At 46.1% G+C, this 102,364-nt stretch overlaps 1 protein-coding gene across 1 annotated transcript; it reads right to left on the bottom strand.

Moving 5' to 3' along the window:
* Positions 1-28,974: 28,974 nt before the first annotated feature.
* CRACR2B (calcium release activated channel regulator 2B) lies at positions 28,975-99,673 on the bottom strand. Its single transcript, XM_090032424.1, has 18 exons — positions 99,239-99,673; positions 71,899-72,133; positions 70,268-70,379; positions 65,213-65,384; positions 58,077-58,223; positions 57,482-57,572; positions 57,050-57,142; positions 49,934-50,121; positions 49,105-49,176; positions 48,137-48,191; positions 40,454-40,533; positions 36,743-37,034; positions 36,439-36,574; positions 35,810-35,891; positions 32,217-32,331; positions 31,650-31,757; positions 30,390-30,466; positions 28,975-29,632 (listed from the first exon to the last, which is right to left on the bottom strand). Exons 2-18 carry the CDS (start codon positions 72,088-72,090, stop codon positions 29,548-29,550), a joined length of 2,097 nt encoding a protein of 698 aa, XP_089888550.1. The 5' UTR covers positions 72,091-72,133; positions 99,239-99,673; the 3' UTR covers positions 28,975-29,547.
* Positions 99,674-102,364: the final 2,691 nt, after the last annotated feature.

Genomic DNA, 102,364 nt, shown 5'->3' with positions numbered 1-102,364 from the left:
TTTTTTTTTTTTTTTTTTAAGACACACTTGTTAAAGGGCTTTCTGAAGAGCAACCTATTAATCATGTCATGACTGGCATATTACCTCATCCCTCTATTATCCCCTTTAAACTTCAGTCTAAATATTTCTGTGTTATAAAGTGCCTCCACACAAGAATTTGAAACAAAAAGAAACCCTTGTCTAATCCTCTCTGCCTCAGGGGTAGGTTTAGGGGACTGAATCCACCACCAGCTTTGAGATGGAAACTCTTTGGTTTGCAGGTTTGAGTGAGGAGGGAGAAAATTAATTTGCAGCTATGCTCATTAGGTAGTAATCTGCTTTCTGCATGGAAATTCCCAGGCTTCCCCTCCTTTCAGCAAGGGACAGGTTAATTAATGGTTGCCACATTTCATCTTAGGGCAGGCCATAGACCAAGCCATCCCCAACAAGCCATGCCTAGATTCCTAAAACAGACTAAATCTAGGAAGGTTTTTATTTCCCTTGCAATTTGTTCCTCAGGACAGAGATTCTACGTAGAATTTGAGATATCATTGAAGGATGGGAGACCCCCTGCTGACCTGACCCTGAGCGACTAAGAAGAGGAAGCAAGGATTTTTGTGGGTGATATTTTATTGGACCAACTGCATGGCTAGGATAAAGTTAGACAAGCTTAAAATGCAGGGCATTCTTCATCAGGTCTAAGGTTGCCCATTAATCCTTGCATTCAAAAGCTTGTCTAACTTTATCCCAACCATACAACTGGTCCAAAAGATATCACCGACAGAAAAATCCCTTTATTGGCAGCAGCATAGGGATATGACTGGGCAATGGGAGCAGCAATGACTTCTGGTTGCCACCACGATTACAATTAAGGTCACATAATTGTAATTGTATAAATTTCTTACCTCCTCACAATCACACACAGCAGCCATCCTTTTTCCACTTCCACCCCCAAAATTGGCTTCTGGGGCAGTTACCCTGTCATAGTTACACCACTGCTTATTGGTCCATAGGCAGCAACTGTCCAGGGAGAGAAAAAATGGGAGACAGACCCTCACAGGTACGAGGGGAGAAAAGAAACATTTAGCGAAGCAGTGCCAACCAGGAAGGGAAAGAAGCAGATTCAAGCATGGACCCAAGTCTCAGGGTAAGGTGTTGCCAGGGGAAACACTGACCCCTTCTCCAACCCCTTCTAGGTTTGGGTATCAGTACTCCCCAACACATCCCCTTCCTTGATGGAGCAAAGTCACCCCTCCTTTTCAACCCTGCTTGAATCTCTGTATTTGCAGGGGGCAGGTAGGATTGAATCTCTCAAGACCTTTTCAGATCAGAACAAAGTTGAAGAAGGAGGTTGAGGGACACTGGACTGAATTTAGAGGCATGCCGGGCCCATGGAGTGTGACATCTTGGCTAGGGATAGAAGTTACACACAAATCAGTATAAGTGTTCAGAAACTGGTTCAAGTGTGTAACACAACAGTAGTTCAGTGCACAGAAACTGCTTTCAAAATGGCTGAAACTGGTTTAAGATAAACCTGGATGGAGGTAGCATCAGACTTAACTGATTTAGGTTAAATAGGTTTATTGAACTTCTGTCCCAGATCCTGCTGAGCCACCATAGAATTTTCTCCCAGGCTGAAGCTCAAGACACATGGGAAGACACCCCTTCACCATAAAAGCTGGCCTTTTCTGCTGGAAGACTGGAAAGCACTCACTTCCTTGAAAAAGCCTCTCTTCCTCAACACTGCATTATTACTTTTGGGAACACCTGCAGGCCCCAGTCAAAAGAGTATAAGAAAAGCAGGGCCTGTTGTGCAAGGCACTGTTCATACTTCTGGTAAAAGACGGTCCCTGCTGTGGACAGCTTCTCTAAATAGACAAAGGAAGCTTTATCCTTGTTTACAGAAGGAGAATGGAGCCAGAGGGGGTGGGAGGGGAAGACAGAGAATGAGAAAGTCAGGTTTACATACTGAGCTGACTATATCCCAGATAGAGTTCTCTAGTGTGCTTTATGGTGGTCTGGGCAGGCTGCTTACTGAACTGCAAGCCTGGGTCCCTGCAGTGATGCTTAGATAGTGTGTGGGAGGGGTGCAGGCTATTTAGCCAGGTGCATCCTCCTAGTTTAGAAAGAATCCTACCGCACAGCAGCATATCGTGCTTGATACTGCTGCTCTGGAACATGGCAAGTTTACTGTGGACATGGGACCTAAGTGGCCTCCACAAGACCATACACAGTCCACAGCAGACCACTGCACTGTCAGGTCTACCAATGGCCTGCCCTGTGCCCCCACTGCAAGGCCTGCATCTTCCAAGTCAGCGATTCTCAAATTAGAGTCAGGGTACCCCCTCCACAGCTATATTTAATTTGGTGTCAACCCCAGCTGCATGGGTGTCTTGTGCCTTGAGTCAGGGGGGCACATGCCCGGCCTAATACCAGTCAGTGACTGGGAGCGGGGAGTCCCCCAGAGGCCGTGTTACCTGTCAGCTCCATGTTTTTGGGGAACCCTGACATAGAACACAGACTGTCTAACTCACAAAGAATCACCCCCCCCCACCTAAACAGAAGCTGATTAAGATGCAGTGAGAGACACCCCTAAAACCCTCCAGATAAGGGTGACAAAAGTGAAACAACTGCCCTAGGTCTCATTTGCATCTCAGATGGGAACAGATGACCATTCATTTACATGAGAGATGGAGAACAGAAAACCTGAAGCAGAGGCTGCAGTGAATTCTGGGATCAGCAAAGCAGGGGAGCACTGCACGATGGGGAAGCTGTGCTCCAAATGCTAATCAACCCCCACCCCCAGCTCAGCATTTATCAGACCAGTTCTAATCTGGCTTTACAAAGGACTTTTCCTCTCCCCCCAGCCACACACACACCTCTAAGCAAAAGTAAGTTTATTAGGCATCTCCGGCCGTATATTCCCCAGTCCCACTGTGGGAGGCCTACGTAAACTTAATTGGCTAAAACTCAGTTGCCGGGTTAAGGAATGCTGAGGCAATAGACCGAGTCAGAGGGGGTATGGGCAACATTTGAACAATGGTACAGGGTTCATCACAGCGTCCAGCCCGTTGGAGCCCTGACCACAAGTGGTGTCATACTTTTCCCGAGACGACTGGTGGAAGTCCTCTCCACAATAGGTTATGAACACTCCAAGAATTGCCTTAAGTCTGTTAAAAGACTATAGTAAGATCTGGAAAAGTCATGCTAAGCTGAGGCTTGTTCACAGCAAGTAAAAATCCAAAACCCTGATGCTGCAATCTATTGTTTCAGAAGACACCAAGAGATATCCCATCAAATATATAATGTCAAGCTGGCTCCCAAGTAGGTGTTTCCTGAATATCAATCAAGTTCCTGAGATGTTCCACACAGATAACCCCTTGTCAATAGAGAGGGCAATTTGATTTACACTATTGAGAATGCCTGAAAGAAGCTGAACTGGGAATATAAAAATCTGTAAAAGAAGCAGCAGTGTGTGTGTTGACACCACTCACTTTCTTCTGGAGAGGCTGCAGGAGGAAGATCATCTCCCTTCAAGGATCGTGCTGAGAACTTTGACCTGTCAGCTCTGCAACCTGAGTGCCTTGGACTGGTGAGATCCCAGCTCTCTCTCTCTCTTTTCTCTTCTCTCTCTCTAAGCATAGATTTCTGAACTTGAACTGTATTAGTTAAGCTTGAGCTAAGTTTCCCCAAATACTTAGTGAAACCAGGGTATACCGTGACTATTTGTGTTCGTTTTTCCTTTGCATGTCTATCACTACTAGTGTCAATATATATTTCATCTACTTAGCAATAAATAACTTTTATAGTCAAACTGGTGGTAACTGGGTATATTTTGCCTTCTTTACTTCTCTTTCCCCACTTGCTCTGCAGCAATGCCCCTTTTACCTACGCTAAAGATCCCTGTGAAGCCCAAAAATACTGTGGGGTCTGCTCATCAAGAGGCTAAAAGATTGGGACGTGCTGAGTTTGAAACACATTAGGGGATCAGCTTGTACAGGCTGATTGACCCCGTTTGGCTCAGACGTGCCCTAATGAACTGAATGCTGGCCCATGGGGGTGTCATCTGGACACTCAGCCAGATTCAGAGGTATTCTGTTTAACTGTGTTATTGCATCTGACTGTAGTTATTGTTGCTCTGATGAACTGATTCTTGGCATATGAGGGTGTCAGCCTGTCCATGCTGATCAACCTGGACAGGTCAGGCATGTCACATTAATGTGTGTGTGTTTGTGTGTATGACTGATTTGGGGACTGGAGGAACCCAGCCCCACTGAACTGAGTCCTGCAAGATAGCTCCATTGGGGGTGAGGGCTTGCAGAAGGGAGAGATACAGCTCCGTATAGAAACACAAGTAACACAAGCAGCACATTAATAGAATTACCAAGACCCTAGCCCTAATAAATGAGCACACCCCAAAGTAGCAGGCAAATCTGGTAACAGCCGATCCCACTGCCAGGGGGACGGGGGGGGGGGGGGCGCGTTTTTGCTGGCAGCCCCACTCCCCAGCCAGCACTCATAGGGGGGGCAGTGGTACTCCTGCCTGCCCCCCGCCCGCCAGCTACACAGGGAGTGTGGCCTGACAGGGGGTGTACCACCACTCTCAGGGGGTGCACATGTACCCCCGTGCACCCCCTACATGTCGACCCTGCCTAGCTGAGAACAACTGCTGTGCCGCCAGTGCTTGCCTCGGTGCCAGTGCTTCTCAGCCAGGGTACTGTTATGTGCTCCTGCCTGTATTAGAGTTTTGTGATAAACCTAAAGCAGGTAGGAGCAGAGGGATAACTAGCAAGTATTGTGCTCTGGACAAAGCTTCCCTGTGTCCCTGGGAAGGGGTGTGAGGGACAGGGAAAGGAATGGTCTTGTCCTGGGTGTCCCCACACCAGACTTGTCCAGACAAGCGGTACAAATGGCTGCTGCAACCCAGCAGGAGCCCTCTGGATGGGCAGTGGCCAGAGAATATGCTTTTGCCACAGCTCTTCCCAGGAACAGAGGCACGTGGGACAGTCCTCCCTGCCCAGCATGCCTGTTTCCAGGTGGAGCATGTGGGTTTGGACCAGGAAAGGCTGTAGGAAGAGCATGGGCTTCAGACACAGCTCCTTCCCAATTTGCCTTCACAGGGGATGCATAGAGCATTTTATCCTGGCTGTGGCAACACCCACATCCCAGTACACCTGGAATGGACCTGCTACACCCCAGTTGAGAACCGCTGTTCTAAGCTCTCAGTAGTGTTGTCTACACTATGTCAGTTGTTGGTTGGGGGGGAGCATGGACCTGAGCACACCTCATTCAACTGATGCACTGGAAATTTTTCCCATGAGGCTGCTCCAGACATCTCTTTAGCACCGGTTCTCAGACCTTCCAAGGACTAAGACTTTAGAGCCCACACCATAGATGAGCCTGGGGCAGCCTCACAGGCAAGCTGCCAGCTCCAGAGCAAGTGGAGAAGCTTAGGTGGCTGGGGCATGCTCAGCTTTGTGACCCCTCCCCAACTCTGGATAGACTATCCCACCAGAGGCTTAAGCTGGAATATTCATTACAAGCCGCTTCATAGATCCAAACCCTCACCAACTCTGCATAGACAATCCCAATAGAGGCTCAAGCTAGAATATTCATTACAAGCTGCTTCATAGATAAGACTCAGGAAAAGCAAAAAAAAATGTTCTAAATACGCTCATATTTCATTTGTGCAAAGTATACAAAAGTCAGCCTTAATAGATACTTTTGGAGCAGCAACACACAGTGAACCCTGTTGCACAGAAATCCAGTCTCAGTAGGCAAGGCCCCAACCCTCATCACAGACCAGAAGGAGGACTAGCATGGGGCCATATTCTCCTTGCTTGTGGCACTCTTGCAAGTTTTCTTGGCTAGAAATGGTCTCAGTTTGGGCCAAACCCCACCTCATGGAATCTTCACATGACTGAACGGTTTGTTCAGCTTGTCAGTATACCAGACACCCAGCAGGGCAGGCCTTTGCTTGATTCAGCCATAGGCAGATACCCTGCTACCTCCAACACTTCAGCAAGTCAGGTATTACAGCACTGAGGCCAAGTAGACTGCAGTGCTAGCCCTTATTCTCACTGTGTAGCACCCCTTCAAGTACTGCAGACCTGACCCTCTGGGCAATACAAAATCAGCCCTCCATGACTGGGATCTTAAAAACCTGAATTTTGTCACCGTTTTGCCACATCCTGAAAGGTTACAAGACAGAATGAGTCAGGGCAAAACTGACACTGCAAGCAGAAGACTTGAGGGTGTTTTGTAGGCCTCAGGAGAGAAAAACCATTATTCCAGCATCTCTAAATTGCTGGAAGAGAAGCATGAGGGGTTTCCTCAGTGACTGCTACTCTTCACCTTCCACAGCAAAGATGCAGTGCCATCATGGAACCTACTTGTCACAATTCATTGTAGTAGCCTGTACCAAAACAACAACAACAAAAAAACAAAAAAATCAAAACCCAGGTAAACTCATATGGGAGTTTCTCATGCAAGTATCCCAGGCAGCCACTTCCAAGAGAGCAGCGTTCTAGACCTCAAAGCTGCAGACCTGCCATTGTTAAGCACATGAACCACACTCAAATTTTAGCGTGTTAAATAGCTCAACTGGCAGGTCTTCCTCAGAGAACCTTCTCTTTTTTCCAGCTGGGGAGGGCCCAGGAGGGAAAGAAAAAGAGAGAGACCTTTCCTGTTACAGCAGAGGAGGTCTTTTTACTTCTGCAGTGATTGCCGTCCTCTCATCTCATTTTAAGCTGCTGCTCCATGCATTGTTTGGCAAAGAAGACACTCAAGTCACAAGGCTTGTTTTATTATGCCTTTGCAATGCCCTCATGGCAAAAGTCTAGACCTGCATTCAAGGCTCTCTTTGCCAAGCACAGAGTGAAAGAAGCAGAGGCATAAAGATAAGAAGCCACTAATCAGTGCAAAATCTGTTTGACAAGATACCCCAAGACTAAGTATTCAAATCCATGGCCCTACATTGCACCTTGGAAGGTATTAAGTCCTTAGTTATTAGGAACTTACAGATAGCCTTTAGTACAGAGACTCTTAATACACTAAGGAGTGATTATAGCATCAAGGAAGGTAGTATTTTTTCTATAGGAGTGACCCCAATAGGGCCTATGTAAACCCACTGAACCAAGACTGAAGTTCCAACATCTCACTCTTGAATACCCAGGAGAGACACCCAGCTTTCAGGTGCTGAGTATACCTTGCTCTCTCCAAGTCCAAAGAACAGAAAGTGCCTCCCAATTCTTGGTCAAGGGAACAGAGACCACTTCAGCCTATAGAAGTTAAACCTGAAGGAAAAGTTCAGCCCAAGCTGACTGCTTATGCTTGTAGCAAGAGTACAATACTTTTTGTCCAGATTGACTACAGTCACTTACATATGCCAACCTTACCTAATACTCTCAGGACCAACAGAGGCATATGTCTTAGTCTGAAGCTTGTGTTCTTGTCTGCTGTCCCTCATTAACAGCACATGCATGCAAACAGCAGGCAACCCGGCCACATGAGACTGTAGGAAAATACTATTCCTCCTTCCTTCAACATAAGGAAGTATTGTAGTAGCCTTTCCCCTGTAAGCCCTCAGTTTACAGATTTATTTTCCGTCATAGAATGCCTCCTAACTGCACACAATCCCAACACAGACCATCATTCCCAAGACAGCACTTCTCCTTCAAAGGAGAAATTAAGCCAGAGACAAGAACGAACTACCACATCAGCAACAGAGACTTTACTCTATTTCTCCCCCAACAGGCTACAGACTTAACTTAGCAAGTCCTCACCCTGCTGGCTGCCAGCTGATCCTTTTTTAATTTAGCAGTAAGAGGCTTATTAGCACCTCTGCCATAATGCTTACCCCCAGCTCCCGCACTTGGGCCGACTGCCCAGTTATTCCTCCCATTCAATATGAGAAATATTGAAGGGAGGAGGGAAACAGAGGAAAACACTTGAAATCCCAGGCTTAACTGGTGCCTTCACTGGCATTTGATTCTGTCAGTGGCCCTCATTCTGCTTCCATGTCATATTCGAGACCTTGCCCCCTCCAAGACTTTTGCATATCTTCTCCAACACTTCGCCTTGAACTAGGAACATCCTCTTTCCCCCTTTGGGGGAAGCTGCTTGGGTTTCTGCTGTTGTGGCAAAAGAGCAGACTAGGACTCCCTAAACTGACCTGCCATTTCAATAATCCCTAGAAACTTTTTTTTTTCCCCCCCTGTTTTTTTTGCAGCGGTCCTGGAAGCACTGGAATACCAGGTCAATGCATGGAGTGGATGGAGCAAGCTCCGGTTCCACCACCCAACACCAAAAAGAATCTGCTCAATATAGACCTCCGATGGAGGACATATCAGAGACAATCACCTGCCCTGGGGAGCCGCCTACATGGTCACGCTGCTTCCCCTGCCAGGCTGAATAGGTCAAACCAAGCCTACCACATAAATAGATTATCCCAGCTCATCTCAATAGAAACAGCCATGTAGAGGGGTGACAGAAGTCATTGGACTAAGTTAGTGTACTGTAAACTTTGCTGTATAAGAGTGGTAGAGGGAAGGGACCACACTTCAGCTTCTGCCAGCCCCGCCCCCCCGGATCATAACATTAACTCTACAAGAAACTACTAAGGTACAGACCTAACCTGGGTACACTTCCTCTGGCCCAAGTCCCACACTGCCTCAGAAGGCACCTGTGCAGTCATCTTCATACAGAGGAGAAGCCTTTCTGGGGGCATGAAGGAGACTGCCATGGTCCCTTGTCAACCACAGAGCATTTCAGCAACATACTAAAATCCATGACAGTTCTGAATAGGATATAACAACCTTCAACTGTAGCTCTCCTTTTCTGATGTGGAAGGAAAAGAAGAAGCCATCAAGCATCTTCTCCCGACCTCCCACTGGAGGAAAAAGAGCTACAGCTCACTGTACAGCCTTAGACAGCCCCACTCAAGTCATCCAGGGTCCCCCCACCAGTGAAGAAATGCCAGTAAAGATTTTTCTTTACTGGATATTTCAAATGTAAAAACCATTTGAAAAACAGTTTCAAATGTAAAAACCGTTTTATAATACAAAACCAGTGGAGTTGTATTATAAACGGTACAATCTCAGGCACAAAGAGGATCACAAGCCCGTCTGATTCCAGCTGGCTAAAAGAGTGGAAATGGGTAATGGCATGGAGTAGAAAACATGTTCAGCCAAATCAAGTCCCCCCTGCCCCCGCCCCCTCCCTGCCACTACCTCTCTGAATGCTGAGTTTGCTGAAAAGCCCTAACCAGCTCTAGCCCCTCTCTTCCCAGACAGTTCCTCCAAACCAACTTTTGTCTGAGCTGTGCTACCACCTGCTGCCTTAGGCTGAGACAGATCCATATGCTGCAGACACTTAAGTGTGTACCTTTACTGCCATCACCAGTCCTATTGACTTCAATGGAGTTAATCACATGAGCAATTAGTAAAATTGTGCAAATACTTATATTTAATGACCTGGGTTTGCAAACTTTTAAGCTGCCTGAGACAAGGAGATTTCCTTCAAAAGCCATGTCCACCTACATCACACCCTACATAATGATAGTGGTTCTATAGCAAGTGCTCTGAATCTACTTCAGTGCCCATGGGCCTGATTTCCACTACCTGGGATTATTGTTCCTCTCTGGGAAGAGCAAGTGTCACATGGAAGAAAAATGCTGCAATGTCAGAGTGGCAACTTATGGCCTTCACTTTGTACGTGTAAAGATGACTCTACTAGGCACATGGAGGAGGGAAGCAGGGCCCTCATGAACAGCATTGGCCTCATTTAACATTTTTGTGGTAAACACTCCCCTTTCCCTTCTACCATTTGGCATTCCTTACACATCATGTTTACAAGCAAAAGAAAACACACATCCCCAAACCCCGAGGTGCTCCAACTCTTTGCCCAATGGGAAATTCAGGATGTTTTTTCCTTAAATCCTAGGTTTGTCAGAGAACCTGTCCAAGCTAACACTACTTCCAAGTATCCCATCTCCTTATATTTTCAGCCCAAAAGAGTTTGAATGCTGTACACTGACTTAGGGATCCGGGTTTTCTGTTTCCCCGCGGGAAAACAGAGAAAACCACAGATTACCTGCTTTTCTCGGAGAAAATTCTGCTTTTGCAAAAAGCTTTTGCAGGGTGGTTGAGTGGTTGATCTCCAGCCTGCAGTAGCTGATTGCAGAAAGGGCAGGAACCCCCCAGCCCTGCTCTGAGTCAGCCAAGGCTCAGGTACAGGCTCAGTCTCAGCCTCGCTCTTCATCCCTGGGAGTAAGAGGAGCCTGCGCTTGGGGGGGACGGGTCGCATGTGGTGGCTGCCTCCATGCAGGCCCTGTTCGGCACGCAAGCAGCAGCGGTGGTGGCACCACATGCGAGCCCCCCTGCCGACTGGCCCACAGCTGCTACCCCACACCACCCAGAGGCTGCAGCCAGCAATGGGGCACAAGTGGCTGCTGCATGTGAACCCCCCACTCTGTCCCCAGCCGGCCAGCGCCATGTGTGCTGCAGCCATGGCCCCACCCCTGCCACATACCTGCAAAGCCATGCAGCCACCGCGGGAGGACAGCGTGGGGCACAGGGCAGAGTTGCTGTGGCAGCCCCCTGTGTGCAACCCCCATGGGTGCAGGCTGCAGGCGGGCCTGCCTCACCTTGGCCATACCCCTGGGAACAGCACAGGAGCACCATGTCCTTCTCTTGATCTGGCCCCAGCACCTTCCCTCCCCCTACACACCCACTCCCTCCCTGGGGTGGGTGACACTGTCTATGCCGAGGGGGAGGGGGCATCGGGGGGGGGGCTGCACAAACTGGGGGGGGGGCTGGCAGGGCCCAGGATGTGTGTGTGGGGGCGCACTTTGCCTTTGTGTGCGTGTGGTGGGGGGCACTAGGCCATAGTGTGCGTGTGTGTGTGGTGGGGGGGCACTTTGCTGTAGTGTGTGGGACCACGCCCTAAGAGACCTTTTAGGCCCAGCTGGGAGGGATACTCGACTCTAACGTGGGGGGCCAGGTCCCTGTAGCCCCCCCAAGGGGAGTTTTGGGGCCCCATAGGCCCGTAGAGGGAAAGCACAAGCCTGCAGCATGAGCCCAGCCCCTGCTGAGCTTCAGAGTGATTTTGGGGGCCAGGGAAGGAGGCCATGAGTGAAGGGAACACCTCCATGGCTCCCAGCTTTACAGGAAGGCCAGGGACTGGGATTGGGGCTGGGGAGTCTTGGAGGGAGGTGGGGGAGTGTGAAATTGTGCCTGCTGTCTTTACTAGCAACAGCATGGCCTCTGCTTTCAGGCACAGTGGCTGCCGTTTTGTCTCAAAGCAAACCTCGCCCAAGAATGCAGGCAGATTGCTCCCAGCGCCGCTTGGGTTTTTTTGAGTGGTTCTAAAATAGAAAAGTTTGGGAACCACTGTATTAGACCATGCTGTGTCCAAAGGAAATAAGATGTTGCTTTCCAGTTGATTTGAGAGAGGGAGATGAACAGATATACAGAAAGCCAAAGCTTTCAGTAGCTAGGTGAGCTGCAAAAGTACTGCATGCAGTAGCCTTGAGTTTGGTTTTTATTGCATAGGAACTTGGGACACTCACAGAAATACTGGTCTTTTAATTCTAGTGGTTTTTGACATTTCTGATTTGCTGATTCTTCTGGAGGGAGTATTAAGACAAAAAGGAAATCACTGCGCATTCAGCTTGTAAGTAGGGAGCTCACAGAACATGGAGAACAGAAAAAGCAATTTGAGCACTCGCTGGGAATGTTCACTTCTACACAGTTTGGATTTTAAACTCCAGTTCTCCTATGCTTTGTGTTTGATTGAAAAGGGAAAAGTCTGCATCTCACTTAACCATTTGAAGCAACTAAAACTAAAGGCTGCTTGCAACTATGCATTGTTTTGCCTCTTGTGCTTGTCTTGCCAAGAGAACATAAAATCTGAAGGTAGCTCAGGTCCCTTCGTACACACCCTAAGTCAATGTTTCATTATTGCAGGTACTAATAATGTACCTTTTCTTTAGCTTTGCAAAATGGTAAAGAGACAGTTGAGTTTGGATTTTTTCTGCTCAAAAGAGGCCAAGACTCCAGCCCTTACAGAGACTCGAGCCCCCAGCACAAGCACTGCAGTTTTGAATTATGGTACCAGAAGCAGCCACAGAGAGAGAGAAACTCCAGATTGAGATGCTAAATTGTGCACAAACACTTACATTAGTACAGCTTCCAGTAGCAGAGACCCTTGCTTTGGGCCAGATGCAGCTCTACAATATATTGAGGAAGGGCCATATCAGCCCAAAATTGTGTTTCCAATACTCCGTGATACATCACAACCTGACAGTCAGAGGAAAAAAACAGTGGACAAAAACCGAGCATACTTACAAACTGTAATCCAGACTGTGTTGTTTTGTGCTTGCTAAGGCATACCTTTGATAGGACATGAGGGAGTTGATTTCACAAATCAAGGCAACTTGTGGGACTTGATGAAACTGTGTAGTAAAGACAACGATGTGATTCAGCGGTTTATGATTAACCGAGAGAAGTTCTTCAGCTACCTTCACAGCTCCTGTCAAAATGAAATACTTGAGATTATGGCTTCACAAGTCCAGAATTCAATAGTAAAGGAAGTAAAGGAAGCTGGAGCATTTGTCATCATTGCAGATGAAACAATGGCTCTCTCCAGGCATGATCATGTCGCTCTCATACTGTGCTATGTAAACTAGTCCTTTGAAATACAAGAACAATTTATTGACTTCTATAAGATGCTGCAGATGGATGGTGCTTCACTTGCCATACTATGCTTTGTCAGATTTGGGACTTGATATTTTGGCTCAAAGGGGCAGTGCTATCTATGATGGAGCTGCAAGCATGAGAGGAGCCTAAAAAAAAAGTGTGGCTAAACAGATACTTAGTGAGAGTCCTTTAGCTTATTACATTCACTGCTATGCTCATATATTAAATCTGTGCATAGTGCATGTGGTTTCTTGCATTCCCTCTGTCCAAATGCCTTCGCATTTCTCCACAAACTTCGAACTTTCATTGAAGGAAGCGCAAGGAAACATGCTATCTTTGGAAAAATAGTATCAGAAGACAATTAGAAACTGCTTCTTTTTCTGGTGGACCAGGAACTCTTAAACCACTCAGTGACACTCGATTGAACCGTCAAGTCAAAGCTGTCAAAAATCTTTTAGAAAATGTTGATGAAGTAGCTGAAGCTCTGGGTGAAATCAAACATGGTTCAAAAGAGAGTTGAAGCTTGTGTACTTCTCCAATGCCTGCAAGGCTTCAACTTCCTGTACTGCGTGCTGCTTATGAGGAGAGTGCTTATGCAAACCAGCTGCCTATCCAAATTTATTCAATCAAAAGACTTTACATTTCATAGAGCAACAGTAATGCCTAAATCCAGTGTATGTGCTGCAAGGACTGAGAAGTGAGGAGTTTGCATCCTGAGTATTCAACAACGCTAATCAATTGTGCCAGAAAAATAGGTATCCTGGACCTTGTGTCCCTTGTAAAAGTTGTTCCTCAAAAACTGGGAGGAGGGGAAATGTCCTCCTTTGAGAAACCAGAGGACTATTACAGGACAGACATACTATACAGAACTTTGGGCACCTTTATTAGTGACATCAAGGACCACTTTGCTGAGAATGACCTAAATATTTTCAAGTCTCTGGAAGATGTTCTCTCTTCTGAGACCCCATCAGAGGAAAGCATAGGCACTATTTCCAAAACTTACAAGATTGCTCAAGAGAATCTGAGGTCTGAAATCAATGCATTTTCCAGACAGTTTAAAATTTATGGCAGTGCTAGCACGAGTAATGAAGCGGAACGCCTCCAGCTTGAAAGAACGGTAAAGTTATTTCATGAAATGTCACTGCGTGGTATCCTTCCAAATCTGGGAAGCCTCTTTATACTTTACCTAACTATCCCAGGTACTACAGCTCTGGCAGAGAGAAGCTTTTCTTCTGTGCAGCAGCTAAAAACTGACCTGAGGACTACGATGACAGATGCTCGTGTTTCTAACCTGGGAATACTACAGATTGAAAAACAAGCTATCAACATACCTGGAGAGTTTGCCAGCAGAAAGGACCAATGCCTACAATTCTTCTAACAAGGTAAGTAACAAGGGGTTGACTCCTTAAGTATGGGAAATGTAAGGGGAAGTGGGGGGGGGCAGGGTCTGTGGCAGGAGTGCTAGGTGTCCTGCCAATTTAAGTCACAGCAAGCAGTTGCATGGCACCCTGTACATGCTTTGGCTGCTCATCATGTCAGTGGAACCAGGCAGTCAAACAAAGCAGCTTCTGGGTGGCAAGGACCATGCTGCTGCCTCAGATTCTTTCTCTGTTTTCCTTATGATTCCTAGGTATTCCCCCCCAAGTGATGCAAGTGAAGAGCACAAAGAGATGAAAGGAGGTCTCAACAGAGCTTCCCAGGGCACAAAGCTAAGTACACGTTCTTTATATGGTTTGGCTTGTGGGGTGTTCCTGAACATACCTGTGATTTTGTTTTTGTTTGTTTTGTTTTCCCTGTGATTCCTAGGTAATTTGCCCACCACCAGTGATGAAAATGCGGGTCTTGGCAGAGCTTCCCAGGGCACAAAGCTAAGTAAAGGCTCTTTATGTGGTTTGGTTTGAACTTGGTTTATGAGTGTGACTCTATAAGCTTAGCTGGGACCCTGCAGTCCAGCTGCCTGGAGGGCCAGGGTTCCTGTTAGTGGACCCATGGCCCACCCCTATCAGCAAGAGCAAAGTGGTCAGGGAGAGCCAGGGGAACAGGTGCGTTCACCTGACCCGCCTGACACACAAATCTTTGCCCCATGCAGATGGGATGACTTATGTGAATGCTTTGATATGTTGCTGTTACTCAGTTTATTGTCTCAGAAGTATAGGAGTAGATATAGGGCTTTTGGCCTGCCCCTGGGCCCGCCCACAAATTGTATCCCCCCCAGACTCAGGAGGCACCAGTCGCCCATGATTAGGGGAATTTGTTTTCTGGTATTATGATCCAGTGAACCTTAAAGTTTGTGTGCATAACTCATCTCACAGCAGGAAAATGCAATCGCTTTGATACTAGAGCAGAGCCTTAAGCATACATTAATTGCTATTTGTTACTAAGAAAATTAGGATCACCCCCAATTTCATTCATGTGCGTTGTCATTTCCAAGAATAGATAGGAAATAGGGATCAGAGAACAATCTTCCACTGAAAGCTGAGAAGAGGGGTGGGGTGAGACAAATATTGGGTTCTGGTAAAATTAGAAGTTTTGAGGAAAATGCTCGCTTCCTCTAAATACTTACAATTTCTGGGTAGAAAAACCTGAAAAATCTGAAAACCCAAAATATTCCATTTCTAATAGGTTTCGCTGATTTTCCCCCTCCCCCACATAAAGTATGGAAAGTCTGCAGAAGAAGAGCCCATTTAAAACACTTGCTAGCACTGCAAACTGCCTCTGGACAGGTTGTTCAAACCCTGAGGCCACCCTACAACCTCTGATCTAAGTTCATGATGTCCAGCCTTGCTGAATACTAGGATATGATTAAATCACATCAAGGCATTTCCTGTACATTCAAGCAATATATAGAAGGAAAAATGAAGAATAGCTTCTTTTTTTTTTTTGAAATGGCAGAGAGGATTCTGTTTAGTGCACACAGTAAAAAGGCAAGCTAGAATTCTGCCAGCACAAAAGCATGAAGACCCTTAACTCTTGTTAAAAGAATGCACAGTATATTTTAGAATACTTCGAAGACTAGACACACAAAGCAGATGCAGGCATAGACAGAGCTAGGATTTTGAAAAGGGGGTGCAGATGGTTGACACCACAAATAACACAACTCATATTTTTCTCATATTAAAGAGAACTAGATGCTTTACTAATATGCTAAGGGGCTGGCACTAAATGTAAAGCTTAAGAAACAAGCAAAGACAAGTAACTATAGAAATGTGCACTAATTTGCTATTTTATATAAAAGAATAAAAAAAAAGTCACAACAAACTGGGGGAAAAAATAGTCAAAATAGTTCATAGATACTGTGTCCTTCATCCTGCAGCTATCATTCTAATATAATAAAAGCCTTAATCTATCAGTCCCTAATGCTTTTGTCCAACTGCGCATGTACCAATAAAAACATTTGTTTGTTTGTCTATCCCTAATGCTTTTGCCCAACTGCATGTGCCTATTGGCTGTGCAGGCGGGCAGGGGCGGGGCTAGATGCATTAAAACGGGAGCCACTCTGCTGGCACCACTGCCTCCTAGAGCAGCTCCCTCCGCATCACCTCCAGAGAGGCAAAAAAAATAGATTTAAAAATTGCTACAAATGCTGGGGCCAGCTGAGGAAAAGTTGGAGCCCCCTTGTTGACCCAGCCTCCAGTGCGGCTGCTCCCTCTGCCCCACCTCCACAAAGGCTCTTTTTAACAGTGTCCTCGCTCTTTTTAAGCCCTCTTGATCACCATCTAGGTGGGTTTTTTAAAATCTGCCCAAATGTCCAGGATTTCTCTTTGTTCCAGTGTGGGGAGGGCAGTGGGAGGCAGCAGGGAGCACACACGAACCTGAGTGCAGCCATGCTGTGACCCATTGCTCCCTGCTGTGTCCCATTGCCTTCCCCTGCTCCCACTCCCAGAGCACAGCAAAATCCCAGATATTTGGTATGGGCAAGGGGAGTGGGGGCTACAGCTGTGACAGGACAGGGGGGAAAGGAGGGTTGCCTGCCCCTCCAGTAGAGAAAAAGGTAGGAGGGCAGTGCAGTCCCTCAAAGGGGCTGAGCAGCCACTGCCTGGAAAGAGGGGGAGAAGGGGCAGAAGGGGGAGAGAGGCCCTGGCCAGGCTGCCTACAGGGCACTGCAGCCCTATCCTAGGGCTGGGGGTGCCATAAGCCTCCCCTCCTCTTCCCTCCAGCCCATGCTGGGACTGGACACACTCTGCCATCACCTGCATTAATTGGAGCCACCACGATCTGGCCCAGTCAGGACAGGGACAGCTGGGGCCCCTCTGGCAGGGCTGGGGGGGCAGGGGACTGTGGGTTGGCAGCACCAGGTGCTGCCAGTCAGGAATGAGAGGCACCATCTGGGACAGGGGGTAGGAGCTTGCGGGTTGGGAGTGAGGGGCACCATCGGAGCCCGAGGGACAGGGTACTGCAGTTTGGTGAGTGAGGGGCACTGGCAGGGCTGGGGTCAGTGGGTTGGGAGTGAGGGACAGCAGCAGGGCTGGGGTGGGGGGGCTGTGGCTTGGGAGTGTGGGCACTGGGGTGGTGGCAGGGAACTGTGGGTTGGGAATGCGGGTCACTAGCAGCGACGGGGGCTTTAAGTCAAGAGTGACGGGCACTGGGTGGGGGGCTGCAGGTTGGGAGTGAGGGGCACCATTGCAGGGCAGGGTACTGCAGTTTGGTGTGTGAGGGACACTGGCAGGGCTGGTGGGCTGTGGCTTGCAAGTGAGGGGCAACAAAATGGGCAAGGATAGGGCCACCCTTCAGGGCAGGCCATGTAAACACTTGTTTGAAAATGACTGGCAATTGGTTAGTAGTTAAATGTACATCCCTTATTCATATTCATAAAACAACACCTAGCCTTTTAAGCATCTCGACAGAGCTTCCAAACTTCACCATCAGTCATTTCTACACCTGAGTTAATATCACCACACCTGAGCTAAGGATTTTAGCTATGAAATAAAGAGAGATCCCCAGGAGTGGCTAACAGACAGGAAAATAGCAGAAGAGAAGATCATCTGAATAAAGGAACATTAAGACCGTTAAAAAGGAGAGGGTCATTAACACCTGTGGAGGAATGAGAGAGATAATAATGAGCCATGAAGTTAATTGACTCTCTCAGCTCTGCCTGAATTTGCACCTGACTCCATCAACATTTTCTTCTAATTGGAAAGATGAGCCCAGGCTCAAAGCCAGGTGTCAGTGACAGAGTCAGTGCTTACAGGTACCACCCTAAGTTGGGCCTGGGGCACTTATGTCTCTTTTTCTTCAGTATTGGAACCCCGAGGCCAAAGGAGTTTCTGCCCCGTGGGAGAGTGTGGGCTGCCACAAGCAGTCCACAGTTTCCTGCCATAGGTAAGCAGGTGGCACAATTTGTTATTGTCTTTGTTGGTGCCACAAAATACCCTTGTGGCTATGAGATCTGCTTGCTTGGCTTTTGTGCTGCCATAAAAAATGTATGGTGGCATAAAGGCAACATCTGTTTGAAGCCTTTGTGTCTACATAAAGCTACAGCCTATTTTCCTAGAGATGTTTCCTTTTCCCTTCCAGAGGCAAACAGAAGATGGATGTTTCTCTAGAAATTCTCCACCATTCTGCTGTCTTGTAGGTCAGGGATTGACCATCCATGGCCCATGGGCCAGATCTGGCCTGTGAAGGAGTTGGATCTAGCCTGTGAAGTTCTGGCCTGGCCCAGCACAACACAAGAGATGGGGCTGAACATACCTGCCTGTTCCTTCCACTGTGTCCCCCTCTACAGTTCTCCCTCTTGATCTCTTATGCCTGCACTTACCGTCGCTCCAGAGAGACTGTGCATTCAGTAAGGGTAAGCACAGACAGCTTGGGTGTGAGAAGCTCCCAGACAAAAGGTTGCTGATCCCTGCTGTGAGCGAGTCAGAAGGTTCCTCCTGAGCAAGATATTTCTGGTGAATTCTGAACGAGACGCGGCCTGGAAGCCACAAGTCTGAGAGAGAAAAAATGCTGATGTAAGCAGGGTTTACCTAGGTTACAAGCCCACATGTTCCAGCTTCCCACTTCAGAATCATAGAAAGTGAGGGCTGGAAGGGACCTAAGGAGGTCATCTAGTCCAACCCCCTGCTCAAGGCAGGACCACCCCAAGCAGATCATCCTAGACAAGGCTTTGCCTAGCTGGGTCTTAAAAGCCTCCATGGATGGAGATTGCACCACCTCTCTGGGCAGACTGTTCCAGTGCCTAACTACCCTCCTAATGAGAGAGGTTTTCCTAACATCTAACCCAATTTTCCTAATATTTAACCTAAGGTCTTTCCTGGAGAGTTGTTAATACAAACCTTAGCGGACCCAAGAAAACAACAAGGTGGGTCAACTAGTACCAAAGGAGCAGAAAAAGGTGGGGTGGAGCAGCTGCACGGGGAGCTGAGAGGAGACTTTTTACAATGCGACTCTCTGACAACCCTAGAAGAGTCCTGGACTGGTAGGCCATGCGTTGGCTTGAAGCGTGAAAAAGTCTGTACTGATGTCAAAGCACAGCAATACAGTGATCAGTGCTGTCACATCAGGGAGATTTTATTAAGTGCAGAAAATTGTGTTAATGCAGAATGGGGGTCCCTTAGACCCCAAGTTATGGCCACTGGCTGATCTTCTGTGAAAAGCTGGCTGGTCACAGTGTTAGCTCTTATCCTTGTTTACAGTTGCTACCTTACAATAAAGCAAGCCTAAAATAGAAAAAGTTCTTTCCTTTCACTATTTTTCCACATCAGCAACTGCTATGGTCACCTCAGAGATGCCACGTGACTGTGACTGCGTTAGGAGAGGAAACTGTCCAGTGAGCACAGGAAAGGGAATGACCACAGCCAAATTTCTCTGTGGAAAAAGTATGAGACATTCAGATCCTACGTGAATTATATCCAAGCAGAACATTTTTCTCCCCATCCCCAAAATGATTTCTCCTGGAATACATATCTAGGTAATATCCAAACCCAAAAGCGGGTTTAATTTGCAGGTTACAGGAGCAAATTCAGCTAAATAACTGAAAATAATCATTACATGCACATACAAGTAAGATGTTACAATTAAGCTCCGAGACCAGGATCTGCTGCTGCTGGGTGAAGGTTTTCAGTACCAATAATAATTCAGGAAGGGCTGCTGCCTTTGATCCATGTAACTACAGGAAAGGAAATAGGTAAGTCAGGAAATGGGAAGGACTTGCAGAAGGACAGACCTGCAGTGTATCAGTCTGTGTTACACAAGAACAGAGAGGAGGATTCTCAAACAATCAGAGTCACCAGTACAATCCACAATTTCATGAGCAATAGGCCTACAGGTTGTAAACAGCACAGAAGACAAAGACTTTAGGATCTCCCACCCTCCCCCTGAGAAAAATCCCTGGGACTAACAGTTAAGAAAAGCCACATCCACTGCAGGTTTTCCTCTGTGAATATGAGGGCCAATTTATGGTTCACTGCAGCCAATGACAGTCCTTCCACAGACTTCACTGGGTTTTAAATCAAGCCCCACATCACCGGGATGGGAAGGGGGGCAGGGGAGAGAAGCATAGCTCTCCATCAAGGCTATTATTCCCGGTAGATCTCTACCCTGTGATTTCTCACCAATGCTATCCTGATGGCAGCCAGCCCACTTTTTATTGTGTGACGGAAGCCTGGCAGGATGTCCCTTTGTGACAAGGAAAAAAATGTTTCATTGTTTAGTAGGGTGGCTGTTGGTCCTATTTATACCACAACATCCTGTTTTTAAATTCTTTGTCCTATGTCCATTCTTGAATGAGAACTGCACTGCAAATAGTCCTGGTTTTTCAATTCATTGGTGAAATTGCACGTCAATCATTTGTCCTTGCGATTCTATTGGCTGTGCTTAGAGGTAAGGCAGTGCACAGCCAGGAGGAGCAAGATTCAGAGCCTGGAGGAAGAAAGGTGGAGGATCCCAGAGGCTGATCCCTCTGCCCCTGCATGAGGAGCCCTGGCTTCAGTGTACATGCAGGCATAGTGAGACCTGAGCCTGAGCATCCTGACTCTGGGCTGGGTGTGTGTGGGTGGGCCTGGGGGCAGCTGAGCTGCCAGAGCTAGGCAGTTGGGCTGCACAGACCCCTCCATTGCTCACACTGCCTCGACACAAGGTAATGGTTTGTAGAGCATGCAGGTGGTACATTGCGTTTGTATCTGTTGGAATGACAGTGGGATTGGGAAGAGGCTCTTGTCACTGTCTTCAGACCCACAGAATAGCCTGGGGTGTCCTGCTGCACAGGACATGGGGGAGCTTTGGGCAGAGGGGTCTCTGGGCTTGTTGAGACGTTATTTCTCATCTAGGACAGGCAAATCTTTCTGCCTCCTGGGGAAGGAACGGAAGGTCCCACCGGGCAGCCAGCTGCACTGCCACAGGTAGCCAATGCCCACCAACCCCACTTAGCCCAGCTCTGACCAGAATGTGGCCAAGACAGATTCCTGGGTCCTCAGTGTCTGCTGAATGCTGATGGGGCGGGAGGTGAGGTCCCTGTGCAGTGTGTGCCCCTGCCTCCCAAGCATGGAGTTGGATTGAAGTGAGACCAGATCCCAGTGGGGGAAGGGGATGCTCAAGCCTCACCCGTGCTATGCCACATTCTCTCAAGACTGGGCTGCCTGGTGAGAATAGCAGAGCTGTGGGATGTGCGAAACCACGACATAGGGGAAGCGAGGCAAGGCTCCCTGCTTGCTGCACTGCAGAGGCTCACAAATTTCCTGCTGATCCTAGCACCTTCTCTCCTTCATTTCATAGAGAATTATGCATTTGATTGCAAGGGGTTCATGGACCAAATAGCAATCTTTTGTTGTGCCCCTGCCCCTTGCTGCTGATTGGCTGAGGGGGCTGGTGGCCCCACTCCTCACTGTTGATTACCATGTCCTCAGCCAGCCTCACCTCTCACTGCAGATTGGCTGAGGGGGGCAGTGGTCCTGCCCCACACCAAGAAGATGTTCTGTATTCTGGGGATGCATCAGTGGCCACACTGTTGTTTAGGAATATCACATAGACTGCAGTCTGCCAGCTGAGAGAGAGCCTGCTAAATCAATAGGTGACTGGTTTGGGAGAAAGGAAGTAGAAATTAAAAGAGTGGTAGAGATAAAATACCACCAGGTAAAATGCTAAGGGCCCTTGAGAACATAGTATTAGTTGGCCAATATCCATCCTGCCTAGTTCCAACTAACCTAGCAAAGCTTTGTCTCTCCAGGCCTGAAGATAGGATCAGAATGAGATCCCACTGATAAAGTCTTTGGCCTATGGAGGAAATCATGAGAGAAGGTGAGTCAAGGGCCAGCAACTGGAGATGAGCCTTGGACAAGAGAGGCAGGGACTGGCACAGGCCTGTCAAAGGCTCCTAGGGTGAATTTACCAAAAGACTTGAGGAAAGAATAGTCTAGGACAGCTCTTGTGCAAAGCCTTCCTGTGTTTTATCCCTTTCATCCATTTGCTATGCAGCTCTGAGTAAAGAAAGCACGCTTGAGTATGCTATGAAGTAACTCTTTTGAAGCAACAGGATTCAGCTGATGCTCAACAGGTGGCTGGAGGAAAAATGCTCAAGCAGAGTTGGGCCAGGTGTATTTACATGTTTGGTAAAACAAGGGGCCTCAGGTCCAGAAAGCCAGCTCAAGAAGGGTTCTGCCATTTGTAAGAGGTGAAGCAAGCCAGGTCTGTCACCCAAAGAGTGCTCACAAGAGGGGTGAAAAGGGTCTAAAAGCACAGCTTGCCCTGAAGCCAGGACAGTGCTTGAGAATTGTCTGGTCCCTTGTACCAAACTTACCCTATCAAGCCTGTGACTCTGCTGAACTGTGGCAATTTAAGCTAGGTTTAACAGAGACTAAAGCCACTTTCCAGAGCATCCGTCTTATGCAGCTGAGAGGGGTGGAGAATGCTTGCAAGTGCAGGAAGACGGTAGGACAGAGGAGCAGCTTAGGGACAAGCTGTTTCAGAGGCATGGCTTTCCTATGAAACAATATATTTCCTCAGATGCTAGCAATGGACTGGTGGAAAGAAAACAATTATAATAGAGGGAAAGGTGCAAGGGGGAAGCCACTAAGAGGGACTGATCTGGAAAAATTAAGACAAACAGGGCAGTAAGTGCCCGAAGGGATAGTTCACCAGAATGAACATGTAATCCAGGTAATGGGATAAGAATCCATGTGCTTGTTGAAACCAGTCAGATTCAACATCTGTTTCAGACATATACATGAGCCGGTGGCAGAACACTTGGATGTCTCTGGACATTTCACTGCTGACTTCAGCATATCTATTTTTAAACAATAACACTTTAAAAGCAAACTTCCAACATTAAATTGTAGGAAAGAAAAATCAACAGATTGGATTGCATTAATCTTGGTCTCAATGGGGACAATAGATTCTTAATTTATTACCTAGACTAGCTTACTCTGGTGTGCCTTCTGGTGTTAACTGCCCTGTTCATCTTAATTGATTCCATCAATTCCCCAGACTACCTCTCTTTGCAGCCTTCCCTCCCCTCACACCTTTCTCTTTGTTATTATTTTTTTTCTTCCTGCCAGTCCATTCCTAGCACCTGATGAAGTAGGCTATCACTTGCATAAGTGCATGCCTTTCTGAACTAGTTAGTTTCCAAGGTGCCACCCTTCCCTACCTTCTGCTTGACTTCAGACTAACAGAGCAAACAACACCTGTACTCATAAGTGCAAGGAAACAGACAAATGTGCCAGACTTTATGCCTAGTCACAATGGTTCAAAGACAGAAAAGGGAAGGGTGAGAATGGGAATGGAATTACTGGAAAGTTTGGAAAAAATATGTGAACCTTCAAAACATGCCATCTGACTCAAACTAAAAGCAGCACAGCAGAGCACCATAGTACTTAGTAAAGGATACAGCATGATGCTTAGATGCTTTTCCATGTGTGGGCCTTCCACCCTCATAGGCTGGCAAGTCCATTCTGTGGTAGCAATAGTGACTCTGAAGGCAAAGCCAGCCCAGCATAGCAGGAACAAGGAAGGTGGAAACATAACAGAAAAACTAGCTTTGGTCAAACAGCATAGAAAAAAGTCAGTCAAGGAACATTGGTAATACAGCCATGGCACATAGCTTACAGAGACTAAGGAATTTCCCCAGAATCACTTTTCCCTCCCAATTAAAGCATATAGACATGATTTCTAGGGTGTGTAAGATATTGGTAGGAGAGGAATAAGTGACCCAGGATATTGATGAGATGGCACGCAACAGTCTAAAGTTTCATAGTCAGTAAAGTCAGAAGGGACCTGAGCAGATCATCAAGTCCGCTCCCCTGCCATGGCAGGAAAGAGTACTGGGGTCAAACAACCCCAGCAAGGTGTTCATCTCGCCTCCTCTTAAAGACCCCCAGGGTAGGAGCCAGCACCACTTCTCTTGGAAGTTGGTTCCAGATCCTAGCCGCCCTGACCGTGAAGTAGCGCCTCCCGATATCTAGTCTGAATCTACCCTCTGCCAGCTTGTGACCGTTATTTCTGGTCACTCCTGGCAGTGCTCGGGGGAACAGGGACTCCCCCAGTGCCGGCTGATCCCCCCCTGACTAGTTTATAACAGGCCACTAGATCCCCCCTCAGCCTTCTCTTGTGGAGGCTGAACAGGTTCAGGTCCCGTAGCCTCTCCTCATAGGGCCTGCCCTGCTGCCCCCTGATCATGCGAGTGGCCCTCCTCTGGACCCTCTCCATGTTGTCCACATCCCCCCACATCTTAGTGTCGTCAGCAAATTTGAACAGGGTGCTTTTTACCCCCTTGTCCAAGTCACTGATGAAGATGTTGAACAGTGCAGGCCTGAGGACCAAGCCCTGTGGGACCCCACTGCCTACATCCCTCCAGGTCGAAAATGACCCATCCACCACCACTCTCTGGGTACGGCCCTCCAGCCAGTTGGCAACCCATTTGGCTGTGTAGGTGTCGACACCACAGCCCCCCAGTTTCTTAATGAGAACGGGGTGAGAGACAGTGTCAAAAGCCTTCCGAAAGTCCAGGAAGACTATGTCCACTGCTACCCCTGCGTCTAAGGACTTGGTGGCCTGGTCGTAGAAGGCCACCAGGTTGGTCCGACAGGACCTGCCGCTAATGAACCCGTGTTGGTTGTCCCTGAGCATAATCTCCCCTGCTGGCCCCTCGTGGACATGTCCCAGGATAATTCTCTCAAAAAGCTTCCCCAGGATCAAAGTAAGACTAACTGGCCTATAGTTTCCTGGGTCCTCCTTCCTCCCTTTTTTTGAAGATGGGAACCATGTTGGCCCTCTTTCAGTCCTCTGGCACCACACCAGAGCACCACGAGCGCTCGTAAAGCCGTGCCAGGGGTCCAGCAGTGACCTCTGCTAATCCCCTCAGCACTGGGGTGGAGATCATCTGGACCAGCTGAGTTAAATATGTCCCATGCCTTCAGAAGTTCCCCGACTAGATCCTCACTGACCCTAGGTCTGGGTGTGCCTCCCCTGGGGTCTACAGGGGTCCCGGTGGGGGGGGGGGGAGGGGGTGACCCAGGCCCTGCTCAGGAAAATGGAGGCAAAGAAATTGTTAAATAGGTTAGCTTTGTTGTCTGGTGTGACGACCAGATTTCCTAGCATGTCTTGCAGAGGCCCTATGTTACCCGGTACCTTCTTTTTACCTCGTGGTGTTAAGTGAATAATGAAGATGGCAGCCATGTGACAAACTGGGGAAAGGTGCTTAGTGTTCCCTACCCATATTAGTGCCCATTAAATTATGAAATGTTCAAACAGTAAATCCACAGGAATTCTGTTTGCTGTCAGTGTGACAGATCACCTAAAATGTCAAGGAAGATGAGCACCATGTGTACTACTCCACAAAATGTTCACTCAAACTCTGAACTGCACCTTTGTAACTTCTGTTTCCTTTTAACATTCATTCTATTTTCTTCTATACTGGGGTTAGAAAGATGGATATAAAATGTTAGTTACATAGGTTTTTCCCCTATATAGAACATGTGGTAGGCATCTATAATTGCAGATTGTAAATGTACTGGGTTATAATAAATCTACAAGCCATTTGGCCTAAAAGCAAACACTCACCAAAATTGTTTTATCCAAAACCACAGACCTCTTTCTGGCATAAGATACCAGCTTGGTATAATAAAGTTAAAGTGAAGAAATGGCTTTTTTCATCCCTTCAGTTTTAAGCCACCGGAAAAAATATAGTGAAATTATTTTCAATGTCTTGTACAGGCACCTTCTAAAGCCTTCATTCATTTAAGTTCAAGGCATACATGTCTACCTGAAAAATATTTTACTAAGTTTAACTATGTTCCCATTTAAGGAGGAAAACGTTTGTTCATTCCTTTACTGTTTAAGCTGGTATAAAAACTTCGTTAGAAATGTACATTTGCAATATTTTGTAAACCCTTCTGTAAACTTCTTGATGCCAATGCCATATAAATTAGATGTTTTACACATAAGCATAACAAGATGTCATGTTATGACAGGTCACTAACATAAAAAAAAAAGTATAACTTTATTTCAATGAACTGGGAACTAATTGTCCAGCAGTGCTTATGCAAATCCCTATCAAAGATAAGCACAACCATTTTTTAAGACTTAGTGAATTTTAAAACAGACGGTCTTGGGAGTTGAAATACTAAATGTAGGAAAGATGAGGATTTGCTGTAAGAACAAGGTAACTAAAACCCTGATGCATATATATTTGTAGTATAGCGAGGCATCATCCTTACTATATGAATATGCAATAACCAACCATGAAGATGTGAAGCCAAAGGAAGGCCATAAACATAAGTGTTAAGCAGGAAAGTGGTTTCTACTTTGTTTTTTGATAACATCACTAATAGTTCAGTAATTACTGGTAGGATACAGTTCATCAGTGCAGTCTGAAGGAATTGCATTTAATTTTTTTTCTTGCAATAAATTAAGGCAATATGTAAATGCTATTTTAATTTTAAAATAGCAACCTTCTCTATTAAACACCAGAAAGAAACAGTCAATTTTAATGTGGGATTTTACATTCTTAATGCTGTAGTTCTGTCATCAAAACACACCCTGAAACAATATATGCACCTTGTTTTTTGGAAAGGGAGAATGAAGAAGAAAAAAATAAAAAGGATATTCTCAGAGTTGTAGCTGCACAGAGCAAGGACAGAGCTAAATAGTCTGCAAGGCTGTGGAACAGGAGGAGAGACAGGAGTAGCAGCAAGCAGACAGCAAAATTGTCAGAGGAAAGGTTAGTTTCATTAGTGGAACATCAAGACCATTAAAAAGGAGAGATTATAATTAACACCTGTGGAGTGAGGAACAATGAGCCATTAAGTCAACTGACTCCCTCAGCTGGGCAGGTGGTTTTGGAGAAAAAAAAAATCAAAGCAGGGGATGGGGGAGGGCTTCTATTCTGGACAGAAAAACCAACTTCCCTGCTTAAGACATGTGACCCAATTTTGGGGAGCTTTTTTTTTTTTTTGGGGCGGGGGGGGAGAAGTGTGTGCTGCATGTGAGAAAATACAGTATTTGTTGATTGCTTTACTCAAGGCTGCTCCTTAAATGACTTCAATTAAGTAAGTGAATTTAAAGACCTCTTGAGTTTCATTGCATTCTGATAAGATCAGTCACTCATGCATTCATCAACTCTTTAGGTTATCTATAAGAAACCGGATATCTGAATTAGTCTCCAAGGTTAGTCTTTAACCCTCCTAAGAAACCAGATGGGCTTCAACTACCCGGAGGAAAAAAATCTCTTGGCCCATCTATAAACCGTTCCAGTTATCTCAGGTACGCGAAAAGCAGGCCTCACTATTCATTTGAGGACGGGTCCGCTTTGAGCCTAACTTACCTGGAAAAACATTCCACCAAAAGAGCACTTTTAGTCCCCTCACAAAAGCCAAACGCACTTCCCAGAGGAGGAGCCACTGGAGTGACAGGAACTGAAGTATCTGCTAGTGCTTGTCTGATCTCTGCTTGGTTTAATTCTTTCCTCCATAGCAACAGCTAGAGTTAATAACTGCAATTATTTTGCTTGCTGCTCACTGCAGTGACCTCCAGTGCTTACGGAAAACTCCATGAGCTTAAAGGGCACTGCCTGCACTCAGAGGGACCTGATCCTTTTCTCTCCAGAGCTCAGGCAGTGCCTACCCCCCATGCCACTGCTGGCAGGAGCAGAGCCAGTCTGGGTGGTGGTGAGAACACCGGCACTCACTCTGCCTGACGTCCCTGTGGGGACAAAGCACCATGCCTGACCCTGCTGTGCCCCGACATCCCTGCTTGCCCCAAGTCAGGAGGGGCCACTGCACTCTGGGATACTGGAGGACTTTGGCTTGGGTGGAATAGCTGTGGAAAGTAGCCACACGGTAATGAAAAGGAACGAAATTAGGCAGATTGGAGATAGTCCTGCCCTGCAGTGGCATAACTAAGCTGAATAATGAGTGCTTTAAACCACTTAAAAGGTGTTAATGTGCAGCTAGTCCAGGGGTTAAGAGCTCCAGAATCTGCCTGAATTTACCATGTAGCAAGGCCCTTAGATATTTAGGTGCCTAAATTTCACTGAAAGGCAAGAGGCTGGTGCTCCAAAGTCACACTGGGCGTGGGTGGGCAGAAAGACTGTCTTAAGCACTTTTGTCAATGGTCGCTGTTGTTTCATTGCCCTGTCCCAATGTGGCACCATCCTATTGAAATCCACCCCCCTCCTCCTCTCCCCCAGTCCTTCGCCCTTTTACACTGAAGCTGTTCTGGAAGGATTGCAATACACATATGCATGAGCAATCCATTACTTTTTTTCTTATTGTTCCCACCTCAGAGCTGCTTTGTCACTGAAGGGACATCTACAGCTCAGAAACTTTACTCCACAGTAGCCAGTGTAACAGCACCGCCCAGTGGCAATTTGGAAAAACCATGTGTGAACTCCATGAAGAAAAGTGATACAGGTTTTAGCCGTGTTGGTCTACAGATGAAAATATTCAGAACTCTTGGTAGAGGTGATATATCCCCTGCTCTTTGCAAAATTCATTCATAGCACCTGATGAATCAGGCTGTAGCCTGCAAAATCTCATGCCTCTCTGAATTAGTTTATAATGTGCCACCCTGCCCTGCTCTGCCTTCTCTCTGACTTCAGATCAACACAACTAACTACCTTTTTCCCCTATATCAGTTTTTCAACAGACAAAATCCAAGTGTAAAGTCAGAAATAACCAGGCCAATATGAGGGTTTGAACCTGGGCTCTTGAGTTCAGGACAAAAGCATCATTTCATGGAGTCAGTGAGTGGGTACACAGGCTGGCAGTGGTAGGAAACTGAGGAATCAAGGGATGCTTCCCCCCTTTCAGTGAGGAGCAACTCTAGTCATTACCCCAAAGGCTAAGCAAACACCGCTATAGGACAGATCAATGGTGGCAACATTTTCCCCTCAAATTTTAAAACAAATCCTTTATTTATTATTACACAGTTAGACTTGCCTTTAGTTTATTTAAAACAGAATAAATACCAGTGCCCTTCACTTGTCTACGTGCATTTCCTCCTCACCCCTGGTAGGCGGACACACAGGGACAGTGGCATAATTAGAGTGGGGCAATGAGGCCAGCCACCCCAGGCACTGTCCCTGCATGTGGCAGCTGCCCCAGGTACCCAGCCACATGGTTCTGTCTATGCCCAGGAAGCCTGACCCTCGGCATCTTACAGGAGAGCTGCCAGAGCATAGGAGAGAACCAGCTTCCATGCTGCCGGTGCTTCAATCCCAAGCCACTGCTGGCCATGCACCCTTGGTGGGCAGGGGGGAGGAGTGACAGGGCTGTAGGAGAGCACATGGATGGTAACGTTCCTCTATTGCACATACACACTGCTGTTCTGTTTTAACGCCTTGGTGTTCTCTGCTGGAAAGAACCTGGAACTTCCTCCCATCCGCAGTTGCTGTCAGGAGTGCCCCCATGATAACTGTTGCCAGAGGATGGTCTTTATGCGGTCACATGCAGCAGCCTTTCCTCTTGCTGTAAACATTCAGGTGCAGGGCACTCTCTCGCTGCTTGTCCTCTTGTGCCGTCAGCAATCTGAAAAGAGGTCACACAGCTCAGGAACCCAATGCTGTTGCCACCACCTTCCTGCCCAGGCAGTGACGACCTTTGTGCCCTGTCAGCTGGAGAGTGGAGGGAAACAATGAGAGTTGGCCTTGCTTTGGATTTGAGCTGAATAAAAGCAGACCAGTTGTGAGAAATTCCCAGAATAGCCTGGAAAAAGGGAAGAGTTCATATATACCAGAAGAGACAGCGTGGTCTCATGGAATGAGCACTGGACTAAGAAGCAGGAGAGCTGTCCTTACTCTGCGGCCTTGGCCAAGTCACCTCACTTCTGCCTACTGCTGTTTCCCTTTCTGCAAAATGGTGATGATGCATCTTTTGGAATGCACTTTGAGATCTTCCTGTTGAAAACTGTGATGCAAAACCTAGGTGGTATCATTGCATTGGATACACAGCAGGATTTCTCAGTCAGTCATTCACTAACTGTGCTTATGGGGCACAAAATAAAGAAAACTAGCATTTTTTCAAGGAAATTAAAATTGTATTTTTTTCTATTTTCCTCCATTTGTATCTTTAAAAAAAAAGTATAAAAAAGGGAAAAGGGGGTGGGGACTGAGAAAATATTAATAAAGTTATGGGTGCAGCATGCCTGTAGTATAGGCAATTGTGGCAGAAGGTCAGTCTCAGGTTAATGCCCCTTTTTTTCATGACCTGCCTCAAGAGAGATTTTTTTTGGAATTTGGCCACAGCTGGAAGAGATACAAGGCCAATTCCACACCTTTTCACTGACCTTGCCATATGTAGCATGGGTTCTACAATGTTGTAGCCAGTCATGGCGCTGCACTCATAGAAGACAGCCTTGTATTCCTGCTGGAAACAGAGCCAGGAGATAACTTTGCACATGGTCTCACCCCACTATCCCCACCTCTACCCAGCAACCAATACCCCAAAGAAGGATCCTTATCCCTCTCCAGTGCTTACCCCATCCTCCCTTTCATATACATAGTGGAACCCCCTCCCCATCAAAGGTCTTATGGGATGCTAATGAATTATAGGATTCATGCAGACTGCCTATATGGAGGATATGCCAGTGTCTCATCCCACAAGTAGAATGAGCAAGAGGACAGATCCCCCTGCTAATATCCATGAATGGGGCTTTCTCTTTGAGGAACTGAGGGCCTGCTCCTCACAAAGGGCCTGGAGGGAACATTGGGTCTTTAGTAGTTGGGAGGAAGCTTAAAGTATTTATGAAACACTAATGTGTGCTTTGGGTGTCCTCTCTCTCAAAGTGCCTTCATCACCAGCTGGGCTATGGAGCATGCAACATTCCAGGTCATGGACTGGTTCATTTAAGAGCACCTCATAGTCCACTAGACACTTGCACTAAACAGCTCCATGCATCAAGGCCCAGAGCAGAAACTTGTAAGCCAGGGGTGGGCAATTATTTCGGGCAGAGGGCTGCTTACTGAGTTTTGGCAAGCCATCGAGGGCCGCATGACAGGTGGCCGGGGGCAGATAAATATTACTTTTCAACATTTTTTAGGGGCCCCGCAGGCCAGCTAGAATGGCCTGGCAGATCACATCCAGCCCCCAGGCTGCATTTTGCCTACCCCCGTTCTAAGCTAAGAAGACATAGGTATCACAGGGCATTGAAACCAAGGGGGGAAAAACAAACAAAAAACCACCCATATTCATAAGCTGGATGTGTCCAGAGCTTCTGTGTCTGAGCTTGCAGATGGGGTCATGTAACTAGTTAAATCTCCATCATCTTCCTGAAAAACAGAACTGCTGCACACAGTCCAAAGAGGAAAAGACGAGTGGGGTCCTTTGTAAGCTGATGTCCGTCACTTATGGGCAACTTGGCACCACTGAAATCAGTGATAATTCAGTCATGCATCTCCGTGGAGGCAAAAAATCACACCCTGCAACCATGGTGAATACAGAAACACTTCCCTCCCATTTCCTGAATAGGACAATGAGCATGAAAGCCAGAATGGAGCAAACTTTACAGAGCCCTTATAGCAGAAAGCAGCATTCAGAGCCACACCACCTTTGCCAGCCTCTCGCCCTCCAGCTTAGGTACATCATGGGTCTTCTGTTCTACTGCATCCACTTTGTTTCCTAGCAGAAAGATCACAGCTCCATCCTCAATCCCTTCCTGCAGAACAGAACAAGGCTCCTTTGAGAACCATCAAAAGGAAACAAACCTCATGGAGCTGCTTGGGCTGACACAAAGAAGAGCTTTGCTATGGAGATCAGTGGAAATGGGAGCAGCCCCTGAAATTATTACCAAAATTCCACCGAACTCTGTTTATTTAGAGGAATGAGTGTGGAAGCTCCAACCGGGACACTGTGGAAAGAAATTTAACTTCTAGGATTCCAAGTGGTTCCCGAGTCTGAGCATTTGATTCAACCAGATTTAATGCTAATTTTTTTTTAGTGGCAAGGGGTAGGTTGTTTTGCATCCATTTCCTTGGCTTAAGAACAAGAAGGAAAAAAGTTGGCCCTACTGGACCTGTGGGAATTTAAAAATCTTGCCACATTTTCCTCTTGCACCTGTATTTTCTTGATGTGAAGCTATTCATTTTGAGGTCTCTGAAATGGGTTTTGCTCTTACCTGGATATTACTCATCCAGTTCCGCACCGCTGTGAAGCTGCACTCAGCAGTGACATCATACATCACCAAGATGCCATCCGCCTTTCGGAAATACTGCCTTGTAATGCTCCGAAATCTAAAGGCAAACAAAACACAGGAGACTTACAGAACCTCCACCGTTATTAACCAGGAAACACAAAATACCCCATTCTTAAATAGGCCTTGCAGCAGTTCCAGGAGGCTCAATGTTCCAGTCTGTTGTTTACAGGCAGGCATGGGGAAGGCTAAATTCTCTCTTTGTGGAGAGGCCTGATGCAGAAAGGGAAAGTGCGTCTGGGCTAGTGGAAGGAAAACAGGATACAAGTCTTCATTTGGATGAGATGAAAGAAAAGGTATGAAGACCCATTAAGTGTTCAGGACAAGGAAGTATCCATAGAGTGATAACATCCCAAGGCTTTGGTGGACCCCTAACTTAAAACTTTACACAATGACTTCAGCTACTGGTTTAGATGCACCAACATACAATTTTTCTACACTATGGAATACCACACGACATCAGTTCAGCTTCCAAAATCCCAGGAGAGGGTTTCAACCTAATTTTAAATGTCTCATATAAAGCAGAAGACAGGGTAGCTTTATACCTTATAGAGTAGCTAAATCAGAGATGCATAAGCTTTCATGAGCCTGAGCTTACATCTGATTAAGTGACTTTAAGGTCATGAAAGCTTATTCATCTCTAATATAATCAGCCTATGAAGTACAGCTCTACCTTGCCTTCTGCATGACTTAATACTAACATGGCTAACTAGCTACCTCTCTCTGCTCATAGGAGGCAGCCACTTTGTGGATGATACAGCAGAGAGAATCGAGTTCTGGTAGAAGCTCCCAGCACTTAGGGAAGTGAGTGGACGCACATTTCTAGCTGAAATGTTAGACAGACCCATTGCTCACTGGGCTAAATGGCCTCCCTACAGAACTGTAAGTCAGTGCTTTCAATAGAGACACTTTTGAAAATTAGCTGACAAACCACCCAGGAAGGCCAGAAAACAATGACCTCATGACTAGATAACCCTGTTACTTCCAAAATTGGTCCTTACCATAGCCACCAGGGGATGCTGTTTCATTAAAGGCTGGTATTCTGAAAACTTCATTTGGAAAACTTCCCTGTTTGAGTTTCTCTGGAGTTCAAGGTAAGCTCTGAAATTACTAAGCGCATTGCACAGTGAAATACTTGCTACATGTAGTGGGCATTTGAATCAGCAGTTGTGATCTAGGATCCTCATTTATGCCATATATTTGGCTATACAGCTCTGATTAAAAGTAACCATGTGAGTAAGTGCAAAGCTAAAAAAAGATGGTTTTATGACCCAAATCAGGAAAACAGACAAGGCTAGTGCTTTCTGAAGGCATGGGCAGATGTAACAGCTGTATCAATATTAAATGATACTGATATAAATTGTTACCAGGTAAGTGTGATATATTCAAGTGTATCCAAACCAGAAACCACTACGACCTCAACCCTGAATGAAACGGGGTTAAAGTTCCAGAGATTTAGCTAAATTACAATCATTACAGGATCCTGGCAATGTAGCAGTTAAGTGTAACAGTTGATGCCCAGTCCTGAGAGGCAGCTACTCCTTTTTAAAGCTGTTAAGAAGCTACACTTGTACACTTATAAAACGCATGTTAATGATCCATGGGGCTTAGAAACCTTCTTAAGTGCTTTTCCAAGAAGGGGTTATTTCAGGTCCTGTGCTACTCAGCCACAAGTAGTTGGAGCTGTTGGAGAGGAGTTGTTTGTAAGTTCATCTTGACATGGAGACATAAGCAAAAAATTGCCTGAATGGAAATGTCATTTCTCAACATGCATCTGATTTGAGGAGTTCCCCAGTTATAGCAATTTTTGAGCTCTACTGAGGATATTTTCTTCTGGATTGCAAAATCTAATTTGCCTGAGATTGGGGTTGCACCTTTGCCCTAAAACAGCCGGAAGCCCCACATGCTATTGGTCAGCACAAGGTCACATAAGCCCTGTGAACACAATTCCATCCCGAGGGAGGTTTGATGCTGTGGTACATTAAAAGCAAAAATGTGCTTTGTTTTAACATTATATGCCACAACTGTGGGGCCTGTTTGAGCTCATTTTAAGCTCAGGATTCAAAATGTGTTACATAAAATGAGAGTGGCATGTACTATTGTAATAAATGTAAGTCACATTAATATTATGTGGCTCTTTTCCTTCTCAGATGGCTAGGACACAGGATGGAGTTTTTTGCTTTTGTTACTGGACTCCTAACAAGACCAACCCTGTGGCATGTTTAACAGTGGAATTAGAGTCCCTTGCTTCAATCACACCCAGAGGTACTGTTATATACAACTATTTCTCAACACTCCTGGCATCAGATGTTACTTGACCTGTTCTCCACCCCCCCCCCCATACACACACACACAAACTCAAAGAAATGGACTGGTTTAGGAGAACTGAGGACCACATCCCATTACTTTGGGATGCAAGGTTGCTGTGATCCTCAGAGGTTTCCCAAGACTGGCCCTAACCTTAAAGATATGTACAGGTGCCCCAGGTATACAGAAATTCAGAACCTGTTTTTGGTAGTTAGAGACATCTTTTCTGTGATAGATCCTGTGGATCTGCGTCATGGGCTCAAGACAGAGGCATGAACACAGAACTGAAATGTGCATCTTGGGCCATGGAGTCCAGAGGAGTACCTGCCTTTGCCAGAAGCCATTTATCCAAAGAGTCCTAAAAATGGTCCACCCCAATGCCTTACAAACAGACACCACACAGCCACAAAGCACTGTATGGAAGCAAAACAAAGAACACCTTGAAATGTGCCACGGAGGAGACAAGGCACTGCCAATGCCCCACCACAGCAATGGAATGATGTTTGGGTTTATTAAGCTCAGATGATCCTAGGAGAGGAGCCATGTTCTGCTTTGCAGAGGAAGGCAAACCCCACCTTCCCACATGCCTGCCTGTGCCAATCTGACCACATATGGTGATCAGTTCAGCTCTGAATAAAGATAAAAGCCTTTTAGCCAGATACCTTAAGACATTTTCAAGTACCAGCAAGAACCACTAGTGCATCCTAGTCAATACTCCTGCCTCTAGCTTTGGTCAATGCCCAATATTTCAGAGGAAGGTGGGAGGAAAAAAGAAAGAAAAGAAAAATAGAAGCTGATTGAGACTTCATAAGGAAGGGGGGTTAATTCCTTCTTTGCCTCTACAGTAATCCTATTCATCAGAGGTCACTGTTGTCCTAGACACCTTTTGCATGGAAAGAAATATCTTTTTATTGCAAGGGGATAGCAAACACCTACACCACCATATCACTTATTAACCCAATAATACCCCTGTCCTATTCTGCTACCCCGTTCTGAAACGGACAGTGAAATGGTTTCTGTGCTAGCTATTGTCCCACTCTCTCTAAAGCTTAAAATTAATGTTGTGCTCCAAGGGATGTAATCCAGGTCTGGTCTCTCCTCTCTCCACCCCTGCGCTATAAAGATCAATAGCTACTCTCCACATGGGCTGTTACATGCTGTGAACTTGGCAGCATGAAATCCAAATCTGGAACAAAAAATGTTTAATTTACCTCTCCTGCCCTGCTGTGTCCCACAGCTGCAAGGCAACTCGTGCATTATCTACCATTAAACTCTTCACTTGGTAGTCGATACCTGTTGGGGGGCAAAGAACACATCATCTGTGCTCCAGGGCAGGGAGCAAGTATCTTTCTGCATGTGAAGAAAATATGCTCAGGACATTTGGGGTGCTCCTGACATCTAAAGAACCATGGCAGCAGTAAAGGCACCAGTCCTTCTCCCCACCTTCAGCTATTTTTCCATCCTGAATTTTCAGGACTGCTAGGAAATAAGAGAGACCCTCCCCTCCACCCCCACCCAGGATAATTCAAGGATCACTAGACCACTCTCTGAAGACCGCAGCTCTTTCAAAGCCTCAGAAAGAACAGCCACAAACTACAATCTCCTTTTGGAAAATCTTAGCCATTACTAGACAATGCAGACAGGGCTGCACAAAGCATACAGGGGAGGCGACCAGATTAGCAGCACTCATAGTACTGGCATGGAAGAAGTCTGTGCGACTGCCCTGTATGAACACGAGACAAACACTGGGAACACTTCATGTTTCCTCCTTTCTCTTTCATTACACCCCTCCTTTCCCAGGCCTGCACCATTCTGCCAGGGCAGAAGCCCTTTCACTTACCAATGGTTGCACTGATCTCTGCCAAGGACCTGTCATAGCAAAAGCGATGGATAAAGGAGCTCTTGCCAACACCCGAGTTCCCCACGAACACCACCTTGAAGATGCGATCTGGGGAGAAGCCAGCTGGATCCTGTGCCTTGAGGTTGGAGGAACAGGACAGGAGCAAGGCGCAAGAAAGGAGAAGACAAACTAGAGGAGTTGGAGATGGTTTGTGAGAGCCACAGAACCCCCATCCTCAACAGAAATAGTGGAAAGGGGGCAGGAGGAAGGAAAGCAAGGAAGAATCCTAGCGTACGAGGCTTACCATGGTTTCGGTGCCAGTGGGTTGCCCTCTGGGAGGCAGTGGAGTACTGTCCAACTCATTTGATGTTTTCCTACAGCTGCTTTTCAGAACCATCCTTGGCTTCCCCATGTCCCCCGCCATTTGCTGCCTCTCTCTCTCTCTGCCAGAGATGCTGCTCTCCACGTAGCTTGCGGTACCTCCCTTCACCTTCTTCAATCTGGTGCCCAGGAAGTATTTACAGTTCTTCCTGTTAGGCTCTTCCATGGTCATTTCCTCAGGGAAGGCAGAAGAAACATCCCCAGAAACAAGCAGCCTGTGTCAAGGCCCATATGTACCATGTGCAGGGTGAGGAAAGAGAGTTCCCCAAACAACCAATGTGATCAAGTTAGCACTCACGGGACACTGATGGGGATTCACATTCACACACATGTAGACTAAACAAGACAGAACACTGCCCCAAAAGGAGAAAGGTGAGGAGAGGACACAGCATGCCCTGGCCATGTTCCTACAAAACAGAAGGCCCATGAGTGAATCTGTGGGTAAAAGCCATGATCTTGCAAACATCACAGGAGGTTTCAGGAATCTCAGCAACTTGGATAGTGGCACTAACATCTTGACCCCAAGTAGGCAACAGATTTGGTACTAAGCAGCTGAATAAGAATCTATTTGAAACAATATTTCAGGACAAATTTCTGCATTGCAATTGAAGCAGCTCAAAAAAAAGACAGGGAAAGGAGAATTTGCATGTAATCCACAATCACTCTTGTTTGGGAGGTTTCTGAGAAGTGGTGTTTTTATTCGATTTTCTGCAATTTTATTCTTTTATTAAAATATTTTCCTTTTCCCATTTTTTTCCCTTCCATCCATCCCCATGCATCTGAATGGGGTGCATGCATGTGTACAACTGCCTCCATCTGTATGCATAGATACTCTCAAAGATACAGTTGCATTAACCATTAGGGCTGACTTACTCTTTTCTAGCTCAAATGGCAGATGCCCATGTGCTTAGAGAAGAAGGTCCAGAGTCCTGCTCCCCACAAGCATGGAGAACAAATGTGCAGAGTGGCCCTATTCCTTCTCCACAGCTCCTACACAAACTATCACTGTGTTAGCTCTGCAATGAGTCCTTGTTTAAGTGTCTCAAAGGAAGAAATAAAAAAAAAAAAATCAAAGGCTTGACAGACTTTTACTCCAGGGAAGCTTCAGGCCCTGGGAAGAGACATCACACACTCCACTGTAGCATCTGGTAGAGAGCAGTTCTGCCCCAGGAGAAGGGTTGTAGACCTGTGGAATAGAACCTAGGCTAAACTTACATACATCAGACTATGCGTATGTTAATAGTGGCAATGAGAGAGACAGGCTTTAGGAAAAAAAAGGGGAAAAAAAAGAAATCACTCAGCCCATAGGAATCCTGAGCATGTGGAGTGTCTGGGTGGGGAGCTGACCTATGAAGAAGTAACTCATGATATGATTTCCGTCTGGTCCAGCTTTCCGTAGTTAATGAACTAGAAGAATGGAGAGGTGATGTAGCCCTGCTCGACTGGCATGATCTAATGTCTACTGAACTCAAAAATTCCTGTTGGCTTCACCAGGTACTATGCCATGACCAAAATGGAGGGGTGAAAAAGCATGTACTGTCCTTAGTGCAGTCTACTCTCAGGGAAACATTGTATTATGCCTATACTCAGCATAAAGAGTGCTTTTCACACAAGGCATCAAGAGATGGACACAGGAACACAAAGTCTGTCTTATGAAAATGCATGTGCCCAATACCCCTTGAACTGTGAAAATTAAATCAGCTGCCCTCATGCATGCATTTCCTTTGAAAAGCCATTAGATTCCCTGGCACCTTTTTCTGTACAGTACTTACACAGTACTCAGACCAGAAAAAGAGGAATTAAACCAAATTAAATTATCTGACCATGGAAAGCATACACCCAAATTTCCTGGGCTTTAGAGATGGGAGAAGGGTAATGGGCATGACCCTGTCTCCATAGCCTGGTGACATGCCAGCATGAGAAAATGGAATAAGCAGCTGGGAGGCAAAAGCCTCTTTGGAGAAGGGATTTCAGAAAAGCCTCTGAAGACAAAAGCACCTGAATGAGGGCCCAGAACTGCAAGTTCTGCTGCCATTTCTTAGGGAACATGCCACAACCTCTACAGACCAATGGAGGCAAAAAAGAAGTGGGCACCTCTCTTCTTCCCCATACCATGCTGACCCTCCAAACATCTCCCCTAGCTCAGCCCTCCAAATGATTGCTGCATGCTGCTGGCAGCATGCTGAATCTCCCAAAGAACAGCTGCTGAGAAGATCAGGATGCAAGTATAAACAGCAAGCTCATTTGGTCCCATGGAGCAAGGGCATTTGCCATTCACAAACTATCCAGCAGTGGGACTGTTAAAAAAACAGCGCCACATAAAACAGTCCCATGTCTGATATGACCAAGCAGAATCTCGGCAGGATGGCTCCCCAGCTGGTTGAATTTTTCCAGTCTATTTGTCCAGATGCCAGGAGCAAGACTTCCACAAGGGCTTAAATATGTGGCCATTAACTGCTGGCTGAAAAAGGCAAGAACTGTGCAGTCAACAGGCTTGTGGTTGAAGATCACCTAGATCAGCAATTACAGGGCAAGCTCATTTAAGCTAGAGGTGCAGAATTTGGCCCACACAATTCCAGGTTATTTATTGAAGTCAGTCACTTGCAACTAGATATTACAACTTCTGTAGCATCCAGCCCTAAACTTCAATGATTCTCAGCTTTGAAGGGCCAACGTGCCATGGGAGGACAGCTTCACAACCTTACCTAGGTTGGGAACATACCCAGATTCCACGAGCCGTGTGCACAGGAACAGTGCTAGAAACCACATGTGCAGACAGGGAGCTCCCTGATGCGTACCACTGGAACCTTGTCCTTCTTGAAACTGGGGTGGCCTCCACTGTTACAGATGTCCTGTCCACACTAAAGGTATGCACCAGTGCAGCAGCACTTACATACCAGCTAAAGTGTCCTTCTCATCCTTGGCAGTATGCTTCAGCAGGGTTAGAAATGGTAATGAATATAAAGGAGCACGAATGAAAATCCAGGATAGCCGTTTTCTTTAAACTAGTGCTTCCACCCAGTTACTTTCCTGCTACTGTGGGAATGCAAGTCTTTTGGACAAATTGCTCCTTTTCCTATTCTCCAAGGAACAGAGTGCTACAGCACAGCACATTTGTGGTCAGAGAGAGAATGGGGATGAAGGAGAGATCACCCTTGTGATGAAAGGAAAGGAAAGGGGGATGCAGAAGAAAACCCCAAATCCATTTGAGGGCAACGCAGCACAGACCATGAGGAACAGACTGCCAATTCAGCTACTTTGAGAGGAATTATAGGTTCCCATCCTAGAGGACAGCCTCATCATTCTCCCCCGACCCAGTTTCCAAAACACTTGCTCCATCGGCTTCTTCTTGCCACTTTGATCTTTTGACCCTTCATTCTGCTTGGGGTCCCCAGGCTGTCCCGAGAGGAAGCAGTGCTGTGCTAAGATGGGACTTAGCACCCTTTCTTGACACACCAATGTGTCAATGAGAACTCCCACTAGTCCAGCCACAACCCACCAAGCTCTAACAATTAACCAAACCCAAAGCCCAGCCTTAGCCCACAATGAAGGGGAGTGCGCACAGGACACAAGTGACTCATAGGAGTCCACATAATGCATCACACGTGATAAACAACAAAGATTGCAGGCTAACCGTTTTACTGGCTTGTCCTCCGGGATGTATTTTCCTACCATTGACCCTTTCTTCAACAGGAGCTTTTTGCTCTGAGGTGCCTGGAAGTTAAAGAAAGGGGATGAAAAGAGTCGTTAGGATTGATTAGCCAAATAGCCCAGTGCTAGACAGCAACAGGTCAGACCCCCACCTCAGCAGTGGCAGCTCTGACATTACTAGGACATGTTGGCAAGATGCAGTTATAACCCCTTGGAGAAGGACACACCATAACTAGGTCCAACCCATATGTTTGGATAAATGCCCAACAAGGGGTTAAAAATCATTTACAAATAAAGTCATAATGGAGACCTTCACGGGGGGCTGGGGTCTTTCATTTAAAAATTAGGAAATTAGGTCCCTATGCCCCAATTCTAGGAGACAGTAAAATGTGCCTGGGTCCTAGCAGGAATGGTGCCACTGCATTCACAAGACACTAGAGGCAGTTATCCCAGTTAACTGGGACTCAAATCTGTTTGTAAAATCAAATTGTTCAGTTAATGAGTGGTCCTCAACCTTTTTACACCCCAGGAAAAAATGCTTGCTCTGAACTTTCACTTATTTTTTGATTACAGAAAAATAATAGAGTGATTCTCCTGTTGCAAAATGCTCAGAAAGACCACACAGCAGGTCACAAGCTATGGCATCCTGATGGAGAATCACCATGTTACTTAAACAGACATGGAATTAAAGTTTACATGTGCAACTCACAAACATGAATACAAATACTGTTTTCAGTTGATTACTCCAAAGCTTTTCCCTCCCTCACTAAAGCAGTTCTCTTTCTGTCAGTAGCCACCACTCTGATTTGGACAGACACACCAGGTGGGCTGACAAGCACATCCTGATAACGGTTTGGGTCATTGACTCTCTCCTGTATGGCTGCCACAAACAGAGGTGCCAAGATGAACTGGGGCTCTGGCTGCGATTTCCATGCTTTGGAAGACTAAGTATTGTCATCACTGAAAAGCTTATAGCAAACCACACTTTTTCCTATGAAATAGAGTGGTGCTGCTCCCTCCACATAAGCTGGTGACTCCTAGTACAGATACATCTGGTGGCTGTTGCTCATATTCAGTTCCGAATCACAGAGGCTGTCCCTCTCCCTATCCATTCCCACCCTGCTGTGGAGCAGTGGGAGGAATTAGCATCCTGTTCTGGGCCTTCTTGTCACGGGGCGTCCGCGCCAGAAACACATCCTGCCTGCCGTCGCAGATCAAAGCAACGTACATACAGTCTAGAGGAAGAACAGACAAGAAAACTCCTGCTCAAGCAAAGCGGAGATGGGAGAGAGCAGGGAAAAGCTCTACAGAGATTATTTCACTCCAGCACCATTACTGCTTTCTACTGTCAGTTCTCATACACATCCTTGTCTAACTGGCCCTCCCACATTTCCAGAGAGAACATGAAAAAGCCATTAAGCAGAGCAAACAAATATTCACAATCCTCTGTCCTCACAGCACTTCCATATGGCAGAAAACAAAGGTCCCTCTGCCCCCCTCTCCTCCAGGCAAGGATCCACCCAAGGTTACACAGGAAACCAGAGGCAGAGAAAGGAGATGAATGCAGATCTTCCAGATTCCATGTGTGTGCTTGAACCATCATATTACCCTTCTTTCCCCTCTGCATCTGGCCACAGGAAGTTTCTACCTGCAGAGAGACAATGTAAGGGGAGTGCACGGGATAGGGAAGCTAGGAGGAGAGGACTCTGCTATTCACACACAGTAACACTCTTTTGGAGGCTGCTAGGCACAAGATATTTTAGTGGAGGGTGAGGGAAGGGGGAAGCAGGGGAAGGGAGTTAAGAAGGCTATAGCTAGTTTGAATTTAGGGGGTTTTTTTTAGTCCCAGAAAACCCCTGTAGGTGACTCATAGCAGGCCTTCCCATGAGCCAGGCTTTAGATGTAGAGTCCAGGTTGGGATATTTACTGCTGAGGATAAACTCCCACCTTCAAAAAGAAGGACTCCTAAAAATCTCATTCCAAGGTAATTAAAAAAAAATATATATATATATATATGGCTAGATGCAGATAGCTGGTAGAGAACAAGTATTCCAATTACCAAGTATTCCAGTTATAATGAATCTTGTATCTTTTCAAATAACATGCTGAAATCTGTGCATTTCCTTCCTAGTGAGCCAAATCAAAACAGGGAATCCAAAATTTTATTGCATAAAACCAGGGTTCGAATTATGGCAGAGCTTGCGGGGGGCTCAGCCCCCCCCATAAGAGATGACCTCCTCCCCCCGGGCTGGTCAGCCCCCAGCCCACCCCATGCCTTTCTAAGCAGCCCAGATGGTGACGGTTCCTTCTCGGTTCCACTATTGCAAACCCTGCTCCCAAGAGTCAAAGTGTAATTCAAACCCTGCATAAAACCAACACCTTGCCAAATCCTAGCCATGGATGCAAACCAGCAGAGTTAGCTGCTGAGAAGTGATTTCCAAGAGGACGAAGATTTGCCTCTTCATTTTCAGAGCTTCTTAAAAGGGAAGCTTCTTAAATAGAATTCAGGTCCATGCCAAAGGGCCAAGCAGTATGGATCGTGCTGGTTATATATCTGATTATAAAAAGCTGTCCTGTTTAAGGCTGGTTTATAGAAGGGTGAATGCCTCATTTTCAGCCAGCTATCAAGCACACACCTTCCAGCCAGAGGCCACCAGAGCCCACCTGGGGAAATCTCATCTCAGGAGGTTCAGATTAGACCCTGGTTCCATCCTACCTTCAAGGATGAAGCAGAACACTCAGTGATCAGGGTGAAAAGATTCAGGATTTAAACCAAGGAGATCTGTTACATTCAAGTGCATTCTTTAGACCCTTGGAAACACTCACAGCTTGCCTGGCGTTCATGATGCTCCAAGTCCAGTAGTCACCCTTTGGAGCAAATTGACTCATGAGCAATCTATCAGCACAGGGCCCTACCTAGAGAGTAAACACGACCTACTCAGGGCATACTACTTAGGAAAAAGAATGAGACACAATTGCCTGGGTTTTTCCCACTATTAGTTTTTGCCATGCTTTTATTGGCTTGTCAAGTTTGCATAGCTTTGGCTCGTCACACAGATGGCAACACCACAAGCATGACATCACAACTGTACAACACAGAGATGGAAACACAGCATTCATGGAGACACATGGAGGCCAAGTGTTCATGGAGTTTGCTATGGAAGAAAGAAGCGTGCCCTCCAGTTCACACTCCAAGGCTGGCACATTCTGTGCAGTCTGGGTCTCGCTACGCTATTAGTGACAAACAGAAAAATCACGTACATTTGACATCTTTGATAACCCATGCTACACAAACAGAATATGCAAACCTGTCACCTCCAGATCTAAATGCCACAAGTTTGAGCTGCTTGAGCCAAAATATCAAATTACTTGTGGGTTATGATGCTCAAACCTCTATACACAATCTAGATCAAGGTTCAGTAACCTATGGCCTGTGGGCAAGATCCAGCCTGCAGTCATTGGGTCCAGCCCACAAAGCTGGGACTTCAGCAGGATTCAGCAGCAGGCAACCTTGCTGGTGGGGAGATTTCCCCGTGCTGTATCTCAGCCAGGTGGGAAGGAGAAGCAATAGCAATGGCCAGGATCTAGTGCTGGCTTGCCTTGGACCCAAGCTGAGCCATTCCATCCCACTTCCAGAAAATGTTGCTGACCACTGGGCTAGATACTAGATGACTGTAAAGATCCACTGGAAACATATCTATAGCAATATTAGAAACTCTTATAAAAGAGCAAGGGATAAAACTCATCACTAAGAAGTGCAGGCAACCAATGACTTGCTCTAGCCACACTAACATGCTTGCTACAGACATCCTATATGCTACATTGTCCCATCAGAAAAAATATTAACCTGTTTACAGAGGTGCAGATTTGCACCATTTTTCCATTTTGGAAATTAAAAAAAAATAAAATGCATCTGTTTGCTCTCCCCACAGGTGTCTTCTGCACTCATACAAAAGCCACAGAAAAGAGCAGGTGGAAAACATCCCACTGGTGCTGCAGACAAATGTAACCTCAATCTTCATAGAGTCTGTAGGTTTCCCTGTAGAGCACTACACTAGAACTGTATTCCTTTGGCCCCAGGGGCCGTGTTTTACTTCATAGAGAAATGAAAATTTAGATTAGCTGACAGCCAATGACCCCAGTAGAAAATGGAAATTGTTTTTTAATGTACCAAGCTGTTTAAACAAGTTCCATAGCAAACAGAATAGGCAGGCCAGGAAGTCCCAACTGACCCCCTAGCTAAGGCCTCACTGTGGGAAAAATAAGTCCTTGGTCCAAGTCCAAGCCTTGTGTTTTCCATTATAATCAACAGTTTACCCATGATTTCCCTAGATACAGAATCTCTCTCTGCACCATACCATCTTAGGGCAGGGTTCACCTACCCAGGGACTTTCACCACAGCAAGGTATGTCATTTGGGGAGGTTGGATGGGTGGGGGTGGACAGCCATATCACTGTTGGGATTGTCACATGGTAACTCTCCTCGCCACTACCACTGTCAGGGGCAAAAAGGGTAGTACAAGGGGATCAGCCCTGGGGAGATCTATGGCAGGGCAAACCTTATGATGTCCTTTTACCTGTTCTTTATGTACCTCAGCTGCAGCACAGCATCTGGCTTATACATTTTAAAAATACTCTAAGCTGGTTGGCTCACTCTCGCTCGCTCTCTCTCACCCCTCCAGCTAAACGTTTGAGCTGTTCCAAACAAGAATCTGGATACTTTAATAGCTTGCAAGTTGGTTTCCCCTGAACTTGCTTTTCTATGAAGCAGGTTGTTTTAACTCCTAGCTAGGGTAATTTAAAACCTGTGCAAAAACAGGGTTTTAATTACAACCTCTGTACAGCAACATTCTTCATTTGAAGCTAGAAACCCAAGATGATGCAAATCAGCACAGCCCTGCTGACTTCCATGGAACTACATTGATTTACAGCAGTTTAGGGTCTCCCCCACACTTACAGCATTTTCCTGACCTGTAAATTTGCATGAGGTAGGAGTTTTCATTGCCAATATTGGCCTGGGGCTTAAATTTTTTTTCCAGGAATATTCCATTTCCAGGTATGTTCTGAACCTCAAGTGCCCCAAATCCAGAGCAGAAGTGTTTTCCAGGTTCCCCATTAGCGTGTATGGATGTTACCAGGATAGGCTGGTAACTTTTCATGACCATCACCTCCTTAAGAATAGTTTAAAAAACAAAACACAAACAAAACCCAAAAAAACTGAGACAAGAGACAATTCTGGGGCAGAAATATCCAGAAGGACAGAATACAGCATTACTCTTCTTTTTCCTTTTGAAGAATCTTAAAAAGGAAGAAAGAAACAAATTGTGTTTACTAGTGCTATTGGTGCTCTAAGAGCACCTAGTAGTTGTTATGGAACCAAGTCTTGCAAGGCAATGAACAAACACAGGGATACATCTACAATGCAATCACAGCGTCTCATCAGGATGTATTAGCCTGCGTTGGGCCATTCTGGGGCAGCCAGACTGCTAGCACAAGCTCACTTGGGAATCTGTATACCACTCCATCATCACTTCTGTGATAGCAATGTAGGCAGTTCTTCAGAAGACAGACATAGACACTCCATGCCACAAATGACCATGCTTTTTCCTACTTTACTTAATATTAAAAAACAAACCCCCTTTCCATTCCCATTTTTGAGACAGACCATGATGCTGATGTCAGCATAGGCCAGACCTATATGCAGAGGAATGGGATATCCCAAACACTATTGCAAACCCATCATGTAGATTACTGCACTGGGGCAAGAAGCACCTTGCACAGATATAGCCACCTTAGTTTGAAAGGAAGGAAGGGGATGGGAAGGAAGGGTTTCCTCTAGTCAAACAGGTCAGTAAGAAGTCAAAAAACAGTCACTGTCCCAGCAACCTGTTACAGTACTTGATGACCATCCCACCCTGTAGAACCCAGAAACCTTTGCAGTTCAGATGGGAAGCCAGGGTACTGAAGCAGTCAACACTGAAAAAGGAAAAAGCACCTTTTTTCTCATCTGTATTGGACTCAGCACTAATGTACACATGTTTATTTAGTTATTTTTCCAGCAGGGGGCAATAAAACATTGAACACACTGAGGACATGCCACCCGTGCAACACACAGCAACCGAGTCAGACTGAGCATTTGGATCATTCCATACCATCTCCATAGTGCAGCAGGGACTCCAGCCATTCCAAGGGAGATGAGTGGGTTCTTCCTTCTGGGTTTTAAGCTAAATGTTTTTCACCCTCAGAGAGAGTCCAAGCTGGAAGCCTGGAGCCGTGCATTCAGGTGGGATGGATTCTGGCTGTGACCTTACATAAACTGCTAAAAACCCAGATACCCAGTACCACTGGTAACACTCACACACGCACACTTAGCAGCTTTAATAATTCTTCATTCAGGTAACAGAGACCAGCCTCCCTCTCTATACAGAATAGTTACTAGGATGAGAGATGTTCTCAAACAAGCCCTTCTTCTTTCCATTTGACTCCTGCCTTTCTTCCAAGAGCAGCAGCTGCAGCTACAGGGGCTAACGTGCAGAAAAGCCACTCCCTGGGGATGACCCCACTAATCTCCACTTCATCTTCCATTGCACTGTAGGCCAAGAAGGGCTGCTGTTGAGTGTCATCAGTTTTACCCATTGCCACTTTGGCTTTGACATGCTGGATACTACTCCAAGCCTCACCTCAGCTGCAGCCCCCCTTAGCCTACACACTGCTGAAAGCCAGTTCATCTCCAGGGCTTTCACTAACAGCCTAGCAGCAGGGGTGGGAGAAGACTTGCTTTGTTGCTGGGATGGACCAAAGGGAATGGAGAAGCTCCAATACAGAATTAATCAAGAGCTGGGGGGGAAGGGAACAAGGACATCCTCATAAACCATGTGCTCCTGTGTACGTCTTGCAGACCATGTGAGAAGATAGAAAACAACCCTCCTACCTCAGACAACACAAGCAGATGAGAGCTCTGCTCACTGCATCTCCAGGCTGCTGGTGAAGGGGATTAAAGATGTGGCCCATAGTGACCAATAGTGCTGTTCCCCTACAAACCTAGACCCTTCTACTTCCATCTTCATTTACAGCATTAGACCTTCCCCCATTTCATTATTGGCTTGCTGCCAGGACCCTGGGCATGCACACTATGTAGGACTGGGGTTGGGGGCAGGCTTTCAGCACTGGCAATGGCAGGCAGGCACAGTGGAAGGAAGAGCCAGGCAGTCTCACTTGCTGTAAAGTCAAAAAGGTTGCCCAGATGGCACCAGACTCCTGCCAAAAGTGGACCCTCTCTGAGATTCTGAGTTTAGCCTAGTCCAGCCTCAGGCAGGGGGGTCCTTCCACATTGGCCTCCTTCCTTTGAAGTCTCTGGACTTGGCATGTACATAAAAGGTGTCACTTCCCTGCAGTTTCACAGAGAGCCCCTAGTCTGGGGCTCCCCTCTCAGGACTGTCACAGGGCAATGCTCTTTGGCAATCCCTTTCACACGCCTGAATTAAACCAGCACAGCTCTCCCCTAAAGTGAAGAGGTGCATTGAAGTCCACAGCGAGGTGCCTCACAAAGGCCGCAGATGTTTTGGTCAGTGTCCCCCGTGGAATTGCCAGAGCCCCGAGTGGCAACAGCAACCGCAGCAGATGAAAGGAGGGTGGCTAGGTATTAGGATTTTCTTTCTTAGACTAACCAGCTTCTTGGCTTCAAAGGCATCTCTCTCATCTCGAAGCTTCTTGTTCATCTCTCTGGTCCAAAGGAAGATAAGAGACACAAGCAGAGACCAATGTATGAATGAAGAGGCAAAAAATTACCCTTATTGCCTGACAAATGGCATTTGGGGTCTCAGTCTGGATAGTATCTGAGCACCAGTGGCCCCATTACACAGCAAGGAAAATATCAATTCCCTGAAATAATATGCCTTTTGTTATACAGAGACAGTTAGGCCAAAAGGATCACAATGGTCCTTGAGAGGTTTCATATATATCTGTACACACACACACACACACACACACACACACACACAGAGCAAGGAAGCACCCTATCGATATAGCCGTGTGTGCGTGTATGTGTGTATATATCCAGATAGATATAGCTGTGTGTGTGCACACGTGTGTGGATACACACACACACAGGGCTATACATGTATTACACACGTGCGCACACACACACAGCTATATCTATCTATCTAGATACACACACACACGGCTATATCTATGTGTACGTATGTGCTTTATATATCTATTGAGAGAGAGAGATAGCCGTACGCACATGCACGTGTGTGTGCGCACACACACATTATTTATATTACACATATACATACACAAAATATATATGTATGCATGCACACATCCCATCATGTATTACAACAGCTTTTTTTTTTTTTTTTTTTAAATCAGACCATAACTCTGTTGGCACATGCAGAAAGGACTCTCAGAGCTAATGTACTAGCCCAAAAGATTTTCAGGTACTGGCTGAATAACTCCCTATTCGTAGCTCTGGAAGTCAGATAGATACCTCAGACTCAGAGCAAAGAAGCTGTCTTGTTAGCTGCCTGGATGTTTTTACCAGTTGCTGCCTGCACTCTGGAGAATGTCCTTTCTCCACCCAGCTTCTCCACCCCTCTATTCTGAAGCTGGAATTTGTCAAGGCTCCCCGTACCTGAGGAGCTCCAGCTGTCGCAGGAGGCTTTGTTTTTCTTTCTGCATGTTCTTAGAGACTCTAAATACATCCCTAAGTCGAGGAGAAGGGAAGGGGGAGGAGGGGAGAAAACAAGATTAAAACAAAAACAAAAAAAGACTGAGGAAAAAAAATTCCCCACATGCAAACATGTACATTTCTGCCAAAGCTACCAGCCTGGCAGCTGCAACGGTAGCTCAACTAACTGGAGGCAGCAGTGGTTTGAGGGTCAGACGACCTGGGTTTAAACTAGCTTCACTCTGTTCCACATGGGATTCTTGCCTTCCCTCCTTGCATTTCAATTTCCCAATGGTAAAACCTCTGTTCATAAGGTGCTTGGAGATCTATAGGTGAGCAGCTGCTACGGACAGGCTAAATATTAGCTAAAGCTTGAAGAGACACCTGACAATGGTCACAATAAATAGCAATACAAATAGATACAATATATTCTGCTGAGGATGCAATCAACTGGTTGAAGCACATGGAAGAAGAGACCTACTGTCCTGAATACAAAAAAAAAAAAAATAGTTCTTTAAATTTCTCCAGTACTTTCCAGTCAGCATCTAGTGACATTAATTAATTTAGCCTCATAATACCTATATTTAGAGAGGTTGTACATAACCAGTAAGAAAACCCAAGATTGTTTTTTTCCCTCCCAAATGGGGCAACAAGCTTGTGACAATATGAGAGACTGAAAGCTAATAACCACCAAACCATCCTCCCTTCTTTTACCAAATCCCAAGTAAGGCAAATCATGCAGAAGCACCTCACAGGTTGGACCAAATGCTCTGCAACCCCCAGCCAGGCACACCTGTCCTTCTGCTCCTGTTCCATCTGTGACTCCTTCTGAAGCCTCTGCAAATGGCCCCTGGCTACCTCCAGCTCCCACTTGTTTTTCTCCAGTTGCTCCAGAAGGCTTTCATTCAGGTGTCTGAGCCGCTCATTCTGCACTCGGGTCTCCAGTTGCTCCGAGTTTAGTGACTGCAGCTGGTGTTCTAGCTGTGAAAGCAGAATGAGAGAAACAGAGAGAGAGACAGAGAGAGGACAAAAAGTTTTTAACTAAAGAACTGCGTACCAGACTTGAGCTGCCATAATTGTAAAACAGGCCAGAAGAGCACCACACATACAATGCCATTGAGGAGGTGGTCCAGAGGCCACACAAAAAAGTTAGCATTATATTCCAGGGGACTTATAGCAAGAAGCTGAGAAACTCAAAACCTGTGACCTGTACTTACCTATTGACTCCTTGCATCACTACACATCTCAACCTCGCACACAAATGACCAAGTCACACCCTGATGTGGAACAGAAGTAGCAAAAACAGTATGGAGAAGAATCAAGGATGGAGGAACAGCAGTAATTCTGCTGATCTTTGATCCAAAAGAGGCCTTTATTATTTGCAACTGACACTCCCGGTCATTGTAATGAAACCCAACATGCCAGGTGCTATGGAAAAGAAAGCATATACTAAGTTTTAGATACCAGATGGATACACACAGATACATGGAGGAATACATGGGAGAAAACACTGTTCAGCAGCACCACTTTCATTTAGATTAGTGGGTCTGGGGCTTTTCTTGCTTATACCTGTCACATGATCACAGCAAGGGCCTGGAAGGTTTCCTGCATTTCACTCAAAATCTTGCCCTATAGCTGTCAGCTCACAAAATAACAATGCAAAGAGCACAAGAGAATTGGGCACCCTGTTCCCTTAGTCGAGATCACCTGGACTGAAAGGGTGGTATGTATCAGAAGTTCAAGCACAAACCATTGTCAGGCCTCGACTAATTTTCTTTTAAGCTACCTGGTATTCATTTTATATTAATTATATTAATATTACTGTTGTATTGTTTAACTTAGCTTTTGTATGACTTAGCTTAAATTTCATTTTATAGTAACCTAGAGTTATTATAAATTAAGTTTGTTATTCAAAATAACTTTTTTTGGTAATATTTAGAATGTATGGATGAATGAATCTAGAGTAACTGAGAAAGTACTGTATATTGTGTGTCAACAAACCAAGTTACCAAATGGTGAACTGTGTTGGGAAAAGGCTGAAGAGGCAATTCTGTACCAGGCGAGGATCCAAGATTAAAAGGCAGGGCCTGCAACACTTCAAGACTAAAAGACTCCCTTTGTGCCAGACACAGCCCACACCAGTGATAACAAAGGAATGTTGTAAACAGAGTGATTGAAGAGCATCACTTAAGGACAGTGATGGATGAGCCTGACTGCGTGTCAGAATGGAAAAGTACTGTGAGTTTGGACAAAGACCTGGTACCCCTTATAAAGGGGAGAGACTTAGCAGCAAGGAGTTGAGTCTGTTCTGCACAACATCAAGGAGCATCGGTATGCATCTGACAGAAGGTCTGGCTCCCCTCTCTTGCTCAGCTTAGCTGGCCACTAAGTTGATTCGAGCAACTAAGAACTGGTAACACTTTAACATCTGCAGAACTGTTGGTGTGTCTGTGTCTCTGTGTGAATGAGTGTGTATGTGAAGTTTTAATGTTTTATATGTCCAATAAACATGGCATATTGCCTTGTCCCCTAATAAGGATCTTGCTTGTTTAAATTTACTGTATGCCCAGTGTATACAACACCATAACTGATCCAAGCTTAACCCTTAGTGCATAGCTCAGGTGGGAGCCCAGCTTGGGGGGGGTCATGAATAATAGTCTGCCCGCTCCAGGGCTTGATGATTGCCTGGCCCAGAGGAAGTTAAAAGCTCCCAGGGAGGGAAGACTGTGGTGCTGAAGAGGCAGCACAGAACAGGGGTTGCCCTCTCTAGGTCTGAGGAATGACCATAGGTTTGGAGTTAACCCTTTGTTGTTTCTGTATTAATTTGTTTTGATATTGATATTGTTTCCTATGAGGACACATTTATTTTCCCAGAGAAAATAAAAGCTGAATAACAGCCTACTACAAACCCCCTGGGAACAAACAGATATCCATAGATCCATAGATTGTGAGGCTGGAAAGGACCTCAGAAGATCGTTGGGTCCAGCCCCCTGCACCAAAAAGGAAAGATAACTGGGGGGGTCAGGTGACCCCAGTAAGGTGCCCGTCCAGTCTCCTCTTGAAGATTTCCAGGGTAGGCGATTGTATCACCTCTGGAGGTGGTTTATTCCACAGTCTGGACACCCTAGTTGTGAAGTAGTTTTTTCCTAATGTTGAGCCTGAAATGGTCTTCCAGGAGTCTGTGCCTGTGTAACCCTGGCAGCAGCACTACCTGCAGCCATGTCCAAATCTTTGGGATCCTGGGGTGCCAATAAGTCTTGGTCTACTCCCACTCTGTCTACAGGCTGGGAGCACCACTCATGGGAGTGCTCTCCTGTGGTCCTCCCACACCAGACCACTCACTAAACTATTTACAATAATAACTGGGAGATTGACAAATTTGACATCCCATAAATAACAAACAAAGTGTTTTCAATGAGCTCAATAATCTATACCAGCAGATAAAGCAAATACTTATCATATAACAAAAACAATTATGTTATCAACTTTAACACTCAGGCAACTTATAGCAGGTGTATACACTTAGTCAACCAGGTCTCCACAAAATCCCTCTGCCTACAGCAAAGTAGCCCACTGTGCAGTGGCTGCAGTGAAGCCCCAAGGAGCAGTGCTCACCCCACCTCAGAAGAGGGGTGGCAATGCTGTCATCTGGAAAGAAGATGGGGGTGCCTGTCAGGACCTCAGGTGTGGCTGCTCTGGAGACCAGGGTTTCTTCCCTTTTCCAGTCTTTCCTGTGTGCCTGCAATCAATCACACCATTCCCCAGACACTTCCCAAGGCAACTCCCCTGTGTTTGGCACCAGGAGTGGCCCTTCTCAGTTGTACTTTATTGAGCTCTCTGCTGGAGCTCCCACACAGCCACGATTCCCTGCTGCTTGCTCCAGCTCTCCCAGAAAACCTCCTCTAGCAACCCTCATCCCTGATTCCCTCCAGTGACTCCCTGCACCCGGGGATCTTAAAGAGTAGGGAGAGGAACACATTTGCACACCCATGCTCCTTCAGTAAAGGATACCAGGCAATCCTAGGTACTCATTAGCATGTATTGCATTTCATCAGCAGCAGGCTGAGTTAAAAGACAAGGAGAGATATCATCTCTTACACCCTTTCCCTCTAATGCGAGCACACATACTCCAAGTTCTGTTCTTTCTGAAAATGTTTATGTCAGATGCTTATCAGAAAGCAAGACTACATGAGACCATGCATGGCTTATCTGGCTCTGAATCATCTCAACAGAAGACTCGCACAGAATGTAAATATTCAGTGCTGCTCTGCACTGCATGGTATGCCACACCTGCTCAAACAGGCCTGAAGGAGACAGGTGGTGAGCACACATATTGGATTGTGAGGGGTGTTTGCCACGACAGATCATTCATCAAGGGCTCCTTGGAAGGCCAGATAAGCAGCCTTGTCTGAGGAAGCCTTGCAGACAGGCACCCTTGAAGCTGAAATCTTTTAGCATCCTAACCCTCCTGAAGCACATGCAACCTCAGTTATTGAACACCATCTTTTGAAGCTTTTCTGTCCTATATGCCAGCCAGCATATCTCTATGCATATCAAACCTCATTGAGAGAGACTGATTTGCTGCCACTCAAGCAATCTGGAGAGTTGGGCTCTACCAGAGTCCTGTTTGCATAGGACTAAATCAAAACAGGACTCAGGGCCAGTTGTGCCATATACACAAAAAGAAATGAAAGAGTCCCCGTTTGGTTTGCTGCCAAAATTGTTTCATTTGGTGAATTTCAGGCTACAGCCTCTTCTCCCCTATTTCCTCCAAACCACTTCTGAAAGCCATCGCTTTACAAAGCATCTCTGCTAGAGTTGGTCAGAAGATGGGAATATTTCCCCAGCAGCAGTATAAAAACAAAAACAATCTGTATCTTTTCCTGTTGGAAAAAGAGAAATATTTGCAGACGAAAAACTGATTTTTTCTGTAAAAAATTAGAGATTTGGGGGAGGGAGGGGAACTGTGGCAGGACGCCCTTAGGGGTGCCATGACCTCCCCTGGCGCCCCCTACCGACTGTGCCAGATCAGGTTTTATGTACCCTTGACATCTCGCCCGCCCCATCTTTGATATTAATATGTTGAAGGGAGGCTGCCTTTTTACCCTTCCTTGGCACGAGGCTCTGATGTCTTTCAGCTAATGCTCTGCCTAGTTATCCTGGTGCACCCTAACCTATGGGGCCTGTTTCCACGCCCTCGCAGCCCGCACCAGGGCCTTGCTCTGAGCCCTTGCCCTCTCCTGGGGCTCCTCACCATGTCCTCGCCCTCTCGGGGGCTTCTCTCCTCATGCGCCCTCCCTGGGCCTCACCACAATGCGCTCCCGCCCACACCGGGGCCTCACCACAATGCACTCCCGCCCACACCGGGGCCTCGACACCGTCGCCCCCAACCGGGGCCTGTGCCTCACGCTCCCCACGCTCTCGCCCCCAACCGGGGCCTGCTCGCGCTTCTCACGCTCCCCGCCCGCACTGGGGTCTTCTCACAACAGGGCTCAGGCAGTCTCAGCCTTACCTGGCCCCAGACCCCTTTCCTGGGTCTTACGCTCACTGGGCTTCTCCGAATTGGGGCTCAGGCGGCCTCAGCCTTACCTGCCCCCAGACCTCTTCCTTGGGTCCCACGCCCACTGGACTCATCCCGATAATCCTCCACACTGGGGTTGGGGTCAGAACACCCCAAAACGCAGCTCCCTCTGCAGCACCAGGAACCCCCCCTTACTGGGGAGCTCCCATGAGGCCTCCTCCACCCCTACAGCCTCGCCCAGTCCTCTGGTGTCTCACTTTGGGGTTTCTCGCTGCCCCCTACCAAAGCTGCACCCTCTGCCGGCGCCAGGACCCACCCCCACGCTACTGCGGGGTCCCTGTGAGGCCTCCTCCACCCCTTATAGCCTCACCCAGTCCTCCGGTCTTATATCACAACAACCAACCAAAGCAGAAAACGCAAAGCCCCTTGGCTATAACGTAAATTCCCAGCCAACTTGGCTAACCTTCCTTCATATCCCTGTCAGGGTCCTCTCCACCCCATATCATCATGCCAATCACCAGGCTTCCCTGCTCTACATGCTCAGCAGCTACAACAAGCTCCACCTTCTTCAGCAGCAGGCCCTGCCCCCTTCTGGTCAGCTGACCCAATCAGTTGCCTTAGCAACCCGCACCTGTGCTGCCCTGGTGACTGGCAGCTGAGCCCCTATTCCTGTTATCAGTAGCAGGCACCTTAGTGCCCTGCTGCAGGAACAAAGAGATGCCTCTAGTGAAAACTTAATATTCTGTCTAGAAAAGAATGTTTTGATGGGCTCTAACTCCAGTTGTGATGATTACATGAGAGCCTGTATATATACTGAATCACACTAGCTGGTACTCTCAGGATACAGGCCTCTCAAGGCTTTGCTGTTGATCTGAATTTGTCTAGGATACAGAAAGCTGGTTCATATAAAACTCTTACCACCTAGTCATGACCCCATCCCCTCCCTTAGAGTTTCCCATCTCAAAACGGGAACTCTTGCCATCACATGCAGCCAGCACTGAATCAGGGTGAGCGCCTCAGGCCCTGCACTTTAGGGGGCCCCATGGAGCTGGGCAGAGTGGCACAGTGACTCTGCACTGCTGCCGGCTTCACATCTGGCCCCTTGGCACCCTGTTCCCCCTTGAGCTGTTACCTACTAGCATGTCTGGCTGCTCGACACCCACCCCCACGTCGCCACCAAATCTGCTGTCGGCTTCCTCATGTCCAGGGCCCCATACAGGCTGATTTACCCTGGCAAAGGTAAATCATACAGGCTGATTTACCCCACACCTTGATTGGGTCATCTCTGCCAGCAATAAAAGACCATTTGGATGTTTGGTAGCATCTCTGAGAGCATTCCTAATTCATAGAATCATAGAAAATGAGGGCTGGAAGGGACCTCAGGAAGTCATCTAGTCCAACCCCCTGCTCAAAGCAGGACCATCCCAAACTAGATCATCTCAGCCAAGGCTTTGTCTATCCGGGTCTTCAAAACCTCCAAGGATGGAGCTCCCACCACCTCTCTGGGTGACCTGTTCCAGTGTTTTACTACCCCCCCCGAGTGAGAAAATACTTCCCAATATGTAACCTTAACTTCCCTTGCTGCAACTTGAGATGGTTGGCTCCCTATTGTCATCTGTCACCACTGAAAACTGTCTAGTTCCATCCTCTTTCAAACCCCTCTTCGGGTAGTTGAAGGCTGCTGTTGTCTCCTCTCAGTCTCCTCTTCTCCAGACTAATAAGCCCAGTTTGCTCAGCCTGTCCTCATAAGTCATATCCCCCAGACCCTCACCACTTTTGTCACCCTCTGCTGGACCCTCTCCAATCTGTCCACATCCTTTCTGTAGTGGGGGGTCCAAAACTGAACACAGCACTCCAGATGTGGCCTCACCAGTACTGAATAGAGAGGAATAATCACTTCCCTTGGCATTCTGGGCTGCATTGGTAAATCTGCTGCCAGTAGGCTGTTAGCCTTCTTTGCAACAAGGGCACACTGCTGGCTCATATTCATCTTACTGTGCCCTGTAACCACCAGGTCCTTTTCTGCAGAGCTGCTGCCCAGCCAGTTACGCACTTTTAACCTTCCAATTTTTCACTTCCTACCACTGCCAGATGAACTGAACTGTCAGTGAGGAATGTAAGAAAGGATTCCAAAAAATGGATGTAAAATTAAACAGATACACTGAAGCAGCTTTTTTAAAAAAGGCATGCAGGACAAGCCAGCCCCCCAGTGGTAACAGCTGGAGCTGGAATTGGCCCTGTCACCATCCACTTCCGTGTGAGCTGGAGTTGGTGAGGCTTGTAGGTTGCCAAGGGCAATCCAGAGAAGGAACATATCCATGGAAGGAGTGGTGGTGGTGGGGAGGGGAGGGGATGCATAGTTTTTCCTCCTCAGGAAGGCCACGTTACCTTTTTCTGCCGGTTGAGGATTTTCTCCAGTTCCTGCTCCTTGCTGCGCAGCTCTTTCTGCAGCAGGCTGCTCCTTTCATGCCTCAGTGACTCCTGTGTGGGGGTAAAGGGCCACAGCTCTTCATTCTGTACAGTGGCCAGGGGCTAATATTTCCAAACATCAGGGCATGAAAGAGATGATAATACCAGCCTCTGCCCTAAACTTTTTCCAGCCTAAGGCATATTTATAACAAGTTTCTGCAGCACACCTGTTAAAGCATTCCCCACCCTCATACCTATTGTAGCTCATTGCCATGGCTGAATTCCGCGGTGCGCCTGTTCATTTCTGTGCCGCAGCACACTGGTTGGGAAACACTGTGCTAAATGACACTCAACCCCTGGCTTCAGAGTTGGGAAGGGTTTAGGCCTTTCCACTTGGAAAGAAGGATTTACCTGACAGAGCAGTCTCTCCCTTTCTACTTTGATCTGCTGCTCCATTTCTTCATAAAGGCACCTGACTTCTCTGTCATGATCTGTCTCTTTCCTACAAAGGGGTAGTGAAGAGAGAGAGAGAGAGAGAGAATGTAAAAGTGGAAGAGGAAGAAATAGAAAGGACAAGGAATGGGAAAACTTTACTGAATAAGAAAGGTGTGTGTGTTGGGGGAGACAGGGGTATTGAAATGAATTCAGGATTCACAATAAGAGCTGCCCAGGTTCCCAGAGCCCCAGGCTCATAGACAGCTAAAGGGATTCTAATACTACTAGAAGTCTTTATGGGTGCATTTTAACTTGCCCCCAATTTTATTTTTAGAGCAAACCTATCCCTAGGAGCTAGCAAGCTGCTATTCATTAATATAACATGATTCTGAAGAGAATGGGATAGGATAGACAAGCCACCATTATACCTAGCACAGAAGTCCCTGTTTGCTCATCCAACCTAGCTAGGTTTTCCTGGTATTTCAGGAAAAATGGCAAGCTAGGTTGTATAGAATGAGCCTCAGTTGGTTCCCTGGAGGCCACAGATGAGTGCCCACACAAGTCTTCTTACCTTTTCAGTGCCTGCTCCATCGATTCCTTCTCCCGATTCACCTCCTTGATGTACGAGGAAACACGGAACAGGAAATCCTCAAAATTGGCCAAGAGCTCTGGTCGTTCCTTCCGGAGCCGAGCCCAGAGTTCCCGAACCTCGCTCTGACTGAAGCAAACATCCAAGAGGGAAGGGAGACAACAGGGGCATTTCCAAGTTATCACAGGATTATACTTTCTTTTCCTCTCTCACATGTGCAAAAGGAGAGGGGGTATGCTCCCCCTCAACGTCCCAGGCAGCATTGGAGGAGGCTGTGATACTGAGATCAGGACGCAGACAGGAACCCAACGTGTCTAAGACACGAGAACTATTTGGATTGGTAGATGGCGTGAAAGAACTCCCTCCCAGCCTCCTCACCTGTTCCCCTCTTGCTCTCATGTGCCTATCAATCCAGTTACTAGCCAGCCAGCTCACTGCCGCTGCCCACATGACAGGCCTCAGGTAAGAGGATGCGAGTGTAACCTCTGTATCGTTTTGAGCTCTGATCTCACAACCTAAAGCCAGGGACTTAAGCCCATGTCACTCCATTAGGTAATTGTGATGTTTTTCAAATTGATCAGCTGACATCAAATGACACCTGACCCTGACTGGGTCCAGCTGGTGAGGTCAGGAGGGTATATTTAAGAGGGTCCCTGCAGGAAGAAGAGAGGCGGACATTTAAAATACACACACAGAAACATGGACCTCTGCAGCTCTCCCTCATTTGCTGGATGCGGAAGTGAGTAACTTACCAGAAACTTAACTAGGAACTTAGTTTAATGTACTCTAGTTCTGTATCAGAAGGCTACCAAGCTACTTCTGTTTGCTCAGGGTTATTCTTTTGGGACTTCTCTGACTTGTACCCCTCCCCATGCCTACCCTCTCTACCCAATAAAGCTATCCGTTATAGCCAGCCTTGTTGTACATGCTTGAGAGGGACTGGGCAAGCCTTCTTGCTCCCTTTACTCAGCTGACTAAGAGAGGCCACTTTTTATGCTTCAGGCTATGAGAAGCACCCTGATATAAGCAACCCTTAGGTCTACAGGGTCTATGTATCCTGAGCAGCACAGGGCACAGACAAAGACCTGAGTCCAGATGGTGGCAGCAATACCCTAGGCTTGCAGGTGTGCTCCAAGAAGAGGGTTGGCCATAATTTGGTACCCCTGGGGAGGCATCCAAAGTTTGGTTTTTGGCAGGGCGCAGTGAGGCAGGTGGCTCAGCACAGGAGTGCTCCCTACTGGCCCACCACAGATGGTATCAGTGAATTAAGAGAGGTACTTATCCATGTTAGTTTGAAGTCAGAGTAGATATGCATCTTTATAGGCTAACTAAATAATGAGCAAGAGAGTGAGAGAGCAAGCTCTTATACTCTGCTTTCTGCATATACGTTCACAGCATCTGCTGCAATAAACTTGGGTTCACAAAAGCTTGTATACTTTCTCTCTTCATGTTATTTTGTTAGTCTATAAAAGGTGTGTATCTACCCTGCTTTCTACCAGCGAATTAAGTCATCATCTGAAAAAATTCACCCTAGCAAACAAACTGTGTGTTGCTAACACCAAACCCTCAAATCTGGAGTGGGACCCCCAAGATCATGGTTTTGGCTTAAAACCTGGGAGACTTAAATAGTAATAAATTAGGTGCAACCCAGCAAAAACAGCAGTAATTCAAATATCTTCAGGCACTTTACAAATTTCAGCTTTCCACCACTCTTGCAAGGTAGAGCAGTTTGGCCTACATTATATTATAGAGGGGTGAACTGATGTACCAAAAGCCCCACATCAAGCTCATGATGAAGCTACGAATAGTAGCTGGGAGTTTTGCCTTCTACTCCAACACTCCAAGCTCTAAACTATCTTAACTTTTTTCATTAAAAGGAAATTAAACTCCCTTCTCAAGAAAGGTTTAACCATTCATTTAACAATCACACATCCAGAAGCCACCCTTTCAGTTATTTCCTTAGTGTGTGAAGGAAAGAACCCAAGATGTCTTTGAACCACTGTATAAACAGTAATAAACCTGTCCCCCTCTCTCTCAAACCTGCTTCTCTTCCCAAAACCAAATGCAGGGTTTAAATACTATTCATACATAGCCTTTTGGGATAAGTGCCATATTTTCATTCTGCATTTGAACAGCACTTGGGGCAGTGGGAAGTAGTTCAAATGGGAAATCTTAGGTGCTACCACCATACAAGTTATAAACTAAGGTAAAAAAAAGACAGGTTAATTCTTAGCACTCTCAGTTTAAAATGTTAATACTTAAGATGATGGAATTAAAAGGAGGGAAATTCAAAAGCATCTACAAGGTATATGAGCACAGAGCTCATTGAGTATCCAACAGGACATGCACTTTTAATCTTATTAAGCATTTATAAGAGTATCTCCCCTTCTGTACTTACAAAGTACAAAACCCATTTGAGCCACAGAAACAATGATAGTGGAGCTGGTTAACATTTTTCCATCGAGTTTTTATACAAGAAGAAGAAAAATGGAGATTATTCAAATAATATTTTTTTAGGAAAAATTAATGTGTCATTTTCACAAGATATTTCACAATCCTTTTGTGAACTGAAACATTACCTTTTTTTCCAATTACCAAAAAATGCAGATCTTAGTTTAAAAATAAAATCCTCATTACCATTTAATGAAAAATGAGTTAATTCTGATCCTTATGACACAAAAACATGACAGGTATAGGTGAGAGCAGAAGTTACACAAGGTTGAATTAATACCATTTTATAAAAAGCAAGATGGCCAAAATTAAAACTGTAACCTTATTTCATAATGTTTCTGTTGAACTCAGAGAATGGAAGACTCCATCTAGTGGTTAGGGCAATGCAAAAATATTCCCATTAATTGTGCCAGCTCCTTTGCTCAATGTGTCTTAGCAGAGAGACCTGGGAGCAGCAATGGCTGGGATGGGAACGTTCTTGTGGCAGGAGTCACTATGGGGTGCTGTTGTAATCAGGCACCTAGCCCTTTTTCTTTGTATGCGAGTGTTGTTAGTCCGAAAAGAAATGTTTGCAGTGGTGGTGGTGGTTCTTTTATGCCAGGTTCTGAAAAGAAGTGAAGAAACAGCAGGAAAGTCTACTTCCTGACTATAAGCACGTCTTGAAGTAGATTTGTTGCCTGGGTACAGGGCACTGGCACTGGCCTGAAACTACTCATGGAACTGATTTCCCTGCATGCTATTGGACTGCCACCGTTCAAGTATAATTTGGTTGGAAGTCAAACATTAGTTCAGAGTATAATAGACTCAGTGTCAAAATTCTCTTACAGTGGAAAAAAAAAAAGCACCTTGGAATTCTCCCCGACCAGCATATAGGTGATGGCAGGGTAAGAAAGAAGCACAGGTGTCAGGAGAAGAATAATATAATAAATTCTATTTAGAGTACATCATAGGAAACCAGGCCTGGAAGGGACCTCATAAGGTCAGAGTGTCCAGCCTCCTGCTCAAGGCATGATTATCCCCAACTAGTCTGTCTGTCCCAGCCAAGTGTCTGCAAAACCCAGATGAGCTCAGTCTACAACCCAGGGGCTGGATCTGATCCATGGAGCCATGTCATCTGGGCCACATGGGTCTGAAAATGAGCCAGTGGGGAAGCAGTGGCAGCAATCTGCTGCAGCTCTTGGAGTTCTGGACCCATAGGGAGCCCCACATGCCAGACAACACTGGTGTGCAGGGCCACTCTGTAGACAGATCCAGCATGCAGGGATGGATTGGGATATGTAGCTGCTCTACAGCTGAATCTAGCACACAAACCCTTGACTGGATCAAGCTTGGAGACTGACTATGAACCATTCACTTCCACCTGAAAGCCAGAGAGCTTGAGCACTGCTGGTCTAACCTGTTCTTGAAAATTTCCCAGGATAGAGATCCCACAAATTCTCTAGGTAGCCTGTTCCAGTGCTTAAATACCCTCATAATCAAAGTTCTTCTTAATTTCCAACCTACAGTTCCTCTTCTGAAACTTGAGGCCATTGCTTCTAATCCGGTCCCCTTCAGCCCACTTCCAAGTCATTAAGTGGTTCTTAAGCAGGCATATAATTCTAGCCCTGACACATAAGCTTTCAGTTAAGGATTAAAAGGAATAAAAAAAAAAAGAATATAAAAGGTATAGGTTTTATCCAGTGCAGCATTTTATGCCATTTAATCTCTTTTTGAAATATTATTTCTTTAAAAGACTCTTCTCAAAATCAGAAAAATAGGTTGTCCACAGAGACAGCCTTTACGAGGAGTCTTTCTAACGTCTTTGGACAATCGTGGAAGATCACGTCACCTTAGCATAATGGAGAAGTTACAGTTCTTTACGCAGGGTAGTTAGCTCTGTCGGGTTTAATTTAAAAGGTATTTCACAGTAAATTTTGTTGTGAGATCCAGTGACCATTTCAAGATGCATCCTCTCCTGAGCCAACAGGGATAGGAAAAGCAGTGGTAAGAAGTTGAGCACGACAGCTTCCGACTGAGACACAGCAGTTTTCTAAGTGTCACAGTTCATGAGGTATCAGTTCATAGAAGTAACAGGTGGCTGCATGTGTGACTACTAAATCCTGCTCCTGTACAACAGGATCCTAGAATCCCAATGCAACCCTCCCCTGTTCATATTCAAGGGACAATCATGGAATAAGTCACCAAACTAAGGAATCTGCAGCCACATAGTTCAGAGAATTTTCTGTACACAAATAAATATCTCTACATTTGAAGAGTGGCTACAAAGGTATCATTTGGATCTGAATTATCTAGCATCCCTGGTGCACAGAACTAAATCCCAGTAAGGTCCGTTTATCTCCTCGTCCTTTAAGAGGAAAATCAGTCCCAGGAAATGCAGCATGCACAGATCATTTTGAGAAAAACCTTGAAACATAAGCTCTCCTGAATAAACAATGATACTTCTTTCTACAAGGCAAGAGCTTACCACAGTGTTCTCACTGTAAATCCCCATTGGCTGGTCACTATCTCTTAAGCACTTTGACAACAGCTGTATGTCAAAATGGATAAATAAAAATCTATAGCTTAGGAAACTCCCTGGGAAAAGTATTCTATTAAGAACAGATGATGACGTGGGGCCCCTGCAAGACACGCTAAGAAATTTGGTAGTCGTACCAGACGACAAAGCAAACCTATTTAACAACTTCTTTGCCTCTATTTTCCTGAGCAGGGACTAAAACAGCCCCCCCACCAGGACCCCCTCAGGCCCCAGGGGAGGCGCACCTAGGCCATGGGTCAGTGAGGATCTAGTCAGGGAACTCCTGGAGGGACTGGACATATTTAACTCAGCTGGTCTGGAAGATCTCCACCCCGGACTGCTGAGGGAATTAGCTGAGGTCATTGCAGGACTCCTGGCATGGCTTTACGAGCGCTCATGGTGCTCTGGTGTGGTGCTAGAGGACTGGAAGAGGGCCAATGTGGTTCCCATCTTCAAAAAGGGGAGGAAGGAGGACCCAGGAAACTATGGGCCAGTTAGTCTTACCTTGATCCTGGGTAAGATTTTTGAGAAAATTATCCTGGCACATGTCCACAAGGGAGGAGATTATGCTTAGGGGCAACCAACACGGGTTCATTAGCGGCAGGTCCTGTCAGACCAACCTGGTGGCCTTCTACGACCAGGTCACCAAATCCTTAGATGCAGGGGTAGCAGTGGACGTAGTCTTCCTGGACTTTTGGAGGGCCTTCGACACTGTCTCTCACCCCGTTCTCATTAAGAAACTGGGGGACTGTGGTGTTCACACCTATACAGTCAAATGGGTTGCCAACTGGCTGGAGGGCCGCACCCAGAGAGTGGTGGTGGATGGGTCATTTTCGACCTGGAGGGATGTGTGCAGCAGGGTCCCGCAGGGCTCGGTCCTCGGGCCAACACTGTTCAACATCTTCATCAGTGACTTGGACAAGGGGGTACAAAGCACCCTGTTCAAATTTGCTGATGACACTAAGATGTGGGGGGATGTGGGCATGCTAGAAGGGAGGAATAGGCTACAATCGGACCTAGACCGGTTACAGGGGTGGGTGGATGATAACAGGATGGGTTTCAGCACTGACAAGTGCAAGGTGCTGCACCTGGGGAGGACCAACCAGCACCATACCTGCAGGCTGGGGAACTCCCTTCTCGTCAGTGCAGAGGCAGAAAAGGATCTCGGAGTCATCATTGATGCCAAGATGAACATGGGCCGGCAGTGTGGAGAGGCAGTCAGGAAGGCCAACCGTACCTTGTCATGCATCCACAGATGCATCTCGAGCAGGTCCAAAGAGGTGATCCTCCCCCTCTATGCGGCACTGGTCAGGCCGCAGCTGGAGTACTAAGTCCAGTTCTGGGTGCCGCACTTCAGGAGGGATGTGGACAGCATGGAGAGGGTCCAGAGGAGGGCCACTCGCATGATCAGGATGCAGCAGGGCAGACCCTGTGAGGAGAGGCTACGGGACCTGAACCTGTTCAGCCTCCACAAGTGAAGGCTGAGGGGGAATCTAGTGGCCTGTTACAAACTAGTCGGGGGGATCAGCCGGCATTGGGGGAGTCCCTGTTCCCCCGAGCACTACCAGGAGCAACCAGGAATAGCGGTCACAAGCCAGCAGAGGGTAGATTCAGGCTAGATATCAGGAGGCGCTACTTCACAGTCAGGGCGGCTAGGATCTGGAACCAGCTTCCAAGAGAAGTGGTGCTGGCTCCTACCCTGGGGGTCTTTAAGAGGAGGTTAGATGAACACCTCCCGGGGGTGGTTTGCCCCCAGTACTCTTTCCTGCCATGGCAGGAGGTCGGACTTGATGTTCTGCTCAGGTCCCTTCCAACCCTGCAACTATAAAACCAGTCAGCTAAACTACTGTGACTGCAACCTGAAGAAGAGTGTATTACATTAAAAAGCTTGTCTTACTATCTCAATAATCATGCAGTTGGTCCAATAAAAAAAATATCACCCACTTTCTGCATCACATTTCCATAGTAGCTCATGAATTTGGCACAAAAGACTGGATGAGGAAATGCCTGTGCAACACTTCTAAAGCCACACCCCTGAAAATAACCAGCAGTACTTGACCAATTTCTTTGTGTTTCTGCTGACATGATATATTCCTATCATAAGAATACAACCATACACAAGGCAAAAATCAGGGACGGTTCTCTCACTTACTCCTCCAAAACCTGGGTTGCTCCAAGTTGCTCCAAAATTGAACAAAATCGTTTCTCTTCTTCATCCTCTGTCTGATCCAGGTCATCTGACCAGCCTGACTCAAAGGTCTCCTCATGTCTTGAGTGATCTGTACTCCCAGATCCTTGGAACAGATCGATCCCTATTAACTTCCCTGTTGGACGGAGGGATGGGGGAAAGAAGGCATAAAAAAAAAAAAAAAAATCAGCTTTCCCAGTTCTGCTTGGGTGGCAACCTGAACCAGCTGTTACTTGAGAACAAATCTAATGCTGCCTGTGTACTGTTAAATGTGCTTGCTGATGGAAAGCAACAGTCCTTGTACAGTACCATTAAAAGGAAGCAGGAAACTGGCTTCTAATCTGTAACACTGGGCTCTTGTACTGTTCATATCACCAAACAACGTTGTTATCCAACAAGATGGTGGATACCAGCAGCAGGCACAGTATCTTGGGATTTTCAGAGGATGCTCATTCACATTACCAGTCCATTTCTGTATAACTAGAAGGGAGGGCCACGCCTGTATGTGGCTGAGGCAGTGGATGGGAATTGTGGGTTCAGTTCCCAACTCTGCCACAAACTCTTGTGAACCTACAAAAGCAATCAACATATGTTTCCAGGCCCCATAGGCAAAATTAGGTCATAATTTTTTCTCTTTCCAACCCATTATCTACATGTACAGAGAAACTGGAGAGGACCCAGAGGCAAAGATGATAAAAGGGGTTGAAAAGCAAGAAGGAAAGGCTGAAGAAACTAAGTATGCTTAGTTTAGGGAAAAGGCAACAAAAGAAGGGACATGACAGTTTTCAAATCTTGCAAAGACTACCATAAAATGCTTCTCCATCTTTGTTGCCACGAAGGGCAGGGCATGTAGCAATAGGCTTAAACAGCAAAGCAGATTTAGATCCAATCTTGAGAAAAACTTCCTGACTCTAATCTCAGTTTGGCAATGGAACAAGTTGTCCAGAAGAGCTGTGGTATCTCCTTCATTGGAGGTTTTCAAGCAGAGGCTGGGTGGGTCCTTGTCTGTGATGGCTTAGAAATAGTGCATCCTGCCTCTTGGGTAACGGGTTAGACTGAAAGGTCCATGAGGTCCCTTCCAGCCACATGATTCTATTTTGATGGTAGGTGCTGCAAGACAAGGACTGTGTCTTATATGAGCCACTACAATGCCTTCCAAAGAAAGTCTCTGAACAGAGTTGCTCCATCCCTGCAAAAATGGCTTTAAGCCTGAGCTATGACCTAAGGGGTGTGGTTTTATGCTAGGCAGGTAGCAGCTATTGCAAGCTAGGAGGAAGAGGGAGAGAGAGGGGATAGATTTCTTTTTGAGGGAATAAACCAACTGATTTTCTCCATCACAAAAGACAAAGGCTTCAAGTGAGAAGGTATCTTTATGAACATCTAGTGATTCTAACTTTCTGCAGAACCCAGAGGCAATAGAATTCTGCTGTGTAACCTCAGCAGCAAGCCAATAACTTCTACGACTGCTGGAGCATCTCTTAAACAGGTGCCTGGCCTTCACTTCAAGATGACAAGTATGAGGAGGGCACATCATCCTTCCAACGCACGGAGCAAGGAACCAGGAACTTTCAAGGTCTAATCCCAGCCCTGCAACTGGCTGCTGACAGTAGGGAAGTCACTTAAGCCATCAATGCCTCAAGTCAATACCAGGGCTGGAATCTCAAAGCCACCAGTCCTAGTTCTAAACTGCATGTTCAGGCCAGGGGCCTCTGCTACATCTTTAGAGAGACAGCATTGTGGGCTACTATTTGCATGAGGCCTTATTAACAGGACACCGAGTTTTGTTTATTGTGAATGAGGTCCCATCATTTCCTTATCCCATATCCTCTTTGAACAGCCTTGATCAGCGGTTTCCAGGCATGTTCATAGAGATTAAGAGTACATCTGTCTCCATTTTTTGGACTGATGAAAGCTCATAAATACAGAGCTGGCTGTCATTCTTGGACACAGGAAATGTTTAAAACAGGCTAGTCACACTACAGTGCACACTCATGGTAGCGAGAGCTTGCATTCCTGTAATTTGAGTGCCTGCTGTGAACCTACAGGCTCAGCCCCAGCCTGTGGGTTCAAGCCCAATATGAAATATGACTTGGCTGACTCATAAGCAGGGTTCCTGATTTTCTCTGATAAAAAAAAATTCCAAAATTTTCTGATTTAAAAACCCCTCAAAATCCACATTTTTCCATGATTATACTTATATGCATATACACACACTATATATATATTAGTAGCGTTTTGTTTTAATTATGGAGAATGTGGTATTTGGGGTTTGTTTGTTTTTTAAAAAATCAGAAAATTTTGGATTTTTTTTTTTAAATCAGAGAAAACCAGGATCCCTGCTCATAAACCAGGTATAATGTGGGAGAGCAGAGCACCTGGCACAGCTCATCCCCCAGCATTTGCTGGGCCTCAGCTACATGGCTCTGAGTACTATTACTAATGACAGTCATTACTTCAAAGAGCTAAAATCTTAAGCACTAATAAAGGAAACAATGGAACATCCAAGTGATACCTTTATCTTGCATACCTTTAAGCATGTGTATTTCTGTGGATTTTAATAAGGCCAGGCCCAGTTCAGCAAGGACTGCCAGAACCTCCAATACAAGAGGCTCTTCTGAAGGTCCAAAGTTGCTCTAATCTCTCTTAAAGTCCTTAGAAAGGGAATTCCTCTGACAGACACAGAGAGCCTGACAGACTACTGGGTAACTCATTTTACACAGGTCCAAAACTATTGGTATCAACAGGCACCCTCCCCACCTCCATATAAGCCTGGAGTAAGAGAGCCCTAACTCAGTACAGTTGTCTTTGCACAAAAGGTGGGTTTAAATGAAGTGAGATCAAGAGAAAAGCAGACACAAGAACTAAAGGCCTTGTCTAACCCACGGATTTACCCCAGTTACAGTGCAGCATGATTGGGAAGCTCATAGAGAGGCCAGTACTTGAGATTTGTCTGTAATCTGGAGAAAAGAAGTCTGAGGGGGGATTTAATAGCAGCCTTCAAATACCCCCAAGGGTGGTTCCAAAGAGGATGGAGCTGGACTGTTTTCAGTGGTGGCAGAAGAGAGAACAAGGATCAATGGTCTCAAGTTGCAGAAAGGGAAGTTTAGGTTGGATATTAGGAAAACATCTCAGTAAGAGGGTGGTGAAACACTGGGATGGGTTTCGTAGAGAAGGGGTGGAATCTCCAACCTTGGAGATTAAAGACCTGGCTAGACAAAGCCTTGGCTAGGATGATATAGTTGGGCCTGGTCCCGTTTTGAGCAGGGGGTTGAACTAGACGACTCCTGAGGTCCCTTTCAAACCTCATTTTCTATGATTTGCACATGGGGGCTCACACTTAGGTTCAAGTGTAGGTGAGCTCCACTGGTAAGGAAAGCCACTGTGCTTGCCTGCACCAGAACTATGATTCATGGAGCTGGCCCAGGACTTCCCACACATGGCAATTGCTCTGGGGATTTGCCCCTGTTACAAGGGGGCAATAAAGGTCTTGCCTTTTCCCTTCAAAAAGTCAGTACTGCACATGGGAGCACCATGACAGCCACTTGAAGTGATGGTGGCATCTAAGAGCCTCCTGTCCCAGGACCTCATGAACAAAACACAGAACAGGCATTCCCGAGGTACTAGATGTCCCACCTGCAACAAAGAGCCCAACATAGCTTTAATGGGCAGGCTTCATGTTCTTGGGAAGGGAAATATGGAGGAGTACAGCTGGCCTCTGGCATGTCCTTGCTCTTACAGAGCATTTGTCCTTGCCCAGAGCTCAGGGAGCTGGCACCATCCCACGTGGGCCATTTGTGCTCAGGGTCAGGGAATGAACAAAGCAGTGCTCTAAAAGACTAGCTGCATGAGTAGGAACCACTAACTGGACAAACGACCTGCTCCCATCCACTGAGTACCCAACACAGGCATTCACTGAGCCAATACCTTGGGTTCTGAACAATGAAGCCAGCTGTGCTGCTTTCCAAAGCCCCTCTGAGAAAAAACTTCAGAGCTTCTCTCCTACTCATGAAGGAGGGGAGGGACTCCACTTGGGGTAACCACCTAGAAACACCAAAAAACCCAGGGGGCCCAATTCTAGTTTCCACTTTCTGGGGGGGAAAAAATCAAAGTCCCTTTAGAAGCTCTTAGATCGATGGCTGTTTGTTTGTGCAGAGGGTAAATATATTAAATCTGGACCAATGTTATTTTTTTTTCAGAAATGACTTTGAGGCACCTGAAATCAAACTCTCCGATTCAAGCAATGCGAGCTCATGGGTACCAAGATGCCTTTTAAAAAAGCATCAAAGCTGACTGGAGATGTATTTACAGAGGCTTTATGAACAGCTAAGAGAAAGAAGTGCCCAGTTTAGAGGTAGGTCATTGTTTTTCTTTATTGGTTGCAGCTTGTTCTGCCAGGGCTGCGATGGGATCCTCTTTACAGCACCAGCATTCTCCTAGCAGCTAATAAAGGTATACAGTAGCTAGTAGGAAAACAAGCCTGCAACCATAGTTCTGTGTTATCAAGTGAGCTACACTTCCATCAGCATATTTGGACAGCTGAAATGCCGAATCACATCAATCAACTGGATGGAGCCCATTTCTAAGATGGACTTTTATTCCCTCATAAAACAAGGGTCCTGCTGCATCTGGCTGACCTCAAATTTCCTGCTGTTGGAAAGATGGAAGGGAAATCCATGTATGGCACATCACCAGATACACACTCCTTCCGTCTCTGATAAGCAAAGTTCAGAGATATGGATGTTAGGTACAGGGAAGTACTGAAGGAACTGATAAAAAAAAAATGTTCTACAGGACGTGAATAACAAGAATGCTTGGGAGGGATGGGAACCATTTAAGAACTGTGTTACGCATACCACTGAGAACAATATTAAATTAAGATGGAGGAGAGAGGTGAAGGATTCGTCTAAGCAGGAGGTAACAGTGTAACAGCACCAACAAACTGTCTTTCACCTCTCCATATACAGTACCAATTTGCATTTGCACAGATGTGCATTACCCGTGTCTATGCACTGCTCTTACCTAATCCCATGCTGAATTCAACAGGTGTCAGATACCCATTATTGTTTTGCTCTAGGCTTTCAAAAACTGCTTCCAGCTGTTCATGGGTCAAAGGGAGTTCATTCTGGAGCCGCTGTGGAGACAGAAGGGACAAACCAAAGACCCAGATCCATCTAATCCAAATCTTTTCCCATAACTCCTAATGACCTCAGTTGTGTTGGGTCAGGCCCAGAGTGATCATCCCAGTTTAAGGTGATGTTACAACAAACTGTCTGGACAGTATGGCAAAAAAACCTATTTTAGGTGCTGCCTCTGGGTGACAGTGTTACGGGTGCCTGAGAGCGGCAAGTTTGATGAACAGGCAGGAGTGTACAGAGGGCATTCTCTTTTTTCCAGGTTATTTTGTTCTGAGGAGGACTCCTTCAGGATCAGCTGTTCTTCTGCCTCCTCCCCACCATAAAACCTGTCTCCTCAATTCCCCCCCACCCCAAAGTCAGTCTCCCTGCTTATCCTTCCTGACTGAGGAAGTTTGGACTTGGCTTCCAAGAGCATCAGCAACTCTTTGTGGACACTTGTACATGCTTCTTGGGATAGAACGATATGGTACTATGGGGCCAGTCCCCTTCCCCTGTTACTCCCACCAGTGAGGAAACATGGCCTAGTGTGATGACACCTAAAAAAATTTGGGTTGGTTTCCCAGCTCTGCCACAGACCTCCTGTATCAGTATAAACAAGGCACTGTATCTCAGTGCCTTGGTTCTCCATCCATAAGACAGGAACAATGATAAAAATATAAAATAATACAAAGGGTGAAAGAAAAAAAAGCAACACTTCCAGGCAGGGACATTCCCATACACTGCAAAGCACAAAGGAGCCTCAACTGAGATCAGGGCTCCAAGGACCTACATACAGCAACTGAGACCTTATCACGGCTGTTAGCTCTTAGTAATGCTTAACAAAGTCTGTTAACAAAAGCCCAGAAAATTATGCACAACCCATGACCAAACAGGTGAGTCAATTCCTGTTTACTGAGCATAATCTACACCTGTAATTAATGGTAAGCAGAAAGAGCTGGGACATAATTAGACTGTCAAATATGAACCTACAGATGCAGCCATAAGAGTTGCATCTTAAGTAATAAAGCTGGAAAAAACAAACTGCCTTCTTCCCCCCACCAAAAAACCCTCCAAAAAGTCCAATTTCCCCCCAAAAACAACCCCTCCCCAAAAATCCCAAAGGTGATTACAAAGAATCCCTTAGAAAGCAGCACCTTTTCAGAGCAAAATCACCAGTTGAGTCCTTGAGTTAGATTTTAAGGAAACCCTTACAGACCATCTACAGAAGTTGCTGGCACAGTCAAAAGGACAACAAAAAAAAATCAAGTCATATTTCTTGTTTTGGAGAAAATGCAGTGGAGTAAGGTAGAAACATATTTTCAGAAAAACTGACAAAGGCAAAGCTTAAATTCTCTCCTTTCCAAGGGGTGAGTGGCTGGCTGGAACAGTCTCTGATAGACCTGTAGGTGACAGGGAGCTATTCAGGGCAACACAGAGGGCATCCTGCAGTGTGAAATGGAGATGTACCCCTCCTACCCCAGCCCCATATCCCATCATTTTTACAGCTTCCTTTATGGGAATGGCTGTTCCTCTTACCTGCATGTCCAGCTTGGTGATGAAGCCTTTCCCCTCCTTATCACACAGCTGGAAAAGCTCCCTAGCTTTCTCCAGCATCTCCACCTGAACATCTTCTGCTTCACTCAAGGGATGGGAAGGGGAGGCATCGACAGCCATCCCATCCTCCTCTTCTTCTCCCTCCCAGTGGGCATATCCCCTCTGGCTTGCCATCTTCCCTAAACTCTCCCAGCTGGGGCTGGGACAGGTTGAATAGCTGGAATGGAAGAAACAGAAACAACTAAATTAAAAACAAAAAACCCAAAACTGTGTGCTCCTCCATTTCCACACATACATTTAAAATAAGGAGAGTCATACTCCATTCTGCACCTCCTCCTCCAAGTGGGAAGCATGATAGCCATAGATGTCACTGGGGGCAAACAGAAGAGGAAGAGAAGCAGCCTTAGTGACACGTGCGCCTTGTATGTACCGCACAGCCTTCTGTAAGGCAGTCTCCCTAAGCCTATGGCGCCCTTTACTCTTTTTAGGCTTCAACTGTGAAGGCCCCATCAAGGACATGCTCCATTTTTCTCTCTTTCTGCCCAGTCCTACAGTGCTTTGCACTGGAGAGAGTTAATTGCGGATGAAAAGATGTAGCAATATGCAGTCACCATAGGATTGAGGAATGGCCAGGAAGGGGTAAAGCCTTTATGGCTAGGGACAGGCATTCAAAAAGCCTGAGCCTGAATTGATCCAATCTTTGCAGGTTAGTCTAACCTGGCTAGGCTGAACAAGTTTGTAACAATACATACATACATACATCCCCTGTGGACTGAAAAAAATGCAGGCACATGCCTGCAGTGGCTCAGGCAAGAAGCAGGGGGTGGGGGCCTCCTGTCTCTTCCACAGTGCTGAGCTGAGGGGGGGAAAATGGCCAGGCCCTGGCAGGACACTCTGATTAGGGAGGGGTCCTCCACTCCTGATCAGCCCAGCAGGGAATTGATAACACAGTGTTTATCACCCCTAATTCAGTGTTTATCACCCCATTAAGAAAGCAGAGGGACATTACCAGCTACCTGTTGATTCTGCCTTTGTCCTGTCTGAGACCATAGTCAGCATGTGGTCTGCTAGCTAATGCTGTGCATCTGTGTAAGGCAGAGGGGATGGCAGAATCCCTGCTTCTGCGGGGGAGCAGAAGCCAGGTAGATGCCTGCAGTCTGTGGTGAGCTGCAGGCAGGGAGCAGAGGGGAGGGGGAGCCCTGCTGTGGAGCAGAGAGCCCCATCCAGCAGAGAGCATGCTGGGGGTATCTGGTTTATCTTAAACGAGCAAGGGGCCTGGGACAGACATTGCATAAATCTGGTTGAATGTAGTATCAGATGTAACTGATTTAGGTCAAACCAGTTTATCTCAACCTGTTTCAGCCATTTTCAAACTTATTTATGTGCACTGAACATCTGTTCCATTACAGGTTTAAACCAGCCTCTGATCATTTAAACCAGTTTGTGTGTAACGTCTGTCCCTAGCCTATTAGAGCCAGAGTCCTCCAAGAGTCAGCTGTGTTATGAATACTGTTTAAAGTCTTTGGTTGGATCACGTGGACCTCAGTTCAGTTCCTGGGTCTGCAACAGGTTTTCTGGAGCTAGCCACCTTAGTTTTCCCTGCAAACTGTAACTCACTCCAGTGATGTTATATTTGTTTTTACTTCAAATCTTAAAAGTAATAAATACAGCCCTTAGTGTATTAGTAAAGCTTCTAGTTTATTTTTAACAAGAAAAATATGTATTGTGTTGTATGCGACAACGCACCACCCATATGCACCCCATCTTTTCAAAATTATAGATTCTGTCCCTGCCTCTCCCTCCTTACTCCTCTCACCACTCTGCAGGCTGAAAGAACTAGATAGGTAGAGCACATAGGACAGAGGGACAAATGGGAAATACTGTTAATAAAAACTTCTACTACTCAGTCACAAGACCATTCCTCCAATATCACAAGTTTTCCAACTTTTTTCTGCACTTTTGTAAAATAGGCAGAGTGGAGTGATTCACCCCACACCACCAACTTCTCAAGGTCAAAAATCAAAGTTGAAAGGCAGGGGAACAGGACGTGGCTGAGGAGATGGGGCAGGACTCTTGCTTCTTCTTATCCTGCAAGTGTGAAAACTCTTCTTAAACCCTGACAAACTCTGCCTTGGCTCCCTGCTCTGGGTTCTCAGAATTGCTCTCCCTTAGGACTCTGACCTGAACCTAGTGGAGGTCCCATTCTCAAGCACTGGCAAGGAAGAACAGCAGGTGGAGAAGCTACAAGTAGGACGCTATAAGATAATACAGTTTGTGGAGTAAAAAGTACTTTGCACACCACCTCAAGTTGTTTTCTCTTCTGTTACTTCTCTTCTATGCCCCTCATGAGAACCTTTGTCATTTCCATAGACCTCAATGAAACAATTCCAGTGTTTCACACACCAGCATTTCACATACCTCTCCAGTGCTTCACATACCACTCTCCATACCTAATATATAAAGGGGAGGGATGGATGTTGCTGCCTTCAGAGCTTTTTCTGACTCTGTGGCAGTCTCACTACTGAGGCAGCAGTGAATTATTACTTCCCACTTGTCCTTCTAGGTCCTCTGTGCTCTATTCATCTAGTTCTTCCAGCTTGCAAGGTGGGTAACTGGGGAAGGGAGGACATTCGGACCCTGGTGCTGGGCTGGCTATAGAAGGGAGTTATAATCTCTCTCAACTACACCATTTTCCAGACCTTTGTGCTTCAGGAGTTCAAAAGCTGCCAAATAAAGAAGTTTCACCTAAAATGTTGACCTCTACAGGAAGGAAATGGCCAAAACAGAGAGGAATTTCAGCCAAAAGAGAAAATTCCAGCAAGTTACAAATACTTCAAAACTATGGACTTACCAGACACACACACACACACACACCATCCTACCTTCCAATTCGCTGTTCCAGTAGAACTTCCTATAAACCTTTGTCCCTTGATACCAGTAACATAACTTAAGTCCTGCTGCACTGACCGCTTTGGATTTCTCCTTATGAACAGTTAAGCCCTGCAACCAAGAGCAGGACTTAACCATGCAGACAGGCTGAGAGCAGATTTAACAGCACTAGCCAGAGAACTTTTTTCTTTTAATCTCCAAGAAATTAAAAACCACATATAAGGGAAGTAATAGCGGCCAAGAGAATTTTTGTTTGCGCTCTTATTACACAAGAAGGACAAAGAATGTCATGTGCATAGGCAAGAGGCATTTGACACAAATCATAAAGGACAAGGAGGTTATGTGCGGCACTGTTGACTCTCCATTCTGTTGCTCTTTGGTAAGTTAAAGGGTGGTTCTGCTCTGAAAAAAAACAACGATATAAAAATTCCATGATCTTATTATTCAAGAGCATTCAGTGTTAGAGCTGCTGACTTCCATGACATCTGTAACAATATTTATTTGAAGTGCGTCATTCAGCCCAAAGAGGTTCTCATATGCTGTATAGACCTCTTGATTGGGGGAGGGGGGGATGCTCTTGGCAAAGAGCAGAGAAAAAGCTGGAACTCAAATTGTGTACACCTAACTTATTTGTGTCCACAGGTTTATTAACAAACTGTGCCTACTTAACAATTTGAATGCAGGATTAGAGAGTTTGCTGGTTACATCTGCAGGCGAGACACAGCTGGGAGGAGTTATGAACACAACAGGATTAAAATTCATATGGGATTTTAAGGAACTGGAGAACTGGGCTATGAACAACAAAGTCAAATTCATCTAGGATAAGTTTAAGGTGCTATGAACAGGGAAGGGAAAAACCCACAAACAAACAAATCCAAAACATGGGAATAAGTAGCTAGGAAGTAGCACCGTTGAAAAGAATCTGGGGGAGGTTTTGAAAGATCACCAGTCAGCCTAAGTCAGCTATGTGATATAGTCAGAAGGAAAGCAAATATAAATTTGGGTTTGCAGTAACAGAAAAACTGTATGCAAGACATGAAAGATGATCGCATTCCTCTACTTAGTGCCAGGTAGGCCCCAACAGGAATATGGTGTTTACTTCTGAGCAGTGCATTTTAAGAAAGATGTAGAAAAACTGGAGAAGATCCAGGGATGAACAAAGACAATAGATGCTGGAATGAAAACTGTATTAAGAGAGGTTGACAGAATTAGGTACATTTAGCCTGGGGAAAAAATGGAGATTAAGGAGGGAAACAAAGGTAGAGAAAAACATTGTTCTCCCTTGCTACACAAGGCAGGACATGAAGTAATGAGTTTAAAGCTTCAGAGGAGATCTCAGGAAAACTTTCTTAACTGGGAGAGCCCTAAGACAATGGAACAAGCTGCAGGAAAAGCCATAGCATCTCTTTCACTGGAGATTTTCAAGAAGAGGCTAGACAAGCATTATCTGGGATGGTTTACAAAAAAGCACATCCTGCATCTCTGCAAGGTTTGGACTAGATGTCTGCCAACCCTTTGATCCCATCATTGTACTTAAGATGATAAGCTTTTTACTATATAATTGTTTACTGCTGCCAGGCAGAGGCAGAGGGTACAGAGACTGGAGTGGATTCTGTTTTGGCTTTGTGCATGTTAATTAGTTAACCCACATCTGACTGCAGAACTTTTGTACGTGGCAATGGATGAGCCGGAAAGAACCCAGCCTGGCTTTCACCAGTCCAAGTTGAAGTTGCAGAGCTGTACTCAGAAAATGCTATCTTTGTTATGTGTATGCTTTGACTGGGGTGGAAGCAAGAAGAACAAAACAAGGAATACTGTAAAAGCCTGCTCTGAAATACATCTAGGTAACCTGTGAGGTCTTTGAGGTTATCGACAGCATACATGAGGCCTCATCTTCCTTATTAGTTGCTTAATCATTTCCCTTTCAAGAGCTGGACGAGTCCACACAGGTAATAAGTTCAAAGCACTCTTCTGTAATACACAAAAGGTTGGAGTGGGCAGATATGCTGCTCCCATTAAGAGACCTATTCATGGGCTACAATCAACTATCTCTAGGACATACTCATATCCCGACCTCTTGCATGTTATTTTAATCAAAAAGGCCCTGCTGCATTGTAGCTCTCAAATTATTAGCCCACCTAAAAGCCTTCCAATTAGAAGAACAGAGCCATGCTGCTGCTGAGAGGCTTCTGAAAGGGTTTGAATCATACTGTTTGAGGGCAAGATCATTAATTCTGTATTTTGAGAGTGAGCAAATGAGCTGTCTCACTCAGACTGTTCTGCATCTCCAGTCCAAATGCAACCCTCTTTCTGGAGGGAAGGCAGCCCGATTTCTACAGAATTAAAGACACATCCAGTGAAAACAGCAGATACACCTCAGAGCAGTCACTGAAAAGATCTTTACCCATGTCCCCTGTACAGGTAGTCTGTCTGGAGCACATCAGGGCAAAGAGTCTCAAGAGATGACTAGGTACTAGCCCAGTAGCTTACAACCTCGGGTCAGTCAAGGGAAAGAACTCCCAGCTTGCTGGTAACCCAAGAGCCACACACCAAACTGAATAAACAGAGCCTATTTCCTCATGTATAATGCTCTGGCACTACCCACAGAGACAGCAGGTCCCAGCATTGAACACTTCCACCTCAAGCATTCAGCCCACTCCAGTTAGATCTTTGTGTCCAAATCGATACATAATCAACACTACATGTTAAAAACAATTTGGAAGGACAAGAGTTACCTTAGGATACCTTTACCAGAAGAGGATGCAACAAGTATCTCCTGATACACAGGTCAAAAATGAAATGTAAATCCAAACTGACGCTGAAAGAGTCAGGCTGAGAAGATAACAATTCCAGCTGATGCTTGGATAGGACTCAGGTCCTGCCAGCAAGGTAGTTGGTCCCTAGGTGGGACAGAAAAAGTGTTGAGTCAAACAACTGCACAGCATTAAAGCAAATACTGCACACAGAAACTAAGAGAAGTATGCTGTATGCACCAAGACATCTAGGAGCTCAAGCTTGTGGGTCACAGCAACTATTTCTGGCCATAGGCTCTGTTGAGAAAGAGAAATCACATAAGCTTGTGGGACAGCTTCTCTAGCAGGAAGGCCTCTTAAAAAAGAAACACAGGTCTTGCCCCCCTGTCTCCTCTCTCTTACCTGCACAGGACCCCAACCTGGGTTTGCCCAGCTTTCCCCTGTGCTCGCTGCTCTAGTGGTAGGGGGTCATGGCTGGAGCCAGCTCAGGCAATACCTCAGGTAAAGGGGAGAAAGGGAAGAGGATTAAATTCCCCTGTTTCCCCTCTCTCACCAGCACGGGGACCCCAGCCAGGATTGTCCAGCTTTCCCCGTTGCTGGCTGCTCGCATGGCAGGGGGCACAACTGAAGCCAGCCCAGGCAGCAGCCTTAGGTGCTGCCTGGGCCAGTTCTGGCCATGCCCCGCACCGCACAAGCAGCTAGTTGGGGTGGGCAAGGGGAAAGCCCGGCAGACCCTGGCTCAGGTCCCCGTGCCAGTAGGAGAGAGGGGAGACAGAGATTAAATCCTCTTCTCCCCCCACCTTCACCTGAAGCACTGCTCTTGCCCGGTGTCTGGCCTGCCACCCTTGCTGGGGGGGACCTGGCAAGCTGCTCCCCCGTCCTCCTCCAGGCACACCCTGGCTGCGGTCCCTGGAGGCCACAGTTGGGGTTTAAACCTCTCCCCAATCATACTCAGCAGCCAACCAGGGTCTGATCATGCAGCCTCCCCCTCTACCCTGGTCAGCTTCCCTCCAGCCTTGTGGCTGCTGAAGGAAAGAGAGGGCTCGCTCTAGCCTGAGCCAATGCCAGCACATGGCTGCATTTCTAGAATCAAAAGTGAACGTTTGTTCACTTGCAAATCAGTTTAATCTACACAGGTTAGACTAACCTCCAAAGATTGGATCAATTCAGGTTTTTTGAATGTCTGTACTTAGAGAAATAAGGAAAAACAGTTCCCAGGGAAATTTGCTGCCAATGTACCTTGCCTTACAAAAATAGCATGCAGAGGATAGCTGGGATTTTGATCCAAGATAAACCTGCCTTGGACTATTGAACTAGTTAGTCTTAAAAAGGAGGTCTAAACATCATGAAATTCATTTCCAGAGGTGGAGGGGAGTAGAGAGGGTATAGCAGTGTATGGGGCAAAATCAGGGGTCTGAGAGGTTCTTTCTAACTCTGCCACTGACTTGCTGTGTGACCTTGGACAAATCACATTACCTGTCTATGCCTAGAATATTGCCAATTCTCGTGATTTAATTGACCCGCAGAGTAGTTCATACTTTACTTAAGAGACCAGTTCCTTGGAGGCAAGTGAGTCAAAGAAAGTTTGAATCTTCTATTTTTATTTTTATATATATATATATATATATATATATATATATATATATATATATATATTTTTGCTCTTGTGGAAAAAAGCTTGAAGAGGTGACCCTGCACCTATCTCAAGGGCTTTGCAAACAAGAGATGAAGAAAAAGAACCTTTAAAAATATTGCTTTTTTTTTTGGGGGGGGGGGGAGGAGAACATCTGATGCCTGCTTAAGACAAATCTCATTATTTCTCTAGGATCCATCTTGTGATTTCTGAATGCTGGGGGCTGGTTTTGCTGCACTGCCATTGTTTAGGCCATCTCACTGCATTTCTCTGTGTTTAATCACATTACCGTCTGCTTTCTCCTTTACCCTCTAAAGTTACATTAGTTACTATAGAATTAGGGCCCTTCACACAGCACAGTGACATTAATCAGACTGCACCCTGCACCTGTTAGAGAGCAGTTCAAGATTTAGTCTGCAGTCTGATCAATGCAGGCATGTGTGACAATTACTTTGGTCACATTCATAGTTACCAATCCTGAATCAGTATGATTTTAGCTTCACCAGCAAGTCTGTTGGAATCATAGAAGCAGCAGCATGGAAGGGACCTCCAGCAGTCATCTACTCCAGCCCCCTTCTCAAGGCAGAATCATCCCTTTTTAAACTCTCAGTCAAGTGTTTACCTAGAGAAGCTGTACATTCACCATCCTTGGATGTTCATATGCAGTTAAGCCATCTGTTCCAGTGCTTAAAATCACTCTCCTAGGGAGAGAGTTCTTCCTAATACCCACCCCTCAATATTTTTTGCTTCAATTTAAGCCCATTACTTCTTGTTCCCTCCCTGCAAACACACAGAGGACTTTGTTCAACTGATCTGTATAATAATCCCTTGTGTTTCTGACTAATGCCAGATTCTCCTCCCACCCGTTTTTCCCTCTCCAGACTAAATAATCCCAGTTTTTTCAAGCCTTTTCTTGTAAAATCATGCTTCCCAGACCTCTGATCAGTCTCAAAGATTAAGAGAAGTCCAGCCAAACAACCAAGTCAAACAATATGCTAACTGAGTCCTCCACTACACACACCCTGCTTCAGATATTTTAAGACTGCCTATGGGATTTGGGAACCTATTCATTTGATGCTGCTCTGACAGTCTTGGCCTCAGTGTTACAAAAGGCTAAAATAAGAGGGAAGAAGGTATTTTTCTAATTTAATTTGTGCTGAATCAGTTTCCCCATGTACAGCCCTTTCTTTTTTCTGTCTGTTTTTTCCTCCTAGACAACTACAAGGAGAAAATCCATTGAAGAAGCAGGAAAGCACACTGCAAACAGATGGAGAAGTGACAAAAGAAGACCAAGAAACTTAAGATCTGTGGCAGTATCTGGAGACATCTCTCTCTTTTTCCACCCCTAGTCCACAAATATACACTCCAGTTGGCTAAATTTGATCTCTCTAAGGAAATAGGAAAGACTCCAAGAACCTTTGTGTTGTTTACTCAGTATGAGATTAGCCCTAGCAGGAGGCCAAACTAACCCTGCCGCAAAGTTTATTGGTAAATGAACCAGAGGTAAACAGGTATATTCCAGAAAAGGGGCAGCTGGGAAAGTCCTTGCTATTAAGATATAATATACCCAATTAAAAAGGTAATCACTAATCTGCCCTCCATAGTCTCTGTTTCCATCTTAATTAACACCCTGGAAATTTGAAGAAAGACACCCTATTTACTAGATAGTCACAACTGTGTTGCTCTAAGCTTACTCACAGAGTTGTTTGAATAGTGACACTGCATCTTAATTTGAAAACAAGCACAGAGGTTCCTTTGCCCCATTTTAAAATGATCTCTGCCAATAAAACACTCTCACAGGGAGCTCTTTAAATTTAGATATAGCCACTCTATATTTAGATGCAGAACTAGTAGAAGAATATAAAATTTGTTACCCATGTTCGCTATTTCAGGAAGTCATGACAAACAATATTAAGATTTTAACAACCATTGATGCTGCCCCAAGAGATGTGAAAGTTAGAATTTTTTTTTTCTCAGTGATAATTTTAAAAGTGGATACAAGCAGCTCCTCAGGCTATTGGAAAAGTATTCCCTTGTACTCTCCACTTTATACATCATGCACTTACTTTTCTGTTCACAGTCAGAGCTGAGAAACATAAGACCAATTTCACTTTTGTTTCTAACCAATTTATGCCTTTGGGTTCTCACACGCCAGCCCAATGTTTGGGCTGCAAACACTGGGGGGGAAATGCTCATTTCAGAACTGTTTCTACTTGGTTTGCGGGGGGGGGGGGGGGGGGGGGGGGGGGGGGAAGCATCCATATTTGAGGAAAAAAAATAGAAAAAAAAGTCTAAATTTGAGGCCAAAAGTTTTCCTCCATTGTTCCAATATGGAACTAAGAAGGATTTTCCCAAGTACAACAAACAATTTACAGGCTGTTGCTCTAAATAAGGAGGTACAAAGATGCATGTATAAACATTATTTCAATGGTAAGTGTTGTACGTCAACTGGTTTAAGCAGCAAAAAAGCCCAGTCTTCTATCTACTCTTTGCTACACAGCAGTTATTTTATTCCATTGACTCCGTTTTTTAGAAAGAAAGAAGCAGTATCACACACAGCAGGATGCAAACAGCAATCTTGTGTCCTTTGTTTCATTGGAAAGAATTCTGCCCATAACAACATTATTTGGGATCTATGGGAATTAGGCATTGCTAGCAGCATACATTATGACCTTTAACTCCAATGTCAATGTAGGAGGAGTTTGCCTGTGATTTTTCATTCAGCTTTAAACAAAGTTACCCTTTGAACACAGCTGTGAGGCAGCCTAATGAACACACTTACACTCTGAGATACCCACAATGCTGCCAAGTGTTAATAACTTGCTTTATTGGTGACACCTGCTGGCCAAAGCAGAGCAGAGCAGTCCAGTTGACTACTACATGCTGGGGAAGTCTGATAGCAGAAGGTAGAAAGTTTCATAATTAGTAGGGTCGGAAGGGACCTGAGCAGATCATCAAGTCCGACTCCCTGCCTTGGCAGGAAAGAGTACTGGGGTCAAATGACCCCAGCAAGGTGTATATCTTGCCTCCTCTTAAAGACCCCCAGGGTAGGAGCCAGCACCGCTTCACTTGGAAGTTGAAAAAATCCAAACTTTGCTGTTAATCCTCAACATGCCTTACCAAAACCTGAAGTAACCTGGGAGTGTGCGTTTCAGGTTCACCTCAAACAGCTTGGGAATTTTACAATTGAATCAGACAGCTCACAAGGACCTGGGGAGCACAGGGGAAATAGGGCTAGAGAGACTTCTAATCTCAGAGCTCTCTTTTAGTAGGATCTGTTATAGCAAGTTCAAGCACCCCTTACAGAGAAGGCTCAATAACACCAGAGAATCCTCCAAACCATGAATAAAGAGTTTTTGAAATTCCTAGTTCCAGGAAGATGAGACTATAACTCCACCCAGCTCTAAGCTCAGTGGAATGGCTCTGCTAACTTACCCCAGCTGTGGATCTGGCCCCAGGGGCAGAGAGTCAGTCTGCATCCACAGCATTTCATGAGCTTTTCAGAAACTGAAAGTCACTGCAAGACCTTGGGCTCCTGCCACTTATTGTTCAACTCTTGAAGTGCAGTCCAGGAAAAAAAGTAATGCATGATTAATACCACGCTAACCACCAGATCTCAACAATGACACGTCAGCAGTGCTGCTGTCAGTGAAAACTTCTCTCATGGCCTGACCGACTGTGCACCAGATTATTTCATTGCTTTCAGGTGAACACCAATGTAATGGGGTGATGTTCCATGTATGGAAAGTTTCATGTTGGATAGGAAGCACTCTTTGTAATAAGAAAGAAAAGCTGGATGCTCCACTACACCCTTAATGCATGTCAAGCGTATTAAACAGGAGGTTGCCTTTTCATTAGTGCAGCAGATATTAAGTTCTCTCTCTCTCTCATACATACACACACACACCTGCCTCTGCTTTATATTTTCCATATAAACAAAACTATGCCCACATGCTAAATACTGGCCTTTTGATTAAGTCAGCACTGGAAAGAGCCATTTAAAAGAAGGAAGGGGTGAGAGACCCCACAATTAATATCCAAGGACAAAGAGGGATCATATTCATGCCAATGGGCACAGCTTGTATGGTATATTGCGTATTTCTCTGAAAGGACCCTAGCATTTCCTATGCCACGTCAGAGCATTCATACATTGAGGATGGATCATCTTATGACATGAAGCACACTGAACTAGAACCCAGGAAACTTCATCCAGAACTTTTAACCATCCCCTCAAGATCTCTGTGGATACCACATCCTGATCATCACGCTGGCCCATAAACTGGACATCATTTGGGACTTAGATCTCCCTCCAATCCTTAGATCCAGGTCAGGTCTAAATCCAACCACTTTTTTCTGTATTACATCTCTAAGATATGGCCTTTTCCATCCATCTACACAGGTCAATCTCCCACCATCTCACATAACCACTCCTTTTCTCTAGCCTGGAAAAATGCTGCCTTGTCCTGTATACATTGTTCCAGAATGCTGCTGCAAAGATTATTTCCTTTACCACATCACCCCTCTCTGTGCATCCCTCCAATCACTCCATTTTTTTTTTTTTATTGCACCAGGCATAAGCTGCTTGCCTTCACCTTCAAGAGCTCTCATAGCCTATCCCAATTCTGCCTATCAACTCCTATTTCTTCTTCAGATGTCAGCTCCAGTAACCAGTTGGTGCGCAGTGCCAACCTCCATCACACACCTGTTACACTTGCAATCAAGTCCCTTCTTGCTTTTTTCCAGGTTTAGGAGGAGCTCCCCACAGTAAACTACAGTTTTTATGGGGTATTTTGTGTTGACCCAACCAGAACATTGGTCCACTAAGTCCCTCTCTGTGGAGGAAATACAGCCTTAATAAAGGAAACCTGTGAGTGTGCTTCATGAAGCTCATGATGGTTATTGAATGCATTTGCCATACACAGATTTCTTCTCCAGCAGAGCTCATAAGCATTGTACAGCACCTACCATGAGTCACTTCTCTACATAAGATATTGAACAGCGGGGGATGCAGAGCACTCAAAAGCCTTGTAACCCTGTTTCTTCACCCCAACAAATTCAATACAAGCCTCTTGGGAAAAGGGCAGAATGTTCTCTTAAGCATAATCTTTTCCCAGTTACAAGTTACAGGGAAAGGAGAGGGGTGCCCTCTTTCTTCCCCCAGTGCACATAATGGACAGACTGAACAGCAAGTTGAAGGTGCCATTCATAACCTTCATGATGGGTTTAAAGGCCTGCAATGGCTTTCAGACATGACAAAATAGCAGAGAGGAAGAGGAAGGGCTTTTAGGCAACATTATTCTACTTTTCCCCTTCCCACTCAGGGCCTGCTTCTGCATCAAGCTCACCAATCAGCAGTTTTCACAGCTCCCGGTAGGCTTAACCTTTCTTTGTCAGGCATTTCAAGAGCTAACACAACAAGGGTAGTTGCAAGCCCCAGGTCATCCCACACCTCTCTTCACCTGAGGGTCTTATTAATGTTCTTCCTGCCTCACAGACACCTGATGAGACATGTGAACAGCCCTGTGTTTGGACACCAGGACAATCAGATGCCTCTGGCTGAAAATCTACATAGGGAACCAAAGGTGCAATGCAAAGTTTTAAAATTTGCTTTGGCTTCATGACTCAAAGGGTTAACTTGGAATGGTAAAGAGAGCTCCCCACTGGTTTTCAGGAAATTAATTTCCCCAAGCAGGACTCATCTGGCACTTTAAATGCATACAATGAATAAGTACACCACCTCTTGGCTTACCTGACCATTTTTTATTAAAGAGACCAGGATAACATTTCTGCCTCATTAGCACAAAGAGATCCAGGGAGCCAGAATTGCTATTCATAGGCCCAGTTTGGATGTCAAAAGTATCCTGGAAAGCTTGAAATGTTCATGGTTTTCATTTTTTTTAAATTCTCACAAAAACATTCAAATAGTACGTTTTAACAATGTGCTCTGAATGGACTTTACAATGTGCTGAACTGGGATTAGAAACAACCCAGTGGAGCAAGCAAGCCACATAAGGACCAGTGTCCAAAGCGAATCAAGTAACAGGAGAGCCAACTCTATCAGATGGGTCGTTTTGTTCCACTACATTGGTTTCAGCTGTTGTGACCATGATCTGAAGGAGCGTATATTAGTGGAAAAATTTCCTTCTCTCTGACAGGAGTCACTGCCGAGTCAGAAGCCAGCACAGGATTAAGGGGGAGAAAAAAAAAAAAGAATTTGCTTAGGATACAGTACCGCAGTGCCTTATGGCAGCTACAGTACAGATACTTCATGTATCCATTCGCTTCTGTGGCCTGGACTTACTGGTTGACCTAACTCTCCTTGTTAGAAGGCGGATGGAAGTACTTTGCAGGAGTCCTTTGCCATGGTGCATCTTAGGAGATAAGGACTTCCTAGCTGGATCCTATTTTAAAGACAACCCTGGGCATGAGGCTCTGCTACAGCCACCCAGGTCCAACTGCCCTAGTTACTCCACTCTGGTTACACATATACACATTGACTGAAATAGTCCAATTCCAATTCCCACCCCCCACATACACACACAAATAATCAAACACCTGCAATTTTAAATCCTTATTTCCAAACCAGCTCCAGCACTTAGTTTTATAGGAGTATTTTGTTGCCAGCTATTTACCTCGCGCGATGAAGTCACTTTAAGGGTTTCTCACAACTTTCCAAACAAAATTGGCCTCAGGCCACTTCCCCGATGTATAGCCATGGCCACCATTATTATTCTTTATTTGCAGTACCATGCAATGCTCCTCCATTTTACCAACTCTCCCATCCTATGTTTCTTTGAAGCTAGAGCAGGAAACCAGGTGGGAAGTTCCTAAGTAGATTAGCTAAAGGGGAATTGGGAGACAGCTGCCAGGGTAATATTATTTTCCTCATTCTGGTACAGTCCCTTGCTCATAAAGCACCTCTTTCTGCTGTTCTTTCCCACTGTCACACAATGCCTTCTGCCCCCCTCTCCCTGTCAGGTTTCAGATATCCCTGAATACCTGCAGAGAAAGAGACAGAAGTTGTACCATGCTCCTCCCCAGGGGCCTGCCCTCATTCCTAACCTAAAAGCAGTTGGCAGGGGATAAGAAGGGAGAGAACAGAATAAGAGCCGGTCATCTTAGACTTTCTCAGCCCAGGTGCCTCTTAGGAGGGCACATACAGGTGCATTTTGCTATGGAGTAAGTTCTTTCCAGATCCTGGTACAACCAGCCTCTCTGCAGCAGACTGGCTGCTTCATAAACACACAAGATACCCCATAGTTATGGAATAAGCTCCCCAGGGAAAGCTAGCTCTGGTAACCCTCAATGGTCAGCTGGTTTAGGGTCCTTAAGGAGGAAAGTTTATAACCCTCATTGTTGCATGAGGGCTTCCTCATGGCAGCATGGGTAATGGAAAAAGATAAGAATGAGACAATGGACGCCACCCCCACACTGGTCAAGAGCTAGCTGCTAAACTGGGATTTCCAGAGGAGGGCAGAAGAGTCAAGCACCCATCCCAAGTGAAATGTAATGGGGAAGAGTGGGGCACCTCATTGTCCTTAGAAATCCTGCCCCACCTTTGTCCCTCTTCTACATGACTTGCTCCTAGCTTATGAAAAAAGAAGCACGGGGACCCCCAGGGAGAGCCAGCAAGAAAATAGTGAGCACTGGGCTAGACAGCAGGGACTGCCTATATCCTGACCTCCAGTAATACTAAAGAACTCCCCAAATCACGTGCCCCAGCACCAGTTAGGGAAGAGAAACCAGGACCTGATTTATTATTAAAAGGCAGCAGCTACAGGGCATCAGGCCAACGCAAAGCTACCCTTGGCCTTTCAGCTCATATCAGCCAAACTTAGGGACTTTTTGCTGGGTGAGGAAGAGGCTGCAACAGGGCTAACCCTTTTAACCGGGGAAGTTATAGTCCCCTTCACTCCACCTATGAGGTCTGATGCATCTCTGCAGCAGCCCTGAAGGATAATATTTGCTCAGCAAACAGAAGCCTTGGCATACAAACAATGGTCAGGAGGGTGGGAGGGACTCTGCATTTTTTAGAGGGAGAGAACACATTTCTCTAGACATGAGTATCTTGGAGACTCCAGCTGCTATGTGAACGGAATAAAAAGACTTATCAAGTAAGCAATTTACAACCTGCAGAGGGAGGATCCACTAACGGCAAATAACCCCCATCCTTGTGTAAATCACGATAACTTGAGCAAAGGTAAAGGCAAAGGCAGCTCCTTTTGAAGGAATTTTTAAAGGGCTATCTAAAAGCTCAGTCCAGTTCTAGAGGATGTCACTAGCTGGCATATCTATTTCCAAGTGGCTTTGAGAAAAGAGATTAAACTACAAGCTCTTAGGTCAGAAGACAGACTTAAGGTTGCCAAAGCAGAGAACATGGCAGGCTTTGCTCGGACTTTCACAAAGCTTCATGACTTGCACACTGGGAGAACCCAGGTGGACCAACCTTTTGATCAGGGGGAACTGTTTGGATGCAGGGTTCTTCAGAGACAAGCCAGTATACCTGGTGGGTACATGTCAAGGGGTCTGGCTTTTTTGCCTTCTAGCACTCCAGTTGGTGCCGCTTCCACGCTTCCCCCATGCATGGAGTGCCCTTGCAAAGCCTACCTCCCAAGTCATCATTCTACTAGCCCAATCAATAGCTCTCAGCCAGGGTGCCACAGTACTCTGAGGTGCCTTATGATCTTTTCAAGGGTAGAGAGGGGTACCCCACAATGTTAGCACAGTTAGGTTTGCAAACCCGATTCACAAGATAAACCCAGAGATTTCACGCACAAATCCATACTTGTGGTCTCTCTACATTCTTTGCAATAAAAAAACACTGCTCTGATTTGTCTGTTGCCAAAAAGAAATGAAAGAGAAGAGCTGGCATTTTCTCAGGGGTGCTGTGAGACTTATCCAGGGGTGTCAGGTCTAAAATGTTGAGAACCACTATTCTAGACAAACTCAGAATCCAAAGCAAAACAGACCAACCACCCATTTTTGTCATGAGACCAGAGGCGTGCCTGGGTACTTCTCCACCCTAGGCAGCAGCAGGGCATAGGGCAGCATTCACAGCTGTGCTGCTGGCAGTGATGGAGGCAGCCAGGCTGACTGCACAGCAGTTGCAGTTTTGTACCCCCATCCACTCCAAAACTGAGTGTCTGGAGCTGGCATCCCAGTCATGCCAGCCCCTTCCTTCTTCCCTCAACTGTACACCTGCCTCTGACCTTTGGGAAATGACAGAAGAGGAAGAAAAGATCCTTAAGTAAGTGAACCAAACACGTGCCTTACACCCTAACTCTGCAATCTGGACAGTGTGAATAAACTTCTTTCCCTCTGCATGCCCCCGCTGCCTTTGAAGAGATGCCACATGGTCCCAAGAGTCTTCCTGTAAGGTTGGTCCTTACTGATGAGATGCATCACCTTATTACTCCACCCCTCACCACCGTATTTCTTTATGGTCTTCCCCTTCTCATTCCAAACCTAGGACTGCATGTTCTCTAGGGAGGTTCACGTGCAATACCTAGCACCTGGGAGATGTGATTGTATTGAGGGTCTCTAGGCATTATCCTCATACAAATAAAGGGATCTAACTGTTAGCTTATGTATGAGCTTTGCAAAAGGTTTTTCCATGTCCTCAACATAATCCCCTTCTAGACTCTTTTACAAAGCTTTTCCCTGAAGCCAGTCTTAGCTTTGCAGACCAAAACACTGAGGTTATTAAAAACAAAAAGCAAAATCAAAGCTGTGCTAATGCGGCATTAACACTACACGGATAAAGGCCGGTAAATGCAAAAATGAAGGTTCCCATAGCAATGCTCATTCAACTGGATCTCACCATCCTGTATTTTTTATGGTGCACACTCAAAAAGGGAAAAGGTTGAATCCAGTGGTTCCAAAAAGGGGGTTGATTTATTCAAAGAATTGTGTGTAGAGTTCCCCACAGAGTTCCCAGACCTATGTGAGCTTCACTACAGCCACCCCAAATTCAGACAACAGCAAGCATTTTCAATGGTGACTACAGCTTGAATGCTTCAATTTTGGGTTGTCCAACAGGAATTAAAAAGGATCCAATTTTCAGGAAGGCCTGAGGAAAACCCTCTTGGAAAAAAAAGAAAAAAAAAAAAAATTCAGGGCCCTTTAAGGTCGCTCCAGTTGAATGCCAAAAGTTGCTAGAAGCAAGAATTTCTTAGGGTCATATATTCTACTAGGCCAGCTATGTAGCTGTGATAAAGTTAGAGAATGTCTTGCACTGGAAAGTTTGTCTTTTTCCAGCATACTATCTTTGATTCAGCATAATTGCCCTTTCCCTCCAAGCCAGCTCAAAAGGTGAACAGAGCCAGTACCAGAAAAAACTAAAGAGGACTGGAAATATGAAGAAATGTCTTGAACAACAGTTACTATATTAAGCTACATCTTGAAAAAAAAAAAACAAAAACACACACAATGGGAGTGTCTACATGAAATGTTTATTGCAGAGTAGATCAATTAGCTCGGCAGTAAATGTTGCACATTTACACACGAGTGTCTGGTGCCTCAAGTCAGGGGGGGCATGTGCCTCCCCTAACACCAGTCAGCCACCGGAGTCCCCTGACAGCCAATCCTGCTGGCCAAGAGGGGTCCCCACCTCACTCACCATAAAAGCGGCTGCGCCAGTGCTGGTGCTCCGTGGCCTTTTCCGGAAGCGGTGCAGCTGCTTTTGCTGGTGGCCCCGCTCCCCGGCTGGCACTCATAGTGGGGGTACTGGTGCTCCCACCTGCCCCCCACCCACTGGCTACAGAGGGAGAATGGCCTGACAGGGGGAGCACATGCACCCCCCGTGCACCCCCTCTGCGTCTCACCTGTGTCTACATATGTGCCCTTATTAGGATGGAGTAAATTAATTAACTCCACAGCAGGAAATTACATGTAAATACTAGTACTATCCTGCTGCAGGGTTTTTTACTCCACAGCACTGCACGTGTAGATGGCTGGCTGAAGCATGAGGGTGTTTCAGTGTGGGGGCTGCCTCTTGGCTAGCCCTGCACTGGAGCACCCTCGTGCCCCAGCTAGCCCCTCTGCAGCACGTTGAGCCAGAGAGGAGCAGCCTTGGGCTGGCAGGCTGACCCCCAGGACCCCCTGCCAACTGGGGACTCTCTGAACCAGCTCAACATACTGTGGTCCTGGGTGGACCTTCAAATGCTGTGTGCAGGAACAATAAACTTTAGAGAAATAAGTTCCAGAGTTTATTGCTTCACATTAATTGCATGTGTAGATGCACCCAATGTGTAGAATGTACAGAACATCCACACTGATATTGCCAAGGGAAACTTAGCTTTCAGAAACTGACCTCCAGCAGTTCTAGCACCATTACCTCCACAGTCCACTGGCAGAGTCTTGTTGAATATTCTCTCTCACCACTCTCTGTCTTTGTATCATCCCCAAACATGGAGAAAGAACATGTGGTCTTGCTGGCCTTGTGGTCAGGACACAAGCCTGGGAGTTTATCCGAGTCAAGGCTGAGGTTTCTGTGACCTGCAACAAACTTACTAGTAATTTTTCCGTGCGTCTCAGTGCCCACTATGTGAAACGGGGACAATACCTCCCTGAAGATAATGAGCCACACAGCAGTACAGAAAGAATAAAATACATTAGTCATCACAATACTCTCGGGAAAAGTAAAAGACCCTAAGAACCAACACTGAAACAACTGTTTACATAGGACCTAACGACAAAGGAGCTGATCAATAAACTAATTCTTTAGAACAGTGGTTCTCAATCTTTTTTGTACTGGGACCCATTTGTAAACATCAATGGCCAGTCCTTACCCAGTGCCCCTCACTCCTGACCTGCTACCCCCAGCCTCAGGTTTAGTCCCCCAGTGTGGGGGGGGGAGAGGGGGCCCCAAGCAGCCTCTGGCAGGCTGGAGCTCTGTCAGCCTGCAAGCAAAAAGCCATGGTTTCCCACATTCTTCTCCTTTAAAGGAGAATCCATTTTTATAGCATGTCAATCTGCTTTCAAAGTTTGCTTGCGGCCCTTTCATATATTCCTGAAACCCACTTTTAGGTTGTGACCCACGGGTTAAGAAATGCTGCTTTAGATCTCCCTCATTCTGGTCTTATACAGAATCCAGAATGATGCTGGTTTGCACAAAGAACCATGAAGGTTTCCTCTTCAGCACAAGTCTACACATCATCATGCTCAGGCAGCTGCTGCAGTCTTATCTTTTACATAACTTCAGTCCACATCTCACTGGGAAAATGAAATGCAAATAAATCACTTGACAGGGCAATTTAAAACTAGCACCCAGATTTGCATGGAAAGCAACTGGCTGATCAAAATTCTTTTCCATAAACCTAGCAAAGCTAGGTTTTAACACATCTGTACTGGAACTGAAGACTCATACCCATATGCTAAATGGGAGAAAGTAAGATGAATATTACTGTGACTATCACCTTATAAACACTGCTGGACTTTTAAGTGTAGGTCTGGAAGAAGAAGGGCAAGGGAAGACTGGAAAGATCAGAGTTGGCTTTGGAAAGGAAGGGAAAACTAGAGTGAAAAATAATCCGTTACTGAACATAGGCACCAGGGAACCTGTATGTCAAGGGAACGAAAGACTAGAGCAGTTTTTTGTGGAAGGATTTTCTTACAATTCCTGCAGGTGAGGAGTCACTTGCTAATGTAAGTGCAAGGCAAGAAGGCACCCCCACCTCAGGTGAGTTCAGTCAGGATACAGGTTTGACACCACTGAGTTTGCCTTGTTATGTACTGTATAACCAACATACCCTGCCTTCACTGTGCCTTTCCCTTCTGGTAGCTGATGTTTAGTGGTTAAGCTGAGGTTAAAAAAAAAAAAAAGTATCTTCCTATTAGAAACAAAGACAAGCTTCTGAAGACTTCACCAGCCAAAGAAAGTTATAATCTCAGGTACCGCTGAGTTTTAATCCCCGTTTCCTGATGCAGATACTGGCAACACCTGCTTATCTTCTCTCTGCCAAACAGAGAACTCTAACCTTTTCCATCATAGGAAACAGAGATAAAATTAAGTCAGGCAATAACAGCCCTAGCAGTATAACCTGTGTGAGATTCCCCCATCTGTCTTGCAGGGCTCTCGGTATGGGAACACCATGTTCAAACCTGCCTTTCATTCAAGATTTGCTGTGGGGGAGAGGGACAAGAACAGGGGAAAATGAGAGATCTGAGACTTGTAGAATAGAGAGGCTTTATGGAAGTTGAACTCCAAAGCAGCAAGCCCAGCTATTCCAAGGCGGTCCATAAAGCCACCTTGCCACGTATCCCAGGAACTGAGATTCTGTCCCATCCAGATTAGGGCAACCTCAGCCTGGCCATTCATTTGGATGATGTTTATGATTACTGGGTCCACTTAGAGGTGGAGCTTGGGTCAGTCTAGTTGCCAGAGAAACTGAGATTACTGCCAGAGAATATTAGCATGTGCATCTGCTCCAGGGGTGGGCAAAATGCGGCCCGCCAGGCCATTCTATCTGGCCTGTGGGGCCCCTTAAAAATTTAGAAAATTAACATTTATCTGCCCCTGGCTGCCTATCATGCAGTCCTAGATGACATGCCAAAACTCAGTAGGCGGCCTTCGGCCCAAAATAATTGCCCGCCCCGATCTACTCTGACAGGAAAGGAAAAACTTCATCTTCCATCCTACCCCAATGCTTTGGTATGAGCCAGCACCACCTTGCCAGCCACCTCTCTTTTGTCAAAGTTTATAGTAGGTTGGAGCAGGGGTGCACTTACCGTAGATTTCATAGACATTAGGGCTGGAAGGGACCTTGGAGGATCATTGAGTCCAGCCCCCCCACCCAAAGGAAGATAAGATCATCATGCTTATCTTACTGGGATCCTTTGACCCTAGCAAGATAAGCATCCAAGGAAGGGGAGCTATGGAAGGAACCTTGCTTAGAAATCTTCATACATATCCACTTACCTTTACCACTGCCTCAGCTGCACCTACCTTAATCACACAGCTGCACTTCCTGCCATTTAAGACCAGGCAAGAGCAGACGCATACACTTAGGGGCAATGAATACCATGCTGAGTTCAAATTCTTTCCCTCTCTCCACTCCTCATGGTGCCGCCAAAGCAGCCTGGGGACTTTTATAGATACACAAATGCAGAGTTCACTAACAAGACAGAACTACAGGATACAGAGCCATGCAAAAAAGCTGTTTAGAGATGTATGCAAATAAACAAACTCCCATGAGACAGAATAAAGCCTAACAAGTCACTGAATAAAAACTAATGAGTCACTAACAAGCCCAATTTCAATGCAACTCCTTGGGAGAAGAATGCAGATGTTTTCCTACTATTCCCCAGCAAGAAGCAGAGGTACTTTTGTTTCATTTATTAAAGATAGCTCTTTTCTTTGATGCTGGCATATTAGATTAATTAATTAGCCCTTTTATGCCTATACTGAGATTGAGAGCCACATTGAAAGTCCCACCCACACACACCTACACATACAGAGATCAAATAGACAAATAATTAAGCAACTTGCTCTTTGATCCAAGATCTCTTACTGTATGTTTAGGTCAGACAGCTATAGAGATGATTATAAAGAAACATGAGTTTAAGGGACAGCATCCATTAGTCAAACCGTCACTCCATACACAAAGAAAAGCTAATCCAGTGGTTAGATTGCTAGAGGGACCCGGAAGACTGGAGTTCAATTCCAGGCTCTGCCACTGACTTCCTGCATGACCCTGGGCAAGTCACTTACTTTCATTATACAGAGAGGGATCCAAAGCATAGAAATACTAAGAGTCTCACAGGAACACCACAAACAGGTGGTGAGGCACTTAAATACTCTGGTAATAGGGACTTTAAGTACATGCTTCTGTACATGGCACCTCACAGGAGGAAATTCCCCACTTGAAATTACCTATACATGCTGAAGGACAATCATGGAAAAGAGAGAGAAACAACCAGTCACAAAAGCTTTCATCATAGTCATGCGACTCTCAAGTGTTCTCTTAGTGTAGGCAGATGCCCATCCCTCTTTGCTGAATTATGTAGTTTAAACAGTGACATCTCCATGCCTACAGCAAACTTGGCGACACTAGTCTGAGGCTAGCCACATTCCTGGAGAGGGAAAGTCAACACTGGGACCTCTGAAAGCATGTCTGAAGTTTCAGTGCTTTCTCAGCTATTTCTCATAGAGATGGGGGTCTTTCCCCCCACCATATTAAACTCCTTTTCCAGCCATATCACCTGCTGAGGGGAGTCGGGAGTAGGGATGTGAAAGTAACAGCACATATTTCTATCAGGCCTTCAGTTTCAAGCAATCTTCATAAATACCTCTGAGAACTAGACAGTAATTGAACCCCTCTGTATGAAGTCCGTGGGTGTCCTGGGACTACAATTCAGCAGGTTCTGCCTTCAGACCAGCTCCTCTTGCTAAATGAAGCAGAGTCGCACATGGTAGCTTGGCTAATGAAGACTCAAGGAAAGGGCATAAATGCTGCCAGCAACGTCCCCAACAGACATCATCCATTACTTAACACTTCCTCCAGCTTTGCCTGTCAGCTCAGGGGGAAAAAAACAGTGCCTTTTACTGTGCCCTCAACAGGACAGTTCCACTTCTTCCAAGAACAAAACTAGCATTCAAAACTCATGCCCTTGGAGACTAAGACAAGCTCGACTACTAGCATTTGGTGAAGGTAAAACACATGGTGGTCAAACAGAGGTCTGGGTTCTGAGTACATAAATGCACAGGACCTCAATGCATGCATACACACCATGAAGGCCAGCCAGAGTTTGCAGGGTTGTCATGCCTCATGGTTTTGTCTCAAGTCTCTTGCTGGTTGATATTTTACATAAAGGCCAAGCTGCATGCACATGCAGTATTGCCAAGAGCCCAAAAATAGTTCCTAGTTTCTTGTACCCTAGGACACAAGACTAGCATAGAAGACATGTTCAGTGAAGATACCCCAAGACACCTCGGTGAGAAGCAAAATAAACCACACCTACTGCAGCCTGATCATTTTTTCAAACCACCTATATGGAGATAGCTCTTGGCAACCAAACAGGAAATGAAAACTTTGAGGCACAGAATGAAAGACATTACTTTGATTCCTAAACGCATACAAATCATAGGGTGATATCTTTTATTGGATCAACTATATAGCGGGGATATAATTAGAACAAACTGTTGAATACAAGACATTCTTCATCAGGACCTGCATTTGGAAGGTTGTCTAACTCTACCCCAACTATGTAGTTGGTCAAGTGAAAGAGCTCACCCTAAGAAATCCTTGCCTCTTACATAATTCCTGGACTGTCATGGCTACAACATCATCACTCTACCACTACCACTTCCTAGACACAGGCACAAGTTCTGAGAACATCTCTAATTAGCATCATCTTCACTCCAGGAGATGTGGCCAGATCTCACAATATGCACAGCTAACATTCAAGACACTGACTTGCAACTGTACAGCTAAACTGTCTGCTGAGGATGCAAACATTAACAGTAAAACAAAATTTGCACCTTGTTTCTCCACAAAGACTGAGAAAATATCCTCAGCTGACCTGAACTTATCAAACTCCACCGTCTTTAGGGGAGCTGTGCTGGGGTGTACCAGCTGGGGATCATGCCTACTTTCTCTAAACCCAAGATAATCACTTTCAAGTAGATTAGGGAGGATTCAGGTGCACCCTCACACCTCAACAGGTTTAGTGAGTGAATCACATGAGTGTGATTTCTACAGTTTACTGGGGAAAACTAATGCTAAGCTACTGCAAGGATTAATATCTGCAAAGCTCCTTGCATGTGAAAAACAACTAGCAAACAATAAATTTGGTTCTAGTCCTGTTTGCGCTATTGCCAAGTGACCCTCTTGTATTAGTTTATCCTCTGAGGCTGCTTCACAAAGCTACCAGTTGCAGCACTGAAACCAGAGCCGTCTTCCATCTGTAGGCTAAAGACAGCAGCAAGTGTAGTTTTCATTTGGAAGATGATCTTTGTAGCAGTAAATAGCAGACACTTAATTTAAAAAAAATGCTTGTTGCCTTTTTCCTAGACAAAGCAGCCACATATTCAATTGAAATAAAGAGCTAAATGAACTTTTAGGACCTTGACAAATTATACTTATGACTTAATTTGGCCTCTGTTGCAAATTCAAAAATGACCTATGCCTCTAAATGCTGGAGGTTATAGCAAAAAGAGGGCCAAGGAATGGATCACTCTGGATGGGCCCTGAATAAACACTCTTCCTTTTTTGTCCTCTGCCACTGAGAGACAGGACATTGGACCAGACAGGTTTATGGCCTGATCAATCCAGCATCTCTTATATTCTTTAGGATGACAACCAAGTCAGAGAGGAGAGGCTATAAGGAGCAAATAAGCCCTCTGGTCATCAGGATGGCTTCTGCAGATCATGGTTAGGGCAGACAAATCTGGGTGGGTTACAAATCAATACATGACTTCACCAACTCAAATTTGGAAGAGGTCCAAAACCTCATGCATTTCAGGTCTTAAATCTATCTAATGGGGACAAAGGATGAGACCTTCACAACAAGGGAGGGTTTCTTATGGTAGGGTTTCTTGCCCCTTGTTCTAAAGGATCTTGTATATAGCCAGGGTACTGGACAGAATAGACCTCTGGCATAGCCTGTCCTGGAAAGTAACTCAGTTCCAGTCTCCTGGGCTGTCTGGCCTGCAGAATGGACAGTTTTTGGAGTGAATACTATGATGATTTCATTTTACAGGTATTCCCCACCAAAAAACTCTCTCTTAACAATTTCTTTAGAATATGAAAAAAGGAAGCTTTGAATTATCTTTGGTAGACAGGAGAAGCCACTGTAGTGTCTAGATACTCTCTTTACACATTATGCGGCCTGTAAGGCCCAGCAGCAACACACTGCTCATCTCCTTCAAAAAAAAATCCTGGGTTAGAAGAGACATCGTGATTTGAAAGGATGCTGCTCCCTGGGATATTCCTAGATGCAGACATTGCCTGCATTCCCTGGCCTCTTTTTCCCAGTGGTTCTCAGGAAGCCCTACAGGAAGGATACAAGGTTATATATATGCACACAGTCACCAAAGACTTCCAAACTTGAGTGCTGTTAAGAGGAAGGCTCCAGGGTTCAAAGACAGGGTCCTTTCCTTAAGAGACACAGAGCTCCTTCTTACTTAGAAAGAGATGAGGAACCGGTATTGCTCACCTAGAAGAAAACCATTAAAACCAAGCAAGGCATACTTCAGGGGTCATCAACATAACCACTCCCGTATCTCCTCTTCTGCACTCAAAAGTCATTTGGTACCAGACACTGGCAGAACAGATACTTCTATGAAGAAAGGAGGTTGATTCTTAGCCTTGTGGACATGGAGATCAGAAAAAAGGAAGAAGGAAGGAAGCCCCATTAGGGTCACAAGATCAAAGCCCTACACTGCAAACTCTCCAGCTCATAGCTGACATATCTTTTATCCAACAAGGACAGTGCATCCATGTAGCACTATTTACAAGGGCTAATACTATAATATATTCCCCATGGCCCAAACACTTGCTAGTTCTGAAGAAAGGAGAATATTCCTTTGGCATCACACCACAGCCACAAAGCAGCACTGTATGCAGGAAGTGGGTTCTAGACAGCAAACTTATTCAAAGGTGCCGTCTTTTACCAGGAGGAGACTAATCATAAATGGGCAAACAGGATAAGAAGAGCCATGCCATGAGGAGGAAAAGACAAGTATTTTAATTGAGAGCGAACATCCCCAACACAATGAGGTGACCTCAATGTGGGACTAGCCCACTAATCTGCATGTGCTATATTACACCCATTCAAATAAAGCCAGAGTAAAGGCTAAACACTTAAAAAAAAGATATAGGCAGACATACTTAATCTGAGCAATATGGCCAAATAAGGCCAATGGAGTCCTCAAGTATACTGGGAGCTGTATTGATGGGTCTGGGTGGAAGTGAGACTCTGTAAGTAATCTGCGTCAGTGAAGTTCTGCATTAATCCTTGGAAGTCTGTCTTCTGAGTAACCAGGGACTGCATGCTGCACTGGTTATATGCAGGCAGCACAGGCAGTGCTAGTGTCCTGCACTTCCCCCCAGCAGGCCACCAGACAAACAGCAGGGTTATCCTGTCCCCTGCTGCCAGGCGCAAGAGATTCAGGCCTCTACGGCAGCAGGAGCAATGCTGGGAGTGGCAGCCCCCACATGGGGCAGATGCAGCCCTTTGCTAATCCAGTTCTTATGCCTTCCCTTCTCTACTCCAAGAGCTCTTCAAGGGAGCTACCTCTAAAATAGTACACTTTGATACAATATAACCAGCCACTGCCTCCAGCTTCAGAATGCCATAATGCATCCCTCCTGCCCCACCAGGAATTGATAAGCTGAAAAACACAGGAATTGAGAAAGAGGCAGATGAAACTGCCTCTCTTAACAATCTGGGAGTAACTTCAGTCAGTAACAGATGTTCAGGAAGAGGCCTGGAGAAGCACAAGTGCTGAAACCTTATCCCCTACCATCTCTGAGAGAATCTAGCCTTCCCCAGCTGCTCTTCAAGGTTATCAGACATGAACTAAATCCTCTAGCTAAATCCCCAAGCAAACACTCCAGTACAAGGAAGTCACTGGGGACTGTTCTAATAAGGCAAACCTCCCCACCTCCACCCAGCCACCACAGCCTAGTCACAGACACCTGCAACCCACCCAAACAGAGCAGCAGTGCTTGGGAGTGCAAGAAGGAAAAACCTCCACCAGGACTAATGCAAAAACAACCTGGGAAGCTCAAGCATTTTAAGCCAGTGCTTGAGAGACACTGAGCTGGCTAACTGAAAGGGCAGTCCTCATTAAGGAGCAGCAACTAGTTGAGAAGTCAAGTCTGAAATCCTGCAAGAGAGGAAGCCTCCACATCAAAGCCACCAGCTGGGAGGTGGGAAGAAGTGGAGGGGAGCTACCTACCTTCCTACCTACCTGCCTCCAGACCCTCCTCCAATCCGGATCACCCTGGCCTACCACAGAGCAAGGAGGCAAAAATTAAATTGGGGGGGGGGGGAGATCAACAGCAATAGGGCACGGACTCTCACCCTCTGGGTCCCTACTCACCTCTCCTGATGAATCCGGCTGGGCTCAAACCCGGGGGAGGAGGAAGCCCTGCAGACTCTGCCCCTTCGCCGGCGCTCCGGCTGCGGCAGGCCGGGCCCCAGCCCGCGCCGGCCCGCCCGGGCTGTGGCGGCGGCTGCCGGCGGCGCCCCGCCTCGAGCAGCCGGGCCCGCCCGCTCGCGCGCCGCTACCTGGCGCAGGGGCCGCGGCGCGGCGGGACATCCCGGCCGGGGGCAGCGCTCCGGCTGCGGCTGGAGGCGTCCCAACCCGGAAACTAGGCGCCCAGGGCCGGAGGGAGGGAGAGCAAAAACAAATCCCTTGCTGAACTTCTGGGGGTTTCCCCTTCCCCGTGCCCCTCTGCCACGATACGAGCCTTTTAACTGGCGTCCAAGAGCTGCGGGGCTGCCTGGCGATCAGCCCGGGATCCCGTCCCGTCCCCGGCCGTGCGATCCCACCTCCTCCTCCTCCGCAGCGCATCCCCGGCCGGCCCCTTCAAGGTAGCCTCTTCAAGGCCCGGGGGCAGATCTCGCTTTCCCCAGCCAGGGAAGGGAAATCCCTGCCTGACCTTGGCAGTGGTGCAGCAGCAGCTCAGCTCAGTGCCTGGGCATGGGGAGAGCTTGCAGTGGACTTGGCTCTTGCTAAGGAATTGCTCAGCAGAGGAGACAAGACAGGCCTGTGAAAGGGGCATTGGGAGGGTGGACCAGTGCCCATCAAGTGAAGCTGAAAGCCCCCCCCCCCCCCCCCACACACACACGTTTAATATGGGGTGGCACTCAGTGCACATCAAGTTACCAGGGACAACTAAAGACAGAAAGGGGGTGGGAGAGAAGGTCGCAGGTTCAAAGCAAGTGCACCAAGAGGGGACACCGAGCAGAACACACCAGGCAGTGCCCACTGGCCTTGAATGCATCCAAGGAGCCAGTGGACGTTGCCCAGTGAAATTGCCTGGAGATCTGAGTGGCTGAAGGACAGGAGAATGGCCCTGCAGTCCCCAGGCACCCTCCTGAGAGAGGCAGGTCTTCTGATGTGTCCAGGGGGTTGTGGGCTTTGGCCCATCAAGGAGAACTATAAGCCTCCCTTAGTAAGGAGGCTGCTGAGGACCTATCAGCTGATTGTGGGGGACAACTAAAGCAAATACAGGGATGGGAGTGAGGTCACAGGTTTAAAATGAGGGTGCCAAGGGGGACACACCAAGTGGAGCACACCAGACAGTGCCCGCTGGCCATTCAACAACTCTGGGGAGCCAGTGAACACTACCCAGTGCACCTCTGCTCAGAGATGTGAACAAAGGACAGGACAGTGGCCCTGCAGTCCCTGGGGGTCCACCTGAATAGAGACAGGCCTATCTGACACATGGGAGCGGGTCATGGGCCATAGTCCCATAGAGCAATAGTTAAGCCCAGCCCATGCTGATACGGGGGAATATTGGATATATGTCAATTGATGACTTGGGACAACAAAAGAACTAAGCATGCAGGGATGGAAGTTAAAGTCATAGGTTAAAAACAATGCACCAGGGGAGGCACCAAGCAGCGCACACTGGAGAGTGCCCACTGGCCCTCAAGTCCAAGGAGCCAGTGAACATTGTCTGGTGAAATTCTGCCTGGAGATGTGAACAGATAAGAGACAGGAAAATGGCTCTATAGTCCCTGGGGAATGAGGAAAGACAGGAACAGCAACCACTGCAGAGGACAGAGGGAAGATCTTTTACTGGGGGGGGCGCGGCACACAGCCAGAAACTCTGGTTGAGAGCTAAAGGGATAAGGAAATGGGAGGAAATCAGTGCTTAGCTTGTCAGCTATGCTTGCAGCCATTGAAAAATTGTGAATCCCTGCCCATTAGCTTGTCGAGATTATCCAAGTCCTAAAAGATGTGGGCATGGGAGGATTCAGAATTCTGACAAGGGAGTTGCACATAGTGATGTGCATTGTCACATATAACCCAACACAGATTTTTCTCCAGTTAAACATAAACTAGAAGCTTTACTAATAAGCTAGGGGCATAGGACTACATTACTCATAGTTCAAGATTCAAGCAAAAACAAATATAACATCACTGGAATTAGTTCAGAACAGTTTGCAGGGCTGTGAAATAGGAGCTTCGTTACCAGAAGCAGCAGAATTGCAGAACAACGGCTAGCTTGATTGGTGGAACATCAAGACCATTAAAAAGAAGAGGAGGTTGTTAACACATATGTAATGAGGTCTTGAGAAGGAACTAGGTAAATACCTTGTCACAAGGACAATAAGAAAAAAGAAGGATAATAAGCCAAAATGTCTATTCACTCCCTCAGTAGTGACTGACTAGAAATGGCCAGGCAGTTGGTTTTAAACTTTGGGTGGAGCAGGAATCAAACAGGAGCGCACGTGCACTAGTGTACCCTCCCCCTGGATACGGACTTTAATCCTGCCCTTTGTTAGCAGTGGTCCAAGATGAAGATGGACGTGAACTTTTAATTTTTTCTTGTTTTTAACTTTTGTCAGGTGCCAATTATTTAATAGAGTCCTTTTAACGGAGAGGCATTTTACGGTGATGATTCTCAACCACGGTGCCTCAGCACCCTGTGATGCCTTGAGATGCTTTTAAGGGTTCCTCACAATACTAGGTGTGCAAACACTATGCATGATCCATAAAATAAACCCTGAGGCTTCACACAGAAATCCATAGTGTCCAGGGGCAGGTCCATGGGAGCTGCAGTGGTGGGGTCCCACCCCCTTTCAACAGTGTAGCTCAACTGCCAGGGGTCCATTCCCCCAGCTGCAGATGTCTGGGTCCCTCGTGGAGCCTGAAGTGTGTCTGGAGCTCCAGGCTGGCAGGGAATGCACAGGCAGCAGCTGAAGAAGGGGGACCTACCTGCTGCAACCACTCTCCCCAGCTGAGCCCAGCACCTTGTTCAGAATCTCACCCACAGCCTCAGCTGGAGGGGCCAGGGGCAGCTTTGGGGCTTCCCTCACCCTGGGTCAGCTGGGGACATAGGGCTGCCAACTCTGACTGAAGCTATTCCAGGAGATTTTTTTCCCTAACATGACGTGATGTCATAAATTGTACTGTTCAACTCATTCACAATATCAATTTCCTGGATTGCTTTCAATAGACACTGGAAGATCGATGCCAATACTGGCAGACTCC

Source organism: Crocodylus siamensis, chromosome 2 (genome assembly GCF_052110815.1).
Source record: "Crocodylus siamensis isolate JL-2025a chromosome 2, ASM5211081v1, whole genome shotgun sequence".
Taxonomy (NCBI): Eukaryota; Metazoa; Chordata; order Crocodylia; family Crocodylidae; genus Crocodylus; species Crocodylus siamensis.
The sequence above is the reverse complement of the archived record's forward strand: the minus strand, read 5'-3'. Positions and strand labels throughout refer to the sequence as shown.

Bases quoted from the DNA above. Each gene is read 5' to 3' on its own strand.
- CRACR2B (XM_090032424.1), bottom strand. From the start codon at position 72,090: ATGGCAAGCCAGAGGGGATATGCCCACTGGGAGGGAGAAGAAGAGGAG. The intron at 58,224-65,212 runs GTAAGTGAGAGA...TGTTTGCTTCAG, and splicing joins GCAACCCAGGTTTTGGAGGA to TCAGAGCGAGGTTCGGGAAC. The intron at 57,143-57,481 runs GTAAATCCTTCT...ACCCCCACACAG, and splicing joins GGGAGAGACTGCTCTGTCAG to GAGTCACTGAGGCATGAAAG.